The 121,896-nt window shown below is 34.9% G+C and overlaps 13 protein-coding genes and 1 pseudogene across 13 annotated transcripts; 7 read left to right on the forward strand and 7 right to left on the reverse strand.

Moving 5' to 3' along the window:
* Positions 1–28,756: 28,756 nt before the first annotated feature.
* On the reverse strand, positions 28,757–32,426 carry LOC100267509 (rust resistance kinase Lr10-like; annotated as a pseudogene).
* Positions 32,427–33,025: 599 nt separating this feature from the next.
* Positions 33,026–36,537, forward strand: LOC100262350 (rust resistance kinase Lr10). Its single transcript, XM_010664696.3, has 3 exons — positions 33,026–33,774; positions 35,127–35,153; positions 35,265–36,537. Exons 1-3 carry the CDS (start codon positions 33,135–33,137, stop codon positions 36,371–36,373), a joined length of 1,776 nt encoding a protein of 591 aa, XP_010662998.1. The 5' UTR covers positions 33,026–33,134; the 3' UTR covers positions 36,374–36,537.
* Positions 36,538–59,732: 23,195 nt separating this feature from the next.
* Positions 59,733–63,643, reverse strand: LOC100854553 (LEAF RUST 10 DISEASE-RESISTANCE LOCUS RECEPTOR-LIKE PROTEIN KINASE-like 2.3). The gene is made up of 6 exons (XM_010664694.3): positions 62,691–63,643; positions 62,530–62,577; positions 62,375–62,398; positions 61,987–62,037; positions 61,538–61,558; positions 59,733–61,016 (listed from the first exon to the last, which is right to left on the reverse strand). Exons 1-6 carry the CDS (start codon positions 63,427–63,429, stop codon positions 59,878–59,880), a joined length of 2,022 nt encoding a protein of 673 aa, XP_010662996.1. The 5' UTR covers positions 63,430–63,643; the 3' UTR covers positions 59,733–59,877.
* A 225-nt stretch (positions 63,644–63,868) lies between these two features.
* Positions 63,869–67,665, forward strand: LOC100253822 (rust resistance kinase Lr10). The gene is made up of 3 exons (XM_010664693.3): positions 63,869–64,661; positions 66,259–66,285; positions 66,399–67,665. The coding sequence occupies exons 1-3, from the start codon at positions 63,971–63,973 to the stop codon at positions 67,517–67,519; spliced, it is 1,839 nt and encodes a 612-aa protein (XP_010662995.1). The 5' UTR covers positions 63,869–63,970; the 3' UTR covers positions 67,520–67,665.
* An 11,531-nt stretch (positions 67,666–79,196) lies between these two features.
* On the reverse strand, positions 79,197–85,594 carry LOC100248723 (rust resistance kinase Lr10-like). Its single transcript, XM_059743433.1, has 3 exons — positions 85,297–85,594; positions 80,733–81,314; positions 79,197–80,254 (listed from the first exon to the last, which is right to left on the reverse strand). The coding sequence occupies exons 1-3, from the start codon at positions 85,592–85,594 to the stop codon at positions 79,197–79,199; spliced, it is 1,938 nt and encodes a 645-aa protein (XP_059599416.1).
* A 499-nt stretch (positions 85,595–86,093) lies between these two features.
* On the forward strand, positions 86,094–87,391 carry LOC100243582 (uncharacterized). The gene is made up of 3 exons (XM_010664713.1): positions 86,094–86,832; positions 87,178–87,216; positions 87,309–87,391. Exons 1-3 carry the CDS (start codon positions 86,094–86,096, stop codon positions 87,389–87,391), a joined length of 861 nt encoding a protein of 286 aa, XP_010663015.1.
* A 403-nt stretch (positions 87,392–87,794) lies between these two features.
* On the forward strand, positions 87,795–88,922 carry LOC104882262 (rust resistance kinase Lr10-like). Its single transcript, XM_010664712.1, has one exon. The coding sequence runs from the start codon at positions 87,795–87,797 to the stop codon at positions 88,920–88,922; it is 1,128 nt and encodes a 375-aa protein (XP_010663014.1).
* A 3,180-nt stretch (positions 88,923–92,102) lies between these two features.
* LOC100260698 (rust resistance kinase Lr10) lies at positions 92,103–95,342 on the reverse strand. The gene is made up of 3 exons (XM_010664691.3): positions 94,649–95,342; positions 93,500–93,529; positions 92,103–93,417 (listed from the first exon to the last, which is right to left on the reverse strand). Exons 1-3 carry the CDS (start codon positions 95,340–95,342, stop codon positions 92,321–92,323), a joined length of 1,821 nt encoding a protein of 606 aa, XP_010662993.1. The 3' UTR covers positions 92,103–92,320.
* A 411-nt stretch (positions 95,343–95,753) lies between these two features.
* Positions 95,754–99,565, forward strand: LOC104882255 (rust resistance kinase Lr10). Its single transcript, XM_010664692.3, has 6 exons — positions 95,754–96,546; positions 96,825–96,866; positions 96,986–97,021; positions 97,382–97,423; positions 97,600–97,620; positions 98,244–99,565. Exons 1-6 carry the CDS (start codon positions 95,754–95,756, stop codon positions 99,374–99,376), a joined length of 2,067 nt encoding a protein of 688 aa, XP_010662994.1. The 3' UTR covers positions 99,377–99,565.
* Positions 99,566–100,236: 671 nt separating this feature from the next.
* On the reverse strand, positions 100,237–101,753 carry LOC132252681 (putative RING-H2 finger protein ATL21B). The gene is made up of 2 exons (XM_059733641.1): positions 100,750–101,753; positions 100,237–100,593 (listed from the first exon to the last, which is right to left on the reverse strand). Exons 1-2 carry the CDS (start codon positions 101,444–101,446, stop codon positions 100,517–100,519), a joined length of 774 nt encoding a protein of 257 aa, XP_059589624.1. The 5' UTR covers positions 101,447–101,753; the 3' UTR covers positions 100,237–100,516.
* Positions 101,754–101,988: 235 nt separating this feature from the next.
* Positions 101,989–103,502, forward strand: LOC100245317 (LEAF RUST 10 DISEASE-RESISTANCE LOCUS RECEPTOR-LIKE PROTEIN KINASE-like 1.2). The gene is made up of 3 exons (XM_019226000.1): positions 101,989–102,793; positions 102,891–102,953; positions 103,399–103,502. The coding sequence occupies exons 1-3, from the start codon at positions 101,989–101,991 to the stop codon at positions 103,500–103,502; spliced, it is 972 nt and encodes a 323-aa protein (XP_019081545.1).
* Positions 103,503–110,435: 6,933 nt separating this feature from the next.
* Positions 110,436–112,947, reverse strand: LOC104877377 (rust resistance kinase Lr10-like). Its single transcript, XM_059733642.1, is given in 2 exon segments — positions 110,436–111,605; positions 112,254–112,947. Coding segments are annotated over 2 exon segments (1,842 nt in total). The 3' UTR covers positions 110,436–110,457.
* LOC104882253 (rust resistance kinase Lr10) lies at positions 112,855–116,572 on the forward strand. The gene is made up of 6 exons (XM_019226127.2): positions 112,855–112,958; positions 113,079–113,304; positions 113,660–114,503; positions 114,702–114,737; positions 114,964–114,999; positions 115,377–116,572. The coding sequence occupies exons 2-6, from the start codon at positions 113,206–113,208 to the stop codon at positions 116,510–116,512; spliced, it is 2,151 nt and encodes a 716-aa protein (XP_019081672.1). The 5' UTR covers positions 112,855–112,958; positions 113,079–113,205; the 3' UTR covers positions 116,513–116,572.
* Positions 116,573–117,200: 628 nt separating this feature from the next.
* Positions 117,201–120,648, reverse strand: LOC100262465 (putative RING-H2 finger protein ATL21A). The gene is made up of 2 exons (XM_010664685.3): positions 119,210–120,648; positions 117,201–117,805 (listed from the first exon to the last, which is right to left on the reverse strand). Exons 1-2 carry the CDS (start codon positions 119,868–119,870, stop codon positions 117,363–117,365), a joined length of 1,104 nt encoding a protein of 367 aa, XP_010662987.1. The 5' UTR covers positions 119,871–120,648; the 3' UTR covers positions 117,201–117,362.
* Between the last annotated feature and the right edge of the window lie 1,248 nt (positions 120,649–121,896).

Below are 121,896 nucleotides of genomic sequence, written 5' to 3' on the forward strand. Positions count from 1 at the left end.
AATCACACCAGAGCCAGTATGTAGTGACAATGAGGTGGACCCCGACTGGATGCACAACATCGTGAATAACTCAAGACGGGAGAATTACCAGAAAACGGGAAGCATGCGCATAGACTCCGTGTATAGGCAACATGCTTCACTTTGATCAATGACCACCTTTATAGACAGTCATTTGGAGGTTCGTACCTAAGATGCTTTAGCAATCTAGAAGCCAAGTATGTCTTGGCCGAATTCCATGAAAGTGTGTGTGGCAATCATCCAAGCAGGTGAACCCTAGTGCATCGCGCTCACATACAAGGACACTATTGGCCCACCATGAAGCAAGATGTTGAAAAACTATGTTAAGATATGTGATCGGTGTCAAAGATATGTTCCCAGTCCCCGTGTACCTTCTGAAACTCTCAACCCGGTCACAAGTCCTTGGTCGTTTGCACAGTGGGGGATGGACATAGTTGGCCCCTTACCCATTGCAGCAGTGCAAAATAAATTTATGCTTGTAGCAACCAATTATTTCAGCAAATGGGTGAAAGTAGAAGCATACGCCAACATCAAAGACATAGGACATCTCCAAGTTTGTCTAGAAAAACATCGTGTGTTGGTTTGGAGTCCCACGAGCGATTGTGGCAGACAATGAGCCACAATTTGATAGTATCATCTTCCGAACATTCTGCTCAGAGTTAAACATTAAGAACCTATATTCAATGCCTCGCTATCCTCAAAGCAACGAGTAAGTAGAGATAACAAACAAAACCTTATTGATTACACTAAAGAAAATGTTGGAATGAACCAAAAGGAAATGGGTAGACGAACTGTCCGAAGTCTTATGGGCTTACCGAACAACATCTAGATAGCCAATAGGAGCTTCTCCTTTCGCCCTTACTTATAGAATGAAGGTCGTTATCCCAATCGAAATAGGCATGCCTACCATCAAAACGATCGTACAAGGTCAAAGAGACAACGATGAGGAACTTGTAAGACATTTGGATTGGGTAGATGAAATACGAGGAAACACGACTATCCAGATGGCTTCCTACCATTTTAAAACAATCGCTTATTACAACAAAAATGTGTAACCATGATTTTTCTGGATAGGAACCCTAGTCCTTGAAGAGTCTTTGAAAACACAACTGAATTAGGAACTGGAAAGCTTCAGGCTAATTGGGAAGGGTCATATGTTGTGACTAAGGTTGGAGACTCAAGGGCATACCATTTTCAAACACTGGACGACGTATCCTTGCTCCGCCATTGGAATGTATCCAATCTAAAGCAGTATTATCAATAAAGTGTGTTTGTGGAAATAATATGTGAGAAACAAACGAATAAAATAAACATGTTCAAATATATAGAATATACAAATTTTTTCATCTAGGCCACATCTGGCCAAAATAGGTAAATACAAGATCAAACACACCCGCTAAAGGGACCGACTCCAAAAGCATCTCATTCACCTCGGGTAAGGCCGCCTACAACTTCCTCCTCTTTGTTCGACGGAAAGCTAGGAGTGTCTTAGGATACGTCATGTTTCTTCATACAACATCAGTAGCTATAGAAGAACATGTTGTCCACTTGTTTCTGGTACTCAGTCTCCAACTCTTCCTTCTGAATGGCAAACCCCGCCCGAAGCTCCTGCCTCAACCTTCTAGCCTCCTCATCGGTTTTATTATTACCAGCCATTATCGCCTCCTTCTCCTCAGCTAGCCAGCGAACCTCAGCTTGAGCCGCTTCCTTCTCCTCCTCCGTCATCCTCAACAAACCGACCCCTTCCTCGACAAGCTTTCGAGTAGCAACAACATCACTCTTTATAGTCTCCAACCTAGTGCGGAAGTCCTCACTGTCGTCCATGTTATGGGCAATCTATGCCATCATGGTCTTGCCCGCCTCCAGCTGGTAGAAGAGCTGAGCACACTGTCGTATAAGGTTTTGGATACCGGCTATCACCTGAGGAGACAGTAAAGAAGTTGTTAAGAAACCAAATACTAAGGCCAAATAAACAGAAAGGAGAAACAACTTACCACTTCCATCGTCTCGAAAGTCATGTAGTCCTGCATAAACATGATGCGAGAGATGACAGTGTCCAGAGTGCCATACGAGAGTCGTGTTGTGAATGATCGATCGAGATGATTCTCTATTTTAACCGAGCTCCACTGAGTGGCCGAAAAGAACACTCCCATGTTTTGTACTGTCTCTCTCTTAGTGAATGATGGAATCTGCCTCAACAGCTTAGCTACCTCCTCCCAACTGGAGACGTAAGATGGCTTTGGACATGAAGCCATGCAATCAAATGACTCATCGCTAAAATGGTCCAGATCAATGGAAGGCCTTTTTGGCTCATGATAAGCAATGTATTCAGTGGAAGGAAACTTCTCGTTCGGTTCAAGAATGATCTCTGCAACAGTAGCCGAATGCACTGGCACTGGTGTAGAAATCGAAACAGGTTTCGAGCAGGCAGGCTTCGAATAAGCTCTCTTTGAGAAAGTAGGGTTAACCGTGATGGATTCAGATAGGCACTTGCGCTAGCTCTCCCAAAATCCAGCCCTCAAGTTTGTAGTCATGTCTCTGTCTTCTTTCTCTTTACAAACAATGGGGGGCACCCTCCAGTCAACCCCTGTCTCTGGCTCATTACTAGCAGTTGAAGAAGATGAAAACGGAGAGAATGATGAAACTGATGGAGAAGGCAGAGGTGCATATGGCAGAGTCCTTGCCCTCGGGATGGACTGAATAGCAAGTCCTTTCCTTTTTTTAGTTGGAGGCCAAACGGTGGGGCTAGAGGCTGGATGACTTGTAGCCGAAGTTTGCCTTAGCATCCCTTCCTAATGATTCTTCTCCCGCTTCTCTAGGTGGGCTTGGTGTGCCTCTGAGTCCGCCAAGCGGGCAACCGCGTAAAAAGACAAGTTCTTCAGCACGAAGTGCTTACCGGGCACTAGAAACGAGGGAGCCACGCGAGAGAAGACGGGCATAATAAATGACTTAGGCTCATTGATCAATGCCAATAGATTCTTGTCTAACAAAAAAACCTTATGGTTCCGTTCAAACACTTCTATCTCAAATAGCTTGTTAAGCAGGGCGAAAAAAGCTTTTTCCACTCATTCTATAGGATAACCCCGCCTGTCCTTACCTACACCACAAATAGAAGAATCAACAGTGAGTTCACAACGATGAAAAAATAATTACAAAGTACGAACAAAAGTTACAAACATGTATCATACTCGAAATCTGCAACAAGCGTTGTGGAGTAAAGACTCTGTCTGGCCCCGCAAATGGTCCACTCCAGGGACCAAAGATAAGGACATGCCCCTTTGCTCTACCTTTGCCCCAATCTAGAAGCCCAGTCACCAGCTGGAGAAAAGGAATATGGGCAGCCAAGCTGAACCGTTCCTTCTAACTCATTTTTATTGTGTAGACGAACAAGACTTACAATAGGGAAAAATCCAGCTGGAAGAGCATGTCCAGAACACTGCATCCCATCAACACTAGAACAACATTTGGATGGAAGAAGCCCGAAGGGATCTGTGTGAAGTGAATGAACTACTTAAAGAGAGAAAGGAGGGGCAGACAGAGCCTCGTAGCAAATTGTTCTTTGCTGAAGTACGTTACGTTGTGGGGCTGTTTTTCGGATGATAGAGTCTCGCCATCTACTAGATGGATAGAAATTTTGTCTGGGATATGGAAGGGTGCCTGGAACTCCTGTTCGGATAGAAGATCAATTGGACGCTCCAATCTAAGGCGCATGACTCTAGTGTCCTTTTGACCATTTTTTTAAGGCCTACTACTTTTGTTAGTGGAAGCAACACCTCTTCTTGCTAACATGTTGAATAGTTCTAGGCTGTGTGGAAACCTGCGCGAGACAATGCAATTATTAGAATCAATCACCCAGCCTATCCTCCGTTCAGCGGTGCCTCAACTGTACAACAAGAAATCTAGATGGACTAAAAGTCTGAGTCTAAAAGGACCATCTAATAAGACTTGCAAAGCAAGCCTCTTGACAGATAATCGAAAGGAGAATCGCCTCCATCGTGCTAACACAACGGTGGCAGGACGAAACGCCTGAACTGACCCTTGAAGGTACTGACAATGAGGAAGCAAAAAGGGAAATTTGAAAAACCTTAGATCCGACGATCGATACAATCATCTTCTCCAAAGTGAAAACACAAGAAAACCCTAGAATCTAAATGCCAAGAAATCCATTTTCCATCTAAACTCAACAATCGTTGGTGTGGTCCCAAAATGAACACTAAATAGAAAAAATGGTGAATGGCGGGAAGCTTATTGGAGCTAAAGGTGAGTGCTCTCTGGCAAGAGGAAATTCGCTTGAAATAGGCTTAAGAATGGCGGTGAGAAAGACGGAGAACGACCGACCACAAGCGCAACGACGACGAAGTTGCATGAGCGGGAAAGAGAAAGCTCTAAAGCAAGAAAAACCAAAAAATAACATAAGGGGTGTGGGGGCCCTCTATTTAGAGGGACCCAAAACCTAAAAGACAAGCCACCTGGAAACACATCCCAAAGAGGCTCGCCGTTTGACAGTCAGCCTAGATGAATGCGACCCATCATTGCCATTTCAAGTGACATGTGTTCCAAGGCACCCAAGCAACTTGAGGAGACAGATAACCCATTCTACCTCTACTCGTCGGCTACTCGTTCGAACATAGGTAGACGGGTTAAGGGGGCATTGTGGGGAGATCATCTCCACGTGTCCCTTTCAAGCTCAAGACCCCTTGGCTGTCTAGGGCAATTATGTTACCCATCTGGGATCATTCTTTCTAGGCTAAGATGAGTGTCATTTGGCACTAGAAGTGAGAGGGTTCCCTTCTTCCACATGGCCTGACAGAATCAACAGTCTGGACTCCTAAATGGGAAAGACTGTCCAATTGAGTTTTTAAGACCTTTGACATGCGTGATCTATCATGCTTGACATCCGAGCGATCGAAGAGACTCCATTTAGCCCACAAGTCCATGTCAATTAATTGTTGCACATAATCCCAGACGTTGACAAACTAAATGGACAGACAGTTGCACAATTTGAGATCTTGGCATGTCAACAAATGGCACCTGCCAATTGCCCTTAACTAAGATGATTGCCTAGTTGCCTTGGGGACAATCATCATTACAAAAAGGGTCAAAGTGCATAGTCAACACTATAATGACAGTGTCCTTAGCTCTATATAAACTTTTGAGGCTTCATATTTATTAAATTTGAAATGTTGTTGGCACATCAATTTTTGTTTTTCTTGCATCAAAGTAAGTCTTCAACTAAAGAACAGTTTGTAGACGAATCTCGAAGACTCCATTCTTTAAAGAGAATAAGCTCTAGAGTTGATAAGTAGGAGTTAAAAAAAAATATATATGGAAGAGTGCAGACTCTAAATCGATAAGCAACTATAAGGCAACCTACTAATTAAATAACCTATTGTGAGGTGTTTTGCATTCCTAAAGTAAGCTTTAATACTGACAATGACAAAGGATGAAGCTTTGGAGAAAGAGTTGAGAACAAAAGGAAAATCTGTTTGGCTTGCCATCTTGAGCTTTATCTCATAGGAGGAAGGAAGCAAAACATGGAGAAGTTTTTAGAGGCTTGCTCTCATCCGAACTACTGCTTTGTTACTTGTGAAGAACTTGTGATAGAAACGAGTATTAGGCCTCAAAACCTATGGAGTTAGGGATTGATATGAGAATTTTGGGGTTTGTTTGACAACTTTTTTAAAGCAAGTTTTCAAAAATCAGTTTTTGGAAACAATTTGAAAAATAGTGCATTGTGGTTTGAAAGAATAAAACTATATCTAGAAACACAATTATGAAAGACAGTTTTATTGATTATTCTTTATAAAGGCACTTCACTATGCATAATGTAATGTGTATATATATATATATATTAAAATTATAAAAAGTCATCATGTATTAGAGTGTTTTTATTTTAAAATTCGACAAATTTTTTAAGTTGAAAAACTATTTCTTATAAAGAACAAAAAACTATTTTTTTAAAATAATTTTCAAACAAACTCTTGCTATTTTGATTAAAAGTATTTCTTTCCTCACTTAAAACCACTTTGATTAATCCTTTGAAGGTTACGATTTGTTAAAACTACAAAAAGACTTTTTTACGTACCTTGTTTCTCATAAACATTTAGTGGAAATATATAGTTACACTGTCAAATGGTGTAGATCTTGTGTTCTTATGCACATGTTTACTTGCTTATTTTTTTTAAATTTAATTTTTTTTAATGGTCCCCCAACAAAAATCACACCTCAATAATTCCAAATTAGATTGTGTTTTTGTAATCGGCTACTGTGGTCATAGATCATATAGTACATTTATCATGTTGATTCATACAAAATATATTGTTATCATTGTATTGCCCAATCACTTTAACATCATGTTCTTGTGTGTTAATTGTTTTTTTTTTTATTGAAAATAAAAAAAGAAAAGAAATTGAATTTTTTTAGATAATGCCCTACAAGCATCATAACTCGATAATTCCAAGGAGTTTATACAAGGTCTTTTGTTAATTTCTACTCATTGAATATGACTCTTCAAGTAATGGCATCAACTTTTTAGCACTAAATGTATTTCACGAGACAAGTCATTCATTATTATTATTATTATTATTATTTTGTTTTTGTCATGCTTAACTAGCATTAAACAAGTCTTATCCCGATGTGATATATTTTTAAATAATAAAATAATGGATGTCTTGACATTTGGTATAAAAAAATAAAATCTATCTTATATTTAACATTATTTAGAGACTGATAAAATAAAGGCTATGAATAATTAAGGAAAATATCCAAAAGGGGGGGGGGGGGGTGAATTGGGTTTTTCAAAATCTTTTTCCACACAATAATATATGCACAAAATAAATAAAGGAAAGAGATAAAGTTAGAGAATTCAAACTCGGGTTTATAGTGGTTCGGCACTTCCTTGCCTATGTCCACTCTCCTCAATTTCCTAACTGTGTGAGGGTTCCACTAATCTTGAAGCTTCAATCAAGCTTTCAATCTTCTTACACTTGGATTCCGGCTCCAATAGGCTCTTACACAATCTCTTCAAGATTTGAACCACTTGAAGGTTTTCACACTCAGTTTACACAAAGATGAAACTCTCAACCTAGCTTAAGGATGGCTCAAGTACAAGAGAAAGCTAGGATGATTTACAAGAGTGCACTAAGAATATGCAAGTGATGGTTTTAATGCACTAAGAAAGAAATGAGAGTTTTTTTTTTATCAAGAACAGGTAGTTGGGCTTTGAATGCAATTGTTCTCTTGGCTATGAATGAAGTGGAGCTCTCAATTTATAGGTTTCTAAGCCTGGGAGTCAAAAACAGCAAAAAGGCAACCTCGTCCAGTCGAGCTAGGGGTCGATCAGTTCACTAGCCGTTGGAGCATTTAATGCATGACAGGTTACCGTTGCCTCAACCGGACCTCGACCGGTAAAGGAATCATCTCGACCGGGAAGAGAAGGCTACTGGGAGAGAGAAAATGTTTTTAACCTCCCTCGACCGGTCCTCGACCGGACGACCTCAGCCGGTCGACCGGTTCCTCAACCGGTTGACCGGTTGGCCTTAGCCTCGACCGGTTGAGCCTTTTGGCCCCAAAAACCTATCCTTTTTTTATTTCTTTCTTTTCCAATACTTAGGCAAGGTCTTTAGGTGAGTTAATATGCCACTTTTGAATCAATTTGCCTAAGGTATGTTTGATAAAACTCGGGTTTTAAAGAAAATCAAGTTTTAAAGAATAAACCGAGTTTTCTAAGATGTATGAAAAGGTATGAACATCCTAAGTGCACTCATGCTATCATCTTACATTCATTTCCTATGATCTCAAGTCTTCCAAGCGTCTCGATCTTGTATCCATTTGGTCCTTTGATGAATTTTCGAGTTTATACCTGAGATTCTTAAACATTAAACCAATTAGTTACTTAACTATGGTTTGTTATCATCAAAACCCGATTAGGAGAACCCTTGGGCTAATAGAGACCTACCCATAATTTATTTTTAAAGTATAAATTTGATATTTTATCAATAATTAAAACAACTAAATTTTTATATAATTATATTGTTTTATTTCATGATACATATTAAGTTATAACATAAACTAAATATATAAAAGCAATTCATATGGATGTGTTAGATATTATACTCAAAGCTAAAATTATATTATATTTAATAATATTACATATTTAAATTATTTTAATTTATATCATATGTATAAATATATTCTAATTCTTCTTCTAAATTAAAATTTTATTTTTTAATTAATTTTTTCTTGTTTCCTAGAATGACTAACTTATAAAAAAAAAATTAAAATCTTGAAAATAATGAAAAAGTAAAAATAATTTATCATCCATTAGATATATTGCCTCACATCTTATCTTCATTTTATGTTATATCCAATAAATTAAACATAACTTCACGAGTATAATATGTATTTAAATAAAGTTAATAAGTGGTTGTTTCAACGAAACTTCCTAAAAGAGTTATCATGACTTGCTAGTAAATCCATGAAATTAACTAAAAGTGAAATAAATTATTTTCAAGTAACATGAGGTTGATTACTTTTTTAAAAGTCATGCATGTGAATCAAGATATAGACAGGAATTAAATACATAAAAGCAATTGAAAGTCGAGGAAAAAAATTATTCAAAAAAAAATAAAAAAATAAAAAAATGTACAAATATTTTTAAACACTACAATATCAAAAAATTTATACATACAAAAAAAATAATATCAAATATGTCGTCTATTTTTTTAGTCAAATTAAACACTAGTATTAGTGATATGTTTTTTTTTATTAAGATATTAATTAAGTAGCATGCTTCATAAATGACACGTCACACTCGCTAATTTATTTTATTATTTTAAATTTTTTATATTATATCTTTCACACGTCACGCTCCAATGCACTGCATTTCATTATCTTAGTGTTTGTGATTTTCATACATGGAGTAATCCCACATAAATCTTGGAATCAGATGAATGTCTGGCATGCCACCCTTGTGCCGTCCGTTTCATTATTTTAATATTAATATATATAAATAATACTATATACATATATTTAATATTCATCAATTCTTATTGCTGGGTAAACATGTTTTATTTTTATGTTGTATTATTTAGACCTTTGGGAATATGCATGAGAAAATTTTGTTAATTTATTATTTTTAAACTTTTTTATTTTCCTTTTTTCTTCTTTTATTATTTATTTTCTTTTTATTAACTTTCCATTCGGTTTCTTTTTATTTTTAATTGAAACATAAAAATACCAAAATGTAAATAATAATAATAACAAAAAAAAAGCATTAAATCCCTTTGATAGCTTTCATTTCTTTTATTTTTTATTTTTTAATGTTATTATCATTGACTTGCTTTTTTTTTTTCCTTTTTTGTTCTTTTGTTTTTTGGTTTTAGTATTTGGCTTTATTATAAATCATATTTAAAAAAAAACAATAATCTTTAATATGTTTTAATTTAATTTTAAATTGTGTTTATAATATTTTGTTGGAACGCTTTGTACCATAAATAATAAACTTATAGTTAGTATAAAACATAATAAATTAGCTCAAAGGTTCAAATACGAATCTTAAAATAACTACTTTCAAGAAAATTACTTTTATGATTTTCTTAAATGTGAATACAATTTTAGAGGATGAACTTTTTTCCATTGCAATTATTTTCTTTTCTAAAAAGCAACTGCTTTCATGATTTTCTTGGAACTTTTCTTCATTCCAACTTCCATCTAAAAAAATATACATGTGTGGAAGTATTCTTTTCTAAAGTCAACAACATGAACCAAGTGATTTTTTCTTTGGTAGTGGGGTTAGGTGACATGGGTTTATATATAGGAAATGATTTGTCTTCTAGGCTAATGCATCAATAATATTAGTCAAATTAAACATGACATAAGAAATAATTTATTTTTGTTATTCAACAAAAATAAGTAGATAAATAAACATGTCACATGTTGCTATCATTTTTTTTTTATCATATAGAAAAAGGAAATAGTTTGTTATCTCTTCCCATCATGAAAGTGTTATTTTTCCAAGTCAACGTAAACTATATGATTTGTTAATTTCATATGGACGTAAATAACATGATATTTCATTGATTGGGAGTGGGGTTGCACAATATAATATCATTTTATCTTGTCAACTATGAATATTACAATTATTTTTTGGGTTGGCCGATTTCCAATGCAATTACTTTCTTGTTAGAAAACAAACTACTTTTCATATTGTTTTCCTTTTGGAATTTACTTCATTTTTTTAAATAAGAATTTATTTAACACATCGCAAGATGTATGACACCTCATCAACTCCTTATAAAATATCTTTATTGAGTAGAAAATGAACGGGCTCTTTTCTTAAGTTAAGGTTGGCTTGAACCACACGGTTTGTTAGTTGGGATTTAGGTTTTTCTCAAATATCACTTAGTTGTTCTAACTTCCATCATCTAAAAAATATATATAACATGGGAATTGTTCTTTCCAAAGTCAAAACTTTGAACTAGATGGTGTTTTTCATGGGTAGTGGGGTTAGGTGACATGGTTTTTTTATAGTGAGGTTAGTGGACACAATATTTTATCTTCTAAAAACAAGCAATATGTTTCAACTTTATAATTAATTTCCTTTCCTTATACCAAACATCGACTTAATAATTGAATATAAGAAATATGTTCAATTCCATGTTATCAACAAGCATTTTTTGACCACTAAATAATTTAAAATCTAGAGCTATCTAAGGTGATATAGACTTGTTTATTTTCTTCTAGAAATTAAGCAACAGATTTTCATAATTTACCTTTGGAATGGTGTCATAGTTTTTCTAGGCAATTACATCTATGTTAGTCAAGAAAAAGACATAAGAAATAATTTATTTTTATCATTATACAAAACAAAAAAGTTAAAAGTAATTAACATATCACATGGAAATGATTTGTTATCATGAAAGTGATTTTTTTCTAACTCAAGGGCCCTAAACCATATGTTTTGTTAACATGGTGTTTGTTAATTAATGGAACTAGGGTTAGATAACATAATATTTTATCTTCTAAAATATGTGTACAATTTTTTTGAGATGGGCTAATTTCCTATACAATTATTTTCTTGCTAGTAAACAAATCACTATGATCGGAACCAACAATTGCTCTTCCCCCGGTGAAGAGCAAACTATATTTTTCCTAAAAGCGACATTTTCAACAAGCAGCCACAAAAACAAAAAAATAAAAATAAATAAATAAAAAACATAAGAAAACAGAAAAAAGCAACAACAACAATAAATCAAAAAAGGTTCCCCTTTCCTGAAAGGAGTCCATTTGCCCAACTCTACTCTGTTGAGGCCCTATTCCAATTGGGCCAAGGAAGCCTAGCCATCAACAAAAACCTATCTGGGCTTGCCCTCAATTAATATTAAATCAAGTTATCTGGACCTAATAGAAGAGCCCAAATGGGTCTTTATTTGTGATACCATGAGGAATTATGCCATAGATTCTGGTATCCGGACTCTTCTTCCTTGGTAAGACATTGAATTTCCTCATTAAGTGGTGATGAACAAAAGGAAACAACTTAAGGTGGAAAATGTAAAAGACAAGCCTTTCAAGATCATCTGGTCGGTTAACAAATAAAAAGGAAAACTGTAAAACTCAGCAAAATGGTACCACAAATGGAGCAATTGAAGTTCTCCTGCTGATTTTTCTATAACTGTCCTTGACAGTGGCTGTTGTTGCAGCAGCAAAGACTTTGTTCAGGATTCAATGTGGAGTTCATTCAAGCTCAAAATAATCTAACACCGATAAGTAACTCTTACTCAAAACAGCAACAAAATTGTTCCATTCCTTCTAGCTTTCTTACTTTTAGGTTCCCCTTTCTCGAAAGGAGTCCATTTTCCAATTGGGCCAACGAAGCAATTCTAGGGATCAACACATAACTATATGGGCTAGCCATTAACTAATATTAAATGGCTATATTCTAGCAAGTTATTTGGACCCAACGGAAGAGCCCAAATGGGTCTTTATTTGTGATACCATGAGAGATTCGGCATGCATGGTACCATAATAAAGCTAACTAATTCCTGAGTACTCTACTGCATGTTCTACCTAGTGGGTAGAAGTTTCTTAGGAACCACCATCAGATCTTCAGACATCATTTTTTCCAGGTTCGGACCGATTCATACAGAAATTATCGATGAAGTTACAGTGGGAATTGTTCGAACTCAGTTAAGCTAAATGTTGTATTAGCTATGTTTTGTTGAGAACAGTTTGGGGCCTCATTAAGGGAAATTGATATTCAAAACTCCAATCTACTTTCTTTTCCTCCCTAATTTGTCCATAACATCTCCCATGTCCATGTTTTCTCCTCTATCATATCTGTAATAAATCCACAATTAATGAAAAGTATATTTGACTTGAGGATGGTACAAATGCAATCACATTCTTCTTTCTCTCTTATAATTCCATCAACAACATTCCAAAAAATATAAACATTAAACTTATAAAAGATGCCCCCAATGTTTTTGTAAGATACTAATGGATTGATATATACCAGTATTCCTTGTGATACAGTGGGACACAATAATTTTGTCTATCAAACATAATTTCATTTGGTAAAAGTTTAAAACTTTTGGTGTAAAGTCTTCATGAGGAAGAATATTATAGGCCTTGATATTAAACCATATAATTTGCTCGTCATAACCATGATGCAAATATTCGATTCCTCTGGCCACTCCTAATGCAATCTTATACAACATTTGCAAGCCCAAAGAAATAGAATTTTCTCTTCCAAGAAAAATGTACTTATTAAGAGATCCAATAGGCACCAAATCATATGTGAGAGGGCATTTTGATCCCTTCACGCAAATCCAATTAGGCGAACCACAATAAGATGAAACCATCTAATAGTAGTGATTTCATATTGATGAAATCTAGCTCATTAACTATAGAAGTGACCAACACTTTTATAGCTCACAATGCTACTACCTCGAAATTTCCTTTGTATGTCATGCCAAAACCTTCTAGTTATAATTTGTTCTTCAAATGGTTAGTCATCTTCTTTATATCCTAATCATATAGACATAGTCATAATATGCACTAATGAGATTTTAAACTTTTTCTACTGCCTCGCTTTCCTCTTTTTCAAAAAAAAAAAGGTTTAGATGAGCCCAAAAGGTATCATAAATTGTGTTTTGGTACTAGTGCATTTTTTTCATCAATTATTCAAAGAAAAGAATGATAATGACTTTCACGAAAAAAAAAAAAAAAAAGTTTCTTTTGGTAGGAAATACGGAAAAAAAAAAAAAAAAACAAAGTTGCCTTTTGCATTTGGCATATCTTTTAATCAATTATTTGAACATAAGAAATATGTCAAATAATGATAAAACCAAATCAATTTGGAGGGGATATGATATCCAACTTTAGCACCATTAAATTGGACTAAAATCTTAAATTATATCTATATGCCAAACCTACCTCCATAAGCATAGTTGATTTTGACAGCTAGCTGTACCACAAATATGAAAAGCACATGTTGTGCATAACTATAAAGGTTTAATTTCACTCACATTTTTAGAAGTTTGGGTTAAATACCCTTAGTTATCATTAGTTTGAAATTCCATCAAATAGATCCCTTACTTTGAATCAAAGGGATGTGGTTCACACTTTTTCCCATTAATGAGTTATTTAACTCTATATGATAGATTCCATAACCTTATCACTAAGAACGTGTTTCACACCTTTTACCCTTTTTAAAAAATAAAAAAAATTTAATAGACGAGCTTTAAGAGAAGTGTCATAAATAATGTTTGAATAGAGTCATAAATAAAAGCACCCACCCAACAATGCTGAAATCTAAATGGCTGAGGTGGGCAACTTGTACAAAATTGGATACTGTTTTAGCAAAATGAATATTGAACTTTTATGAAAGGTATGGTGTATACGGTTAACTTGTTGTGAAAACAAATATGGAGATGCAATTGGCACAAAAGAGAGCCAAGTGACCATATTTTTTCCATGCTCTACTCAAGTACTAGTACTAACTCCTACTCATCCCTATAACCGTGCCATGACATCTTTTTTATCTTTTCACTTTACTTGTGTTCCTAAACATGGGTAAACTACCTACAAATATTGTTGCTTGATATAGCATGTGATTTTGCGAAAGCTAATAGGAAATAGGGGTGGAAATGGCAAGTCTAAGCACGTTGGGTAACCGTTTTCAAAAACAATTTTTTTTGAAAAAAGAAGAAAGAAAATAGTAGAATACATTTGATAGTTGAAAAATAAAAAATAGTTTTCTATTTGTAAAAACAGTGTTTTCAAAACATATTCTTTAATTGTTTGAAAGCATCCTTTAATTGTTTTCAATTTTTTTGAAGGTCTATTTAAAAAAATAATTATACAAACATGGAGAATGATAAAAAAACAATACATTAAATATAAAAATTATTTTTAAACATATTTTAAAATATAAAAAAATAGGTTAATCTTATACCTATTTTGAGAGCCTCAAGTTGCATGATTAAACCCAATGAATTAACAAGTAATATTAGTTATACATGTTAAAAAAGCTTATGCTAGCAAGCAAAATAAATTTATAAATCAATTAAAATAGGCATTGATCATTTGTATGTTTGGAATATAATATATGGTATTATCATCATAGTTCATTTGGTATTATGGCCCTATCACATCTAGCTGATTGCACATTTCTAAAGATAAAGAAATAGTCCTCTAAATGTAAGGACCTAATTCCTTTTGTGCCAAGAAAATTGACTTGGTCAGTTCATATTTGAAAAGTCATATTCAATCAATAAAGTATCACAATTGACCATATGTATAATGGACCGTAGAAATTATTGAAAGAGTACAATACTTGGAGACCATTTTAAAATTTTAAATATTCATCTGCTCCTACAATTTTATACTTATAATGAATTATGATAGTAGACATATGCCAAAGGAAGGTTTGAACTCTCAAATTGTTCTTTGTTAATTTTCTCTTTATCAAAATGCAACTTTTAATTTGCAAGCATGATTTAAAGTGAGAAGAGTAAGATCAGAGTCTTCGACAAGGAGTAGAAATCTAAGAATAGAGAAACCAAAGCATCCATTAATCTAAATAAATGTACATGGAATGACGCAATTCAATGTCGAAGAATGTTATTGTAACCTTTGTAGAGGCCCAAAGATACTTCTCTAATAGAAACTATTTGGAATTAGTTATAATAGAAATGTTGTAATTGACATTATTGATCTTTGAAAGCCTAGATTATTGTAGATAACAAATGCATAACAAAATAGGGAAATCTATTTGATAATTTTAAGAGCTTCAAAGAAGACAACTCAAACATTCGAAATGATATTTTATTACCTATACACATACTCACTCATAAGGAGCCAAGCTATGGTTCAAGGATGAAACTTTGTCTTATTACATAGACCAATCTTATAAAAACCTTATACCTAAGATTATCACACATTATTATTGGATTACATAATATGCAACTAGATGGTGTAGCAGTACCTTCCATTTAAGGTGATTGTACCCATGGAATTGGATGATGAAATTGGTACCACTACCATGGATTGCTCGTGATTCTCAATAGACCATAGAAATGGCTTAGGAGGCATTTTCAAGATTTCAACCTCTCTTTCAAGCATCTCCAATGCTTTGCTCATTGAAGGACGATCTACAGGCTTCATTTGTATACACCATAGTGCAACTATCACCATTTTCCTCACATACTTTTTTTCATCCTTAGTGGCCTATCCTATTTCCATGTCCTCTCCTTGATCATATCGATCATAAATCCATGATGGAAAGTATATTTGACTTGAGTGCTCAGCAAATGCATTCACATTCTTCCTTCTCCCCACAATTTCTAAGAATAGCATTCCAAAACTATAAATATCAGTTTTATATGAAACTCCTCCAATATTTTTATGGAACAACTCTGGAGCTATATATCCCAATGTTCCTCTAACAGTAGTGAAAGACACAATACTTTCCTCTGTTGAATGTAATTTTGCAAGGCCAAAATCTGAAACTTTTGTTGTAAAATCTTCATTAAGAAGAATGTTGTGTGGCTTGATATCAAAATGGAGAATTTGCATATCACATAAAGATTATAACTTAAAAATATACCATTTGACATGAAGTCATATACGAGAGCCCATTTTGATCCTTGTATACAAAATCCTTCAAGTCTCACCACATTAACATGATGAATTCTTCCAATTGTAGCAATTTCATTGATGAAATCTTGTCCATTAGCTTCTGACATAACTAACATTTTTACAGCTACAATGCGACCACTTCAAAGTTTTCCTTTGTACACAGAACCAAAACCTTCTTCACCCAATTTATTCTTAAAATTATGAGTCATCTTTTTTATCTCTGAATATGAGTATTTGATTGGTTGAAGATTTTTATGGCTATGTAAGAATTCTTCAATACCATCATCCAATGATAAGTGTCTTCGTCGAAACTTGTAAATTAAATAGACAAGCAGACACAACACACCAGGTACGGCCCTCGCAATGATGATCATGCCTATAAATCATGTTAAAAATATGAAAAACATCATAGGAATATTTATAATCATCTATCTACATTCAATCATCAAATCCAACAAATAGAATTAGTTTTAAAAAGGCCATTTCACTTATCTAATCACTTGTGTTTTGGATTTCCACTCAAACATGGTCATGTAACTCTTTTTCTTTTGGGTGACAGTATGGTATATATAAAGGATGGAATGATCAATGGAGAAAATTTGTTTGGTTGCACAAAATTAAGGAATGGAATGAGATGCCTAATTCCAACTCTATTTTTCAATTTCCTTGTAACAAATTTGGGAATAATTTGAAATTAAATGCATCACAAATTTAAAAAAAAAAAACAATTTTACTTGAAAGAAAATTTTGAATTTCACAAATTTGGAATTTCAATTTATTATTCATTTTGTACAACCAAATGTTTACAAAACTTGATTGTAGTGTCTAATCTTGAATGAAAGGATTCCAAAAGTGCAAAGCGAAAAGAGCTATAAGATGTGTGCAATGATCTACTTATTGAGATTTGGAAGCCTTACCCATGAGTTGTAATATCAAGATTGACCCAGCTGCAAATATGAGAGGAACAAAAATTATTAAGTTAAAGAAAAGAAAGATTCACACATATGATAGATTTAAAATGAGCAAAAAACAAATATAAAAGATATTATTACTACTATTCTTTTGATTAAAAATTAGGGAAAAAATGGATAGAAGCGAAAAGGTAATAATAATAATCATCATCATTATTGTTATCATCGTCATTATAGTTATTATTAATTAAGTGGATGAAAAATCCAATCATTTATTATACTATTGATTAATTTAAATATATTTTCTTTATTTAATTATGACCTCAATCTCAAATGCCTTATAATATTTTTTAAAGTTTTAGATATTTATTATATATATGTAAATTAAAAATAAAATTAAGCAAATATAACATATTGACTATTACGGGATTGAATGTGTAATTTAAAATATTAGTTCTTTATTTTATTTATTTATAGTGAACTTCAAAAATAAATTATCATTTCATTTTATCATCAAATTAATAATTTTAAGGGACATGGAGTCTAAGGGTCTCCAAAAAGCGCGTGGCCCGGCCCAGCGGGCTAAAGCCCGGCCCGAGCCCATTTTTGGATGGGCCGGGCCATGGGCCCCAATTTAGGCCCTACCTGGCCCGGCGGGCTGGCCCGCCCGTGGGCCCGCCACTTAAAAATATATATATATATAAAAAATATATTCAAGAAATAGAAAATGCTACATTAATAAAAATATTCATTGCTAACTATTTTATTCATTGAATATATACATTACATTTGAAAATATGGGAAAAGTTTACATCACTACAAAATAAATACATCCCAACTAGGTTGGCACCTACTTATTTGTCAATTATTTGTACTTTTCAACCACAAAAATAAAAATAAAAATATGACATACATTTAGTAAAATATTTTAATCATTATCTCTTGGCGGTGATGGAGAACTATCGTAAATCCATGAAGATCTTGATGATTTTAGTTTTTCCATATCGACAAGCATATTTTCTTCTTGAATAGAATCAAATATCATTTTATCTGCTATTGCCCAGTCTTTCACACATATATTTGCTTCAATAGAATCCGGCGCTAAGCTGCATCTTTTATCACTAACTAGTCTTCCACCTACACTAAAAGCAGCTTCTGAGGATTAACAGCTCGTTGCATTGTTCCCGTAAAATCATGAGTTTTCATGAAATTGAAAGGTTGTTCTGCTCTTATTATATAACCAATCATTTCTTCACGACAATAAGATTCATCATAAGAAAATGTTTTTAAATTTCCACTTTCATCTTTACCTAATTGCATATAATTTCTAATATCTACATTATTTTTAGTTTTACAATTTTCATGATGCCTTTTTAAATGACTTATACCTGCATTTGAGCCACCACTAAGAAGTTTGTTACAAATTTTACATTTTGCTTTTATTTCTTTTTTATTATTTTCTAAATTTATTTCTATTCTATAAAAAAAAATCCATATATTTGAAGTAAATTTTTTGCTATCACATGCATTAAATGAAGAACAAGAACCACTTGCCATAATTATAATTATTGATAAAATATTATGCTAAAAATAATAAATGTAAAATTAAAATGTAACAAATAAATAAAAGTAAAGGTGAAGTATGTTACTAAATTGGAGAACCGAAGCAGAAATTCCTTCAAATTTGAACTCTTTGAACCACCAATGCTTATTTTTCACCACCAATAATATTGAATAATTTGAGACAAAATGCAATAGTCGAAAATATTGTGGAATGGGAGAGAGCTTAAGAGTTGAGAGAATAGAAAAAAATTGAGGGTATTTAATATTTCTAGGGATTTAAATATTAGGATTTAATTTAATTTTTTTTAAAAATTTCAAGACCGTTCAACTGTCATATATTTGAAATTGAATTATGAGTGACATGTTCAACGGTCATGTGACCGTTGAACAACCGACTCACTTTTATTTTTTTTCAAAAATCATACAACATTTCTAATATATATATATAACTAATGCAAAATAGTTACACAAAAGAGGGTCAGTTCAATTGGTGGCTAGCTCCCTTATGGTTCCATAAGGGAAGGGGATTCGAACCCCTTCCCTTCAAAACTGAAAATTATTTTAATTTTTACCCCGACCCGCCAGTACAGCCCGCAAGCCTGCCCAGCTTGAGGGCCCACGGGCTGGGCCACGGGCCTTAGATATATCAAGGGCCCGGCCCGGCCCGTTGGAGACCCTTAAATTGGAGTCTCCATCTATTATTATTATTATTATTATTATTATAAAGAACTTCTCAAAGCCTTACCGAGTAAAGTTGTTTTGCCTCCTCCATATAGAAGAAATCCGAAGTCTGCATGTTTAAATTTAGTAAATATGGTCAATGGTCAATGGTAAAAGTAGAAGAAGCTTTTGCATTTTGCTCTATGTGACTGCTAACTAGACAATGATATTAAGCAGCCCACAGGTATCATCTCGAAATTAATGGAATGAAAATAAAAAATAAATGATTGTGACATTTTGCTCTATGTGACTGCCAACTAAACAATAATTTTCCTTTATATTTTCTTTTTCTTTCATTTTCCCACAACCAAATATACCCTTAAGTTATGTTTGGTTTCGAAAAGTTTAAAGAAAAATACAAATGAATGAAAAAAAAAGAAGAGAAAAAGTAGAAAAAAAAAAGTAAAGGAAAATAAAAATAATAATATAAAAATAATAAATTATTTTTATATACTATTTTAAATTTATTTCACCTATTTTTCTTTTTCTATATAAAGATTAAATAACTTAAAAATATATATATATTTTAATTAATTTTAATTATATTTAATTTTCTTTCTTATTTTTTATAATGAAAGTAAATATAAGAAAATTATTTTCTTTACCATTTTTTTTTCTTTTTTTAGTAATTTCTGGAACCAAACATGGCCTTAATGTTTGGAACATTAATTGCGCATTCCATCAATGGCCTTCCATTATTTCTTTGGGTCATTTTTCTCCTTACCAAGTCTCACTGTGGGTGGACCTTGTAATGAGATTTAATAAACCCAAAACTCAGGCCCAAGGTCGGCCCAAACAACTCCGGCCTTTAATAAAAAAATATAAAGCCCAGTGGCTGCCATTTGGACCACCCTCATCCTATATAGCCCATCACAATCGTCTTCATTCTTTTTCCGTCTATATTAGAGTTCTGATACAAAGTATGGAAATTGATAGCATGAATTTTGACAAGAAAAAGCTCCATGTTCACTGCTCAGGATTACAATGGAGATCGGGTTCCCTACTAGACAACTAGACAAAATGGCAATAATTTCAGAATTAGAGTAAAAATAATTGTCTACATGTTCAAATTATTATGAATGTATAATTTGATAAAAATTCATCATCATAGCATTTCTATTTATATTTGTGTTAATTGAACAAATGATTGTGCAAAATGATTATACCAGAACCGATGTTAGATTCCAAAAGTTCTTGTTCCCACGTAATGTATTTCTCATGTATGATATTTTAATGAATATGTCCAAGAATATTCTCACAACCCAAGTTATAGTTCAAGTACACACGACTCTAATTAACACGACTTTAATTCAAAATTGAGCCTAAAAGTAGTCTATTGTAAAAATATCTCATTGATCATGAACCATTAATTACAACATTTGCTAACCATACATTCATAAATAATAATAAAAAAGAATTTTATTTTTTCACTCTAATTATAAGATGATTGTAAAATTAACTTGTAACTCTAATTATAGAATTTTTTTTTTTAATAGATTTTTCCTTCTTTCTGTGTTTGTTTGTTTGTTTGTTTGTTTGTTTTTTTTTTTTTTTTAATAACGAGTATGAATGTGGCATGTCTACTTTTAATAGCATTTTTCAAAAATGAATTTTGAGAATAGTCATAATAATAGTTCTTTATTATTTTTAAGAAAAAAAAAAATATTTGCAAACTTAATTTGACCTATACTTTGTGTGTTTTCTTTCTATATCTTGCATTTTCTAATCCAAGACCACGCTTTTGTATGTTAACCTTTCATCCAACTTACAAGGCTTTGGAAATACTCATGGGCACCATATTTTTCAAAATAATTGATTCAAACTTTAGTTTTACAAGCAAATCATGATAGCCTTCTTATTTTTGTGTTTACTTTATCTAAGGGTGCATGCTATGCTCTTAAGGTCATATTAGCTTTATTAATTCTCTTTATCATATCGAAATTTAACAATCTCATGAAAAAAAATGGAATCTACATATATTTTGGACAATATAATTACTTCTTGTATTTATTAGATCTCTTAGATATTTCTTTCAAAAAAAATTCATGTTAATCACTTTGAATAACCAAAATAAAAAATAAAAAATAAAAGCATATATATATTAATTATCATATTTCATTAATATTTTGTCCTAGTCTAGACCGTAAATTAAACATGACCTTAATTTACATAATTTCATCATTTACATTTACATGTGTTTAACATTCATAAGAAGATTATAGATAACATTTTATGTTTTTTGACAATGATAGTGCAAACCAAGCAAATTTAAATATTGAAGTTTCCTAGCTACTTAAAGAAGCTGCCAAGGAACCTTTGCAATCAAGATTAATTAATGTCTTATTTGGTCAGTCAAGCAAGACAAAACCAAAAAAATTATTCATCACCTTCTTGAAATATACTACCCACTTTTCCACTAAAATCCATATTTGAAAAGTTCATAGATCCTTCCCTCGGTCATATTTCTTAAGGCAAAGGAGTCAAAGTCTTCCAAGTCAAGGTTCATAGATCCATTTATTGCTAAGAAAATTCATTGGTAGACATTTTTTTTTTGAAATTGAGACATGCATAGTGGACCATATGACTTATGACAATATAGTGGTCATTGTTAACAAAACCAGTCTTGTTGGAGTAGTTGAAGGAATATGTTGCTATCCATTTATTGCTAAAAAAATTCATTGGTAGGCCATTGTTTGAAATTGACACATGCATAATGGACTATATGATTTATGACAATGTGGTGGCCAAGATCAACAAAGCTGCCTTATTTGAATTATTGAAGGAATATGATGCTTGAAAGGGACCAACTAAGAATTTTGATCCATGTACAAGGGTTGTTGATGTAGTAATGGGCATTTATATTCTTCAAAATAATTGATTTACATTTTAGTTTTATTTGCAAATCATAATAACCTTTTTATTTTATTTTTTTATTTTTGTTTGCTTTATCTAAGATAGATGCTATGCTCTTAAGATCATATCAACTTTATTTTATGTTTGGTTGAAAAATAGATAAGAAAAATGATTATTCATTTTATTTATCATATCCCTTTATATGAGATTTAATAATCTCACAAAAAAACATGCAATATAGATGTCTTTTATAAAAAGAAGAAAAATCTCAAATAAAGAAAAATAAAATTTTTATTACAAAAAGAAGAAAAATAAAAGCATCTTTATATTATAATACAAATTTAAATTATGTATATATATATATATATATATATGAAATACAAATTAATATTTTATCCTAGTTTAAACCCTCAATTGAATATAATCTTAATTTATATAATTTCACCACTTTGTATTTGGTTAACATTCATAAGATAGTGGTACATGATATTTGGCTTTTTCTTACTACTTGGGGAAGTTGCCAAGACACCTTCATAGTAAAGATCAATCAATATCTTATTTGGTTAGTCAAGCAAGACAAAACTCAAAAAATTATTTGGTTATTCAAGCAAGACAAAACCCAAAAAATTAATTGTCGGCTTTTTGAAATATATCACCCACTTTTCCACAAGAATCCATATTTGAAAATTTCAAAGATTCTTCCTCTATCACATGTCTTACAGTCTGGCAAGGGCTAATATCCATTTATTGTTGAGAGATTCACTCGGTAGGCCATTGTTTGAAGTTGGTACATGTATAATGGACCATATGATACATGATTTATGACAATATAGTAGTCAAAGTCTTATTGGAGGGCTATGATTTATGACAATATTGAATTTAACAATCTCATGAAGAAAAATGGAATATATATACTTATATTTTGGATAGTAAATTTATTTCTCATATTCGTTGGATCACTAAAATATTTCTTTTCGAAATATTTCATGTTAATCACTTTGAATAAAAAAAATTTAAAAATCTAATTTTAAAAAGATAAAATTTTGGTTTCAAAAAGAAAAAAAAGTATATTTATATGATAATATAAATTAAAATATCACACACACATATAGATTTCATTAATATTTTATCCTAGTCTAGACCATCAATTAAATATGACATTATTTTATGTAATTTCATAATTTGCATCTACTTAATATTTATAAGAAGATGATAAATAACATTTACCTTTTTCTTGCAATGATAGTACAAACTAAGCAATTTTAAAGAGAACTTTCCTGGCTACTTGAAGGAGCTATCAAGGCACCTTCATAATAAAGATCAATCAATATTTTATTTGGTTAGTCAAGCAAGACAAAACAAAAAAGATTATTTGTTGCAAATTATTCTGCAATCACATGTCTTCCTGCAAAGATGTTAAAGTATTCCAAGGTGAGGACAAATATCCATTTATTGGTAAGAAAATTCATTGGTAGGCTATTGTTTGAAATTGGCACATGTATAATGGACTATACAATTGAGATTATTTGTCGCAAATTATTCTGCAATCACATGTCTTCCTGCAAAGATGTTAAAGTATTCCAAGGTGAGGACAAATATCCATTTATTGGTAAGAAAATTCATTGGTAGGCTATTGTTTGAAATTGGCACATGTATAATGGACTATACAATTGATGACACTATAATAGTCACCATCAATAGTCTTATTGGAATTATTGAAGGACTATGATGCTTGAAAGGGATCAACTAAGATTTTTTATGGAATTTATATTCACTCCTTCAATTTTACACTAAAAATGAATAATAACGATAGACATGTACTATAAGGTGGCATGAATTCTTAAACTATCAATTGAAAGACATTCACTAGACCAGCATGTTTTTGTTTAGGTGTTAGCCTATGCAATCTGCTAAGGGTTGGTGATAAAAAGACAATAATCAAATAAAATCAGTTGAGTAGGTCATCTCTTCATAAAAGTAATTTATTTAATTATTTGTATGATTTGAGTTGTGAAAATGGAAAATTTAATAATATGATGTTGTTTTAAACATTAGTCCATTTCAGCCAGAACATTAACATAAAAGGCTTGTAAACGAGTTTATCAACTCTTGGCTATTTCATTTAGTTCCAAAATGCCTTCCAGAGGAGCAAGCCCAATAATAGGCTCATGGGGTAAGCCTAGTGATCAGCCCATACACAACTAGGCTATTTTATTCGATTCCAAAATGCCATTACTCCACTGGTGGACCCAAGGTCCCTAGCCTTGGGATTTTGGTTTCTGGGTTTTGGGCGACAAGGTAACATGGGACCCTAACGTTATGTTTACCATTTGCCCTCCACGTGATTCACATGCAATCAACAATAGTTGTTACAAAGTTAGTAGATTGTCCATTCGGTTGTTGGCCTTTGAGATTCTCTAATCCACCCAAATGACCAAACTACGTCTCACAAAAACCCCCATCCGCAGCCATCGAGCATGAGCATTTTGGTCCAATTGAAATTCCTTTTGTTATTGTGATCATTATTAGGTGAATACTACTAGTCATGCAAAGTACACATCTGGAATTTCATTTTTGTTTTGTTTTATTTTTATTTATTTATTTGTGCTGGTCTGTTGTTATGCTTCGCTTGCAAATTGTTTGAAATCTGGACCGTGACAAAGGCCCACGTCCCCACCGTTGGTAGTGGTTCTGTGACTATAGGAGTACCTGTTGTACATGTATGGGGTAGCATGCCACGCCGGTGACTCAGATTCTGAATTGACAAGCCAATGCCACTTCATGGTAAAAAAAAAGAAAATAGCGTGATTGGGCCGTCACTTGAGCAAACAAATCAGAGCTGTGATCGAGTTGATTGATGGATGGTTCGTTCAGAAATGAATTATTGAGTGAAAAGAACGGTGCCCGTAAGTTTACCACCTCCCTCACAGTGCCCATACACAACGACACAGGCCAATTTCTACCTATAGTGATACTCTATCTAACATGTTAACATTTCTACTTGATCAAGAAGCAACAAGACCATGGCTTCTTAATTATCATGCTTTTTACTTGACTGACTACATAGCATGGTGGGCCATAAAAGCACTGTATGGAATTATCACTCACTATAGCCTGGTTGATCATCGCATCGATCATCGTGGACCCTATTTCAACATTGATTGAAATCAAATGAACCACACAGAAAAATGTAAATTGTCTGAAGGAAATGCTATACTATAAATGATTAAAATCCTTGAGGCTTGTACAACCTATTGCCAATACAATCTAAGTGAAGAGCCTACCATTTTTTAATCATTTTAATAAATAAAAAAATTCGTCAAAGTCACCATCAAAGTGAATGGATACATTATATATGAATATTTCCAAAAGCACATAATCAAAATATTCAATATCTTGAAGTTGTAAACAAAGAATTCCCCTAGTAAAATTGCATAGAAAATGGGAAATTTTTCATAGGCTCTCCAAAAGCAAAAATGTAAACATCATACATTTTTTGTAATTCCAATGACTGATTTTGTTTCCATATGGTCAATCATACACATGTGAACTCATTTCAATTCACATTTTTGTGTGGTTCAATGTTCATACATATGGCCCACTATTAATTTATAGTGATGCAATCTATACATATGTCTTTTGAAATGAAGACCCTCTTGTAGCATCATACATCTTTGGTAATTCCAATGACTATTTTTGTTTTCATATGGTCAATCATATACATGTGAACTCATTGCAATTCACATTTTTGTGTGGCTCAATGTTCTTACACATGGGCGACTATTAATTTATAGTAATGGAATCTATACATATATGTTTTTTTAAATGAAAACCACCTTGTAGCATCATACATCTTTGGTAATTCCAATGACGGTTTTTGCTTCCATATGGTCAATCATATACATGTGAACTCTACAATTCATATTTTTTGTGTGGTTCGATGTTCTTACATATGGGCCACTATTAATTTATGGTGATGGAATCTATACATATATGACTTTTGAAAAGAAGACCCCCTGGTCAATCTTGGCATTATATTGAGGTTTGTCCTTACATTTGGAGTATTTGATTCCTTTGCCTTTGGATATGTGCAATGAGATAGATGGGAAAGGGTGAAAACTTCTTAATGGTGGATTTTTTTTTGTAGAAAAGTAGATGAACTAGATGTGATAGATGGAAGGTGAGAACTTCCTAATGGTGGATTTTTCATGGAAAAGTAGATGAGCAAGATGTGATAGATGGAAGATGGTGAGAAGCAAGTCAGTTTCGTTTTGTCTTACTTCACTTTTCAACATTGGCATCCTTTATGGCCTATCGAGCACGCGGTACAATAAATTAACTTGACCCCAAAAATCCATGGTTGAGAAATTCACACATTTCTTATATCACATCAAGCTCATTACACATTTGTAAGGAGATGACAAATTTTCATTTAAAAAGATAAAATTTTGGTTTCAAAAAGAAAAAAGAAAGTATATTTATATCATTATATAAATTAAACTATTACACATACACATATAGATTTCATTAATATTTTATCCTAGTCTAGACCATCAACTAAATATCACCTTAGTTATGTATGTATATATATATATATATATATTTCGATTTTATTTAAGTTTTAAGTCCACCAGGTCATTTGCACAAGGAAGATGATTACATATAGTGTACTTGGGACGCGTGTACTATTCCCATCCCGGGGTGAATGATCATAATTGTACCTCACCAGCCTGAGAAGGCAGAGGGGTCGACAAAGCCAGCTCATGCAGACAAAACGGTCAGCAATTGTGGGCCATCCGACCTAACGACAAACTTGATGATGAAACGAACCTGAACTCACTCATGCCACGTTTCCACATTTCATTGGGTTGACTTGTAAAACTCAAAAAGTTTGGTCAGCCTAGCCAATTAATACTCAATTCTGAGCTCGGACCCCATCACTCGCAGCTATGGCAGAGATCTCTGTGCCCCTAATCTCTTTACCACCTTCACACCCATTTGATTTTTTTCATCTGAATTTCACATTTTCTCGCTTATCATTCTGGAGCTTCATCAATATAATCTGTAAAGTTTAGATTTCCACAAAGTCCTCTCTTTTTAAGCGTGCTTAAGCTCATCTAAAAGTGCTTTTATGATAATCACTTATCAACTATTTCTTTAAAAAAACAAATACTATAAAGAATTTTTCAAAATTTTAAAAATATCTCATAAATTTTGTTAAACCCTTTTTTTTTTTTTATAAAAAAAAAAAGACACTTTCATGCTAAAAGCACTTGCTAAAATTATTACCAAACAGACTTTTAGTATTGTTTCATAGCACATATTGTGGCTAAATTATATTGGATATATTGGAATGCTATAGAACGATCTATGTATATATTCTTATCCTCTTCTATTTGTACCCAATCTCAAATGCAGCACATTAATAATATTGATTCCCATTTATTGGAGAAGAGGTTCCATATCAGGGTGCAAAGGAATATGGCATGGGCTAATATTGTGTAGCACGTACCTTTTTCTGGCTTCTTTATGCACTCAATTTCATATTACATGCCATTACTCATCTTCAGCCTGCATTTCCCACCTTTTGCTTCACAATTCTCACACACAGGTTTTGACCAATTCATGGAAAATCTAGATTCCCCATATTCTATATTTAATGGGAGTGGAGCTTCGGAAATCTAGCAAACAAAATATATTCATAAATAAATTAAAATAGACATTACTCATAGATACGTACTGGAATACAATGTATGGTATTATCGGCATAATTCATGTAGTATTGTGGTCCTATCACATCTAGCACATTTCACATTTCTAAAGATAAAAGAAATAGAGTCCTTTAAATATAAGAACCAACTTACTTTTAGTGTCAAGAAAATTGACTCAATGGTTTTATTTGAAAAGTCATATTCAATAAATAAAGCATCAAAATTGACCACATGTACAATGGTCCACAAAAATTATTGAAAGGGTGTGAGTTGTAGGAGACCATTTTAAAATTTTGAATATTTATTTGCTCTTACAATTTTATGCTCATAATGAATTATAGTAATAGACATATACCAAGGAAAGGTTTGAGCTCTCAAATTGTTCCTTCTTTGTTAATTCTTTCTCTATTAAAATGCAACTTTTGATTTGAGAGCCTGATTTAAAGTGTGAAGGGTAAGATCAAAGTCCTAATTAAATTTCAACAAGGAGTAGAAATCTATGAATGGAGAAATCAAAGTGTCCACTAATTTGAAGAACCATATATGGAATGGTGCAATCCAATGTCCAAGAATGTAATTGTAACCTTTAGAGGGCCCAAGGACACTTCTCTAACAAAAACCACATGGAATTACTTACAAAAGAAATGTTTTAATTGGCACTATTGTTCCTTGAAAGCCCAGATTACTACTAGCAACAAGTTATAACAAAATAACTTACTTGAACATCTACAACCCTAATAATTATTTTTGTAGAATATTTGAAAAAAAAAAAGAAAAGAACTTCAAAGGAAATGGAGGATTTTCTTTGATAATTTTACGGGCAAGCAAGAACACTATTCAAACATCTAAAATGATATTTTATTACTTGTACATAACCTTTCTTACAAGGAACCAAACTATTGTTTGAAGTAGAAACTTTATTTTATTACATACACTGATCTCATAGAAACCTTACACATAAGACACAATCACACATTATTATTGGATTACAAAATAAGCAACTAGATGGAGTAGGACTACCTTCCATTTAAGCTGATTGTACCCATGGAATTGGATGATGAAATTGGTACCTCTACCATGGATTGCTCATGATTCTCGATAGACCATAGAGTTGGCTTAGGAGGCATTTTCAATAGTTCAATCTCTCCTTCAAGCATCTCCAATGTTTTGCTCATTGAAGGACGATCCATAGGCTTCATTTGTACACACCATAGCGCAACTATCACCATTTTCCTTACATACTTTTTTTCATCCTCAGTGGCATCTCCCATTTCCATGTCCTCTCCTTGATCATATCTATCATAAATCCATGATGGGAAATATATTTGACTTGAATGCTCTGCAAATGCATTCACATTCTTCCTTTTCCCCACCATTTTCAATAACAACATTCCAAAACTATAAACATCAGCCTTAAATGATACACCTCCAATGTTTTTGTAGAACAATTCAGGAGCAATGTAGCCTAAGGTTCCTCTAGCAGCAGTGACTGATACAATACTTTCATCTGTTGAGTATAATTTTGCAAGACCGAAATCTGAAACTTTTGGTGTGAAGTCTTCATCGAGAAGAATGTTGTGTGGCTTGATATCAAAATGAAGAATTTGCATATCACACCCTTGATGTAAGTATTTGATCCCACGTCCTACTCCAAGTGCAATCTTGTATAATCTTTCCCAACTCAAAGGAATGTTGTTTCCTTGATCAAGAAAAACAAACTTATCAAGAGATCCATTGGGCATGTAGTCATATATAAGGGCCCATTTTGACCTCTGTATGCAAAATCCAACAAGTCTCACCACATTAACATGATGAATTCTTCCAATTGTAGCAACTTCATTGATAAAATCTTGCCCATTAGCCTTTGACATAACCAACATTTTTACAGCTACAATGCGGCCACTTCGGAGTTTTCCTTGTACACAGAGCCAAAACCTCCTTGACCCAATTTATGCTTAAAATTATAAGTCATCTTTTTTATGTCTGAATATGTGTATTTGATTGGTCGAAGATTTTGGTAGTTATGTAGGAATTCTTCAATATCATCATCTAATGATAAGTGTCTCCGTCGAAACTTGTAAATTAAATAGGCAAAGAGGCACAAAATACCAATCACAGCTCGTCCGATGATGATCATGACTACATATAAATCACATGTTAAAGATATGAAAAACGTCAGAGGAAGATTTATAATCATCTAACCACATTCAATCATCAAATGCAACAAATGAAAAGGTCATTTCACCTATATCTTAGGTTTTGGATTTCCACTCAAACATAGTCATGTGACTCTTTTGCTTTTGGGTGACAGCATGATATACATAAAGGATGGAATAATCAATTGAGAAAATTTGTTTTGTTGTACAAAATTAAGGAATGAAATTAGATGCCAAATTCCAACTCTATTCTTCAATTTCCTTGTACTCTAACAAATCTGGGAATAATTTGAAATCAAATACATCACAAATTTTTTTAAAAATAATAATAATTTTATTTGATAGAAAATTTATGAATTTCACAAATTGGAATTTCAATTTATGATTCATTTTGTACAACCAAATGCATTGCCAAACTTGATTGTCGGCTTTTATCTTGAATGAAAGGATTCCAAAAGTGCCAGGCAAAAAGAGGTATAAGACGTGTGCAATTATAGACTTATTGAGATCTGGAAGCCTTACCCATGAGTTGAAATATCAAGATTGCCCCAACTGCAAATATGAGAGGAACAAAAATTATTAAGTTCAAGAAAAGAAAGATTCATACATATGATAGATTTAAAATGAGCAGGAAACAAATAGAAGAGAAATATTATTACTGCTATTGGTTTTGATTAAAAATTAGGAAGAGATGGATAGGATAGAAGAGAAAGGGTAATATTAATAATAATAATCATCCTCATAGTTATTATTATAATCATCATCATTGATGATAAAATAAATTATCATTTCATTTTATCATCAAATTAATAATTTTAAGGGACATGGAGTCTCCATCTATTATTATTACTATTATTATTGTTATTGTTATTGTTATTATTATAAAGAACTTCTGAAAGCCTTACCAGCTAAAGTTGTTCCGCCTCCATCCGAAAGATATCCGAAGTCTGCAGGTTGAAATTCAGTAAATATGGTCAATGGTAAAAGTAGAAGAAGCTTTTGCATTTTGGTCTATGTGACTGCCAACTAGACAATGATATTAAGCAGCCCACAGGTACCATCTTGAAATTAATGGAATGAAAGTAAAAAACTATATAAAAAAAAAAATTCACTATCTTTCTTCTGCAACAAATGGAACTAATAAGCCTTACATTCGACAAAACGGTCCACACCTAATATATCTCCTGTTAACAGAAAAACAACATAAATTGAATTTAACATGAGAAAGATAATAGAAGTAAAAATGAACATGAAAGATAATAAAAGTAAACTCCCAAAGTCTCACTGATATAGAGAAAGAACCATGTCAGAAAGTTCCGAGCTGCAAGATCAAACCAATTAAGCAAATATTATTAGTTATAAAATGTTGAAGGGACTTATGCTTGCAAGCAAAATAAATGCATGAATGGATAAAAATAAACATTGCTCATACGTTTGGTGCACTGTACGGTATAATTGCTATAATTCCGCTCGCAGTTTAGCCCTTTCACCTCGCATTCGCTTTTGCAGCGGAAGCGCAAAAATGAAAGATCAAGCCCCAGAAGCAGCACTTCTTGCAAATCTGACATTGAAAGATTGTCGTGCTTCAAGAATCGAGTAGCAATAGTCCTGAGGATGGTGCATGAATACTTAATATCATGCACCCGCAGGAGTTCTCCTCCGACTAGTGCATAAACATATGTTTGTGAGGAAGATGATGTCACATTGCTTCTGTTGCAAGGAGTGATAGGAATATAGTTGCCATCACTTATTGGCTGCTCGCAGTTCATCAAAACCGTTGTATTGGTCACTCCCAGTACCCAATAATAATATGAATGAAAGCTGTAATATGACAAGGAATACAGAGGAGTTGAGAGACAGTTGCCCTTTTCGACCCCAGGATCCACTACCCGAATGGTATAGTGATCGTAGTTGATATCAGCAACATAGTATTTCTCACCCTCCCGGACGTTTACCATAGTACGATTGTTTTCGCAGACCAATTCATAGTCAGGATCACCACACCCAAATGGATCACCTTTCAATCGGAAAGGGTTGCTGATGTTTTGAATCTCTCCACAAGAAGAGGGTCTGCAAGTCTGGTTTCCATTAGCAGCACAAATTGCAAGCAAGAAAGTGTGGAAGAGCGCTAACGCCACAAGTTGTGCTTCTCTAAACATCATAACATTTGAGAGAGATACGGAGTTGGAATTCTTCTGCTTTTATGTTTAATTTAAGAGAGAGAGATCAAATTATCCCCCAACAGGCTTGCGGTCCCAATTTTCCTGCAACGTGAAAAGAGTGTGAAATGAGCCTTATTGACTGTTATAGTCAACTACTTTGATTTTTCTATGTATGGATAACTTCACATTGAAGAAACGCATACCCACCCTCTGTTCATGATCAGGTTCAATCATTAGAGGCTTCTGAATTAGCATAATGAAAATGAAAATCAAGAATCACTATATTTGAAATTAACTTTTTTTTTTAAAAAAAAAGGATCTTACTTCTGAATTAGCAACTTTCCTCGACATGGGCCATAATGTATACCAAATTAACCTTGTACAAATAATGAATTATGTACTGTATCATGCTAAGTTACCATTTTTCCAATAATTTAAACTTCTATATGTTTTATATAGTTTTTTATTATTTGTATTTTAAGTTTTATTTCTTCTAATCAAATGCCTACTTTAAATCAAAATTTGATTTTTAAAAAACATACAAAATAAATTAAGGAGGACGGTCCATTTAGATTTAAATTATAATAAATGAAGTATTATTAAATTTTAGAGTAGGTAATGTGACTTACATAAAAATGTTTATATGTATAAATTAAATGGAATACTTACATTTTGAAAGAGACAAAATAAACATATACATGTGATACAGGGTGAAAGGACATTGTTATAAACTGAAAATCTATTAGTAAAATGTACCACCGCAGTAATCCTCCTTCCTACAATTCTTCTCTATAAATTTTCAGGCTAATCTCCTCGCGATATTTGTATCTCCCTTTCCACTTTCTTTCCTATCCCAGAGACTTCTGTCCTTGGCAAAAATCACAAATTCCTTCCATAAAAATGGATCCATATCTCTGTTTGTTTTTGTTCTTGTTTCTGACCTTGTTTGTGGAGATGAGAGGGGGCCGAGATGAGTGCATGAAATCAAATCGTTGTGGCGACCAGGGTCCACTCATCCAGTTCCCTTTCCGTCTACAAGGCCAGCCACCCCACTGTGGATACCCGGGATTTAATTTATCTTGCACTGAGAATAATCAGACCATGCTAGAGCTGCCAGGTTCGGTAAAGCTCTTGGTGAAGGATATAACTTACAAATCCCGGGAAATCATTGTCCAGGACCCGGATAATTGCCTTGCGAGACAGCTTGGAAACCTCAATTTATCTGCCTCCCCCTTCCAGTTCAATTTTGGGGAGGAGAATACCTTCTTCGATTGTTCCTCAGATAAAACAGATGCATATTTTTATCAGCCCATCCCTTGCCTTTCTATCCCTGGTAACCCAGTTTATGCTGTTCATTCCTCCGAACTTGTCCAATATTTGAACCTATCCTCTTGCCGCAGGCTTTACAGCGCTTCAGCTCCAGGTAATCAAGCTTATCGGGATTATATATTCAATGGAAGTGCGTTTTCTTTAAAGTGGTCAAATTCAAAAATATGCAGATTGAAGAAGAGTGATAGCACAGAAACTGAATGTATTAAAGGTAAAGGGACTCTATGCATCTTAATTCCCCATTCATCTTCTTTTCATCTTTCATGCTCACCTCATATCCTCTACTATGATTTAATATACAAATGCTCCATTTTGGAATTAAAAAAACCTTTGTAAAGGATATGAGCTGATAAATTCTGCTGATTGAATTTGCGTTTTATTGGGATTTTGAAAATCTGAAAAAAAAAAGAAAAAAAAAAAAGAGAATAATTTGATTACAAGGGATAAAATAATCTCTAAATCTGAAAAAATAATTTGAAATAATTAGTGAAAATATTTTTTTTACATTTTAAAACTCCTGTTAGATGAATTTTTGGGTAAAGTAATATATTGTTTTTCTTACATTTCACCTCAAAACATTGAGCTAAACTAATGGATCCAAACTAAGGCCTTTTCTTTTCTTTCTTCAAATTTTTAGAGCTCAATAAAATTAAGGGAAATAATTGAACAAAGAGTTAAATGTTTATTTTGGATTTAGTTTTTTGAAAAATTAAAGAAATAAAAGAAAATTGTTAAAAGTTCTTTTATATTGCATTCTTTCCTAGCTACTTACAATTAATATTTTTCTTTATTTTCTTTTTATGTTTCCAAGGATGTGAACCTAAAAATACAAAGTAATACAATTGACATTCAAGTATTCCTTTTCGATAACGAAATATTTAATAACAAAAAATTACTAAGATTGTTGAATATTGTTGATTTTCTTTTTTCTTTTTTTCATATCCAAATGGACCATACTAACCCTTAATTTTCCAAGTAATTCATCTTTATTTCAACTCTCAATAATTACAATTGTGTAAAAAACTCCATAAACATCATTTTTCTAGTTTTAATGGTTATCCACATAGATGACTTTTCCCTTATACCTAACATGAGAAGTTCGATGTTAATGGTTAATCGAATCACCAAGTGTCATCGTACCTACCAATTGGATCACTGTATATAATGGTATAGAATAAGGATAGAGATTTCTGCACATTCCTTTTACATGGAGTTTTATTTTTATTTTTATTTTTATTTTTGTCATAAAATTGGATGAATTTGTGTTTAGGGAGTCATGAAGACAATACGGTATTATGAAACATAAAACTATGATACATAATAGGGATTAGAAGGGTATGTTTTAATTTCCACTACAAGTTAGGATAGAGTTAGTAGCAAAATTGGTACTGCCTCAAAAATGAACCATAGAATACAAGAAAGGGACCCAAAAAGATAAGGTTGAAGCCTAGAATAAAATTAATTAGATTAAAATCATATCACATGAGCATGTAATTTAGCATGTTTTTATTAATTCCAAGAGCATAACAAGCTAATTACTTTTTTTTTCTTAATTTTTTATAGGTGTATCGAAGAAAATAATTGTGACAGGTAATATTCTATTTATACATATTTTATTATAGAGATAAAGATTCTTTATTTGGTTATTTTACCTATTTATTTAAATAAAAAGTTTAAGTTTTCTTCTTTTTATTTATGCAGGTGCAATCTTTGGTTTCTTTCTTCTCATGTTAGTAATTGTTGTGCCTTATCGTGTCTATAGCTCAAATAAAGTAGAAAGAGATAATAAAGTAAAGGTTAAAAAGTTTCTAGAAGACTATGAAGCTCTCAAGCCCTCAAGATACTCCTATGCTGATATTAAAAGGATTACAAGTCAATTCAAAGATAAATTAGGGGAAGGAGGATATGGAACCGTGTACAAAGGAAAGCTTTCAGATGAAGTTTTTGTTGCAGTAAAAATCCTTAACAATTCTCAAGGAAATGGGGAAGAGTTCATTAATGAAGTAGCAACAATGGGTACAATCCACCATGTTAATATAGTTCGTTTAGTTGGATTTTGTGCTGATAGATTTAATCGAGCTCTAATTTATGAGTACTTACCAAATGAGTCATTGGAGAAGTTCATATTTTCAAAAGTTGTCAAGAACTATTCACTTAGTTGGAAGAAACTTCAAGAAATTGCTATAGGTATAGCAAAAGGAATTGAGTATCTTCATCAAGGTTGTGATCAAAGAATCCTTCATTTTGATATCAAACCTCATAATATTTTACTTGACCACAACTTTAATCCAAAGATTTCTGACTTTGGTTTAGCCAAATTGTGCTCCAAGGAACAAAGTGCAGTCTCTATGACAATTGTAAGGGGAACAATGGGCTATATCGCTCCAGAAGTGTTATCTAGGAATTTTGGGAATGTGTCTTATAAGTCAGATGTTTATAGTTTTGGAATGTTGTTACTTGAAATGGTTGGAGGAAGGAAGAACATTGATGTTAGTGTGGAGAGTACTAGCCAAGTATATTTCCCAGAATGGATTTATAATCATTTGGATATAGGGGAAGAATTGCATATTCGAATTGAAGAAGAAGGAGATGTTGAGATTGCAAAGAAATTAGCAATTGTGGGACTTTCATGTATTCAGTGGTGTCCAGTGGATCGTCCTTCCATGAAAATTGTGGTTCAAATGTTGGAAGGAGAAGGAGACAAGTTAACCATGCCTCCTAACCCTTTTGCTTCAACAGTTCCAACAAACTTGAGCAAGCCAAGTAGAGTTTTTCAACAAGAGTTGACAATAATTTCAGAACTAGAGTAAAAATAATTGTCTATATGTTCAACTTATTATGAATGTATAGTTTAATAAAAACTCATATTGTAGTTGTTCATCATCATAGCATCTTTATTTATATTTCTGTTAATTGAACAAATGATTGTATAAAATGATTATACCAGTGGCTCAATTGATGTTAGATTCCAAAAGTTCTTATTCCCATATAATGTATTTCTTGTGTATTAAATTTTAATGAATATGTCCAAGAATATTCTCGCAACCCAATTTATAGTTTAGCTACACACAACTCTATAGATCACCTTTCAATCAAGTAAGAGTAACTAATGTCCATCACATTCAAGATAGAAAGTATTGCACGAAATAGTAATAGAATTAGATCTAGGAAACTTGAAAATAAGAGTCCCATCCACTACACCCATATAGGATTTCTTTTGTTTCTTTTTTCTTTTTTCTTTTTCTTTTTTTTTTCTTTTTTGCCTTTACCATTTTTTTATTGGACTGAAAAGTAAGACTAATTAGTTATGTAATGAGTAAATTATACTGAATGGTGATGGCTTGTTGGAGAACTTTGCATTGAATAAAATGGAGATCGATTTCGATGTATTTACTCCTTGCATGCAACACTGGATTTGCTGCTAGCTAAGTAGCACTTTGGTTATGACACCATATCAATGGTGAAGATAGGGCAGGTATCCTAACAATAAAGGAGTTAGAGAGTTAGGTGAAGGCTTGATCTTGAACTTTATTGATACAAATTACCAATGGACCATATGTACTAGACCACGAAAAATAATAGCTTGTGGGAGAAATGAACCATATGATATGTGACCATGTAGTAATCATTGAGAAAGGAAAAAAACATGGACTCAATAGATTATGTAATAATAATAATAATAATAATAATAATAATAATAATAATAATAATAATAATAATAAACTCAAACTCTCTCAATATATGGTATTGTGGACCCTACATTTCGGCTCATGCGCTTCCACTCGATGGCGAGCTCGATTTTTAATTTGAAAAATGATTTATTTGTTAGAAAATGACTTGGAATCGTCACTTATTTTTGTTTTATTTTTAAAGGGTAAACAAAATAAGAAAGAAAACCCTAAGTGTGACTCCTTATTTTGGAAAATGTGGTCTGTGAAAAAGCAGATAGGGTTCGGGGGTCAAGTTACTTATCGGGAAGGTACGGTAAAGACCGTAGCACCCCTCTAAGTCCCTAAAGTCGGGTCTTTACTAATAAAATGCAGAAATCATGACAATAAGTAAGGAAAACGATGGATACCCAGAACAAACATGCACATGCGAGAATCAAAACGCTCAATAAAGAATGGCCAGAGTGAGAACGGGTGCGTACCTTGGTAACGAGCCACCATGCGCTATCAAGAAATGAGGTTAGTGTACAATAAATGAACATAAAACATGACTCACATGCCACTAAACCATATACGAAATCATCAATGGCACACATGACACTTCACTCAACTTTATTTTTAGAGGAATCATCACCCATGTTGGGCCCCCATCAAAGCCCATTTATTTTTGCATGAATTAATTCCAAAAATTCCATTATTTGGAATTATGATATTAAATTCATGTTTATTTTAAAACATTTTTAAAAATCAAAGAAGATGTGAAAGTGGCTTGCCAGAAAGAAAATGACAGCCAAATTTTATTAAAAAGCGGGTTTTTGGAACCTAAGAAAAATATTAAGGATGAAAAAAAAAATTTGGAGATTTGAAATTAATTAAAAACCAGAATTGAAGAATTTATTCACAAAATGGGGTTTAGGAAAATTATTTTCAAAATAAAAAATGATGAAATGAGATATGGCACGTGGCATAAAGGTGGCCATGCTAAAGGTATCCATGTAACTGGACACACAAATGCGTGGGCCCAGGGATGTCGTTGGAGTTGCTCTGTTGGCGCGCCATTCTTGGGCAATTGTGTCATAATAGCAACCAGGGTATTGAGGATCAAAAATCATATGTTCTGGGTACTTGTCATTCCCTTGTGCAACCTGATCCCGATTAGAAATGCTCTCTGTCAATCCACTCTCAGTTGCAGTTCCCACAACCTCATTTTCCTTCTACTGACCCTGAGCTTGAATAGTAGGCTGAACAGATGAAGTATATGACTCCAGTCAGCACCATTCTTAGGCAATTGTGTCATAATACCAACCTGGGTATTGAGGATCAAAAAACCACATGTTCTGGGTATTTGTCATTCCCTTGTGAGAGATTGTTCCAATTAGAAACGTTCTCAGTGATCCCAATCTCAGTTACAGTTCCCAGAACAGACTGAGAAGTTTGCTGTAAATAAGAGACCTCTGATTTCCCATCCAAAGCAACACAATCAATAACTGAATTAGTCTCAGTGTCCTGTTGAACATTGGTTGTCACACCATAACCATCCACTTGATATCATTGTCCAGAACTCGAGTCATACCTCCACCCTGGATAGGTGTTTTCCTGATACTGACTATAATTCAGATCTCGCCCACCAGTGTTTTGTTCCATTATCCCTTCATGGGATTAGCCATCTTGATATTGTACATAGTTAACCGAATTTTCAGCATTATAAGCTCTATGTCCTTCATGACCAGATGCAATCCTTGCTTCATTATTCAAATTCTCCCCGCTCCTTCTCTAACACCACTTCTGGTTCTGCAATATGACGCCTTCATTCAGGTGCTTTCATGTCATTCAATGATTTGGTGCCTGATTCAGTTTTGCAAGCAACCATTCCTCCAAAACCATAAATCCGTGGGTAATCCTCATGAAGAAAATGACTGCAACTAGCAACTCTGCTTGCAGCAGCATGGTTTGAAAGACCAGATTTCATAAGTTTTCCAAAAGACAAAACCTATGCAGCATCGTATCTCACACCGAGTAGTGGCCATGATTATTTGGTTTAACTATCTGGAATACAAAAAGCACGCTAAGTGACATTTATCAAACAAAAGATCCTTTCCGACCACCCAACGTGTTGAGAAAAGTATCCAGGATGTTATAAAGCCTCTCAATTGCAAGCCAAACTTGCCAATATATTCGACCTTGGGCAACGGAAATTTTCAAATCCACGAAGCTTGCATTCAACCGCGTGGTAGTGTCGGAGAGAGAAGGGGGATTCAGTCCAGCATTATCGGTATCTGGATACCTAGAAAACATCAGGACAGAGGCCTGCTTTCCTCATTATCTGCATGATTCTCTTCATCTGCTCTGCATTTCCTAGCATGTCATACAAATGGCCTTGGCTAGTGGGAGTTTAGGTACGTGGGAGATAAAACCAAGCGGGTTTTATGAAGGTTTGATGGAATGGTTTGGCTCGATGGGTAGTGAGAGGAGTGTCTCGGTGGGTATCTATGAAAAATGGGTATGAATATGGATAGGAAGATGCAGGCATGAAATGGGTATGAGCGAGAATGGAAGAGAGTTCAAGTGGAGGAAGTGGTGAGGAAAAATGGTGTGGTGGTGGAGCGAGTGTGCATGAGGGGTGGAAAGATTGGTGGAATATATAGGTATGGAAGTGGGTGTATTCATGCATGGAAAGTGGAAAGGTGATGAGATCGGCGAGTATGAAGGTTAGAAAGGATGGGTATGGGCTGTTGACAAATGGGTGTGAAGGATGGTAAGAGAGAAGGGGAATTATTGATGATGGGTGGTATGGTGGAATGTGAGGTGATTAGTGGGGGTACGCCAATAATAGGGTGTGAAGAAAGAGGAACCGTTTGGAAGGATTTGAGATGACAGATATGTGGGATAGAGGAGTGAGGAAAGTGGTGAGCATGGACGGTGATGGGCAGTGGATTTGGGATGATGAGAATATCAAGGAAACTTGATAATTTCAAACAAGTGCCAACTCAAGTCTAGCTATCACCATGAACATTACTAGATTTTGTGTCTTCCTATCTTTGTAAATATTGCTTTTAATTGTGATTGTAAATTTACTTTTCTGTTACATATTTTTTAATGCCTAAAATTAGGCCTCTCGGGTTGTGTAAAGACATAGAACATGAATAGAAAAAAAATATAGTGTATTTGTAGACCCTCAATTTTGTCCCTTTAGCACATGTCTTCAAGTTCGTTTTCAGTGCTTCAAAATAGTTCCTTGGTGGCCCATGGCTACTCATACCACTTACCTTTTTTCTGAGTCACCTCGGAGACTTTGGTTAAGGGATTATCTGACCCTTTATTGTGACCCTTGGCAGCCCTAACTTAGACTTAGACTTTTCTTGTTTTTTAGGATAGCTTTTAGATACACTTGGCCCATTCGGATATTTTCAGCGTGACTTGTATGACTTGCATGGTTACATGGCTTTTGGGCTCGACTTTTGTTTATTGGTTTATTTATTTTATTTTATTTTATTTATTTTATTATTTTTATTTTGTTTTGTTTTATTTTATTTTACTTTTACCGTTTCCTAATTTATTTACTTGCTTATCTGCTCACTCAATTATTTAACTTAGAAAATTTTTATGTTTTTGCAAGGAAACTTACTATTGGAGTTTAAGGAAGGCGGGACTCTCCTTGGAAGGTTTGGGAGAGGAATTTGAAATTATGAAGATTGCTTTTGAATTGGAAGATTTAAAAAAAGGATAAGGAGAAAAGAAGAGAAAAAATAGGGGATTGTTTCCTTTCGGGAACAGATTAGGGATTTAGGAGGTGATATATATATGTGAGAAAAGAAATTCTGAAGGGAGAGATTCGGAGGGGAGCAGCACGCATTGGAGAATTTTTGAGGGAGAAGAACAGAGGAAACGGAGAAGAGCAATTGCAACCAAGATTGTCCAGGTACGCTTCTAGTTACTCTCGGTGTTTTTATCCATATTCAATCTCTCCATTTGGTTTTTTTTTTTCTAAAAATTCAATGTGTTGTTGATTGGTGTGGACGAAAAGGGCCACAATTTGTTTTGTTGAGATTGGTTGCTTGCTTGTTCGCCTTGTTTTAATTTTTGGTGTCATTGATGTCTTCGGAAGTATATAACTCTATGCCTGAATGTGATCACGTTCTGTTTTTCGACTGAATCGTTCTGCATTTTTTTCTCTGTTCTTAGCCCATGGATTAACACATGAAGTGGGGGCTATTTATGCTTACTGACCAATATCCTCTGTTCTTTCCTTCTCCGAGTTTTACTTCATTTTATTTTATTTTATTTTTTATCTATATTCTTTTCCTCGCATGGTGTTCGAACCCGGGCTCTTGTATTCGGGTATATGTTGAGGAATGATGTAAGTGGCGATATGAGGAGTGAACTGTGCAGCAATCAGTGGATTGTGGAGATTGGAGGTAGCGTCTTATTGGCATCAGATTTGGCCTTTCTAACCCTATGAGATTCAATGGCTCGTACAGAATCACAACTCCAGAGGTTATTTTCAAGCATAACTAAATAGGTTAAAGCCAAGCTAATATTTTCTCTGGCCTCTGAATGATCACGTTATCATTGGCTAACATCACTTCTATCCCTTCCAATTTTCCAAGCGCTTCTGACCGTAAGAATAATGGTCTCAGAGAAAGCAATCTGACTTGTAAAACAGAGGGTTTCGGAGAGTGTCAGGAAGGTGATTGATTTGGGTAGCACTGAAAAGGATGGTTTGAACTAGGGTTTTGAATCACGCCTTGAGTTATTAGAGCAGCACGAAGAATTGTGGGATACCAGTGATGGATTGATGGGATTGGCGCCGATTCTGGGTCGTATTACAGATTTGGGGCAGAGACGATTGGTGATGGCAATGGGATTAATGCAAATCAGGGAGATACTATTTTTGAGGAAACGGAGTTCATGGGTTTTAGGAATGTAGTTTCAGAATTTCCAGAGATTCTTGATGTATTGTGTTAGAATATTTTGAAACAGTTTCAGTATACCAAAGGATCCAATACAGGCTTAGCAATTACTATAAGGAGCAGCAAGAAGGAAATTGATGCAACTTCTGCGAACAAGTAAGTTCCAAATACTCCGGTTGGAAGAACCTTCTCAATAAGGTGATCAATCAGATGAGGTATCTTGCACAGTAGACCTTTCTGATTCTTTATGTTATCAACTTGATCTTGTCTCTTTTGTCGCATATGTCAATTCTGCTCATTTATGGAATTCAAAATCCTCATTGTTGTTGCCTAAAAGAGAAATTATGGCAATTGGAGAAGACAACCAGTCTGACCCCTTTTGTTGAAAATTTTGTTTTGGAAAGATTTTCTATTCAAACCTCCCTGCGGGTATTATTCGATGAATTCCTTGGCAACAAATTTCAAGATGCTGTTGAATTAATAAGTATGCAGCCAGTTGCTTCTAATTTAGCAGCCTGGAAGAGAATGCGAGTTGTTGAATTCATGCACATGCGATATGCTCTGGAATCTGTGGTGTTTGCAGTTGGAGCTATGGAAAGAAGTACATCTTATCATCTACTATTGGTGAGAGATATATTGTTCTTGCAATGAAGCACCCTGCTGTCTTCTTAGATAGCAGGTACATTGACAATGGGGATAAGGATAAGAAGACTTATACGTCTTCTTAGAATATGGAGGATTCACTCAATACAAAAGTCACTCTTTTCGTCTCTGGAATTGAGAAACCACAGTTTAGAGGATGGAATTAAAGTTTTTATGCCCCAAGTTGCAGTAGCAATTCTGGTAATACTCAAACTCAGAGCATCACGGGATATGACAGGATGGCTGGAATGGTGATTGAAAGGCTCCTGGCGTCCAGAGATTCCCTAAGTAGCAGTGGAAGTTTACTACTGGTGTAACCGTGATTGAAGTTACAGCTCCATGTGTATATGCTGTCAAAAGAAGAAGGATACGAGACTCTGATTTTCCATACCACTGGAATGGGTGGAAGGGCTATGGAGGATCTGATCAGAAGGGGATTCATACGATGTGTTCTGGACATAACAACAACAGAGGTTGCTGATTATGTAGTTGGAGGTTTTATAGCTTGTGACAATTCCCACCTTGACGTCATGAAGATAAGAAATTTGTCGGCTTTGTAGCAAACGAATTAAACGAAACAGCATCAAAGGTAATGTTGACCCGAATGATTAGGCTCATATTCAGAAAGACAGAATTTGATCCAGACTCGACTTCCTCTGGTTCTGCTATAAATGAAGAGGTTGAATTTCTGGACTGCACAAGGACCTTTTAGTTCTGATTTTTTCGTTAGGTGCCAATCTTACCACAATGGAAGATGTCCAGAATAGTTTTAATGCAACGCAACTTAGGCTCTGTGGAAGGTTAAGCAATGTTGATGGCTATATAATGCCGATCATCTTCCCAAGTGTTATTCTCTGTGGCTTGAGTTGCATCTAAAGCTGAAATCAACTTCTATGCTTAATCGATTTTATTGAAGAATCTCCCGAGATGCTCCATTAGTGGACAAGCAATCCTATGACAGTAATCTTCTGTCAACTCCATTACCATGAGGACTCTTCGAATTAAAATTCTACGCTAAAGCAAAACTGGAGCCATCTCACACGAGGCACAATCTCAAGATGAAGATGCTTTTGGTCAGGCTTCTGCTGCAGTTGCTACTGGTGAGATTGGGCGCCATTTTCTGTCAATGACCAGAAAGAAGAGGAGTACAACAACAACCATCACAGCAGCAACTGATGTCACAGTTTCAATCACAGTCAACACAGTTGCAACCACAGCTAAATTCATTACAGAGAGACATGCAACAAAGACTTCAAACCTCAGGGGCCTTGCTTTAAACACAGAATGTTATTGATCAGCAGAAGCAGTTATTTCAGTCCCAAAGAGCTCTTCCAGAAGCATCATCAACTTCTTTGGATTCCACAGCCCAGACAGGGACTACTAATGTGGGTGATTGGCAAGAGGAGGTGTATCAAAAGCATCTCACAGTATGCAACCCCAAGTGTACAACCAAGGGGTGCCTTCAAATATGTTTGCCAATTCTCAAAGGCAGAGCCAAGGAAGGCCACAGGTAGTTCCACAACAGCAACAGTAGCAGTCCCAGAGCTCACAGCAGCACCAGTTGATGGCCCAGCTATTGCTGATGAATATTCTCTTTCAGCTAATCAAGAAACAGGATCGACTTCTCTTGAATGTCATGCATCTTCTGTAGATGAAGATGAGGATGGTGGAATATCTGATGGTGAGGTTTCTAGCATAGATAAGGATGAGGAAGATGACAGCAACTTTTTGAAAACTCCACTGCCGTATGAACTCTTCAGTGAAGATTCAGTTTCCAATAAAAGAATGGAGTTCCCGGCAACTACCCATGCACCGAACACTGAAATAATATCTGCTCTTTCTTTCTCATGTTCAGAATTAAAATTCTGTGCTAAAGCAAAATTGAAGACTTGCATCTCATGAGGTGAAATTGCCTATGCTGTGGGAATCATTGGTTGCTGTACTGTGCTGACACCAGAATGTCTCCTCTATAATTGGCTCCATGTTCTTCATTGGCGTAATTGAAGCTTTCTATTTCTCAGCATGGATCTCTAAGCCACTCCTGAGCATGCGTGTAAGAATGGATAGCAGGGCAGATTTTCAGGTTCCTGGTCAGAGTGGAATAATGGGATAGCCAAATGAAGACGAATTCCCCATAGACTTCCAAAAATAGACTTAAGGATAAGAAGAGAGGTGAAAGAGAAATAGTGGCTAAAGAGACAATTCAGATTAGTAATGGTCTAGAAAGTGGGGTATTTCTAATAAGGTTTATCTTGGAGGTGCAACCGAGTTCTGCGCGTCTCATCCTGTAACAGTTCGTAAGGGACAGTCTGGAATTTCATGAGATTGTCCCCAGTAGCTCAGTTTCCAGCAGTTCGTCTCTCACTAGAGTTTTAATTCTTCCGGTAAATCTCAGTAGTAAGAATGATTGGTTGGCTACCATGGCTACAGAGAAAGTGTCAGTTACCGAATTTGAGCAACATATCACATCAGGCAGTTCTAGTAAAGGTCCTGAGAGATTTGACTCTACGGATCCGCCTTATTCTGAAGATGAGATCCCTTAAGGAGCCGAATCAGGTTTTTCTTGATAAAGGAATTCAGTTGGAAGACCCTAACACTTCTCCCGGCGAAATGAAGAGTGAGCAACAGGCTACTCCCGTTGTCTTAATCAAGTTGACTATGGGAAATTCATCAAAAAAGCATCTTTGATGACGGACGTGGATGGGAATCCCCTTGAGAGTCTTTGCAAAATTTTGTCTTTTTCTACTTCATCCTCAGATCAAAAGGGAAAATGTTGCACAACTCTGCTTTGCTTTGTTTAAATATTCTGAAAATTCGAGCTTCACCAATGGTCTCTGAGTGCATAAAACCCCTTGTATTGCTGATGCAATCTGAGAACAGCACAGCTGTAGAATCTGGTGTTTATGTTTTTTTGAGAGATTGTTGGATGAGGATACAGCTTCAGGGGACACAACAGCAGATAATTTGATTCAGAAAACAATAAGAGGACAAACAAGCAAATGCACAATCCATAGTCATCTTTGCATCTTAGATGCCTCGACCCCATATTCAGATTGAATTACTGAGCAAGAAGCCAAGCGAAATGCAAATAATGCAGGACTTCCTAAAGCATGTCCTTATATATATGCTCTAAAGGATAGAAACAGGACTAATATTGAACACATGGCAGCAAGGTATTTACGATCTTGTAAGTGAAGCTACAGGAATCAGTTTGTTTAACCTATTGGTAATATGAGAATCCAGAATTCAATTAAATGCTGGGTGGGAAGGTTCAAATGAAGAAGTACGTGGTTCCTCTGAATGTCGTGAGAAATTAATCTAGTTGACAAACACAGTTTTCCGGAATACGTCATCCACTTCAGAATAGCAATATATAGCCAGCTTTGTCAAGATGACATGCTAATGGTGAAGAGATCTGCTGCATCAAATCTGGGAAAGTTTGCTGCTACCGTTGAAGCTGCTCATTCAAAGGCTGACATCTCAAAAGCAGCCTAGACACTAATCCAGCTTGGTCGCCTTGCCTCACATCGTACTCCTCCTATTGTTCCTTCTCCTTCATTTTGTGATCTTATACATCTTAAATCTGGATTTCAAAATCTTTTTCCATCAAAATAACTTTGGTTTTCTTTAAAGTTCCTTAGGAGCTTCTAGGTATAAATTCCAAATTTTAACATGCTATTTGCTGCCACTTTCCTTTGGGCATGCACTTTCATTGTTTTATTCGATTCTCAACCGATTTTCTTGATTTTCTCGATTTTTCAACAAGCATGAATACACTTCATGATTCCAAACAATGGAATTCATAGAACAAACTCATGCAAAATCAACTAGGGCTTTGGTGGGGGCCCGACATTCATAGCACTCACTGTAATGCTATTTGCTTGATATATTGATTTTCGATTCTTCTTGATGACATATATGAATCCGTTTTATATTTATTGTTGAGATATCCTTGCTTCCCATAGAGATGTGGATGCTTGCTAATCAGGTACGCTCCTTCTACCCTCCAACTATAAAATTCTATGAATGTGCATGTTATTCTGAGCCACGTCCACGTTTGATGACATACTTGATTGCCTTGATGTTTGTTTGATCATCCTTGACAAAAATGCATGTTATGTGTCATATGTTCAAACTAACTTTCATGTTTTATGATAGCGCTTGAGAAGCCGTTCAGGTATGCATTTCGACTCTATCTTGTGGTTTGTTTTCTTGTTAGGCATGCAATATGTGAAATCACCTAGCCTACTTAGGTACCTATAATTAACCGATTAATGGCCACACTTCCCTTAACTTAGTCAGTAGAGACCTTTTTAGGGCTTAAAGGGGTGCTACCTCCTAGAGGTACCTTCCCAATAAGTAACCTGATCCCCGGACTTAGACTCGGGTTTTTCAAAGACACGCTTTTCCGAAAATTATGGAGTCATTTTTAGGGTTTTATTTCTTGTTTTATTTTCCCTTTTAAAAAATAAAATAAAATAAGTGGCGACTCCAACTTTTTTTCCAAAAATCAATTTTTCACAAAAACAAATAAAAAGCGAGTCTCGCCGATCGAGTGGGGACGCACGTGAAAAATGCGGGTCCACAGTATTCTCTTTTATGGTATCAGAGCAGAGCCAAACCTCTAACAAGTATCTTTCCTTTTTTGCTTCCTGAGACATGGCTGCTATCTCTGCATCTACCACTGATTCACCTATCATCACCATCAATGCTTCCACTACCATCAACGAAAAACTCACCCCCTCTACCTTTCCCCAGTGGAGGGCTCAATTTGAAGCCTTGCTCATTGGCTATGATCTCATTGACTTTGTCACAAGTGTAAAAAAATGCCCTGCCATTGATGCAACAAATTCCGCTACCTCCAAAGCCGCGAACTCCCACTGGGTTCGCCAAGATAAACTTATCCTCCACACCATCCTTGCTTCCATCTCCACCACTATTACCCCTCTTCTTGTTGCCTACAAAACATCCCATGAGGCTTGGACAACACTTAACCGTTTATACGCGGGAAAATCACGGATGCTTGCGATGCAGCTCAAGGAAGATTTGACCTTGAGCACTCGTGGAACTCGCACTGTCACTGAGTTCCTTCACGGAATCAAAGTGATTGCCGATGAACTCGCAATCATTAATCATCCGATTTCGGATGATGATTTAACCCTTTACATTCTCAATGGATGAGGTCCTGAATTTAGGGAAATTGCGGCACCCATTTGTGCTCGTGAGACCTCTTTGAAATTTAAGGAAATTCATGATCTTCTTGTAGGTCATGAGAGTTACCTCCGACGGCTGGAAAATCAATCGGCAGCAACATTTGTTCCCACCGCTCATTACTCTCATCAGCAAGGAGGTGCTTCTGGACAACATAAACCGAGCCCTAAGTCTTCCTCCAACAAGACTCGCAACAACAATTAGCATCACAAAAATGGGCCCTCCAATTTAGGCCATAGGAAATTTAAACCGAAATGCCAATGGTGTGATCAAATGGGACATACGGACAAAAATTGCCCAAAAATGTCTTCCCCTGACTTCACTGCAAATTGTGCAGCATCCTCCTAAGGAAAAAATCACAAGTGGCTAGTTGACTTGGCGACATCTCACAATATGATAACCGACCTCTCTAATATGTCGATTAATTATGAATATGATGGTATTGATGAGGTGGTAATTGGTGATGGATTGGGTTTGCCTGTGTCTCATATTGGTTCATTATCTCTTGCATCGTCTAATCGTGCCTTTCATTTACATGATACCCTTTGTGTTCCCACAATTCAAAAAAATCTTATTTCTGTTCACCACTTTACCAAGCATAATAATGTTTACCTTGAATTTTATCCTACTTATTTTTTGGTGAAGGATCGGATCACGAGGGCGATACTACTTAAAGGCGAATGTGAAGATGGAGTGTACCCATTTCCGGAGCATCTACCACCAAACTCCAAAAATGTCGTTGCCTACGTTCATGAACGTACTACACCCGATGGATGGCACAAACAACTTGGTCATCCATCGTCAAAATTGGTCAACCATTTAATTCATGTTTTTCTTTACCCACCAATAAAAATGGCCATTTATCTCTTTGTACTTCATGTTCTTAAAATAAAGCTCATCACCAAACTTTTAATACTCATGGTCTTACTAGCACTGCTCCCATGGAATTGATTTACACGGATGTTTGGGGTCCATCTCATGATATTGGTATTGATGGTTCAAAATATTATGTTATTTTTGTTTACCACTATACCAAGTACATTTGGCTCTATCCCATGACTCATAAATCAAATGTTCAAACAATTTTTCCCTAATTCTGAAATCTTGTGGAAAATAAGTTTAACACAAAAATAAAAAGTCTCTACTCCGATAATGGTGGGGAATATATTGGCCTCAAATCCTATCTTTCCGTTCATGGGATTAGTCATTACACAACCGCTCCACACACTCCACAACAAAATGGTATGTCTGAAAAACGACATCGCCATCTAGTCGAGACTGGTCTGACCTTACTCACGGATGCTCACATGCCTCTCTCATTTTGGCCATATGCATTTCAAACTGCTGTCTATCTTATAAATCGAATGCCCACCTCAACTTTGAACAATCAATCTCCGTTTGAAAAATTGTTCAAACAAGTGCCAAATTATCTCAAGCTCAAACAGTTTGGTTGCCTATGTTATCCATTAACTAGGCCTTATAATAAACACAAACTTGAGCCCAAGGCCCAACCATGCACATTCATTGGTTATAGCCTCTCCCAAAATGCATATCTATGTTTTGAGCCCACTACTCGAAAGCTTTTCACTTCTCGGCATGTCATATTTCACGAAAGGACTTTCCATTTTTCAAACCCTAAAAATCTCGACTCTCCTTCATCTGCTGTCGAAGACCAGTCTGTCACGATCTCATTGCCGCAACTCCTCTTGGTTCCACGTGGCACTACTGAATCTCCGGACATGGGTATTGAAGTCTCGCCATCACTTGAGAATGGGTCATCCCTTGCATCGACTCCTCTCCAGGTAAGTACTCTCTCTTCTTCTCCCTTGATTTCGAGCCCATTCCTTTCAGTAGAAGTGCATGACCCTGTTGTCTCTAATAATGAAGTGTGCACCCACCGAATGAATACCCGATCCATGAATGATATCTATAAGCCAAAAAAATTGCTTTTTGTCACTAAACACCCTTTTTCCATCCTCCTTGGAACGCACTAGTGTTACTGAAGCACTCACCGATTCTCAATGGCGTGACGCTATGTCTTCTAAATTGACTGCGTTAATGCGTCACAATACATGGCAACTCGTACCACCTCCGAATGATTGTAATATTGTTGGCTGTAAGTGGGTGTTTCAGATTAAGAGACATGATGATGGATCTGTTGATCGGTTCAAGGCCAGACTTGTGGCCAAAGGATTCAATCAGAGACCAGGAATAGATTACAAAGAAACATTCAGTCCTGTCGTCAAACTGATCACAATACGCACTGTCTTAACTCTTGTTATTATGCAAGGTTGGTCTCTAAGGCAATTAGACGTCAATAACGCCTTTCTTCATGGGCATCTCACAAAAAAAGTGTATATGAAGTAACCACCTGGCTTCAGGAGTCCGGAAAAACCAGATCATGTTTGTTGCCTTACAAAGGCAATCTATGGACTAAAACAAGCACCCCGTGCTTGGTACTCTGCTCTTAAATGGGCACCGTTAGAATTTGGTTTCATCAATGCTAAATCTGACTCTTCTCTATTTTTGTTTCATGATGGTTCCATACTTGTCTATTGCTTAGTTTATGTCGATGATTTGATTCTCACTGGCAACAATTCAACTTTTGTTGCAAGTATTATTGATCAACTTGGACAAAAATTCTCCATCAAAGACTTGGGTCCCTACATTTTTTCCTCGGTGTTGAGGTCATTCCTACCAAAGACGGCCTGTTTCTAACTCAGCATAAGTATATCCGAGATATCCTTGCCAAGACAAGTATGGATGGAGCTAAGGATGTCACAACTCCTCTCTCTACATTGGTTTCTCTCCAATTGGCAAATGGTTTGCCATCTGTTGATTCAACCGAATATCGTAAAGTGATTGGAGCACTACAATACTTGTCCTTAACTCAACCTGATATAAGCTTTGCTGTCAACAAACTCTCACAGTTTATGCATTGCCCCACACAAACTCACTAGATCGCAACTAAAAGGTTGTTGCGATACTTGAAGAACACCATTTTTCATGGCATTAATATCAAAAAAACCTCAAGCCCAACACTCACAAGCTTCTCAGATGCTGATTGGGCTGGCAGCTTGGATGACAAAAAATCAACTTCAGCTTATGTCCTCTTCCTTGGTCACACACCCATTTCATGGAGCTCTAAAAAGCAAAGTGCAATTGCACGATCATCAACTGAAGCTGAGTATAGGGCTTTAGCAATGGCTGTAGCAGAGTCCATGTGGCTGCTATCTCTATTCCAAGAAATGAAGTTTACATTACCACAACCACCTCTACTCTTGTGTGATAATTTGGGTGCAACCCAACTAAGTTTCAATCCTGTCCAACATTCAAGGATGAAGCATATCCAAAGACATTCACTTTGTGCGAGATTTGGTTGAAAAAAAATTTCTTAATGTTTGGCATGTTCACACTAATGACCAGCTCGCTGATTTACTCACCAAGCCACTTTCCAGACAAAGGACAGACTATCTACGAGACAAGATCGAACTATCCGATGGTAGCCCGTTCTTGCGGGGGCGTATCAAGGAAACTGATAATTTCAAACAAGTGCCAACTCAAGTCTAGCTGTCACCATGAACATTACCAGATTTTGTGCCTTCCTATCTTTGTAAATATTGCTTTTAATTGTGATTGTAAATTTACTTTTCTGTTCCATATTTTTGAATGCCTAAAATTAGGCCTCTCGTGTTGTATAAAGATATAGAACATGAATAGAAAAAAATACAGTGAATTCTCTTTTAGAGAAAGACAGTAAGAGAAATAGGTTAATGGGTATAAAAAAAATGATTATATGCATGGGGGCATGAGGGGCGAATATGGAAATAAGTGTGAGAAGGTGGGCAGTGGGTATGATGGAATGTGGGAGATGGAATAGATTCTCACAGCTACTACCAAGGACCTGATCACTTTTCTTCATGATTTCAGCAATTCTAACCTGTGCAAGGCTAACTGCAGCAGCCCGTACAGCCTACAATTCAATATTGACCTCAGTTTTGGTTCTTGAGAGAGTGGGAGGTATAGATGGATTATTTTGCCTTACTGAAAATGATGCAGAAGCCAATATCTGGTGAGAAATGAATGGCACAAACTATTTATCTTCCATAGCTTTGACTGAAATATCAGGCGAATTGTTTCGGTCAGCCAAATCCACCTCTTCAGCACAAAGAAGGCAAGCTTAAATCTCTTCTTCACTAGACGTGCATTTGTCACCCCTGTTTAACTCCACGCCCAACACACTGCCCGTTTTAGATGATAAATTTCTTTCAATTAAGTTTCTCTGTGTTGATCGCGGGCCTTGAAGGTTGAAATTTCTTTGTTGGTGAGGCATGGTTGCATAAAAGCTCCAAAATCCGACATGTGGAAACCAGTCAGTAGGAGCAAGATTGATAGCTTCGGCACAATTTAAACCAAAATTGAAACAACCATGATGAAATCTAGGAAAGACGATGACTAAGGTGGTGTTTGTTTTTTTACTTAATTCTAAATAGAACCTTAATACTTAATAGTATTAAATATTAGGTTGTTTGTTTTTGTAGTATTTTATTTCTATTAAGTATTAAAAAGTAAAAAAAAAATCATTGTGTTATTTTTTCTATTTAGAAAAAGCCACATATTTTAGCTTTTTCTATTTAGTAAAAAGTTTATAATAAGTCATGAAAAAGTAAAAAAACAAACAACCTAAATTCTAAAACTAAATGGTTTTCTGCAAAAAACCAAAAAAACAAACACCACCTAAGTCTCTAGGTTCCTGAAGTACACTATAGACAGAGACTCCTTTTTCTTACAACATAGGTGGGTTCAGCATGGCCACAAGCTGAAAGAGCAGATCCGGTTAGGCATCAAATGGATCAGGAGGACAGTTCCATATAACCTTCAGGGAAAGCATGAAGTACTGCCCTGGCTTGAACGCGAACTCATTTTTAGACCTTGATGAATACTGTTTTCAAACAACTCTAATAAAATACCCTGATGAGGCTACTGCATTTATCGTAGTGTTTCTGGTGCACATAGTTCATCAAAACCCGATGAAGCTTTTGCCAAGTCTGAACACGTTTGCCAACAGAATCAAAGACAGTTTTACATTTCTCACCATATAGGACATCGAGAAGAGCATTCTTCCTATTTATTTTACATGAAGGTCCAGGCAAAGAGTCCGTCATTTACTGTACAGAGTCCTTCTGTTATGAGTCTATTTCATTCTCACCCATGCTTATCCCAATCCCAAGCAAGGACCTCTTGAATCCCAAAAGCTGTTGATACCTCATACGGACGTTGTCAAATTCAAATTCTATAGTTGCCAATCTTCCTCTTCATATCACCATCATTCTCCGTCAATCAACCTCTCCAGATTCCCAGTCTTAAAGCCTGACGGTCTCTTTCAAGGGAAAACAGAGGAGCAAGGGAATAGAAAGGGGAACAGAGCATAGAACATTTAACAAATATGCTAAACCCATTTCACTATTTCATCCATGAATCTAACAATCAGTGGGCTAAGATAGGAAGCGTTTGCCAGAATAGAGCATAAGATGCAACAAACTCTTCAAATATTGAATCAAAAATCACCAAACCACAGCAACTCAACAAACAAGATTAAAATTACAGAGACTGGGCAGGAGAAATATGAAGGATGAGAATATATGGGAAAACCATAAATGGCCATACCTGAAAGTCTCTTTCTCGCTCTGGTAGCTACTAGGCTCCTTTCACAAAGAAAATCCAATTGATTTCCCACACTTCTCTTGCCCACAACCTCATCAAGCTTCACTCTCTGGCTCTTTTTCAAGCTAAGCTCTCAAAATCTCTCTGTAACTTACTGAAAAATATCCCTACTCCCTCACTCAAAACGTCTCCTATCATTCCCTCTGTTTTTTTCTCTCTAGCAGCTTGCTTCCCCCAAGAGAAAATCCTCTCTAGCCCATATCTCTTGCCGGTTACCCCCCAAAAAACCCCCTTTCCCCAGACAACAGCCTGCTGCCTATAACCGAAAACACACTCCCTCTCGTTCTCCTTGACAGGTGTCACATTCTTATTGCATCCCAAAACCACTTTTGTGATTCCCTGAAAACCAATCCCGGGGCAGCACATGGCTCTCAAGGAGCTCTCCACCTGGCAAAACAAGCTGCATGAAAATGAGCCCCCCAAATGGGGTCTACAGGTATATATTGTTTAACCTAAACAACAAAAAGCCCAGTGGCCGAGGACCTTGATGCAAACAAGCTTGTCTTAGTCGAGAGGTCTAAGGGTTCCTCCATGTGTTTAAGATTAACTGCATTTAGGCCAGAACATCAAATCAATGGAACAATCTACTCTGTTTCACTAGGCCAAGCCCAATGGTAGGTCCATAGGTAGAGCTTGGATCATGTGCTAGTCAGGCTGGGTTAGACCTGATACAGACCTAATTTGATCATGGCAGCCCAATAAGATAATTATTTTCCTTGTTTTGTGTTTTTCTAATTTTTTTTGTTTGTAGTAATTAATTATATTATAATCATAGCAATCATTATAACTATTTTTGTTATTAAATTTTTTTATTCCATTATTTCAGAATTTCTAATTTTATTTGATAAATTAATTCTTCTTTATCATCTATTGAATCTTTACTTAAACTTATTTTATTATAAGTTTATTTATCTATTTTTCTTCCATTTTGTTCTTACAACTTTCGTGTCCTTATTTATGTTTTCCATAAATATAACAATAATTTAAACAAAAAATAATAATTGCTTGGAGATATACCAAACAAAACGTACACTTCTTCAATGAAAAAAGTGACACAAAATTAAAATATAAATTCTAAAGAATTAAGACTAAATTAAAACAAATTTAGAATTGTAGGATTTTAAAAAAAAATTAATTGATAAATTTTAGCTTTTTAAGCTATTAAAGTAAAATGAGGGTTTATCCCTTATTCTTTAATAATATATGAAAAATTATTTATATAATAATGAAAAAAACTTTGGAACATTTTCTTAGTTCTTTTAAAAAATTTCTAGTTGAAAACTATTAAGATAATAATGAAAACTATAAATTATCATTCTTTCTTCTTCTTCTTCTTCTTTACCCTACCACAAATTCTTTATCTCCATATCTAATAAGTCAATTCTTTTGAAGGTTTTTCCTTGCATTTCAAGGACTCTAATTCTTTTGCAACGAGTCATGTGAAATAGGCTAGATGTGGGAAGAGGTCATGACCTTCTCAACTAAGCTTCATCTTTATGGAAAAGTAGGTAGCGTATTTCCAGGAAGGGAGAAGGAAATTTTTTTTGGTTTTGTCTTGCTTAACTGACCATAAAGGCCATCAAATTAAAAAATGAAGCACTATGTTTGATGATGCATGTAATGCCACTAGTTTACAGGAAAAGGATAATAGGGAATTAAGCTAAATTTATCAAAAATTATATTCAAAGGTTAAATCCCGAATATCATGTCTTTATCTTCGTGTAGGAAAGGAAAAATATGTAAAATGAATTTAAAATAACATATAAATATAATTTATTAATTTTAACTTTTTTTTTCTCTATTTTCTTTTCATTGTGTTCTCTCAAATTTTCTAAGAACTAAATATTGCTTTAGTTTTAGGAGTTTCTAACTTCAGTTTTTATCCAAAAACCTCAGAAGAAATTGAGCACATGAAATAATGTTTTTCTTAAAAATTCGTCATATATACTATGTGGTCATCATAGAAAATAAACTATGACTTGTAACTGAAGCATAAGCATTCCAACAGTAGAAATGAGCAAAAGAGGGGGACGGAAATTCCCAACCCCATTCTCCCCACAGAAAAAAGAAACAATAACAATTGTTCAATTGCTTCCTCCTTTCTTACTTTTAGGTTCTGCCTTTCCTGAAAGGACTCCATTTGCAGACAAGATTTTCAGTTTTTAAGGACAGGGTCTCTAGAGTTAAAATGCAATATTTGGTCCTTAAAGACCCAACAGACCATGGGCTAGATGGTAGGGCAGGGCTAGCCAGCTTGGATTTGGGCTAGCCCAGCACGTTTGAGGCTTAGCATCATCAGAGCCCAATTTGGCCGAGGAGGCAACTTTCGGGCCAACACAAACACATCTGGGCTACCCTTAAACTAAAATTAAATGGCTAGGACACAAAGGGAGGCCTCAAATGGGTCTATATTTGCCATAACATGAGGAATATATCAGTCAGTGCTATGTGATATATTGGAATAGATGCGATAACAAAGAATCCACTAGTGATCATGTATTCACAATGGGCCACATAAAATTAATACCCTTGAACCAAGGGAAGGAAACAAAAGTAGTTGGGTCATGGGTGGGAGGAAAGTGCATGGGGAGCGGTGATGTTGTTAAAGGGTTACAAGAGGACATGGCCATGGCCCTTTACCTCAATCATATCACCCCCCATATGGACCTTTCCCCATCTCCTATGTCCTATACCCACATGATTTGTCAGTCCTTTGATACATTGATCCCGACCCTTTAATTAGGTGGGCCCCAACCACTTTCTTGGTTAAAGATCAAGGCTAACTCCTTGGCACTAAAGCTACACTTTACAACCCATATGGTGCATCACCCACTTTGATGAAACAAGGAAGCATTGTGGCAATGGCTTTTCTCATCTTCTTTGCTCTATATACATTTTATGTACTACACTGCTATATGGCGTTGCCCAAATCATTCACAAGAGCCATCATTTGGTGCATACGAGCACACAGTTATTTTGAGAAAAATATGACATGTTTTTTAAATTGTCTATTCAATTATAGTACTTGAAAATTTGTTTTCAAAGTTATTACTATTTATGAGGAGTTAAATATGAAATTATCTCTAATTTTATACTAAAATTGTTTCTTTAATATATAGTTTTAATATAACTTCACTATACTTCAGTTATCTCACGGACAATTGGCTTTCTTAGAAGTCTTGTGCCATATTATTGAAAACGTATGGACTAATAAGTAAAATCAAATAGAAATTAAATTGATAAATAAAATTGATCAAGATTAAAGTTTGATTCTGTGTTTAATAAATGATATACACATGGGCCACATAAAATTCTTATGTTCTCCCACTTGGCCCATGTGATATACTTTCACTTCATGGTTTAATAAATAAAACATAATGCGTTAAATATCAAACTAAAACATTCTTACATAAGATATAATCTATTAGTGTTTTTTTTTTTTTTTTGAGTCATTCATAACTTAGTTGCCCTTGTAAACCTAGATCTTGGGATCTCTAGTCAACTAGGTTGGGATACAATGTTCTTTGACCACGGACATGAATCTCATTCTTTTAGATAAACAATTTACTTTATGTTTTGACAACCTCTAGGAAATGGATCTATAAGGTTATCCTTTGTTTTGAAATAATCAATGAATTTATTCCATTTGAAAGTAATTGCCTCACAATATTATATCTTTGACGTATATATCAAGATTTATTATTGTCTATGTGAATTTTATACTCTTCCAATAGCTAATTGATTATCAATGTATATACTTATTTTAAGCATTGATTTTTAGTCGGCATGGTATGCACTCTTGGAAATTACAAAATCATTCCACTTCTTCTCTTGCTTTGTGTAATGCTATCAATTAAAATCCCATGGTGGATCTAGGAATTCACCTTTGTTTTAAGGACTTCATGATATGATTCCTCTTCCCACTGTGAACACATAGCTACTAGTGGGGGGTGTGCGTTATGGGATGAATCTTCTTCCCATTGTGAATACATGATCACTAGCGGATTATTTCTCTTATACAAGCAACTATATTTTTTCATTTTTCTCACTAGGTAAATAGATTATAAATTAAGACATAATTAATAATTTAAAATTTTTAATGAATTTTTTAATTTTTAAGAATAATTTGAAATTTAAAAATTGATCCAATAAATTACAAATTAAATCAAAACTTTATAGAATATTATGTTCATAATCGAATACTAAATGTGTACATATAATGAAAATTTTGATTTATTTACATGTTAAAAAGCTAAATTTTATTCATTATTCATTTAAAAAAAATGTAAAGATGTCAATATCCTTATATTTCTAATATATATTAAAATAGAGTATTTTTTAATAGAAAAATATAACTTATGATTTTATCATAATATTACTATTTATGTTCTACTAAAAACTATTCAGTTTTAATTTATTTATAATTACAAAACTATTTTTATTTTTAATAAGATTTGAATTAAATTTAATTAATATTATATAAATTGAATTTACAAGGTTTTTATAAAATTAAAACAAAAAAAATATTTTAAAAAACAATTTATCCAAACAAGCTTTTTGTTTTTTAAAATTTATGAAGATGCCAATATCTTTATGTTTCCAACATATATTAAAATAATGTGTTTTTTAACAAAAAAAAATATAACTTACAAGTTTATTATAATATTACTATTTATGTTCTACTAAAAACTATTCTTTTTTTATTTTATTTGTAATTATAAAATTATTTTCATTTTTAATAAGATTTAAATTAAAATTAATTAATAATATATAAATTAAATTTACAATGCTTTTATAAAATCAAAAACACAATTCATTCAAACAAGTTTTTTTTTTTTTTAATTTACGAAGATGTTAATATTCTTTTGTTTCTAACATATATTAAAATAGTGTATTTTTTCAATAAAAAAAATATAACTTATGATTTTATTATTATATTACTATTTATGTTCTACTAAAAACTATTCATTTTGTAATTTATTTGTAACGAAAAAAACTATTTTATTTTTAATAAGATTTGAGTTAAATTTAATTAATATTATATAAATTGAATTTACAATATTTTTATAAAGTCAAAACAAAAAAATTATTTTTAAAAACAATTTATCCAAACAAGTTTTTTGTTTTTAAAAATTTACGAAAATAGTAATATCCTTATGTTTTTAACATATATTGAAATATATATTTTTTAATAAAAAATATAACTTATTATTTTATTATACTATTACTATTTATGTTCTACTAAAAACTACTCATATTTTAATTTATTTGTAATTACAAAACTATTTTCATTTTTAATAAGATTTGAATTAAGTTTAATTATTATTATATAATAATGTTTTTATAAAAGTAAAACAGAAAAATTATTTTTAAAAACAACTTATCCAAACAAGTTTTTATTTTTAATTTTTAAAAACTATTTTTTGGTGTGTTTGAACAACAACTAGTTTGTGAAAACAAGCTCTAAAGTTCACCTGATCAATCAAAGCTTACGCTAGCACAACACAACCTTCTATTTCTATTTTCTCTTCATTTAAAACATTCAAAAGAATGAAGCAAACATAAAGAGAAACAAAAGACTGCCAGAATTCTTCATTAAAACAAAACACTGCCATAAAATGCTTCCATGTGTTGCATTTTTCCCTTTCTTATGCATGAAACCACTTTGAAACAGAGAAACCAAATTTAATGGTAGAAAAAACCAAGAAACTAACACAATCAAAGAGATATATATAGGAGGAACCACTTGGTACGAAGTAATAGAAACTGGAAGGCAAAAGCCTAAGTGAAACAACAAACAAATATTTCCGGCTGATGTTTTTCCCTCCAAGGATTGCTTTTTAATTTTCCATGCATACCTACTTGGTAAAAATATGCCATCAGAGGCTTTGTTGATCTTTGACCATCAGGGTTGCAGGAAAAAGATGCATAACAAAACAAAATTTTGCTTGAAAAGAAAGGGAGAGATTTACTTTGTAATTTGAAGGGAAAGCAAGAAGACAACTCCAACATCAAGATTATCGTACATATTATACCTATACATGCTTTGCTTTCAGAGTACCAAGCCATTGTCTTAAAACAAAACATTAGCTGTTATAATGGTCATTGCATCTTAGCCAATCAAACATATAGTCCAGTATGCAAGTGGATATAATTACATTACCTTCCATCCAAGGTAATTGTACCCATGGAATGACACGTGGAAATTGGCAACCTAAATGGATCGCTCCTGTGATCCTCAACTGGCATTTCCATAGAGTATAGAGTAGGCTTAGGAGGCATTTGCAAAAGTTCAACATCCCCTTCCAACATTTCCAATGCTTTGCTCATCGAAGGACGATCAATAGGCTTCATTTGTATACACCATAATGCAACTATCACCATTTTTCTTACAAATTTCTTTTCATCCTCGGTGGCATCTCCCATTTCCATGTCCTCTCCTCGATCATATTGATCATAAATCCATGATGGAAAGTATATTTGACTCGAGTGCTCTGCAAATGCATTCACATTTTTCCTTTTCCCCGCCATTTCTAACAACAGCATTCCAAAACTATAAACATCAGCTTTATATGAAACTCCTCCGATATTTTTATAGAACAGCTCTGGAGCTATATATCCCAATGTTCCTCTAGCAGCAGTGAGAGACACAATACTTTCATCTGTTGAATGTAATTTTGCAAGGCCAAAATCTGAAACTTTTGGGGTAAAATCTTCATCAAGAAGAATGTTGTGTGGCTTAATATCAAAATGTAGAATTTGCATGTCACAGCCTTGATGTAAGTATTCAATCCCACGTCCTACTCCAAGTGCAATCTTGTATAATCTTTCCCAACTCAAAGGAATGTTGTTTCCTCGATCAAGAAAAACAAACTTATCAAGAGACCCATTTGGCATGAAGTCATATACAAGAGCCCATTTTGATCCTTGTATACAAAATCCAATAAGTCTCACCACATTAACATGATGAATTCTTCCGATTGTAGCAACTTCATTGACGAAATCTTGCCCATTAGCTTTTGACATAACTAACATTTTTACAGCTACAATGTGACCACTTCGGAGTCTTCCTTTGTACACAGAGCCAAAACCGCCTTGACCTAATTTATTCTTAAAATTATGAGTCATCTTTTTAACCTCCGAATATGAGTATTTGATTAGCTGAAGATTGTTGTGGCTATGTAAGAATTCTTCAATATCATCGTCTAATGATAAGTGTCTCCGTTGAAATTTGTAGATTAAATAAACAAGCAAACACAATATGCCAAGTGCAGTCCTCCCGATGATGATGATCATGACTATAAATCACACGTTAAAAAAATTAACAAAAAAAAATCCATTAGAGGAAGGTGCATCATCATCTGAATTCAATTATCGAATCCAAATTAAATAGTCAATTTAAAAAGTTATTTCATCTATATAATTGCTTGTTGGTTGAGTCAATAGAAAGATGTTTTTAGGTTTGCAATCAAATGTAGTCATGTTTCTTTTCATTTTCTAAATTCAAAATGATAGAGATAGGACAGAATGAAAGAGAGAAATTGTTTTGACACTCAATTTTCAATTTGGTTGTACTCTTAACAAATTTAAAATTCAATACATAACAAATTTACAAAAATATATAATTTTATTTGAAATTAAAATTCTGAAGTTTATAGAAATAGAATTCCAATTTATATTTGTACAACCAAATGTAGAACAATAAAACTAGGCACATCTATGCAATCTTCTTTGAAAAAACTTTTAAAAGACTAAGGCAAATTGAGCTGTAAAAAAAGCATTGTATCCTTTGCAATTTATTGAGATATGAAAGACTTACGGATGGATCTCATTAGCCAACCTGCAAAACAAAGATTAAAAAATAATTAAATTAAAAAAAAGATTCACATACATTTCATATTTAAGATGAGCAATTGAATAGTCTAAGAAAGTTATTTTATTATTTTTATTATTATTTATTGATTGAAAAGCAAGAGAGATAGGTATAAAAGAAAAATTATTACTATTATTATAGCTATTTAAAACTCATCTTAGACTATTGTTAAAGGGCATATAAATTATGTAAATTATTAATTATCAAGTTGACTGGGGATTCTCTCCTTCATATAAACATTTATTATACTAACGATTAATAATAAAAATAACAATCTCAATTATATATATACATGGGATTAAATATGTAATTGAACATAATAGGTCTTTTTCATTTTTATTACTATTACCCAATTTATGAAAATTAGATAATAATAGAAACTCTGGAAGCCTTACCAACTAAAATTGCAGATACATAATAGTAGTAATAATAATGTTCTCTCCAGCCTGCATGATGAAATCAAGTAATTAAATTACGTTAGTGGTAAAAGTTGTAGAATCTTATGCATTTTGTCTTCAAATCCTGCATGTTGACCAACTAGATAATGATATTTGATCTCAAAAAAGGAACAAAATAAAATAGAGAATCGACAATGGTAATCACCAACTAACTAAACCACATAATTGCACCCACTTGGCATGATAGGAGTGCTACTTTTTAATAATTTCACTCCTTAATTGTTTCCCAAATTGGAAAATGCAGTTTAATGGCACGCTTTATTGAAATTCAATTTTATACTACCAAAGCAATGCATCATTCAAACAAGAGTTAAGTAGGCCTCACCTTTGATTGAATATGTGCCCGGATCTGTTAATTAATATAAGAAAAAAAACAAATTAAATTTAACATGAAAAAGACATTTAGGACAATAAAAGATGAAATTTATCAGGAAATAAAAAATGAAAGATAAAAACTTGACTCGACTCCCAAAGTCTCACCTATTAAAGACTGCAAAAAGTCAGAGAACCAATCCACAAACCAGTGCCCTGCAACATTAAGCCAATTAAGCAAGTCATATTAGTTACCAAGTTGAACAGCCTTTTTGTAGCAAGCAAAATAATCAAATAAATAAATAAAAATAAACATTTTTCATATTTACCGCATTTTACAGCATTCTTGGCGAAATCTGGAGAGCAGGATGGCCATTTCTTACCGCATTTGCTTTTGCAACGGAAGCGCAAGAATGAAAGATCAACCCCCAGAAGTAGCATTTCTTGCAAATCTGACATTGAAAGATTGCCGGGCTTCATGAATCGAGTAACAATAGTCGGGAGGATGGTGCATGAATACATAATATCATTCACCAGCAGGGAGTCTCCTCCGCCGACTAGTGCATAAACATATGCTTGTGAGGAAGATGAAGTCTCATTGCTTCTGTTGCAAGGAGTGATAGGAATATAGTTGCCATCACTTATTGGCTGCTCGCAGTTCATCAAAACCGTTGTATTAGTCGCTTCATACGGATTCAAATAATATGCACTGTCAAAAAAACTGTCGAATTGGTCTACTGTCAAGGAACGGAGAGGAGTGGAGAAACAGTTGCCCTTTTCGACCCCAGGATCCACTACCCGAATGGTAGAGTGATCGTAGTTGATATCAGCAACATAGTATTTCCCATACTCCAGGTTTACCATGGTATGATTGTTTTCGCAAACCAATTCATACTCAGGATCACCACACCAGAACGGATCACCTTTCAATCGGAAAGGGTAGCTGATGTTTTGAATATCCCCACAAGAAGAGGGCCGGCATGTCTGGTTTCCATTAGCAACACAAATTGCAAGCAACAAAGTGTGGAAGACTGCCAATGCCACAAGTTTAGCTTCTCTGAACATCATGACATTTGGGAGGGATACGGGTCTGGAATTCTTCTGCTTTTGTGTTTCATTTAAGAAAGAGATATAAAATTATTCCCCCAACAAGCTTGCGGTCTCAATTTTCCTGCAACTTGAAAGGAGTGTGAAATGAGCCTTATTGACTGTTGTAGTCAACTACCTTGATTTTTCTGTATATGGATAACTTCACATTGAAGAAACCCATGCCCACCCATGATGTATACCAAATATTAATATACAGGATCAATCACATCAACTATATATATATATAAATTAAATGAAATACTTAAATTTTGAAAGAGAGAAAATAACCATATACATGTGATACAGGGTGAAAGAACATTGTTACATAGTGTAAATCTATTAGTAAAAGTGCTTAAATAATTGACTGAAAATGTACGACCGCATTAATCCTCCTTCCTAGAATTCTTCTCTATAAATTTTCAGGCTAATCTCTTCTCGATGTTTGTATCTCCCTTTCCACTTTCTTTCCTATCCCAGAGACTTCTGTCCTTGGCAAAAGTCACAAATTCCTTCCATAAAAATGGATCGATATCTCTGTTTGTTTTTGTTCTTGTTTCTGACCTTGTTTGTGAAGATGAGAGGGGGCCGAGATGAGTGCATGACATCAAATCCTTGTGGCGACCAGGGTCCACTGATCCAGTTCCCTTTCCGTCTAAAAGACCAGCCACGCCACTGTGGATACCCGGGATTTGAGTTGTCTTGCACTGAGAATAATCAGACCATGCTAGAGTTGCCAGTTTCGGTAAAGCTCTTGGTGAAGAAAATAACTTACAAATCCCGGGAAATCATTGTCCAGGACCCGGATCATTGCCTTGCGAGACAGCTTCGAAACCTCAATTTAGCTGCCTCCCCCTTCCACTTCAAATTTGAACTGGACTTCACCTTCTTCACTTGTTCCTCATATAAAACTGCAGCACCCTTATTGAGGGCTTATACTTTTTTTGAGCACATCCCTTGCCTTTCTGTCCCAGGCAACTTAGTTTATGCTGTTTATTCCTCCATACCTCTCCGACTATTGGACCTATCCTCTTGCCGCAGGCTTTACAACGCTTCAGCTCCAGGTAATCGAGATTATGAGGATTATATGTTCAATGGAAGTGCATTTTCTTTGAAGTGGTCGAAATCAATATGTGGAAGCTGCCCAGGAGGAGGAAAAATATGCAGACTGAAGAAGAGTAATGGCGCGCAACCAGAAACTGAATGTATTAAAGGTATTGTATGTATCTTAATTCCCTATTCGTCTTCTTTTCATCTTTCATGCCTCATATCCTCTACTATGATTTAATATACAAATAGTCCATTTTGGAATTAAAATAAATAAATAAATAAAAATTTTAAAAAAATTTAAAAAAAAAAAAAAACCATTGCAAAGGATATGAGCTGATAAATTCTGCTGATTGAATTTATAGGTTATGAATGTGGAACTAAAATCTGGGATGGAATTTACGTTTTATTGGGGAAAAAAAGTATTAATTTCTTTTATTAAAACTGATAAAATAATCTCTAAATCTAAAAAATAACATTTTCTTTTAAAAAAAAAAAAAACATGAAATATGATCCATTTTTAATAAAATAAGCTCTTTCTATTTTTGGACATTTTCCATGTCCGAGCACTTTTTAGAAAAAAATCACAAGAGTGATTTGGGTCTACACAAGTTTATATTTAATTATTATTTAAAGTAGTAATTGTTTTGCCCCTTCGATTAAAATATTTTTGTCTATTATTAGGTCATAATTTGAAATAATAATTAGTGAAAATAATTTTATACATTTTAAAACTCTTGTTAGATTAATTTTTGGCTGAAGTTTCATATTGTTTTTCTTTGCATTTCACCTCAAAAAATTGAGCTAAACAAATGGATCCAAACTTAGGCATTTTCTCTTCTCTCATCAATTTTTTAGAGTCTGGCAAAATTAAAGGAAATAATTAAACAAAGAGTTAAATGTTTATTTTGAATTTAATTGTAAAATTGTTAATAGTTCTTTTGTAATGGATTCTTTCCTAGCTACCTAGGATTAATATTTTTCTTTAGTTTCTTCATATTTTTCCAAGGATGTGAACCTCAAAATACAATGTAATCCAATTGATATTCAAGATTCATTTTGGATTTTTAAAATATTTAAGGAACTAAAAGAAAATTACTAAAGATTATTTAAAATAGATGATTTTCTCAATTTATTTTTCCATATCTTAGAGGAGCATACTAACCCTTAATTTCCCAAGTAATCCTCCTTTGTTGCACTCCCAATAATAACCATTGTGCAAAAATTTCTATAAATATCATTTTCCTAATTTTAATGGGTATCCACATGGATGCCTTTTTCCTCTTATCCAACATGAGAAGCTCTACATTAATGGTCAATCAAATTGTCAAGTATCATCATATCCACCAGTTGGATAACTATATATAATGGCATAAAAGAAAGACAGAGATTTCTTTACATTCCTTTGACATATAGTTTTATTTTTATTTTAGATTTTGTTATAAAATAGGATGAATTAGTGTTGGAGGCCTCATGAAGACAATAAGTTATTATGAAACATAGTCTAACTATGACACATAATAGAGATTAGAAGAAGGGTATATTTTAATTTCCATCACAAGTTAGGATGGAGTTAGTAATAGAATTGGTACTACCTCAAAAATGAATGCATAGAATACAAGAAAGAGACCCAAAAAGATAAGGTTGAAGTCTAGCATAAAATTAATTGTTAAAATCATATCACATGAACATGTAATTTAGCACATTTTTATTAATTCCAAGAGCATAATAAGCTAATTACTTTTTTTTCTTAATTTTTTATAGGTGTATTGAAGAAAATAATTGTGACAGGTAATATTCTATTTATACATATTTTATTATAGAGATAAAGATTCTTAATTTGGTTATTTTATCTATTTATTTAAATAAAAAAAGTTCAAGTTTTCTTCTTTTTATGTACGCAGGTGCAATCTTTGGTTTCTTTCTTCTCATGTTAGTAATTGTTGCGCTTTATCGAGTCTATAGGTCAAATAAATTAGAAAGAGAGTATAGAATAAATGTTAAAAAGTTTTTGCAAGACTACGAAGCTCTCAAGCCCTCAAGATACTCCTATTCTGATATTAAAAGGATTACAAATCAATTCAAAGATAAATTAGGCCAAGGAGGTTATGGAATCGTGTACAAAGGAAAGCTTTCACATGAAGTTTTTGTTGCAGTAAAAATCCTTAACAATTCTCAGGGAAATGGGGAAGAGTTCATTAATGAAGTGGCAACAATGGGTACAATCCACCATGTCAATGTAGTTCGCTTAGTTGGATTTTGTGCTGATGGGTTTAAGCGAGCTCTAATTTATGAGTACTTACCAAATGAGTCATTAGAGAAGTTCATATTTTCAAGAGCTGTTAAGAACTATTCACTTAGTTGGAAGAAACTTCAAGAAATTGCTATAGGTATAGCGAAAGGAATTGAGTATCTTCATCAAGGTTGTGATCAAAGAATCCTCCACTTTGATATCAAACCTCATAATATTTTACTTGATCACAACTTTAATCCAAAGATTTCTGACTTTGGTTTAGCCAAATTGTGCTCCAAGGAACAAAGTGCAGTCTCTATGACAATTGCAAGGGGAACAATAGGCTACATTGCTCCAAAAGTGTTGTCTAGGAATTTTGGGAATGTGTCTTATAAGTCAGATGTTTATAGTTTTGGAATGTTGTTACTTGAAATGGTTGGAGGGAGGAAGAACATTGATGTTAGTGTGGAGAGCACTAGCCAAGTATACTTTCCAGAATGGATTTATAATCATTTGGATCATGGGGAAGAGTTGCTTATTCGGATTGAAGAAGAAATAGATGCTAAGATTGCAAAGAAATTAGCAATTGTGGGACTTTCATGCATTCAATGGTATCCAGTGGATCGTCCTTCCATGAAAATTGTGGTTCAAATGTTGGAAGGAGAAGGAGACAAATTAACCATGCCTCCTAATCCTTTTGCTTCAACAGTTCCAACAAAGACAAATTTGAGCAAGCCACGAAGAGCTTTTCAACAAGAGTTGGCAATCATTTTAGAACTAGAGCAAAAATAGTTGTCTACATATTCAAATTATTACAAATGTATAATCGTTCATCATTATGACATTTCTATTTATATTTCTATTAATTAAACAGATGATTGTACAAAGGGATTATACATGTGGCTCAATCCATTTCAGATTCTAAAAGTTTTTGTTCCCATGTAATGTATTTCTTATGTGTGATATTTTTATGAATATGTGCAAGAATATTTTGATAACCCAATTTATAGCTAAGTTAAACACAACTCCATAAGTCACCTTTCAATCAAGTAAGAGTAGCTAATGTCCATCAAATTCAAGACAGAGAGTATTATATGAAATAGTAGTAGAATTAGATCTATGAAACTTGAAAATAAGAGTCTCATCCACTATACCTATATAGTTTTCTTTTTCTTTTCTTTTTTTGTCTTTACCAATTTTTTATGGACTAAGTAAGACTAATTAGTTATATAATGACTAAACTAAGTTGACCCTTAAGCTAAATGATATTACCCAATAACTTGATAAAGAATATAATCTTTTACTTTGCAATAAAAAACAAGAGTTTCCAAACAAATATTTGGCCTTTAATTTGTGACTACAATTTTAGAGAATGAAGCTTAATTCTTTGCCATCCTTTTCCTGCAAAGAAAGTGGCTTTACCTTTAGAAAGGCCCCATACGGATGCATTATCAAAGACACAATCCATTAATATTGAAATTTAGGGATGGTTGGTCATGCATACTGCCTCACAATGCTTCACATTTCAATTTTAGTAACCTTTACAACCACTGAGGTAATATAGAATCAAAAAATTAATTGACTTGTCTCCTTGATAGATACCTTATCTACTTTAGAATTTCATGGCTTCTTTCCTCTATCACATCTAGCTCATGACACATTTCTAATACTAAAAGAATATCCAATATGGTATCCAATGGATTGCCCTTTTATGAAGGTTGTCGTTAAAATGTTGGAAGGAGAAGATGATTTAATCATGCCTTCCAACCTTCTTCTAATACTATAGGTTCAAGTACAAGAATAAATGCTAGGAGAGATAGAATATCTCTTCAACAAGAATTGGAGGTCATCTCAAAATTAGAGTGAAAAAATTGTTTATATTTTCTATTATTATGATTATGTAATTTAGGTACATGTTGTATTCAATGTTTACCAATGTAAACACTATTTTATTTGGTTGCACCATTGAGGCTCATGTTTGTGTATAATCAAGTTATTTATATGCTCAATAATTTACATTAAATTTGGAAAGTTATGGCTCACATTGCCAATTTTCTTTTTTCTTGCACCAAGTTACTTATTAAACTTATTAAACATGGCAACTTACTCTCATGAGAATCAAGATACCAATGCATGGTCATTAATCATGCTAACAAGCTTAAAACTAAGTCCCATATCAATAATATGTGTGTGACATATTGAAGTTAGGTCCAAGGAGCTAGTTCAAGACATAGTTCATTTTGGATCATCAAATGGAAAATGTCAACACCAAGTATAGGTTCAAGTCCTAAAGATATCTATACTAATTGCATAGTATAAAGTAGCCCAATTCTTTCCTTTTATTATTTATTTTCTATATTGTTATTTATAAAGTTTTAATTAGAAAACCCTTTAATAAGTAATTCAATAACCTTTAATATTATCATATGTTATGTACACCACAGTCATCTCTTAATAAAAGGGACTTTCCTTTGAAATTATCCTAAAATATTTGTATACCATTCTCATCTTTTACACAACCTCATAGTTTTCTATATTCTATAATGGTGTCTTTTATATTTAAATCTTCATATTTTTTTTTGGTAACTTGATCATGAGGGGTTTTTCATAATCTTCCTATGGACATGCCCATGAAAAAGACTTTGTTGTGAGCTAATTATGGTTGTATGATGGAACTGCTATTGACCATCAATACCTATACATAGGGAGGTAATAACGATTTTTGGACAGCATGTTTTTACATGCTTCACCAAATCAAGCGACCTTTCTTATCTCTATTAATTTTATTTTCTATAATCTTAGATTTACCATTTGTTATATATATTGGAAAGTGTTTCAAATTCCTAATTGGATTTTTTTTTTTAATAGAATGAACATTATAGAGAACATTTCTAAGTTTATTTGTGATTGTAATTAAATTTCTTATGAAATAAGGAAAGTTAGTAGGAACATCTTTATGAATATTCTAGGTTATGAGAGGAAAAAATTATAAGAGAGAATAAGCTTGTGAGGACTATATGTGGTGAATAAAAATGTGAGGAAGAGTGAAAGACACCTAGTGAAGCAAAAGAGTTTGTGATACATGGTGGAGATACAAAAAGAGGAAAAGTGAGATGCTTTAGGATCCAATGGTTGTATATGTTTTTGTCCCTTTATAATATTTTCTATCCTATAGTGAAATGCTCTCTCTTAGCTGTGGGAGCAAGCATGGTTTGGTCGAACCACATTAAAACCTTATGGATTTCTGTGTGTGATTGCTTTATTTGATGTTCTTTCATTAATATATTTACATCAAAGTTTTTGTTGGCAAACAAATGGTATTAGAGCCTAAGTTAAAAATGTTTAAATGAACCTTGTTTGAAGATTTTAGGAAGAGAAAAGAGAATAGAACATAGAAAAGAATTACAAAAAAAATTCTAATTGAACGTGGGGTCAATTGTTCTCTTACCAAATGATATAAGAAGTAAGAGAAATCATGACGCATGACAAGACCATGGTGCACGAAGGAAACCATGGCACATAAGGAGAGCGAGATGTATAAGGAAACCATATATCATGGAGAGATGAAAATTGACTTAATGGAATTTGATTCAAGGTGGAAATTGTTGGGAAATATCTCAAATTCCTAATTGGAATATATATATTTTTGTAAAATGTTAATGAATATTATATAAAATATATTTGAGTTTTTTTTGTGATTGTAATTAGATTTCTTATCAAATAGGGAAAGTTAATATGAATATCTATATAAATATTTTAGGTCATGAGGATAAAAAGTTATGAGAAAGAGATGAATATGTGAGGACTATACATGGTGGATAGAGATGTAAGGAGGAGCGAGAAAGACTTGATGGAGCAAGATAGCTCACTAGGGTATATGTATGAGAAAGAGTGAGAGATACCTGGTGGAGCAAAAGAGCTCATGGTTCATGGTGAAGATAAAAAGAAGGGAAAAGTGGGATATTTTGAAACTAATAGTTGTATTTATTCCTATTCTTTGTAATAATCTCTATCTTATAATGGGATGTTCTTTCTCATCCATAAAGGTAAGCACGGTTTGACCAAATCATGTTAAAACCTTGTATACTTTATGTGTTATTGTTTTATTTTATGTTTTTCCATTAATATATTTGCATCAAAGCTTCCATTGACACAATAATAAGTACTAAAATTTATATGTCCAATAGGAAAATTTCCTAACATATGATACACATTGAGCTTAAATCCTACAAGTTCAAACTTTTAGGAAAATCATGGGTTGCTAAACAAACTGCATCACAAATATAAAAAGCAATACATCTTCAACTTTAGATAAGCAACAAAACCATATGACCAATAATTCAGAAACACTAATCTACAGGTTTGATGCTTTTAAGTCCATCATTTATCTTCTGAACTATACATGAATACATGTGTCACTTCATTTCCCCGTAAATTATTTCAACCCAAAAAGCAACCTGCACTTTCCATTGTTGTACCTTTGGAATGGCTCCATAGTATAGATTAAAGCATGTTCAACTTTGCGTGGAGCTCCAGAATGATTAACCACCTCACAATGCTTGATATTTTTAGCCAACAACTTTCTATCATTCAAAGCTTATCTAGTTTTCCATGATACATAGAGAATATTGCACATCGTTATCATTAGCAATCACTAACGACTCAATAAGAGGATATGTCATCATCCTGGCAACACCTATTCTATGGAGAAAAACAAAAAAACAAAACAAAAACAAAAAAAAAAAATATTTAGAGATAAAACAGTCTTAAATTAAACGTCAAATAAAATAAAAGGATAAAAGATAAAATAAAAATAGCTAGTTGTATTGAGACTAGTAAGACTAATGAAAAATCCAACTTTAGGACCCCCAAACTAAAATTTGCAATATATATATACATATAAAGCCCCTTAGATAATTGAGAATGGGAAAAGTGAGTTTTGATTTGCTAATTTGAAAAAAATATTAAAAAAAGAACCTCAACTTCTATAAATCAATTTTATTTTCATTCATTTAAAAATATTTTAAAATATATTCACTTTTTCATAACTCAAATAATTATTTCTTGAAATACTCTTTTAATTGATAATATTAAATAAAATTATTCAAAATTAATTTATTATTTTAATTTGATAAAAATATTTTACAAATAAATGTATTATGAATTTTTTATTATATATTATGAGATACAAATTATTATGGAAAAATTCTCTAAGATTTTCAAATGATAAATAAAATCTTTCTAATCCCCTAATTATAATGATTTTATATTTAAAGAAATAATTATTTGAGTTACGAAAAAGCGCATGTATTTTAAAATATTTTTAAATGCATGAAGATAAATATGATTTATAAAAGTTTAGATTCTTTTTTATATATTTTTTAAAATTAGTGAATCAAAGCCCACTTTTCCCATTGATAATTCTAAAAAATAAAATAGAAATCTTCCCCTAAAATATTGAATTTAGCAAAAAAAAATATTGATAATAAAATGTTATTGACAAGATAAATAACGGTTATCTTTATATAAAGAGATAGGTTTTCAAGAATGAACCATATATTATTGTTTGTTCCTTTATCAAACTTTAACTGCTAATGATAAATCGGGAGTTCAATAAAATTTTAAAAATAAATAGAATCTTTCACAAATTTATTTAACATTTATAATTTTTTATCTTATTTTTATCCTTTTTCCTTACATGCAACTATTATCTTAACTTTCTTTTTTTCTTTTTTTTCTTTTTTGGGGTAGTTTTTATTAGATATTTTAATGTATGGCTGTCTTTGGTTTCAATTTTGAATTTTTTAAAATTTTCTACTTTTGAAATTTAATTAAATAAAGACTTATTTACAATTGAATGTGTAATTATATTAAAATATGTGTCATTTAATTTTTGATAAAATTTAGTGTAATTATTCGTATTAAGAGAATTGTGTTTAGTTTAAACTACGGAATATAACATGATTTAATAGGATATTATAGATAATTACAATCAGACTAAAATTAACTACTTATATTTTAAGTGACGTAATCATATCATAGAAAAAAAAATTTCAATTAATTTATATTTAGTTATTTGGAAATAAATGAATTTTTTTTTTTAAGATTTCTTTACTTAAAAAAGATTATTAAAATCATTATTTTCAATTCTTTTAAAAAAAAAACTCATTTGAATATTTTGAGGAATTTTTTTATAAAATGTAAAATTTATTTTTGTATTTCGGTTTTTAAATTTGATATATCATGTTTATTCATAATTAAAATGTAGAATTAATTACTCAATTTATTGAATGATAATAAGGTTATCATTAACTAATTAGATAATGCTGACAACCTAAAAATATTCCTTGCTCCCCCACTATTCATCACAATCTTGCTAAAGTTGATTTTAAGATAAATTCAACTGGCCATCACCACAAATATGAAAAGCATTCGGCCATAAACATACACCACAAATATTAAAAGCATGGTGGGCACAAATATAAAAAGTACACATGTTTCAATTTTACAAAAGCAATGAGACCCACCACTATGACCTAGAATTCAAAAGCCCACCACTAGGGTTCATGGTTTCAGGTCCAACATTCAAGGGTAGGTGACAAGCTATTTTATCTTCTACACTATCATTTCCTCCCAAATTATTTGTGCTGGAAAGCAACCACTTTCCGTTGTTTTTCCTTTGGAGTGCCCCATAGACTGATCATTCAAAAGAAGAAAAAAGAAGAATGATAATAGCTTTTGGAAAAAAACTGCTTTCGGCCTAAAAAAGTAGCTTCGGGCAAAATAAAAAGTGGCTAGCTTTTATCCAAAAAGACAAGAAAGAGTAGCCTTCGGCAAATCTTTCACTCAATTATTTGGACATAAGAAATGTGTAAGGTGATGATAGAACCAAATCAATTTTGTTCATGAGTGGACATGCTTAATTACAAATACTTTTGAAATAAAATTGGTGATATATATATATATATATATATATATCAAAAAGTAGCATGTCTTCAACTTTACATAAGCAATAAGGTCATGTAACCAATAATTCAAAAACACTAATCTCTATAGTGCCTGATGCTTTTGGGTCCATTATTCAGAGGTGACATGCAATCTTATTTTCTGAACTACATGTGAATGCATGGCTCCATACATAGTACCGATTAAAACATGTTCAACTTTCCAGAGCTCCTAAAGGATTAACTACCCCACAATGCTTGATTTTTGAAAGCATGTTCTCAATGATACAGAATATTGCATTTCTTTTTCGCTACCAATCACTATATATAACAACTCAATAATGGGATATGTACAGCTTCATCCTTTTCCTCTTTGTCAAAAAATGTAACGGGTGAGCTTTTAAAAAGTACTGTTTTAAAGCAATGTTCTAATAGAGTTAGAAATTTTTGAGTCAATAAAGAATTAGCTTGACAAATATCATATACAAATGTAAGTTTAATTAAGCTTCAAATAGAATACATCAAGCCCTTTTAAAATAAATAAATAAATAAATAAAACAAAGAAGATAATTTTGAATAATTTTTTTCAAAAATATGATACTTTTTTCTTGTATTTTAGTTTTTTAATTTGATATATTAAGTTTATTCATAACTAATTGTAAAAGTACTCATTTTATTCTTAACTTTGCTAAAGTTGATTTTAAGATAAATTCAACTGGGCACCACCACAAATGTGAAAAAGCATTCGACCCTAAACAATGACAACAAATATCAAAAGCATGTTGTCCTTAATATAAAAGGCATGCATGCTTCAACTTTCCATAAGCCCACCACTAGGGTTTGATGGTTTCAAGTCCAACATTCAAGGGTTAGGTGACATGAGATTTTATCTTCTAGGCTATCATTTCCTCCCAAATTATTTCATGCTGGAAAGCAACCGCTTTCCATTGTTTTGCCATTGGAATGGCCCCATAGACTGATTGTATGATGTGTGTTTTCTATGAATGATCAACCACCCCGCAATGTTTGATGCCAAAAACTTTTGTCAATCAAGCTTATCTAGTTCTTCTTGGAAAATTCATGGTACAATCACTAACAACTCAATAATTCAACATGTCTTCATCACATTGTTGTAAGTATCCATGCCTCCAATTCTTTACAGATAACAGTCTTTAATCAATGGATCACTCAAGCTATCCATGATAGAGACAATATCTTTTCAGCTGAGGATGTGTTCTTGTAATAAAATTACAAAATTTTAAGTCAATTATTTGAAGAGAAGTATGACAGTAGCTTATAGGCCATGGTATCTATAGCTGATATAAGAAAAGGAGATGATGTGAACAATCCAATTTTGAGTACTTTGCTACTACTTATGGGCATTATTGACATATATTATAGTGTTCAGACTCCGCCCATTGAACTCAAGTCAATTGAGCCCATTATATTTAGTTGATTTAATCGATAGCCATTAATGGAATATGCAAATGTTGATTTAATCGATAGCCATTAATGGAATAGCCATTAAAAAAGTATTAGATTGTTGTATATGGGTGATATGAAAGATTGATAGTGTTTTAATAGTTAGGGATATGATATTGGCACGTATGACAGGAAGTTGGCATGAGCTTGCCCAAAATTTTTAAGCCAAAGCCCAACCCAATCCCTCTAGGGCCAAACTAGATGGTGAAATTGGTAGATGCTACGAACTTAATTGGATTGACCCTTAATAAGGAAATCTAAGCCAAAAACATCACTAGAAAGATATGCTTTATAGAGATTTGAAATCCACCATGGTAAAGGGGATGTAAAACCCCTTAAACCATCGATTATTATGTTCTTTTTTATTAATAGACATGATTATATTTGTTAAATTCTGGGGTTTACACTCGGGCTTGGGTTAGGAGTTAAATTCATAGATCAGCCCAGATATAGCCAGTAGTCTGCTTGGACCTAGCTAAGGATAGCCCAAACTTGGATCAAACCCAAACTAAAAAAGCCTAAACTTGACCTGGCCCAACCCATTTTGTCCTAGAGTGGGGTACATGATTGACTAACCTACATCAAGATTGCAACTACTTGATTGTCACTAATATTTCTAGAACTAAATTTGTCATTCAATTAGAAAAGTTATCGAATTGCAATTTAATAGTATGACTAATGGTTGAAGTGTTATTGAATTGTAATATTAACATGTCATTATAAAAATAGTATTTATATATTATTCAAATTAAAAATAATTATAAAATGTTAAAATCATATATAAATAATTAAATATTTTATCCTTTATCTTTTACATTTTGAATCTTGATAATAAATAACAAAATTATAATATCCAATTGTTAAAAAATATATCATATATTCAAAAGTGAAATAAAATTTTGTTATTTATATTATTAACATTTCATTAACTTTATATTGTACTATTTTTTATTCACATATATTCATTCACTTTATAGTTTATCATTTTGTTATGTTTATGTGTTTGTAGAAATGGACATCATCCTTATTATAAGACATTTTCATATCAAAGGCAAAGTTTGGCCTCATAGTAACCCAAGCCAACTTTTTGGGAAAAGGTGTTGTAAAATACATGGCAAAGAATATTGACAAAGAGAAGAATATAAAAGAATGAAAATAGAAAAAGTAAAGAACAAAACAATTTATATGGTTGAGCCTAAATTAAACTTACATTCACAAGTGAAGACAAAAGGAATTTCCAGTATTATTCTAGGCGATTACAATCCTAGAGCTTTTAAATCTCAAAGTCTCAATTATACCAAAAAATGACTTCCTCTTTTACCCAAAATCTTTTCCTATATTCTTCTAATTATATAAGAATATTTCATACAAGAAATTAATTGTGTAATTATCAAAGTACTTGTTCTTAAAAGAAAATATCACAATAGAATAATTCCTTTATAATATTAAATAGATATTTTACACAAATATATTCTAATAAGAAAATATTAGTAACTTACAAATTAATTTAAAAAAGAAGTTGAGACATTTTTTAGCAATCTTTACCTTAACTTCAATTCCCAAGATTCAAACAAACTTGAGCTTTTAGATATTGTCAACACATATTAAGTTCAAGCAATATTTCTTTCACTATTTTTGTGGTTGTCATGTATCTTGCTTCAATTGTTGACAGTGCAATTGTACATTGTAAGGTTATTTTCCAACTAATAACACTACTACGTAAAATGATACACATCCTATTCAAGATACTTTTATCCAGATCTCCAACATAATTATAATCAACAACTATCCCAAAAATGTCATTATTATTAGTATTTACTAAACCAACATCTAATGCATCTTTTAAGTATCAAAGCATTACATTTCATTAATTGCTAATTTATCCTATCAAATCAATCTATATATATACTACTCACCACACTACTTGCATATATCAAATGTTTGGTATAAGGAACACATGACATGTTCTTCCTCCTTAACCTATGATGATATAAAACACTTGAAAGTTTAAAGTGAGTTGCTAATAGGGTGCTTATTAGCTTTGACCCTTGCATTACAAAGCATTCCAACACTTTCTTTATTTACTTTTCTATAATACGTGCGATTTTTTTGTTTCTCAATCTTTATAAATCTTCATGCCCAATATTTTATTACAGCTCCAAGGTCTTTCATTTCAAGCTCTCCCCTAAGTTTATTTTTCAACCTATTAATCTTAAGTTGTTCTTATTGTAATTAATTAACATGTCATCAAAATACAAAATAAAGAAATTAAAAAAAAAAAAAAAACCATCAAACAATTTCCTGTGATAAACACAACTATTATACTCACTCATACAATAGTCAATATTACCAATCATAAGAGTATGAAACCTTTTATATCATTGTTTAGAAGATTAATTCAAGCCATAAAGAAATTTGAGATGGAAGGTAACTGATTTCTTGGGCATAGAGAGAAATTCAAAAGCTATGTTCAAAATGAGAGAAAAGTTACATATAAAATCAAAGGTTATGTTACAAGATTTGATAAATGGAAAGTATGAACTCAAACATGGTGTTTTATACTAGGGAGACCAAACAAATCAAATCAAGTAACAAAAAGTGCAACTTTTAAGAAATGACTTCCCATATTTTTGTTTAACCATTCCGCCTCTCCTGTGTGTACTTTCTCTATCTAAAATTTTCCATTTGTTAGCACAACGTTAACATGGTCTCCTTCTTATGTTAGATTCACAGTTTCTTCTATAGTCACTTTGTTTTCTGTCTATTAAAATCTTTCCTATCAATTTATTTGTTCTATCCTAAGTAAGCCTCTCCTCCATCAGCTTAACCACCAATTCTTGTCAAAACCGATCATCCTAGTTACCCATTTTTTTCATCCCTTACTTAAGGTTTCCCTTTTTCTTATAATGACACCATTTGCATCTGTATTTCTTCTATTCAGTTAGCACAACATGCTTTCTATTTCTACCATTTCATAGACAAATCATCATTGTTCAATACTTATTCTTCTCCATAAGCCAAACCTTATTTTGTAAATGGTCTTGTCTTTCTCAAAGCTCTCCTAGTCAAAATTTCAGTAATTAAAATGACCAAAATGGAGCATGACTATGACTATGAGAAACAATTCTTTCTGCTTCAAGCTTCAATTGTTATTATGTACTTTTGGAATTACTTCTAAGGTATTTGGTATAACTGAAAACTTAATCCTTAACTTAAGATGTTTTCGATTAACTAGTCTAATTTATTAATTCAAAACCTGTTACTTGATCTTTTACTTTTAAGTACTAAGGTTATTTAGTAAAACTTATTAAAGTGCATGGTACACATTGTGAGTCAAATCTTAAAAGTTTAAACTTTTAGGAATATTGATTATCCAATGTGAGATCACCATTAAGAGATCCTATGAGAGTTGGTTTGATTGTCTTAACTATGGTGGAATATTGTACAAGATGTTAATGAATAAGATGTACTTCTATTTATCAACAATATCTTCCTCAATTTTTGGGAAGTATCATGATCATCCAATATAATTCATATTGATTGGTAACTTTACATACTATACTCACTCAAATCTATGGTATCTATTGGCTAGACAAATTTGATAGAGTTTGGAGGATCTATAAGAATTCACCTATTCCAATAACAAAAAAAACTTAACTTGAACAATCCTATATTAAGAACTAAATTAGCTAAAGCGATATTGGATCATAATTATTATGGAGAACCTGAATTTTCCATCTCCAAGGAAAAACATCCTGATCTCCCATCACAAAAGGCATACAAATATCAACTCTATAAATTGGAAGTGCCTAGCTAACTCATATTTTCACTTTCATTGATATAAGTTAAGCACAAAAGGCAAATGTTATACAAACATTGATCAAAGTAATAGTAATAAATGAAAATCTCAAGTACTTTGAGGAACAATACAAGATATGTTAATTACACTCAAAATTATAGGAAAAAAAACCTATGATAGACCCTTTTTCACTCTAATTTTGTGCTAAATACCAAATCATGTTGAAGTGACCTCCCCAACCTATTCATATTTGTTCTTGTTGGACCCAAGAGGCAAAAGGATTGGGAGGCATGGTTAAATTATCTCCCTCTCCTTCCAACATTTGAACTGCTACTTTCATCGAAGGACGATCTATTGGATACCATTGAATGCACCAAAGTCCCACAATTGTTAGTTTCTTTGCTATTTTTGTGTCTCCCCCTTTCTCAGCTCGAATATTCAACTCTTTCCCTTGATTCAAATGACAATAAACCCACTCTGGGAAGTATACTTGACCGGTGTTCTCAACTGTAGCATCAATATTCTTTCTTCCTCCTACCATTTCAAGTAATAGCATTCCAAAACTATAAACATCTGATTTATGAGATGCATTCCCAAAATTTCGAGACAACACTTCTGGTGCAATATAGCCAATAGTACCCCTAGCTACGGTCATAGAAACAACACTTTCTTCCTTCGAACATAATTTTGCTAGACCAAAGTCAGAGATTTTTGGATTAAAATTGTGATCTAGTAAAATATTATGAGGTTTGATATCGAAATGGAGGATTCTTTGATCACAACCTTGGTGAAGATACTCAATTCCTTTGGCTATACCTATAGCAATATGTTGAAGTTTCTCCCAACCAAGTGAATGATTCTCCCCAGCAACTGAAAATATGAACTTCTCTAAAGACTCATTTGGTAAGAACTCATAAATAAGAGCTCGTATAGATCCATCGGCACAAAATCCAACCAAGCGAACCACATTAATATGGTGGATTCTACCCATTGTTCCCACTTCATTAATGAACTCTTCCCCATTTCCCTTGGAATTGTTAAGAACCTTAACTGCAACAAGAATATCATTGGAAAGTTTTCCTTTGTAGACCGTCCCATAACCTCCTTCACCAAGCTTCTCCTTAAATTTATTTGTAATCTTCTTAATATCCACATAACTATATCTTGAGGGCTTGAGAGCCTTGTAATCCTCTAAAAATGATTCAATCTTTATTTGATTCTCCTTTTTGGATTTATTTCTGCGATACACATGGTAGACTGCAACCAGCACAAGCATCAGAATAAAGAATCCGAAGATTATACCTGCATATAGAAACAACTAGTTAAGACTCCGTTTCCCTCAATAATAAAAGAAGCATGGGAATTATAAGAACTTTCACCTCCAATGAGCCACATAGGTGCACCTGCAGCAAATCATAAAATTATTAGCTTGATGTGCTTAGAAAACTAATAAAATCAAAACATATATTGTTTTCTTATATTCAATTTTCTCTATTTTTTTATACATTTTCAACTCTTTCTCCTTGTATCCCTTAACCTTGGGCCTTCCAAGTGCATTTTTACGTAGCCAAGGTCTTTAACAAAGAGTGAATTCCCCATTGGCTTGTAGTCATCACATAAAGGCAGGTAAGCGAATTATATCATCTGGGATTAACTGCACTAAGTATATGTTTGCTTGAAGAGTGAAAAGAAGCAAGATAAGGAATGAATATAATACCATTTTCTGAGAAGCATTCTGTTCCAGGTTTCTTGGTTTCGGGCTTCAGTCTGCATAACTTACCTTGTGCCCCACAGTTTTCACATATAGATTTTTCCCAAGTCATCGTAAAATCACTTTCCCCAACAAGTATTTCATACGGGAGATAAGCCCTGTAAATCCCATGGCAAGAGAATAGATCCAAAGAATGGAGATTAGAGGAGGAGGGAACAGCATAAACTGAGTTCCCGACGGCACAACGGATGGGCTGAAAATAATCTGATTCTTCCTTAGGTGAGGAACAGTTGAAGATGGTGAAGTCTTGTACCACTTCCTTGTCTTTTCGGGGAAAGTTATTTTCCAATTTGAAACGGAAGAGAGAAGCATTTGGATTGAGGTTCAGAAGCTGTCTTGAAAGGCAATTATCCGGGTCTTGGACTACAATTTCCTGAGATTTGTAATTGATCTTCTTCACCATAAGCTTTACTGAATTTGGCAGCTCTAGCATGGTTAGCATGGTCTGCTTCTTCTGTACGCAAGCAAGCTCAAAGCCGGGATACCCACAGCTGTGTGGCTGGTCTTTGAGCCTGAATGGGAACTGGACCAGTGGACCCTGCTCGCTGCAACTACTTCGTACCTGGCAGTCATCTTGGCTCGCTCCAATCCCTGCAAAAAATTTTACAGACAAGAACAGAAATAAAGAGATCAGGACCATCTTTGATGAACTACTCATCTCTAAAGATTGGACTGCTCCTCAGCCCCTTCACACTTAGGTTTTAATGCTTTAGCTGGCTTCGTCTGATAATTTGTTTGAAGGAAAGTCAATGTTTTTTAAAAATTTATTTCATCTGGGATGCTGACAATTCTACTGAATTCTCCAAAACCTTTTTGATAATTCCAATCTTCGATCGGCCATTTCAAGAGCCTATTCTACTTTGGAGTCATGAACATTTTGTACTCTTCCCTAAACAATAAATTCCCATAAGAGCCTTGTTAGAACTATGGAATCCAATATTTATAATTAATGTAGGTATTATCAAAGACAATGCTCATAGGCATATTCACTCACCTAGGATTCCTGTGTTATTTTTAACAAATGTATTGCTACGACAAACTACCCCATCGATGGTACCTAAGGAAGCCAAGGAACTGAAACAATGACCTCTTGACCTTGATTTTCTGTAATCGTTTTTCTTCTTCTGAAACTTGAGATGAAAACAAAGCAGCTGCAGCATGATGTTGAGTGAAGGAAAACTTGCGGCAGTGGGGCTCATAACATTCCTTCATGCCTGCACTCTTTCAGTATGTGTTGCATGGAGTCGTGCAGCACGTCTTTTTGTGGGGATATGAATATCAGTGACCCTTTCTGGTTAAAAGGTAATAATACATCTGGCTGTGGTGATCCCAACTATAAATTGGCTTGTGAAGATAATAGGACTACGTTAGAACTTTACAAGGGGAAATACTATGTAGCCAATATCAACTACTTAGACCGTAGTATTTGGATAGTGGATCCTGGGCTAAAAAAGGGAAGCTGTTTCTCATCTCCTCACTACTACTTGACCTTTCAAAATTTCAGCCATGGAGATCCATATTCTTTGCCCTTAAAATGGGGATCAGCTTCTACGGTTTTCTTGAACTGTACAGTGCGAATCAGTAATATTAACTACATTCCCATTATTCCATGCAACAATAGCAATGGCACTTCGTCTTCCTTACAAACATATGCTTATGCCCTGATTGGAGATGTTCGGGCAAGCGATATTCCGTATTCATGCACCATAGGCAGGTGCCTTATCACTCAATGGAAGGTACTTTCAGGCTCCAGCAACAGCTTAATGCCAGATTTACAAGAAAAGCTGCTTATGGGCCTGGAGCTTTCATTTTTAAACGTCATTTGCAGCACATCATGCAAGGGGAACTGCACTGTGGATTTTTATAAGAATTTTTTACATAGCGGAGGTATGACAATGATATAACTGCAACATGGGCAAAAGGCTGCATTGGTTGCTAGAAAGAACTAAGGAAAGAAAAAAAATATATTCAAAAATAAATAAATAAATATATATATTAGTTTAGTTTAGATAAAATTTTGAAAAAAAAAAAAAAAGAACTGAAGTCAGGAAAAGAAATGCTAAGGAAAAAATATGGGAAAGTCTGAGAAAAGTGCAATTTTCAAAGATTTTAGGTTTCTTTTGCTTAAATTTTCCATGCATAAATGAACAAGAAATAATTTTATTAGTTTTTTTTACCTTTGCCATTCCTTCAATTTTTCCTTCCTTTCAAGTTTGCTAGAACCAAACATCGGCTTGGGAAATTTCAAATGCATGTTCTGTGATTTTTTTTCTTCCTTTCCTCCTTATTTCAATTTCTATGACTAATATCATTTGAATGATTTAAACATGCAGAATACGATGCTGACAATGCCATGCAAGATGCTTTAAATTGTAAGGCTTTAGCTTCACATCTATATGACAATGCCATGCAAGATGCTTTAAATTGTAAGGCTTTAGCTTCACATCTATATATATATATTCTTGTTTTATAACTCTGTTGGTATCTATTTCATTTGCATCGTGAATGGACATAAATTTGTATTAATACTTAAAAAAATTAATACTACCTTAGATTTGATTTTGTTGCGCCGATAGAAACTTTGATGCAAACATTATTAATCAATAACACAAAGATTACATAATCAACACATACGGTATACAAGATTTTAAAGTGGTTCGACCAACCATATTTATATCCACTGAGAGAAAATCATTTCACTATACAATAGAGAACATTACAAATGACAGAACCAGAACATTACAGAGGACATAATCAAATACAACTATTGGGTTTCCGAAACATTATATGTTTTCCCACTCTTCGTATCCCTACCCTACCACGAGTTTGTTCGCTCCACCGGGTACCTCCCGCTCTTCCTCACATCTCTATTCACCTCGTATAGTCTTTACATCTCTATCTCATAACTTTTTCCCCTTATGACTTGAAATATTTATAGAGATATTTCCAACAACCTTCCTTATTTTATAAGGAAGTCTAATATTATAATAATATATCAACTTAGAAATATTCTATATAATATTCTTTACAAAAAAAGAATTTATACTAATTAGAAATTTAGACACTTCCTAACAGATTTCATTATTTATGCTTCTAATGCTCCCCTAATTTTTTTACAACAATAGTAATAATCATATATATGCCTTAGGTTAGTACTTTGCACTTCAACTTATGTTTCTCTCTCATTTTCAGGTTTTCTGTTTCTCATTGGTAAGGATTTCAAGGCCCGACTGTTAATTCCCTGTGAAAATAATTTAATAAGGTTTTCGCTTGAATCCTTTGAAATCTTGCTTTCACGATTGTACATTTGGCTAACAACTTTTCTGTTCCTTATTTTGGCTTAAATTACCATGCAAAAGTGGGTATGGGAATCCGCCATTAGAGTGCCCAAAAAAAGCCACAGATGATGGAATTGGAGTAGTTCCACAATTCCGAAATTCCAATTCTTTGACCAAGTATCACATGATTTTCTATACCATTTAGCTCATTATCACTACCATTAGAAGTACCCAACACCTCCATTTCAAGTAAACCGCCAATAAATGACTATATATTGTCTTACATTGTGCTATAACATGACAATCATCTAATGGTTTACCTGACTCAGAGGCATGGAATGGTTTTCTCAACTAACTATATATATTGTATTGGATAACTAATGCATATGACAACAAACCTTGTGATCCGTTCTCTTGTTCTTAATGATGGGAGCAAGAGGTGTGTTGGCAATAATGGGCCTGCTGACTCATTTGATCCACTTGTTTTAAAGAAGGCATTTATCATTGGATGATAATATTGAAGAGTTCCTACAAAGTCATAAAAATCTCTAGCCAGGCAAATTATTGTATCCGATAATTGGGGCAAGAAGGATTTGGCACTGTATATAAAGGAAAACTTCAAAACAGACATATGGTAACAGTGAAAATGTTGGGCATGTCCAAAGCTAATGGTCAAGATTTTATCAATGAAGTTGCAACAGTCAGAAAGATTCATCATGCCAATGTGGTGCGACTCATTGGATTTTGTGTAGAGGGATCAAAATGGGCCTGATATATATATATATATATATATATATATATATATATGACTTTATGCCAAATGGTTCTCTTGATAAGTTTGTTTTTCTTGATCAAGAAATGAGCACTCTTTTAAGTTGGGACGGGTTGAATAAGATTGCACTTGGAGTGGGACATGGAATTGAATACTTACATCGAGGTTGTGATATGCAAATCCTGCATTTTGATATTAAACCACACAACATTCTTCTTAATCAAAATTTCAACCCAAAAGTGTGATGTTGGCCTTGCGAAGTTGTATTCAACTAATAAAAATACTGTCTCTTTCACCATAGCAAGAGGAACACTGGGATATATTGCTCCTGAATTATTTGACTAAAACATTAGAGGTGTCTTGTATAAAGCCAATGTTTACAGTTTCAGAATGTTGCTATTGGAAATGGTGGGGAGAGAAGAAGAAATGTTAATTTACATGCAAAGCACTCAAGTCAAATATATTTTTCATCATGGATTTATGACTAATTTCATCAAGAAAAAGACGTAGAAGTGAGAGATGCCACTGAAGATGAAAAGAGACTGATAAAGAAATTTCATCACCAAAAGCTTTACTGAATTTGGAAGCTCTAGCATGGTTAGCACGGTCTGCTTCTTCTCCACGCAAGCAAGCTCAAAACTGGGATACCCACAGCTGTGTGGCTGGTCTTTGAGCCAGAACGGGAACCGGATCAGTGGACCCTGCTCGCTGCACCTACTTCGTACCTGGCAGCCAACTTGGCTCACTCCAATCTTTGCAAAAATTGTTACAGAGAAAAACAGAAATAAAGAGATCAGGACCATCTTTGATGAACTACTCATCTCTAAAGATTGGACTGCTCCTCAGCCCCTTCACACTTAGGTTTTAATGCTTTACATGGCTTCATCTGTTAACTTGTTTGAAGGAAAGTTAATTTTTAAAAAAAATTATTTTCATCTGAGATGCTGACAATTCTACTAAATTTTCAAAACCTTTTTGATAATTCCAATCTTCGATCGGCCATTTCAAGAGCCTATTCTACTTTGGAGTCATGAACATTTTGTACTCTTCCCTAAACAATAAATTCCCAAAAGAGCCTTGTTAGAACTATGGAACCCAATATTTATAATTAATGTAGGTATTATCAAAGACAATGCTCATAGGCATATTCACTCACCTAGGATTCCTGTGTTATTTTTAACAAATGTATTGCTACGACAAACTACCCCATCGATGGTACCTAAGGAAGCCAAGGAACTGAAACAATGACCTCTTGATCTTGATTTTCGGTAATCGATTTTCTTCTTCTGAAACTTGAGGTGAAAACAAAGCAGTTGCAGCATGATGTTGAGTGAAGGAAAACTTGTGGCAGTGGGGCTCATAACACTCCTCCAAGCCTGCATTCTTTCAGTATGTGTTGCAAAGAAATACCAGCCATGCAGCACGTCTTTGTGTGGGGATGTGGCTATCAGTGATCCTTTCTGGTTAAAAGGTAATAATCAATCTGGCTGTGGTGATCCGAACTACAAATTGGCTTGTGAAAATAATAGGACTACGTTAGAACTTTACAAGGGGAGATATTATGTTGCCAACATCCACTACACTAACCATACTATTCGGATAGTGGATCCTGGGCTAGAAAAGGGAAGCTGTTTCTCATCTCCGCACTACTACTTGACCTTTCAAAATTTCAGCCCTAGAGATCCATATTCTTTGCCTTCAGAATGGGGATCCGATTCTACGGTGTTCTTGAAATGTGCAGTGCAAATCAGTGATCATAACTACATTCCTATTACACCATGTAACAATAGCAATGGTACTTCGTCTTCCTCACAAACATATGCTTATGCATTGGTTGGAGACGACATTCGGGTGAGCGATATTCCGTATTCATGCACCATAGGCAGGAGCCTTATCACTCAATCGAAGGAGGTTTCAGACCACCGCAACCGCTCAATTTCACATTTACGAGAAAAGCTGCTTATGGGGCTGGAGCTTTCATTTCTAGAAGTCCTTTGCAGCACATTATGCACGGAGAACTGCACTTTGGATTTTAATCAGAATCTTGTAGATTGCGAAGGTATGAGAATTACATAACTGCAACATGGGCAAAAGGCTACATTTGGTTAGTTAAAAAAAGCCTGGAAAATAAATGCTAAGGAAAAATATGGGGAAGTTAGAAAAAAGTACAATTTTCAAGGATTTTAATTTCCTTTCCCTTAAATTTCGCATGGATAAATGAACAAGAAAATAATTTTATTATTTTCTTACCGTTGTCTTTCCTTCAAACTTGCATGAACCAAATATGGGCCAAGTAATTCCAAATACATGCTCTATAATTTTTCTTCCTTTCCTCCTTAATTACCTGGCATAAGGGTCTTCAATTTCTATGACTAAATACCATTTGAATGATTTAAACATGCAGAATATGATGCTGCCAATGTCATGCAAGATGCTGTAAATTGTAAGGCCTTTGGCTTCACATCTATAATTTTCTCTCTTAATTTCCTGTCATTTCAATTTCTGCTTCAACTTATGTTTCTCTCTTATTTGCAGGTTTTCTGCTTCTGATTGGTAAGGATTTCAAGGCCCGACTATCAGTTTCTCGCAAAAATAATTTAATGGAGGTTTTCACTTGAATCCTTTGAAATCTTGCTTTCATGACTGTACACTCGGCTGCCAAGTTTTCTTTTCCTTATTTTAGCTTAAATTACTATACAAAAGTGGATGGGAATCCATTAGTGTGCTCAATTCTTGTTCCACAGATTTTCTCTACCATTAGCTTATTATCACTACCAATTCAAACCCAAGTGTGGGAGCACCCAACACCTCCATTTCAAGCAAACCAATAAATGATTGTTGTCTTTTATTGTGCTGTAACATGACAATGATCATCTAATGGTTTACTTCATTCAAAGGCATGGAATGGTTTTCTCAACTAACTTGGTATGTTGGATTGGATAACTTATCTATGTGACAATAAATCTTATGATCCTTTTTTTTTTTTTTCTTAATGTGTGATCTATGTTTTTAGCTATAATGATGGGAGCAAGAGGCGTGGTGGCAATAATGGGCCTGCTTACCCATTGGATCCACATGTTTCAAAGAAGATATTTATCATTGGATGATAGTATTGAAGAGTTCCTACGAAGGCACAAAAATCTCCAACCAATCAGATACTCGTATTCAGATATAAAAAGAATGACTAGTGGTTTTCAGAATAAATTAGGGCAAGGAGGATTCGGCACTGTATATAAAGGAAAGCTTCGGAATGGCCACATGGTAGCTGTAAAAATGTGCAATGTGTCAAAAGCTAATGGCCAAGATTTTATCAATGAAGTTGCAACAATCGGAAGGATTCATCATGCCAACGTAGTGCGACTCATTGGATTTTGTGTAGAGGGGTCAAAATGGGCCCTTTTATACGACTTTATGCCAAATGGTTCTCTTGATAAGGTTGTTTTTCTTGATCAAGAAAGGAGCACTCTTTTAAGTTGGGACAGATTGTACAAGATTGCTCTTGGAGTGGGACGTGGGATTGAATACTTACATCAAGGTTGTGATATGCAAATCCTGCATTTTGATATTAAACCACACAACATTCTTCTTGATCAAAATTTCAACCCAAAAGTGTCTGATTTTGGCCTTGCGAAATTGTATTCAACAGATAAAAATACTGTCACTTTCACCATAGCTAGAGGAACACTGGGATATATTGCTCCTGAATTATTTTACCAAAACATTGGAGGTGTCTCATATAAAGCCGATGTTTACAGTTTCGGAATGTTGCTATTGGAAATGGTGGGGAGAAGAAGAAATGTTAAGGTACATGCAGAGCACTCGAGTCAGATATATTTTTCATCATGGATTTATGACAAATTTCATCAAGAAAAGGATGTAGAAGTGAGAGATGCCACTGAAGATGAAAAGAGATTGATAAAGAAGATGGTGATAGTTGCACTATGGTGTATACAAATGAAGCCCACAGACCGTCCTTCTATGAGCAAAGCACTAGAAATGTTGGAAGGTGATGTTGAACTTCTGTCGATGCCTCTTAAGCCTACTGTACATCCCATGGAAATATCAGATGAGGATCGCATGAGTATTCCAATAGGGGTACCAATTTCCTCACGTAATGGCATGGATGCTGTTTCCTTAGATGGAAGTTAGTTTTCACTATCTTCTTGTGTATTCTGCCCTATTGAATACTACACATTTGGCTTCGATGTAAGATATATTACTTCTCCGTCCATAATTAAGATCCTTAATGTAATAGTACAATATTTTATCTTAATGCTGTTCCTTGGCACAACTTGGAATAATGTATAAATGTAATAACATCAATAATTATTCTTCATTTCCCCCTCTAGCAAGTCTCATTTCCCTGAAAATTGAAAAATGAAAGTTGTCATGCTTGCAGAGGTTCGGGACTTGGTTTTTTTTGTTATATATACATCTGTCCTACAACACTATACAAAAAATGAACTAACCCTTTTGCAGCATTGTTTTGGTTCTGCCATTTCCATGTCTTGCTAGTTTTCCTTCTTCCCTCCAGGATCACTGTCGCTACGGTGTGAGCTTCTCTAACTGTTAAAACTACTTTTTTTTCCAGTTTTTTTCTTTCTGTCGTGCTCTCATGGTTTATTCCTAGCTTTCTTCCTATGTTAGCCATGGTGTTATCTGTTATCATTCTTCTATCTTGGATAGAAATTAACATGATGGCTTTATCATGTTGGCAAAGGAAAATGATGCATGCCTCAATCATTGTGGTTCTATTAGACACCATTTGTAACACTATAGCTGAAAGCTCTGCTCCCAACCACTAGAATACCCGCAGTTATTGTAACAACTCAGCGTGCACAAAGCCATCAGCTGGCATTGCTTACCTTCTGCTTCACAGTTACAACAAATAGAGTTTGGTCATCTCATGGAAACACCATTTTCCTGCTCAATTATCTGAAGTGATAGTGGAACGTTGTGAATCCTGCTGCAAGGGGAAAGATCCAGGAATAGAGGTAAGAGGAGGAAGCAATTAACTGCATAAACTGGAAGACCAGGAACAGACAGGAAAGAGGGATGGGCAGAACATAGTAAATATGATGTTTTTTTTCTTGTTCTCTTAGTTGCCAAACAATTGAAGAAGATGATTTGTTCTATGGCTTGGTAGGCTGGTTCCAATTTGAACAAGAAGAAGCCGGAGACAGCTAGATTAAGGTTCTGAAGCAGTACTCTTGAAAGGTAAATGTCCGATTCATACATGATAATTTCCTGAGGTCTGTAAGCTATACTCTTCACCAGAACTTTTACCGAGTATGGAAGCTCTAGCATGGTCTGTTTCTTCTCTGTGCAAGATATCTCAAACTGGATATCCACAGCTGTCTGGCTGGTCTTTTAGCCAGATAACAGTTGCTGCAATTACTGGATACCATGCACTCATCTTGATTTGCTCCAACCTTTGCGAAGCTTGTTACAGACAAGAACAGAAGTAAAAGCGGACCATTGTATGAATTACTCATCATCTCCTTAGACTAGACTGCAATTATAATATTGTTTCGAAGAGACTGTTTCAACTCAATCTCATTGTACAGAGTAGTGATGAAATAGTTAGTCATATTCATAGGACAGCTGCCTAAAGAACAAGGCATGCTAGGATATATTGCTGTAGAATTATTTTGCAAAATCATTGAAGGAAATATGAGACGCATGTCTCTTATCAGCCCAATTTTTTTTATAATTATGGAATGTGTTTCCCATGGAGATTGTGGAAAAGAGAAAAAAAAAAAATCTACAGTTGCACTGATTGGAAAACGACGTCGTTTTGGCTTTCCCGGTATCATACTCTTCTCCAGTATTCAAAACGGCGTCGTTTTCTCCGATCAAACAGACGCCGTTTCGACTCCGTATCTTCGTCCCCATCCGGCGTCCCGCCAAACCCTCTTCCCCTCTTACTGGCTCTCTCCTATTCTAGAAACGATGTCGCTTTGGGGTCGGAATGCCGTCATAACCCTAAATAGCGTTCCAATCTCTCCTCTATTTCTGAAATTTGTGCCCTAACTACTCATATGAGAGCAGCTCTGAGAATCATCGTTTCTTTTATCTCTTTGGTCTTTCTATTTCCTTCTTCTTCTTCTTCTTCTTCTTCTGCATTTTCGATTCTCAGAAACTAGTTCACTTTCAGGGCTTCAGTGAGGCATATACGAAACAGTGAGCTAGGCACTAAGAGAGCTGGTTAGACTTAGGAGACATCGAAACGCAGAGTTTCGTGCGGATAGGAGAAACGGCGAAACTTTAAAGCTTCAATCCGGGTAAGTACTTTCTCCTTTCATTCGTAGTTTCTCCGTTTGATGTAGTGGAGTGGAATTCAATTTCATGCCCCGAAGGTCGTCGTTTTTGTAAAAGGATAGCGTTTTATATTCACCGTTTCTTCCCTGATTTTAGGATTCTCCGTTTCTTACAAAATCTCAATATGCTTCTGTTTTCTTTTTCCACCTTTTTTTCTGATTTATCTGTGTTGGGGAAACACAACTAGCTGTAAATTGCTTCATTTCATCATCAGCATTTACGCAGAGAAAGGAGAAAATGGAGAAAGGCAAGTGTCATAGTTCAACTCAGAGGGGATGAAAACAAAATAACCCAAATGGTATGTTCTCAAACAATTCTCTCTCATACCTAGCCTGCTTTCCAATGTCCAAAAGCATGCTTTCTTTAGAATTGATTTGAAGTCATGGGTTATGAAGGTGATGGGTAGCTTGATGATTGGAAGGAATTGATCCTAGCCTTCATTTGTGTGATTTCTTTTCAATTCATGGGGGACTCTTCTAATGTCCAAAAGCATGCTTTCTTTATATTTGATTTGAAGTCAAGGGTTGTGAAGATGATGGGCAGCTTTTTGAGTGGAAGTAATTGATTCTAATCTTCATTTGAGTGATTTCTTTTCAAATCATGGGGGACTCTTCTTGTGAAATTCCTTCAAGAACCAAGGCAACTGATGAGCTCCCCATAGAGCTGTACACATCCCCTACAAATTGCCCACCAACTTATTAACTTCACATACCTACTTCCTTTGAAGAAAGGGCTTGTATGCATCTTTTATACTCTAAAAAATGTACTGCGAATTGTGTTCATTCCAGCTGCTAATGTGATATCTCACATCAGTTAAGGGAAGAAGTTCATGTCATTATACATGTATGTTCTTAACAATATAGACGCATTTTAATGTTGTGAGAACCCTTAGGCTCAAAGTCAATAATATCTATAGGGGAGGAAGTGGGTTGTTATAGTTAAGCTGGTTCCAAACTTCTACAAGTTTAAAACTAAACTGAAAAAACAGGACTAGACCTAAAGCTGTGGTTGTGCTAAGAGGATTTGATAAAATTCTTCAATGAAAGATGTGAGAGTCATGTCTTCAAGATACAATGAGATTGAGCCCTTAAAACTACCCTGTTGAACAAACAATGGCTCAGCTAGTAGTAATACAGAGTGGGGTGACATTGACAAAGTGAGGTTACATATTTACATTGATGAAGTATTCAAGTATTAAAATTTGCCAGCTAAATTTACTTCCACTCTCATTCTGAGATGACTGCAAGCTCTTTCTGAAGAGGTGTTCTTGACTGACTTGTTTTTGTATTTGTTGGACTTGTAGACGCAAAAGGATTTGGAGGCATGGTTAAATTGTCTTCTCCTTCTAACATCTGAACCACAAGTTTCATGGATGGACGATCAACTGGATACCATTGAATGCACCAGAGTCCCACAATTGCTAGTTTCTTTGCTATTGTGGCATCTCTGTTTTCCATAATTCTGATGTGCAGCTCTTCGCCTTGATTCAAATGGTTATAAATCCATTCTGGGAAGTATACTTGGCTAGGGTTCTCAGCTGTGACATCACTGTTTTTCCTCCCCGAAACCATTTCAAGCAACAACATCCCAAAACTATAAACATCTGACTTATAGGACACATTCCCAAAATTCCTGGATAACACTTCAGGAGCAATATAGCCCATAGTCCCCCTAGCTATAGTCATAGAAACAGCACTTTGGTCCTTGGAACATAATTTGGCTAGACCAAAATCAGAAATCTTTGGATTAAAGTTGTGATCTAGCAAAATATTATGAGGTTTGATGTCAAAATGAAGGATTCTTTGTTCACAACCTTGGTGAAGATACTCCATTCCTTTGGCTATGCCTATAGCAATATCTTGAAGTTTCTCCCAAACAAGTGAATGTTTAGCTGAAAATATGAACTTGTTAAGAGAATCATTTGGTAAGAACTCAAAGATGAGAGCTCGTCTCATTCCATCAGCACAAAAGCCGACCAAGCGAACCACATTAACATGGTGGATTCTACCCATTGTTGCCATCTCATTAATGAACTCTTCCCCATTTCCCCTGAAATTGTTAAGGATCTTCACCGCAACAAGTACTTCATTAGAAAGTTTCCCTTTGTACACAGTTCCATAACCTCCTTGGCCCAGTATGTACTTAAACTGATCTGTAATCTTCTTAATATCGGCATATGAATACCTTGAGGGCTTTAGAGCTCTGTAATCTTCCAGAAATTTTTCAATCTTTCTTTTATTCTTTTCTTCTAGTTTTCGTGAGCAGTGCAGATAGTAGAGTACACTGACAGCTAGGACAAGAAGAAGGAAACCAGTGACTGCACCTGCATATCAGAAGATCCAGGTTAAGAACTCCTGTCTTTAGGCTCTCATAACAAATGAAGTATGGGAAATCAAAAACTTCACCTGCAACCACCAACTTTGTTGTTGCACTACCTGGAAAGGATAATAAAGATATTAGCTTGCTCTACTCAGTACATTACAGAATCAAAGCATAACTAAAAAAACAAATTTTGTGTTTGAAGTAGGTTTAATTCAGTCTATCATTTAGCCTTTCAACTCTTGCTCTTTGTACCCCTTCCTTGGCCATTGCAAATTCATTTTCGAGTTAACACTGTTTCTTATAGGTCTTTAACAAAACAAAAAGCTAAAAAAATAAAACAAAGGTCTCTTCTGTCTTGTACTGCAAAACCTGATTTCCTTGTATAATTCACACTATCAACAACTATAGTTATCTAGAGCAGGTGGGAAATGGTTTGGAACATTGATTCTGTACTATTTTGTGATGAAAAAAGGTTAAACAAAAAGAAAAAGAAAAAAAAACTGCTATAGACCAACTTCCAAGTAATACAGGGCATTACAGAGCAATTTTGGCACTTCAATGCTGTTAGGAGGGGAGTGTGTTGTCTTGAATAACAGAAATCAAGAGGAAAAATGGACTCCATGGTTGTCAAAAAGAAAAGGGAGATCAAAGATAATGATGAAAGGAACATGAGAAAGAACAATTGGTTTCTTTGTTAGGGGATTTGTGAATTATAACCAATGTTGCCCTTATCATTCTGATGTGTGCAGATAGATTTGCCTTTTCGAACTAGTATATTCTTATCTGCCTTTAAGGATTTCTCATCTTTCTTTATATTTCTATTTCAAGACAATGAAATAGTTGTTTCTGATCTTAAAAAAAGAAAAAAAGAAAAGAAAGAAAGAAAGAAATAAAAAAACGAAAACTCCATTTAAAAGTCATTTTGTCCCTAGCCTTATCCTTTCCTGTAACGTGATTGATTTCATAGCTGGTGATGTGAAGTGCTGGTATAACATTGAAGTGCACTGAAGTGCTGGTAATGTGATTTTGTGCAGAGAAATTTCATAGCTATAACTTTTCTTTTACAACTATCATTTGCCACACATCTAGAAACACTCAAACAAGTACTCCAATCAGGAAATGAACTGGACTCATATGGATTCACACTCTACAGGACTGCACCCCTCATAATGAAATTATTTCTGTTTGTTTGATATGTGAAATAAAGCAGGATTATAGAATGAATATATTACCTTTTGATGGATTATTGATGCATTCGGTTTCAGGTTCCTTGCTGTTTCTCTTCAGTCTGCATTTCTTGCCTTGTGCTTCACAGTTTCCACATACCGATTTTGACCACTTTATAGAGAATTTGCCATTCAGATCAGATATACTATACGGAAGTGTGAGATTGTACATCCTACGGCAGGAGGATAGGTTAACTTCATCAAGATCAGCAGAGGACATAATAGCATAAACTGGGTAACCAGGAATAGAGAGGCAAGGGATGGACTGAACAAAATAGAATTCTCTTTTGTTTGATGAACAATTGAAGAAGGTGAAGTCATCTAGGACTTCCCAGGCATTTTCTAGTTTGAACTGGAAAGGGGAAGCCGCTAAACTGAGGTTCTGAAGCTGTCCTACAAAGCAATTATACGGATATTGGACCATAATTTCGTGGGAGTCATAACTGATATTCGTCACCAAGAGGTTCACTGAATATGGCAGCTCCAGCATGGTCTGTTTCTTCTCTGAGCAATATAACTCAAACCCTGGATATCCACAGTGGTCTGGCTGGTCTGTTAGCCGGAAAGGGAACCGTATGGTTGGACCCTGGTCACTGCACCTTGATGCCATGCACTCATCTTGGCCGGATCCAATCTCTGAAAAGATTGTTACAGACAGGAAGAAAAACAAAGAGAATGCCATTTTTGAGGAACCGCTCATCTCTAGGGTTTTTACTCCTCCCTTGCTAATTTCTTCATAGAAAAAGGTTTTTCCTCAGATCACCATAGTCATGAAAGAATTATTTATTATGTGGGACCTGAACCAGTCAATTCAGAAGGAAAGGAATTGGTCAAATGGCCAGCTGGTCAATGATGTCTGCTGGTTAATGTCTGTATATCTGACAAGTTCCTTCATGACAAGCATAAATGAGTCGACGCTTATGGGTGAGGATCCCTCCCAAAAGTGTCAAGAAAGTCAAAATTAGGAGCTGGTTCAAGGCGTTTATGGGTCCCTGTGGACCAACCACTGATCATAATCACCATTCTTTTATTGGTTTTGATATGGGTTTGTATATCCTCCTCTGAAACCCAGTTATCAAAGCAGTTGCAGATCTCGCAGGCTTCAAAGTCTATGATGTTGAGGGAAGAAAAACTTGTGGCAGTTGGGCTGATAGCACTCCTCCATGTCTGCTTCATCTCAATCTGTGCTGCCGATGAAAACCAGACTTGCAGGCCTTCATCTTGTGGAGATATTCGAAATATCAGCAACCCTTTTCGGTTAAAGGGAGACCCATCCGGCTGTGGCGATCCTAACTATGAATTGGTTTGTGAAAATAATCGTACCATGTTGAACCTGTATAGTGGGAAATACTATGTTGCAGAGATCAACTACAAGAACTACAGCATTCGGATAGTGGATCCTGGGCTTGACAAGGGAGACTGTTTCTCCAGCCCTCTGTATTATTTGACAAGAGGAAACTTCAGTTATGGAGATCCATATGATTTGCCTTATGATTGGAAATTGAGTAGAACGGTTTTAATGAATTGTACAAGTTCAATCAGTGATCATAGCTACATTCGAATTAATCCCTGCAACTCCAGCAGCACTTCATTTTCATCACAGGCATATGTTTATGCGCTAGCAGGAGTTTCTGAGGTGGGAGACATCAAGTATTCATGCACAATAGGCATGACTATTTCTACTCGACCATTGAAGGAAGTTTCTTCAAAGCCCAGGAATCAATCAATGTCAGAATTGCAAGAAGAGCTTCTTGTGGGACTTGAGATTTCATTTCTGCCTTATCGCTGCAGCAGCGAATGCCATATGGAAGGGCAATCCTGCTATATGAATTTTATTGAAAATACAATTACATGTGTCTCCAACAGGGGATGCGGGGACTGGAGCAGTTGCTTAAAGCCAACTTGTAAGTAACAATTACAAGATGATATAGTCAATTTGTTTTGGGTACTCCGAATAGAGCTTAGAAGTTAGGCATGATGAAATCCATTTCACCTCAACCCATGATATCAAATTGAAAGAATCCTAATCGTATGTAATTTTAGGGATTGCACTGCCATGGAAATTTGAATATGTAGTTCAGATAAATAATTAGGACAACCAGGTTCAGGCTCTTTAATCTTTCTTCTTTCATGCATGAATCTCTTTATATTCTAACTTTACTTGCTTATTTTAAACATGCAGGGCTAAGGAAATTCCTCTTTGACTTCCTGTTTCCTTTAATCGGTAAGGCTTTAGGAATTCCTCCTATTATCTTTCATTTTCCCATTTCCTACAATTGGATTTTTATTTTATTTACTTCTGCAATAATAATTGATTTTTGGATGTTCCTGTCTTATTAACAGATGCCATATTTTCGGTTGAGCCCTCTCAAATCTTCAGTAAGGCTTCTAACTCCAACCACTAATTCCTTGTAGAAGATACAGTGGTAAAGTTCTATTTAGAGCTTTTTCCAGTTGGAATCTTTAGAGTGCTTGCTTTTTCACGGATTATACTCTTGAAAAAGAAAGGATTGCTTTGCAATGGGTTGAACAAAACTGGAAGTGAATTGCTCAAATCTCTTGGTATATGGAGAAACCAAACAGTGGAATTGGAACTAAGGCCTTGAATTCTACAGCCCTAATTCCATGAAGTTTGGTTAAGTAATTAGGATAACCAAATGTAGACTGTTCAAGTTTTCTCCCTTTCATGAGAAGGCACTTCAACTTTTATAACTAACATTACTTGCTTTCATCGTGTAGGTGTTAGAGATTTGCTCAACGATTTGCCGTTCAGTTTACTTGGTAAGGCTTTGGGGATTCATTTTATCATCTTTCCTTTCTTATAACTTGGATTTTCCACTGTCATTATCCTTCCTTCTACTACTATTTTACCGTCTCAATAAACAGTACTAATTTTACTATTGTGCTTATTTTTACCCATTTCTTTAATCTGATTTATGTTCCTCTCTTATTGACAGGCTGGATTATCCGAGTGATCCGTAAGGCTTCGATTTCCCACATATTAATTCTTTCTAAGGTTAATGTAATAAGGTCTTAATTCAGTATTCATGGGATTCTCACATTCAAGATTGTACACTGGGCTGTCAAGTTTGTAATTTTTTTTTCTTGAAAAAAAAGACTCCTCTGCAGTGAGTGCGCAAAATTGGATGTGTAGTGGAATCCAAAATTTTACTTCTTCCATGGAATTGGGACGGTATTGAATTCAAATTTAGTCTCAAAATTCTTTGTGATCTGAAGGAAAAAACAACGGAAGTGGGATTGGGGTCTCCAATTCAAAGGCCCCAATTCCGTACAACCAAACAAAACCCAAATTTTCTCTGACTCTCAGCCCTTACCTCCATCAAGTTGCCCCCTAAAAGAACAGTTGGTATCTGGTGTAAAAGCCTCTCAGCATCTTCCCTTCAGAAAAAACCAGTAAGTTTTGTCAAAATACTCAAGATAACCACCTACTGGTTTACTTAGTATGGAGATGGAGAGGATTTCCCAGTAGACTGTCTTCAATAATTTTGAAAGGCTATTGCATATGATCGTAAATTTTGCCTATACTGCTCTGTCCTCTTTCTAAACTATTTCATTCTTTTAACTAATTATTCGTGTTCAGTTATAATTGTGGCTGGAAGAGCTGTGATTGGGATGCTATGCCTATGTGCCTTTCTGATTTACAAGTTTCAAAGGAGACACTTATCAATGGATGATACTCTTGAGGAATTCCTACAAAGTCATAACAATCTCCAGCCAATCAGGTACTCATATTCAGAAATAAAGAAGATGACTAATAATTTTCAAGATAAATTAGGTCAAGGAGGCTTTGGCTCGGTCTATAAAGGAAAGCTTCGAAGTGGCCAGATTGTAGCAGTAAAAATGTTGGTTGTGTCAAAATCTAATGGGCAGGACTTCATCAATGAAGTTGCTACAATTGGAAGGATTCATCATGTGAATGTGGTGCGACTCGTAGGGTTTTGCACGGAAAAATCAAAATATGCTCTTGTATATGACTTCATGGCAAATGGATCCCTTGATAAGTATGTTTTTCTCGAACGAGAAAATTCCATTCCTTTGAGCTGGGAGAGGTTGTATAACATTGCACTTGGAGTGGCTCATGGGATTGAATATTTACATCGTGGCTGTGAAATGCAAATTCTGCATTTTGATATCAAGCCACACAACATTCTTCTCGATGAAAACTTCACCCCAAAAGTTTCAGATTTTGGCCTTGCAAAACTGTATTCATCGGATCAAAATGCTGTCACTCTCACTGCAGCACGAGGAACGCTTGGATACATTGCTCCGGAACTGTTCTACAAAAACATTGGAGATGTCTCATATAAGGCCGATGTTTATAGTTTTGGAATGTTGTTGATGGAAATGATGGGGAAAAGGAAGTACATGAATGCCCGTGCTGAGAAAAGCGAAATATTCTTTCCATCATGGATTTATGACCGGATTGATCGAGGAGAAGACATGGAAATGGGAGAAGCCACTGAGGAAGAAAAGAAGTATATAAGGAAAATCATCATAGTTGCATTATGGTGTGTTCAAATGAAGCCCACTAACCGTCCTTCAATGAGCAAAGCACTGGAGATGCTGGAAAGTGAGGTAGAACTCTTGCAGATGCCTTCCAAGCCTACACTACATTCCAAGGATTTGTCAATGGAGGATGGTATGAACAATCCAATTGGGGCACCAGTTTCTTCATGCAATGGCACAATGACAATTAGCTTAGAAGGAAGGTAGAAACACTGTCTCTACTTGCACTCTGTGCTGTAGTCCTGTAAATTTTCTTGACATGGATGTAAGCATTTTTCTGCTCTTTCTGCTAGATTCTAATATGTACTCAACTGCTAACCACTAATCATTTTGTAACCATACATGAGGTACTAGCTTAGATGGCTCTGAAAAATGGAATTTGTTATTCTTTGCTGAGGTCTTAGCATTGTGCTCTGTTATGCATATGTAGGAACCAGCAACAACATTTTTACTAGTTTGAGTTCTTTTGAGATACTAGAAAAGATATCGGCATTCGGGTTTGTTTGGGAACATTTTGGAAAACTATTCTTAAAAATCAGTTTTAGTCCTTAATTTTTTTTTGAACAAAATTCTGTTTAAAAACTCAAATACGAAAGAATAGTTTTTCAACTAATTCTCAATCATAGTAATGCATTTATGTATAATACAAAAGTCTTTAAAATATTATTTATATTTTAAAATTTATTATAAAAAAAATCTATTTTCAAAGTAATTCTCAAAAAACTGTTTTCAAAACATGTTTTTTGAATTACAAAATTATTTTTTGTTTAAAGAAAAGGAAACCGTTTTCTAGAACGGATTCAAACAGGCATACTTGTCTTTGTTTCCATTAGGTTGGTAGAATCATGTAGATAGAAGTTGTTGGGGGAATCCGTTTGGTTATATGAGTTGGGGAATGTTTGGGGTCTGAGAAATTGATACAAAGATGGTGTTTCTAGCCCAAAGCAGAGGGGAAATTTTTCATGGGATTGGATTAGGATCATACAGAGCACGTTTGGTTGCTCAGAAAAAGTAAATAAATAAATAATAAAATAAAATTTAAAGTATCAAATCTTAAGACTCCATTATTGAGGTCCCACATTTTCTTTTCCTTTCAACTTTCTGCAAATTATGAAGTAAAACCTTCACAAAAATTACATTAATCAACAATTACAACTGGGTGCTTCCTAATTTACACATTCGCAATAATAAAACAATTAATTCCAACATTTTTCATTCAAATTTTGAAACGACTCCCAAATCTTGTTGAATTAAAAGATGTTATCAAATTGCCTAATCCACCATCCATTGTCGCTGAATTCACCAAAGCCCCATAAATTTTTAGTTTCCTTAATCCAGATTTGCAGCTCAGAGCACACTGACTGCCACCAGAAGAAGAAAGAAACCTATAATTGGACCTGCAGTCACTACTTTCTTTCCTGCACCTGAAAAAGAATAAATAACACAATTTTAGCCTTTTTTAAACTTAGTAAATTAATAAATAACAAGATTGAGTTGACCTCAAACCCGAGTCAACCTGCCGAGTTGCACCCATCCTCTTTCTAACACTATTTCTACCAGGATATGGAATGAAATAGTACCTGTTGCTGGCTCTCCTATGCATTCAGTTTCAGGCTCCTTGCTGTTGCTCTTCAGTCTGCACTTCATGCTTTCTTCACAGTTTCTGCATATCTCGCTTGACCAATTCAAAGAAAAACCCTTGCTCAGCTCAGATACCGGATATGGGACTGCTGAGATGTTGTACATCTTCTGGCAAGATGATAGGTCCACATCTCTAATACTTGCAGTGGACATAACAGCATAAACTGGATAATCAGGGAGAGAAAGGCAAGGGATGGGATCGACATAAGACATTTCTCTTTTCTTTGATGAACAGTTGAAGAAGGTGAAGTCATATAGGGCTTCCCACTGATTGCTGAGCTTGAAGTTGAAGGGGGAGGCTGATAAACTTAGGTTCTGAAGCTGTCTTGGAAGGCATTTTTCTGGGTCTTGGACCATCATTTCATGAGACTCATAGCTGATATTCTTTACCAGGACCTTCGCTGAATGTGGAAGCTCTAGTATGGTTTCGTTCCTCTCTGTACATGAGAGCTCAAACCCCGGATACCCACAGCGGTCTGGCTGCCCTTTCAGCCTGAACGGGAACCGGATTAGTGAACCTTGGTGGCTGCAGCTGCTTGAGACTAAGCAGTCGTCCTGGCTCACTGCAACATCCAAGGAAATTGTTACAAACAAGAACAAGAAGAACATCATTCTCAAGGAAACTCCACTGATCATCTCTAGAATTAATCTGTAGTAATACTACTCCTCAACCCTTCTGCACTCAGATTTTAATGCTATTTCAGATTTCTCCTCTTGTGGATTGGTTCAAAGATGGATGTTTCCAGTCACATCTCCAAATCATGAGATGACGGATTCTTATATCAAGCATTGACCTTGATTTTTAGACGTGTTTTGACGGTTCAAATCCTTGGTGAAATTCAGCATCCTTGACACTGGGTGCCGGTCAACAAAAGTTGCTTTTCTAAGTGGTCTGAATCTGATTAAAACGCACTCATGCCACCGCGTAAAGAATTTATTTTCTGTCTCTTTCCTGCCCTTGACTCTTTCAACTATTGCGGATGTTGACGTGAAAAAAGTTATAAATTTCAAAGCTGGTTGACTGCAACTTGCCCTAGGGACCACAAATTGCCTATGAGATAAGGCATAAAGCCATAAAACAACCCACAACCTTTTCTCCAGCAAGCATATATAGATCCTTTTGTTCTCTGAAAGTATCAAATCAAAGCACTTACAGCTCCTCTCTCTCCTGTGAAATCATGATGTTGAATAAAGAAAAACTTGTGGGAGTAGGCCTCATAACCCTCCTCCATCTCTGCTTCTTTTCCGTCTGCGTTGCCGGCCAAAACCAGCCCTGCAGGCCTTCTTCTTGCGGGGATATGCTGAACATCAGCGACCCTTTCCGGTTAAAAGGCGACCCATCTGGCTGTGGGGATAGTCGGTATGAATTGGCTTGTGAAAACAATCGTACCATTCTCAATCTGTATCGTGGGAAATACTATGTCGAGGAGATTAACTACCAAAACTATAGTATCCGGGTGGTGGATCCTGGGCTGAAGAAGGGAAACTGTTTGTCCACTCCTCTCTATCACTTGACTCCTGAGAACTTCAGCTATGATCATCCGTACGCCTGGCCTTACGATTGGGGATTCAGAACGACAGTCTTGATGAGCTGCTCGAGGCCGATCAGCGACGACAAATTCATTCCCATCACTTCTTGCAATAGTACTAATGGCACAACCTCTTCCTCCTCACAGCCTTATCATTATGCGCTAAGTGGAGATGGAGAATCCCTGCAGGTGGGCGATCTCCCGGGCTCATGCACTATAGGAAAGTCAATATTTTCCAAGCTGGGGGCAGCTTCAGAGCCCGGAAACCGGTCAATGTCGAGCCTCCAAGATCAGCTTCTTCTGGGGATTGAGCTTTCGTTTCTGCAAATCCAGTGCATCAGAGAATGTAGGGTGAAAGGGCAAAGCTGCTACATGGATTACACTGTCAACTCAGTGAAATGCGATGACCCGAATTCATGCAAGGATTTGAGTGATGACTGCTACAAACCAATCTGTAAGTGATAATTTACTGTAACTTTGTGTTTTTGAGTGTGAAATCCATCATCAAAATTTATTCAAGTAATACTGGTTTCTTGGTTTTAATCATGCAGGGCTTAAGGGTTTGATCATCATCCTCCAGATCATCTTTGCTTCAATTTACACTCCGATCATTGGTAAGACTCCCAAGTTCCATCTCTTTTTTCCTTGTAAAAACGGGATAATCATGTAACATTCTTGCTTTTCAAGGATTATACTCTGGGGTCCTAGGATTTTAATTCTCAGCACCTGGGTATGTAAAATTAGATGTGAAATGATCAACCAATTCGAAAAAAAAAAAACCCCCGAAAAATCTACTTTTGTTTTGAAATTTGTGTGGGTTTGGGATTGCATTGAACCTGAGTTCGCTCCTCAATCCACTTGTATGAAAAGAACATGCTGCGAAATTGGAACTGAGGCCTCCAGTTCTGAGTGCCCCAATTCTAGGAAACCAAACAGAAACTGATTTTCTCCCCTGGAAAAACACAACTTTTCCAACCAAATACATATCATCATAACTTTCACTATCCGGTTTTCAAAAATCTGTCATTTTTCTAACATTTGATTCACGTTCAGCTGCAGGAATTTTAGGAAGAGCTTTACTTGGGGTGGTGCTTTCCTATGGAATCTACAAGCTTCGACAAAGGCACATATCAAAGCATGATACTACTAAAGAAATCCCATGAAGGTGAAAAGAAATTTAAAGGAAAATGTGTGTACAGAAGAAGCCCGAGAGCCATTCTTCGGTGAGCAAAGCACTGGAGATGCTGGAAGGCGGTCTGTGTTCGAAAATTAACAGATTCCAATCATAGATATTTTTCCTAGTTTGATATGAAAGGAAATTGATGTAATTTAGACATATTCATAGGATTGTAATTCTTCTTTTATTTCCTTTTTTGAGAATGATGTTTGTCAATTACTTTCTTTTCTGTTACTGAGACAATTCATCAGAAGTGAATATACATATTCTGTTTATAGTCTTCCATTCTTCCCAAGAAATGGAGAGATAAAGGGAAAATTTTTCATGGGATCGGATGGAGATCATAGTGGGTATGTTTGGCTGATTGGAAAATGTAATAAAAAGGAAAGAAATCAGATTTCTGAATCGTAAAAGGTTCAATTCATGTGGCCCCCTCACCACTGTCTGGAAAAACCAGGCTCCAGATCAAGTCATCTAGGTATCTCCGTTGGATAACACGGCGTCGATTTGATGCTGCAGTTTCAAGAGTTCCTCCGTTTCTTCCTTCATCTTCTAGTATTCCCCGTTTAAGGTGACAAACCACCCACCCTTAAAACGACGACGTTCATCCTCCTTCCTGTAACAAGACGTCATTTTTTTCTGAGAAACGACGTCGTTTTGGGATGCCAATCCCTCTCTTTTTTCTGAAAATTGTGCCCCAACTCCTCAGCTGAGAGAAGCTGCGAGAAAAAATCCCATCAAAATCCATGAAATTGTGTTCCTGAGAATCACCCCAATCTCTTCTTAGTATCGTTTTCCGGTTCCAGAAAATCGAACAATTTCCATGGATTCATTCGGGAAGGCATCAGAAAAAATCCAAGAGAGCTATGTTTTTCATAGAGTGATGGGTAACGTAATCAACAGAGAGAGAAGAGAGAACGGACAAATCCAAACGCGGCGTTTTCTGGCAGAGACGAGAGGCTGATAAGCAGAAAACGACGCCGTTTTGAGGTAACAGTTGCTTTCTCCACCTTCAAGCTTTCTCGTCGTCTTCTTTCTGCGAATTTTACTCTCATCCCTACACAAAAACGGTGTCGTTTTATTTGTTAAAGTCTGATATTACCTTGTTTTGATTTCGTTTGGGTAACACCAAATTTTCTCCAAAACGACGTCGTTTTAAATTTTACCGTTTCTTCTTCCCCTGTTCCAGGATTCTCTGTTTCTTAAATGATTATGTTTTGTTTCTGTATTTCTTATTGATGCAAACTTAAATGAAATGCGACATAAGAAGAAGAAGAGAGGCGAATGGAGAGAGAATAGGCAATCTTATTGATGACAATATGAAAGATAACAGAGCAGAGAGGAGATGAGCAATTCACACAATTCCCACAACATCCCTGACCCTTCATCTCTCTCACACTCATATACTATCTCTATAACAAATTGCAACAACTTCTCTAACAAACTCCCGAGAATATCGCTAAGCCGCTTCTCACAGGAATAACAGAAATGAAGAAAGGAAAAGATAAGGAAATGACAGAAAGAAATGAAATAAGTGCTAGCTGGCGTGCCTATCCATTCCTTTCGCATAAAACGCACCGCATCACTTTTCTGTTTCTCCTCACGGTGTCGTTTACCAGCTGTTCGCATCAATACTCCCTTCTAAGAAACTTCCTTGTCCTCAAGGAAGAAAGCAGGAAACCTCCTCTTCAGATCATCTGCAAATTCCCAAGACGCATCAGCTGGTGATTTATCAACCCAATGTATCAGTAATTGAACAGCTGGGACATTGTGTCTTTTGACTAAACGACGGTCCAGAATAGCTTGTGGGAGCAAGGTGGTGCTGGTATTAGAGATAGGTAAAGATGAGCAAGCTTGAATTGATGCATGAGCTGGCTTGAGAAGGGACACGTGGAATACGTTGTGTATTTGAGCATCAGGAGGCAACTGGAGCTGATAAGCCACTGTTCCAATTCTGTCTATCACCTTAAACGGGCCATAATAGCGGGGTTGGAGTTTGGGACCTCCTGAATGCATACTGACTTGCTTATAAGCCTGGAGTTTTAGTAACACCATATCTCCAATGTTGAATTCTCTGTCAAACCTGTTCTTATCGGCTTGAATTTTCATCCTCTGCTGTGCCTTGGAGAGATGGTGTTTAAGCAGTTGCAGCCAACTCTCTCTTTCATTTAACACTCTATCAACAGCTTCAACATTTGAGTCCTTTGGAAAATAGGGAATTTGTAGCGGAGGGGCATAACCATACAAAGCTTCAAACGGTGACATCTTTAAAGAGGAATGGTATGAAGTATTATACCAAAACTCTGCTAATGAGATCCAGTTTGCCCATTGGCCTGGGTTATCGCCTGCCATGCACCGAAGATAGGTTTCAATACACCTATTCACCACTTCTGTCTGACCGTCCGTTTGAGGGTGGTACGCAGTAGATAGCTGCAATGAGACACCCTGTAATTTGAAAAATTCCTGCCAAAAAACACTGGTGAAAATAGGGTCTCTGTCACATGTGATGGAGTGAGGAAGACCATGAAGTTTATATACACTGTCAAGGAACACTTGGGCAACCATCTTGGCTGTATATGGGTGTGGTAGCAGCATAAAGTGACCATACTTGGTAAGCCTGTCCACAACAACAAAAATTGCCGTTTTACCATTAGATTTGGGGAGGCCTTCGATGAAGTCCATTGTGATGTCTGTGAAGACTCCCTCTGGAACAGGCAATGGTTGCAGTAAGCCAGAATAAGGTTTATTTTCTGGTTTGAAGCGCTGACATACAGAGCAATTTCTCACATATTCTCGGACAAACTTCCTCAAACCCTTCCAATAAACTACTGCAGATATTTGCTTTGTAGTCACATACACGCCAGAATGGCCTCCAGTTGGCGAATCATGAAAGCTGTTTAAGATCTCTCGTCGCAGTTGTTCATTGACTCCAACTACCAATTTCCCCTTTCTCCGAAGTTCCTCTCCTCGCCAAGAATATTTAGGATAAGCAGAGGGGTCTGCTTCCTTAGCCTTAATGATCTTCTGTAATTCAGGATCTACACCCCAAGATTCTTTGATCAAGTCATACAACTGAGTGTTTAAAATTGTTGTAGATAGAACAAACAACTCTGCTGGTTGGATTCTAGACAAAGCATCCGCAGCAACATTCTCTTTTCCTTGCTTATAGCGAATTTCGTAATCGTATTGCATAAGCTTGGCAACCCAAGCTTGCTGAGTAGGTGTAGTTACTCGCTGTTCAAGAAGATATTTCAAACTCTGGTGGTCTGTTTTGATTACAAAATGGCGATCTACCAGATATGACTCCCACTTTTTGATGGCCATAAGAATAGCCAACATCTCTTTTTCATAAGTGGATAAGGTTTGAAACCTGTCAGATAAGGCCTTGCTGATGTATGCAATGGGATGTCCTTCTTGCATTAGGACTGCTCCAATACCCTGACCAGAAGCATCTGTTTCTATTATGAACTCCTTTGAAAAATTTGGTAGAGCAAGCACTGGTGCGGTTATCATCGCCTGTTTCAAAGCCATGAAAGCTTGATTACTTCCCTCTGTCCAGTGAAAAGCGTCCTTTTTAAGCAGATCTGTCAGTGGCTTTGCAATTTTTCCATAATCCTTTACAAACCGCCTATAGTACCCCGTGAGGCCGAGAAAGCCACGAAGTTGCTTAAGTGTAATGGAAGTTGGCCAGTCTCTAACAGCAGCAACTTTTTGAGGATCAGTATAAACTCCCCCGCTGGAAATCACATGGCCCAGATACTCAATACTAGAGTGGCCAAAGAAACATTTGTTGCTCTTGGCATAAAGCAAATTCTCCCGTAAGACCTGCAAGGCAATACTCAAATGATGTATGTGGTCAGAGAAGCTTCTGCTGTATATTAAAATGTCATCAAAAAACACTAGAATGAACTTCCGAAGATAGGGTTGGAAGATATTGTTCATAAGACTCTGGAAGGTGGATGGAGCATTCGTGAGGCCAAAAGGCATCACCAAAAATTCGTAGTGGCCCTCATGTGTCTTGAAGGCAGTTTTTGGCACATCAGGTTCATGCATTCTGATTTGCCAATAGCCAGAGCGTAGGTCAATTTTGGAGAAAATTGTTGAACCTCCCAATTCTTCAAGAAGTTCTTCAATAACAGGTATTGGAAATTTGTCCTTGACAGTAACTTGGTTCAAAGCTCTGTAATCAACACATAATCTCCACGATCCATCCTTCTTTTTTACTAGAACCACCGGACTTGCGTAAGGGCTCCTGCTTTTTCTAATTACTCCTGCATGTAACATTTCACCAATCAGTTTCTCAATAGCATCTTTCTGCACTGCAGCATACCTGTAAGGTCTGCAATTAATTGGTCCCGCTTCATCCTTTAAATCAATCTGGTGATCATAATCCCGGACCGGGGGCAATCCTGTGGGCTCTTCAAAGACGTCCGCAAAAGCCTGCAACATTTTTTGCAACTCCTCCTGCTGTTGCGGGGTGAGAGTTTCCTCTAAATGAGTGTTTTCAGCCACCTGAATAGCCCAGAGAGTGGCATCTGAAAGGTTCTGTATTGCAAACAAGCCAGGCTGTTCTACCAAGCCTTTTAGCTTATCTGCCCAAGGTGACATCCTCTCCTGAAGCTTATTTTTGCCCTGCAAGAGATATGGTTTGCCATTTAATTCAAAACCCATCTGCAATGTATTAAAGTTCCACGAGATATCTCCCAGAGTGGCAAGCCATTGAGTTCCCAAGATAAGATCATAAGTCTCCAGAGGCAGAACATAAACCTCCGCAATAAATTCTTGCCCTTGCATTCTCCACCTGAAGTCTGAACATAGAGTTGTACAGTGAAGTTCTTGCCCATTTGCTACGGTCACCCTTATCCCTCTAGCCTTCTGCCAACAACAGTCAACCCTTTTTGCCACCTTAGAACTCAGGAAATTATGAGAGCTTCCTGAGTCTATTAGCACAAATAAGGAGCGCCCCTTGTAATTTCCATTCAAGGTCATAGTTTGTGAGTCTTCATTGCTCATAAGAGCATTAAGAGACAGCTGAATCTGTTCATCCTCCTCATCCAAGCCTTCCATTTGTAAATTTCCTTCAGGCCCCTCACCATCTGTCTCCACCTGAATCTGCATAACATACAGTTGTTTCCTTTTGCATTTATGGCCAAGAGTAAATTTCTCATCACACCAGAAACATAAACCCTTAGCCCGACGCTCGTCTAGGTCTCTGTTAGAGAAATTTCGATGGTTTCTAGTGGTGATTCCAGGATTGGTTTTAGGTATATTGGTTGATGGTGGTAAGGGTAGCAGTCCGGCATTTGTAGTTTTCGGGAAAGTGGTGTTACTGAGGTTGGTAGCATTTTGGGAAATAGAGGTGATTGGCGTGGCTTTGTGGTAATGGTTAGTTGTGGGTGAGTATAGGCTAGGTCCTTTGGAGACTGGTTTTGGTTTGTTCTGCAAAGCGGCTACTGCTATTTCTTGTAATCTGGCCAGAGAGTAAGCATCAGCAAGTGTTTGTGGTTTGAACATTCGAACGGGCATCTGGAGTTCATCAATCAAACCAGACAAAAAAAAACTTAAGGCATGGGATTCTTTGATATCAGCTCTAGGATACAATTCATCAAATTCATCCATATAGCTCTGCAGTGAACCTGTTTGCCTTAAATTGCGCAGATCCGCAATCGGATCATTAAAAACATGTTGCCCAAATCTAGCATTCAAAGCAATGACATATTCAGACCAATCAAGGTAGGCTTCATTACCTCTAGTCTTAATATAACCCTGATGCCACTGGATCGCTTTTCCCTCTAAGTGAAGAGCTGCCAGGCGCACTCTAGCTTCCGGAGGAGTCCGATCGACTTCGAAGAAATACTCCACCCGAAGTAACCAACCATCTAATCCACCTCCATTAAACTTTGGAAAGTCCACCTTGGTCGAATGACCGAGTTGATTCTCCCACCTACGTTCTTCTCCCCTATTGGTCATCACCTCCTGGTTCTGAAGGCTCAAGCCTCCGATCAAACTTTTGAGATCAGCAAAAGATTTGACAGCTTTTTCTTCTGATTCGCGACGCCACAACTCCTGTTTCCTTTCGAACTCTTTCATCATCTCAAGCATTTCGCGTCTGACTTCCTGTGAACGAGTTGCTTCTGCCATCGTTCCTTCCACAGGCGAAGAAACGTCGGCTCTGATACCAACTGATGCAAACTTAAATGAAATGCGACATAAGAAGAAGAAGAGAGGCGAATGGAGAGAGAATAGGCAATCTTATTGATGACAATATGAAAGATAACAGAGCAGAGAGGAGATGAGCAATTCACACAATTCCCACAACATCCCTGACCCTTCATCTCTCTCACACTCATATACTATCTCTATAACAAATTGCAACAACTTCTCTAACAAACTCCCGAGAATATCGCTAAGCCGCTTCTCACAGGAATAACAGAAATGAAGAAAGGAAAAGATAAGGAAATGACAGAAAGAAATGAAATAAGTGCTAGCTGGCGTGCCTATCCATTCCTTTCGCATAAAACGCACCGCATCACTTTTCTGTTTCTCCTCACGGTGTCGTTTACCAGCTGTTCGCATCACTTATATTTTCAACCATCGACGATTTGATCCATTTCGCCATCTTCCCGGAAAAACCCACGCTGCATTTTGATGCAGAAAGGAGGAAACGGGGAAAAAGAAAAAGAAAAAAAAAAATTCAATGCCGTGTTTGAGATCAAAGACAAGGACAGAAGAAACATTTGCATTTCCAAATTTCCACCCATGAAAATGACTCAATTTCTATCTCATTTCCAAGCTTATTTCTTAGAAATAACTGATTCAGATTAGTGATTTGTTTATTTCTCTTACAATCTTGATGAATTTTCTTGTGAAGTTTCTTAAAAAAAAGGCTACATTGATGAACAGTTACAACATGGTTGCTACATAAATAATGTGAATTACTTTCATTCTAGTTCTGAGATGATTTCCAGCTCTTGTTGAAGAGGTCTTGGTGGCCCGCTTGCAGTTGTACTTGTTGGAGTTGTAGATGAAAAAGGATTTGGAGGCATGGTTAAATTGTCTCCTTCTCCTTCTAACATTTGAACCACGGTTTTCATGGTAGGACGATCCACTGGGTACCATTGAATGCACCGAAGTCCCACGATTGTTAGCTTTTTTGCTATTTTAGCATCGCCCTCTTCCTCAATCCGAATCTGCAGCTCTTTCCCTTGATCCAAATGATTATAGACCCATTCTGGGAAGTATACTCCGCTGGGATTCTCTACTGTAACATCAATGTTCTTTCTCCCTCCGACCATTTCAAGTAGTAACATTCCAAAACTATAGACATCTGACTTGTAGGACACGTTCCCAAAATTCCTAGATAACATTTCTGGTGCAATGTAGCCCATAGTCCCTCTAGCTGCAGTCATAGAGACTGCACTTTGCTCCTTGGAACACAATTTGGCTAGACCAAAATCAGAAATCTTTGGATTAAAATTTTGATCAAGCAAAATATTATGAGGTTTGATGTCAAAATGGAGGATCCTTTGATCACACCCTTGGTGGAGATACTCAATTCCTTTGGCTATGCCTAGAGCAATGCTTCGAAGCTTCTCCCAACCCAGTAATGGGTTCTTATCAACTGCTGAAAATATGAACTTCTCTAGTGACTCATTTGGTAAGAACTCATAAATAAGTGCTCGTCTAAACCCATCAGAACAAAAGCCAACCAAGCGAACCACATTGATATGGTGGATTCTATCCATTGTTCCAACTTCATTAATGAACTCTTCTCCGTTTCCCTTAAAATTGTTAAGGATCTTGACTGCAACAAGAATTTCATTCGAAAGCTTTCCTTTGTACACTGTTCCATAGCCACCTTCGCCTAATTTGTCCTTGAAATGACTTGTGATCTTCTTAATATCAGCATAGGTGTATCTTGAAGGCTTGAGAGCTTTGTAATCTTCCAAAAACTTTTCAATCTTCATTTGATGATCTTTTCTTGATTTATTTTTAGTATAGACATAGTAGAGTACAATGACTACTAGCACAAGAAGAAAGGAACCTACAATAGAACCTGCATAACAAAAAGCAATTTAAGAACACTAATCTTTCTAGCCTAGATGACAAACCAAATCTTTGGGGAGTAGAAAACTTCACCTGCAACCACTAGCTTTCTTAATGCACCTGAAAAAGGAGAATAAAATTATTAGCTTGTTTTTCTACACAGGTTTATTGATTTTCTCAATCTTCCAGATTTTCAAATCTTACTCTTTGGATCCTTCTTTTCCCTTATTCTTACTGAGACTCAAAACAGATGTTCAATTTGTTGACTCTATGACTTCCTAATACAACATTGGGACCTTGGAAAAATGAAGGGAAAAGGACGAATTTTCAAGATCCAAATTAAGCCAAAGCCTAGAGTGGATAACAGAGAAGGGAAAATGGATCAAAGAGAATATAAGTGTGATCCAGAAAAGTCTTTCAGAATGCATAAGTTTTAAAGTAATTCCCATCAAATTTTCCTTTTATTTCTTTTTCAATCATGATCAAAGAACACTGATCTTTTCCAAGATTCAAACATAGGATAAAGAAAGTTCTTCCAAGGCTCTTTTTGTGTAATTTAGTCTAATAACTATCATGGATCTATAACAAACATAGCAAAAACTAATTGTTTTAAAGGATATTAGGTGGGTTTAACTAGAAATGATACATGTTTGTTGAAAAATGAAAGAAGGATACAGAATGAATATAGTACCTGTTTTTGGTTTTTCAATGCATTCGGTCACAGGTTCTGTGTTGTTACTCTTCAGTCTGCATTTCTTACCTTCTGCTTCACATTTTCCACATATCGATTTTGACCAGCTCATGGGAAAAGAATTGTTAGACATCCGATATGGGAGTGAGATGTTGTAGATTTTGCGGCAAGAGGATAGGTCAAAATCACCAAGATCAGCATTGGAAAGAATGGCATAAACCAGGTTACCAGGAACAGAAAGACAAGGGATGGAACGAAGATTGTATTGATTTGCAGATTTATTCACTGAACAATTGACAAAAGTGAAGTCCCTAAAGTAATCCCAGGAATTTTCCAATTCAAACTGGAAAGGGGAGCCAGCTAAATCGAGGTTCTGAAGCTGTCTTGGAAGGCAATTATCCGGGTCCTGGACGCGAATTTCCTGCGTTGTATAATCTATCTTCTTCACCAAGAGCTTCACTGAATATGGAAGATCTAGCACAGTCTGCTTCTTCTCTGTGCAAGACAACTCGAACCCGGGATAACCACAGTGGTCTGGCTGGTCTTTGAGCCTGAATGGGAAACGTATCAGTGGACCCTGTTCACTGCAATTACTCAATACCATGCACTCACCTTGGCTCACTGCATTCTCTGCTAGTATTGTCACAGGCAAGAGTGAAAATAAAGAGAGAATTATTATTGAGGAACTACACATCTCTGGAGTTTGTACGGCTTCTCAGCCTGTTATGCGCTTTCAGAATTCAATACTTTAGATGTCTTCACTTGTTAATATTGATTCCTTTTTTTAATGTTTTTGGCAATTCTCATCCCCATCCAATTCAACAGGCTAGGAAGCAACTTGTTATGGCCGGCTGATCAATGGTGCCTGCTGGTCAATGGCTCGCCCTGTTATGCGCTTTCAGAATTCAATACTTTAGATGTCTTCACTTGTTAATATTGATTCCTTTTTTTAATGTTTTTGGCAATTCTCATCCCCATCCAATTCAACAGGCTAGGAAGCAACTTGTTATGGCCGGCTGATCAATGGTGCCTGCTGGTCAATGGCTCGCTGGTTAGTGCCCACATTTACCTTGATCATAATATAATATATCAGGACTGCAGTACTCAAACCAGGCAGACCATAGAGTAGAATATTTCTTTCAGTCCTGTTGAGCTAGACCGATTACAAAGGCATCGATAGAGAATTTTTTAATCCTTGTGGGTGGTTGATGAAAGAAAGTCGATTCTGATCAACACTGGATCTGTGTCAGAAGTGGCCAGAAAGTGGAAACTTCAAGCGGGTTTCTCACTTTTTTTTTTTCCTTTTTTCCCCTTTTTAGCAATGTGTGTGTATGAACCATTAGGTGGTATCTGATTGAGGCACCAGCTGGCTACTTTGCCTTTTGGAAATTGTTCATCTTTCTCAGGAACTTACCTTATCAAAAGGAAGCAATTGCAGCTCTCTCTGGCTCTCAAAACGGAAGATGTTGAAGGAGGAAAGACTCGTGGGAGTAGGGCTCATAACGCTCCTCCATGTCAGCTTCCTTTCGATCTGTATTGCCAGTGAAAACCAGCCCTGTAGGCCTTCTTCTTGTGGGGATATTGCAAAAATCAGTGACCCTTTTCGATTAAAAGGTGATCCTTCTGGTTGTGGTGACCATCAGTATGAACTGGCATGCGAAAACAATCGTACTATAATAAACCTGAACCACAAGAAATACTATGTTGCGCAGATCAATTACCATAACTATACCATTCGGGTGGTGAATCCTGGCATAAAGAAGGGCAACTGTTTCTCCACTCCTCTGTATTCCCTGACAAGTCAACAATTGGGATATGGTGATCCATATTATTGGCGACATAAATGGGAAATCAATACAACAGTTTTGTTGAACTGCACAATCCCGGTCAATGATCATAACCTCATTCCTATTATTCATTGCAACACAAGTGGCAATTCCTCTTCCTCTCATACATATTCTTATGCACAAGTTGGAAACCCCAAGCTGAGAGATGTTCCATATTCATGCGCCATTGGTACAACTCTTTTTTATCGATCAGCTGCAGTTTCACAGCCCAGAAATCGTTCAATGTCAGACTTGCAAGACGAGCTGCTCATGGGAGTTGAGCTTTCATTTTTGCATTACCGCTGCAGCAGAGAATGCAATGTGCAGGGGCGATCCTGCCATCTGAATTACATTCAGAGTACTCTACAATGCAAAATTGTGCCCACAGTATGTGACTACCCAATCGGTTGCATCAAGCCAATCTGTAAGTAAGAATTTCAAGATGATAGAAAATGTGTTTTGAGTTCTCATAGGCCTGGAGTTTGAGTTCATCGAATTTTCTTACCTTCCAAAATCATTCTATTCACATAGATTAAATTGATCCAACTTCAAACTGGACCTGAGTCTCATATTATCACCAGAACTTATGGACTAATATCACTTGCTCGGTTTAATTATGCAGGGCTGAGGCATTTGTTGTACCTGCTTGCTCTAATTTGTAAGGCTTTGAGCTCCTTTTACCATCATCCATCCTCACTTTTACTTATTATACTGTCTTCATCTTCTCTAGTAAAAATACTGGTTAGCCTGGTATATATTACAGCTCCATATCCCAACAGCTTACACTCTTAAAAAGTCTGGAAGTTTGACAATACAAATAGTAGTTCTAGTTTCACTTACATTTGTCTCATTTTGAATTCAACTTATGTTTCACTTGTTTGCAGGTACAGCCATTTTATCAAATCAATTTCAAATCTTTGGTGAGTCTTCGAGCTTCTATCATTTACTTACTTCCTTGCAATGATGGGATAACAATTTGGTTTTAGCTCTTTTCATCTGGAATCGTAAGAACTCTTGCTTTTTAAAGGATTACTCTGGTTTTGGTTATGAGAAATTGGATGTGACTAAAATCAGTTCTATGAAATGAAATTCAAAATTTACTTTTTCCATGAAATTTTTTGTGGCGATTTTAGGTTTATTGAATTAATTTCCAATCCAAAATCTACTTGTATGCAAATCCAAGAAGAATCAATGCAATAACTTCCTTAATCAGCATGTAGGAACGCATATCACCATAACCTTGCCTATGCTGCTTTACAAAATAATTCATATGTTTAATATGTGATTTTATGTTCAGCTATCGTCATTGGAGGAAGAACTGTGCTCGGGATATTGTGCCTGTCTGCCTATGTAATCTATAGGTTTCGACGGAGACACTTATCCTTGGATGATAGTATTGAAGATTTCTTACAAAATCATAGAAATCTCCAGCCAATCAGGTACTCATACTCAGAGATAAAGAAGATTACTAATGGTTTTAAGGACAAATTAGGGCAGGGAGGCTTTGGTTCAGTATATAAAGGAAAACTCCGAAGTGGTTGTATTGTAGCAGTGAAGATGTTGGTCATGTCAAAAACTAATGGCCAGGATTTCATTAATGAAGTTGCTACAATTGGAAGGATTCATCATGTTAATGTCGTGCGGCTCATTGGATTTTGTGTAGAGGGACCCAAATGGGCTCTTATATATGATTTCATGCCTAATGGATCTCTTGATAAGTATATTTTCCCTGAAAGAAAAAATTCTGTTCCTTTGAGTTGGGAGATATTGTACAAGATTGCCCTTGGAGTGGGGCGAGGAATTGAATATTTACATCAAGGTTGTGACATGCAGATACTACATTTTGATATCAAGCCACACAACATTCTTCTTGATAAAACCTTCGCACCAAAAGTTTCAGATTTTGGCCTGGCAAAACTGTATTCAGTGAATCAAAGTATCGTCTCCCTCACTGCAGCACGAGGAACACTGGGATATATAGCTCCAGAACTATTCTACAAAAACATTGGTGGTGTCTCATACAAGGCTGACGTTTATAGTTTTGGAATGTTGTTGATGGAAATGGTGGGAAAAAAGAGGTATGTGAATGCACATAAAGACGACTCAAGTGAAATGTACTTCCCATCATGGATTTATGACCGAATCAACAAAGGAGAGGACATGGAAATGGGAGATGCAACTGAGGATGAAAAGAAATGTGTAAGGAAGATGGTGATTGTTGCGCTATGGTGTATACAGATGAAGCCTACAGACCGCCCTTCAATGAGCAAAGCACTGGAGATGTTGGAAGGTGACATCGAACTCTTGAAAATGCCTCCTAAGCCTACTCTATATTCCCAGAACAGGTCAATTGAGGATCATGGTAACAACCCAAATGGGATTCCAGCTTCCTCATGTAATGCCATGATCACAATTTCCTTGGATGGAAGGTAGTGTTATCCTGTATCTACATGCCTACTCTTTCCTATAATACCATATATTTTATTGACTTCAGTGTAAGTGTTGTTGCTCTTCTATAAGATCCAAAAATGTATCCAGAAATGAAAATGAAAAAGCAAATATAAACTGGCTTGGCACCATGGAAGCATGGAAACTTGTAAAAACACAGCAATCCAGATGTTTTAGCAGTAAATTTCTTCATTTCCCTTGAAGAACTCGTAATGTCTTCATTATTATTCATAAGAAGAGGAAAAGCAAAAGGGAATAGTTTCATGGGGTTGGATTGAATGCATATGGGGTCTGTTTGATTGGGCAGAAAAACGTAGGAAAAGAAATATCTTCATGGGGTTGGCTTTAATCTATATTTGGGGTCAGTTTGTATGTGCAGAAAATGTAGGAAAAGGAATATTTTCATGGGGTTGGATTTAATCATGTATATGGTGTCATTTGGTCGTGCAGAAAAAGGAGTATCCTCATGGGGTTGATATGAGGTCTGTTTGGTTGTGCAGAAAATGCAGGAAAAATAATCCAATCCATATGGGGTCTGTTTGGTTGAGCAGAAATGCAGGAAAAAGAAAAAAAATCAGTCTTGATGATTCAAAACTTCCAAAAACCATGGAGCTCTGATTCTTTGCAATAAAAAGGCGAAAAGAAAAAGGAGGAAGAAAGGGAAAACTTATCATTTCCCATTTATGAAACTCACTTGACATTCAAACATGACATTGTCACAATTACACATTTTCCTCCAAAACCTGGAAAAGAAAGAAAATAAAAACATTAAACCATTATCTTACAAAATTTCAATTTACAAGATTGGGCCAGGACGGACCGGGCAAGGCCCAAACTAGAAATTTGGTCCATTTTCATGACTCTGGGACGGAGGTGATTTCGCCGGTGAATTCCTGCAGATTGGGCAAGATGCATTCAAGTGAAGCCACTCATCGATACATTCAGAATGGAAGCAATGCTGGCATTCCGGTATGATCTTTAGGGTTTCCTTGGGCCGATACTCCGACAAGCATATTGAGCAAGTGTTGTCGTCGGGCTTGGGCAGGCGCCGGCTCTCTCCCAGGACTACTTTCGGGTAGGACTCTATGGTGGGCCCATCGAGGCCCATGACAGCAGTGGGCTGAGGAGTGACCATAGACGTGAACTCTGCTATGGGCCGGCGTCTCCCACCAAAGGCCTTAACCCTACCGCAGAGGAAGCACAGCAGCCCAACAAAGCACATTAGGGCCGGTATCCCAACGCCCACGGTTATGGCATAGCGAGCAGTCCTTGGCAGCCCTGGAAACAAAAAGTTTATAAGACAATAAATAACTGATATTGGGCTCACAACATTGAAGCATTGGGCCCAAGCCCACTTCCCATAGGCCAAAAAAATGATGTACAAGTAGAAGCAAGTTGTTCATCCACGATGTAATATGATAATATCCCGTATTCAATCTCAAAGTCAACACAACCAAAACTCATCATTATCATATTCAATAAACAATCAATAAATTACAATTTACGATGATCAAATTCTTTTTAATCACTATATAAATTCAACATGAATCTCACCATCAAAGTCAACTAAACCAAAAGCTAAGATTGGTCCCATTCGAAGTATAAAATACTTCTAAAATGCTTACCTTTAAGATGACAAAGCATTGGCCTTAGTTGGCAACATATTTTTAAATTGTCAAATCATGACTTAAATTCATATAAAAATAAGTTTCTCTAGCTTCGATCATTCAAGATCATATTTTAAAACTCATTTTTTAATTTATTTATTTATTTATTCATTAGTCTCGACAAAAACAAACAAACAAAGGTGATAAATTTTTTATAAATATAACGATTATAATATATTGGTTAATTTATTTTAGTTTCATTTTCAAATGACTCTTCTTCATTATTTTAGTGTAATTTTATAGTTAATATACTATGATTCTATCTATAATCTCCATTAAATTATTTTCAAATGATCATATCATTATTTTATTATAATCTTACCATTAATATCTTATGACTCCACCAATAATTTTTATTATATGATTTTCAAATGACCCTACATCATTGTTTTAGTATAATCTTACGGTTAACATTATACGACTCCGTCAATAATATCTATTAAATAATTTTTTATAACAATTATTTCACTATTCCATTTTCGGTAATATCCACTTGACATTTACATTTGTCGACATCCCAAAGCTTTTTATTTTTATATATATATTTTCATACTTTCTTACTTAGTTAGACCTTCTTATCTATAATTATACATATATATACACATATATAAAATCGTTCTATGCAAATAACAATTTTTAATAATATTTCTTAAAAACGGTTTTTAACTTATTCTCCACAGAAGTACATACACAAAAGTTTACAAAGTATTATCCATATTCTCAACTATCGTTCAAAACAATTAAAAAAAATAAGTTGAAAACGCCAAAAATATAACCTGTTTTTTAGCACAAATTCTAAGAAACAAAGTTTGTTAAGCATGTTCTCTAAGTTTAAAAACAATTTTCTATTTTTTATTTGAGTTAGAAAGCATGGTCTATTTGTCTTTTGTTCCAAATGAAGTCCAAATTGACCAAATCAAACCATCAAAACAACCCCAAAATTTCATTCATAACCCATATTCAACATCAAAATGAAGGAAAAAAAATCATAGAGAAGAAGAACCAAGGATTATACCACGTTTAGGAACATCAAAGCATCCAATTTCCAGGCTGGAGTTGCTCCTGAAGCCGCACCGCCCACCCTCCATCTCGCAATCTCCGCACCGGGGTGCACCCCAGCTGAGCAGGAGGTCACTGCTGAGGTCCGAGGTCCAGACCGGATCATAAAATGGCAGCTCAGCAGGCACCATGACTGATTTAATCAAATCACAGACTGGTGACAAGAAATTGATCACTCTACTAGAATCAGTAGCAAAGACGGTATAATTATCATCACTCAAGCAAGCAATTGAGTCTAATCGATAGTCTGCTGAGCACTTAAAGAAGGAGTAATTATGATAATAAACGCCTCTAAACGAAGAACCCGAAAGATTAAGTGAAAGGATTAGTCGAGGGAGGCAATTCTTTGGATCATTGATCCATATTTCTTGTGTGCCATAGTCTATGCCCTGAACACTGAACTCTCCTGATGGCAACTTAAGGATGGTTTGCATGGTGGCATCACACGATAGGTCGAATCCTGGGTAGCCGCAGGACTCTGGCTGGTGGTCCTCTAGCCGGAAGGGGAATCGGATTTCGAGCTCACTGCGGTGGCAGCTGGATTTCTCGCAGGCTTGGGAGTTGGCTGCCATGGTTGAGAGGAGGAAGATGGAGAACAAAAAAGGGATAGCGTCCATTTTGGTTAAGTCTTGCTGTCACAAAATCTTTATCATATGTAGTAGTTGGCATTAAGCTTTATATTGTAGTCATAAAGAATGTATAAATCATATGTCATGATGAGGCATTTGTAACCGTTGGATTGGACCAGTTCTACCGACTAGAAATCAAAGTAAATTGTCAAGTGGAGAAGTCAAATGCATCGGATGGCGGACAATGATGGGTTATGCGGATCATGGGGGAAGATCAAGGGCTTGGAAGAGGCCATTGCCTTCTCAAAGGGTTGGTGGTTTGGTCAAATTTCAAATTTTAATTATTTGCAATAAATAATTGAGATTGAGAATTGAATTTGGTCAAAAAAAAATTTTGTGGTAAGGTTCTGAAAAAGCCATCCCCACTATCTAGGAGTCGTCCAAAATAAATAAATAAATAAATAAAATAAAAATGCTTAGTGGTATGAAAAATCACAAATTATTATTATTTTTTTTAATAATGGAAAGCCATCCAACAATATAGATCTTTAGCTCAATGACTGGAGAGACATGGACAGTTACCAGACTGGAGAGACATGGACAGTTACCAAACTGTCGCTGAAGCAAATCCCAAATGATATTGAAGTTCCACTTAAATAACATAAACATGAACTACAATATTTTAAATAATAATTCTTTATTATTTTCAAAAATAAATTTCTAATGGTAATCTAAAATATAAAAACCAATTTTTTCATGCCCACTACAAATATTACTAACACTACGTTAGACTAAAAAGCATTTCTAGTATTTTTAATACTTAAAAAATAATATTAAATATTAAATATTAAAAATACTAAAAATACTTTCTAAATTAAAAAATAAAAATAAAAATTAAATATTAAAAATACTAAAAATACTTTCTAAAATTACCAGTATTATAAAAATCATTTTGATAATAATCCTAAAAAAAATTCTAATTTTTTGACTGAAAAACTTTTTTTCTTTTAAATATTAAAATAAAAATATTATATAATCACTATCAAACACAATCTTTGCATATTTTTTCAATTACAAACCAATATTTGTATGTCCAATATTTGATTTAAGCATAATTTTTCTTATTTATTGAGATGTTTTGGGAAGCATATGACTTAGAGAAATGGTATACTATGCATCATGATGGAGCTGCCAAATTTCCTGAAAAATGTTACATTAATTTAAGATTATTTTTCAAAATTATTATACTAAAAATGTTTTCATTTAGTCACACCTACCACATCATCGTATCAATAGTGCTACCAATAATATTGGGAACATCAACATCATTGAGGATATCACCTATTTTATAATTTAAAACAGTTTTCTATTTTTCAAAGAAAAAAAAAACCAGTTTTTTATTTTTCAAAATTAAAAAACAGTTGAACTAATTTGACAACCAAAAAAGTAAAAATACAATTTTCTATTCTTCAACAAATATATATATATTAAAAAATATTTTTTAAGCTTTTTTCTTATTTATTTTCAATTTTTTCTAAGAAAAGACCACTTTAAAAAATAATCATAGAAAAGCGAATAATGATTATAAATAAAACTCTATTTATAATAATTCTTTTTGAAACATATTTGCAAAAAACATAAAAAAGAAGACATCTACAAAATATAAAATAATTTTCAAAGACTGTTTTTCATAATTATTTTCAAAAACACTCTCAAACAAAACCTAAGAATCTGACAATGATTTCCAAAAACAGTTCTAATATAAAAAGTATTTTTAAAAAATAATTAAGCATTTAACAAAATTTAAAAAACACTTTCAAAATATTAAAAAAATCTCAAATAATGCTTTATAGGCAAGCACTTAATAGATAATCTCCCCAAAAAACACCTCCCAGGTATAAGTATTTTCGATGAAAATATTTCACACTTAGAATGTGTTTTATAATGATTTTAAGAAATATTTATAGACTTTCATCCTTCAAGTATTATAAAAACTAAAAATATTTCCTAAACGCGCTATTAATTAATTTAGTTTTGTACACCTCACATCATTTTTCTCAAAATCATTCTTCAT

Source organism: Vitis vinifera, chromosome 16 (genome assembly GCF_030704535.1).
Source record: "Vitis vinifera cultivar Pinot Noir 40024 chromosome 16, ASM3070453v1".
Taxonomy (NCBI): Eukaryota; Viridiplantae; Streptophyta; class Magnoliopsida; order Vitales; family Vitaceae; genus Vitis; species Vitis vinifera.

Bases quoted from the DNA above. Each gene is read 5' to 3' on its own strand.
- LOC104882262 (XM_010664712.1), top strand. From the start codon at position 87,795: ATGGGAGCAAGAGGCGTGGTGGCAATAATGGGCCTGCTTACCCATTGG.
- LOC100260698 (XM_010664691.3), bottom strand. From the start codon at position 95,342: ATGAGCGGTTCCTCAAAAATGGCATTCTCTTTGTTTTTCTTCCTGTCT. The intron at 93,530-94,648 runs GTAATATATTCA...TATCCTTTCCAG, and splicing joins CATCAATAATCCATCAAAAG to GTAGTGCAACAACAAAGTTG. The intron at 93,418-93,499 runs GTGAAGTTTTTG...TCTGATATGCAG, and splicing joins AACAAAGTTGGTGGTTGCAG to GTGCAGTCACTGGTTTCCTT.
- LOC100262350 (XM_010664696.3), top strand. From the start codon at position 33,135: ATGGATCCATATCTCTGTTTGTTTTTGTTCTTGTTTCTGACCTTGTTT. The intron at 33,775-35,126 runs GTAAAGGGACTC...AATTTTTTATAG, and splicing joins AGAAACTGAATGTATTAAAG to GTGTATCGAAGAAAATAATT. The intron at 35,154-35,264 runs GTAATATTCTAT...TTATTTATGCAG, and splicing joins GAAGAAAATAATTGTGACAG to GTGCAATCTTTGGTTTCTTT.
- LOC100854553 (XM_010664694.3), bottom strand. From the start codon at position 63,429: ATGATGTTCAGAGAAGCTAAACTTGTGGCATTGGCAGTCTTCCACACT. The intron at 62,399-62,529 runs GTGAGACTTTGG...ATTAATTAACAG, and splicing joins CTTTTTGCAGTCTTTAATAG to ATCCGGGCACATATTCAATC. The intron at 62,038-62,374 runs GTGAGGCCTACT...TTCATCATGCAG, and splicing joins GGGCACATATTCAATCAAAG to GCTGGAGAGAACATTATTAT.
- LOC100245317 (XM_019226000.1), top strand. From the start codon at position 101,989: ATGATGTTGAATAAAGAAAAACTTGTGGGAGTAGGCCTCATAACCCTC. The intron at 102,794-102,890 runs GTAAGTGATAAT...TTAATCATGCAG, and splicing joins TGACTGCTACAAACCAATCT to GGCTTAAGGGTTTGATCATC. The intron at 102,954-103,398 runs GTAAGACTCCCA...GTTCAGCTGCAG, and splicing joins AATTTACACTCCGATCATTG to GAATTTTAGGAAGAGCTTTA.
- LOC104882255 (XM_010664692.3), top strand. From the start codon at position 95,754: ATGATGTTGAGGGAAGAAAAACTTGTGGCAGTTGGGCTGATAGCACTC. The intron at 96,867-96,985 runs GTAAGGCTTTAG...TCTTATTAACAG, and splicing joins CTTCCTGTTTCCTTTAATCG to ATGCCATATTTTCGGTTGAG. The intron at 97,621-98,243 runs GTAAGGCTTCGA...ATTCGTGTTCAG, and splicing joins CTGGATTATCCGAGTGATCC to TTATAATTGTGGCTGGAAGA.
- LOC100248723 (XM_059743433.1), bottom strand. From the start codon at position 85,594: ATGAGTAGTTCATCAAAGATGGTCCTGATCTCTTTATTTCTGTTTTTC. The intron at 81,315-85,296 runs GCATCTCTCACT...AATTTTTTGCAG, and splicing joins GTCTCTTTTCATCTTCAGTG to GGATTGGAGCGAGCCAAGAT. The intron at 80,255-80,732 runs GTAAGTTATGCA...TTCTATATGCAG, and splicing joins TGAAAACTGTGGGGCACAAG to GTATAATCTTCGGATTCTTT.
- LOC100253822 (XM_010664693.3), top strand. From the start codon at position 63,971: ATGGATCGATATCTCTGTTTGTTTTTGTTCTTGTTTCTGACCTTGTTT. The intron at 64,662-66,258 runs GTATTGTATGTA...AATTTTTTATAG, and splicing joins AGAAACTGAATGTATTAAAG to GTGTATTGAAGAAAATAATT. The intron at 66,286-66,398 runs GTAATATTCTAT...TTATGTACGCAG, and splicing joins GAAGAAAATAATTGTGACAG to GTGCAATCTTTGGTTTCTTT.
- LOC104882253 (XM_019226127.2), top strand. From the start codon at position 113,206: ATGTTTTTGGCAATTCTCATCCCCATCCAATTCAACAGGCTAGGAAGC. The intron at 113,305-113,659 runs GTTAGTGCCCAC...CATCTTTCTCAG, and splicing joins TGCTGGTCAATGGCTCGCTG to GAACTTACCTTATCAAAAGG. The intron at 115,000-115,376 runs GTGAGTCTTCGA...TTTTATGTTCAG, and splicing joins AAATCAATTTCAAATCTTTG to CTATCGTCATTGGAGGAAGA.
- LOC100262465 (XM_010664685.3), bottom strand. From the start codon at position 119,870: ATGGACGCTATCCCTTTTTTGTTCTCCATCTTCCTCCTCTCAACCATG. The intron at 117,806-119,209 runs GTATAATCCTTG...TTTTGTTTCCAG, and splicing joins CTTTGATGTTCCTAAACGTG to GGCTGCCAAGGACTGCTCGC.
- LOC132252681 (XM_059733641.1), bottom strand. From the start codon at position 101,446: ATGATCAGTGGAGTTTCCTTGAGAATGATGTTCTTCTTGTTCTTGTTT. The intron at 100,594-100,749 runs GTACTATTTCAT...ATTCTTTTTCAG, and splicing joins CATAGGAGAGCCAGCAACAG to GTGCAGGAAAGAAAGTAGTG.
- LOC100243582 (XM_010664713.1), top strand. From the start codon at position 86,094: ATGATGTTGAGTGAAGGAAAACTTGTGGCAGTGGGGCTCATAACACTC. The intron at 86,833-87,177 runs GTATGAGAATTA...TTAAACATGCAG, and splicing joins GAATCTTGTAGATTGCGAAG to AATATGATGCTGCCAATGTC. The intron at 87,217-87,308 runs GTAAGGCCTTTG...TCTTATTTGCAG, and splicing joins CATGCAAGATGCTGTAAATT to GTTTTCTGCTTCTGATTGGT.